Here is a 144,179-nt window from a genome sequence, read left to right as displayed (position 1 = left end):
CTTCTTTGATGGGGAGCTGTATTTTCTGATGGCGGTGATGAGAGATGAGACTGGAAAGGGTTAACAGATGGTTTGCAGTTCCTTCAGGAACCCCGCTGACTTTTGTACAGTAAAATAATAAAGTTCCAATTTGGGAGCGAGTTCGCTACTGAGACACCAGCGCAGCTCCAGGCTATTAGAGGACTCGATGAGCACAAAGCTTTATGAGCCGTCAGCTGTGGCTCTGGAGGGTGATTCAGCATGTCGGTTGCTGGGAGCATAGCTGTTAATTGGAATGGGAGAGAGAGAAGGAGCCCTGGTTTGGCAGATCGAGTTTAAATGGGTGGATTGTCTGATGGAGACTTTTTCTGTTCCCTTTTGGCTCTGGTTCAATGCTTATAGCCAGACTGTTTTGCTCCCAGCTGGACTTTGCTTGTCTTGAAATGCCTTTTTTTTTTTTTTTTTTTTTTTTTTTTTTTTTTGTCAGTTCGTAGCTCTCGATTTTTATAAGGGCTTGGGTAAGTGAGAGGCAATGGCAGTATAGCCAACTTTCATCATGACTCTGAATTCTCTGGAGCCCTACTTGACTTTCCAGCTCGCTGCCTTCTCTGTTGTCCTAGGCTCCTTCCCCGCTCACCATAGAGCGGGTATTGCTGGCAGGCTTATTTGCAGTGTAGTTCAGTTCAGTCAGTGTTTATTAGGTGCCAGGGAGATGGGAGGAGCAGAGGATGCGGGGGCTGAAGACCCGAGTTCGAGAACTGCTGTTATCGTTCAGATGCATAACTTGATTGCTCAAAGCCTTAACTTTCTCTTTTGTAAACAGGAGATGATGAAAGTAACGTTCACCCATCAGGTTGAGCATTTAAGAGACGCTATGAAAGCAAGTAGTGAAAGCTCAAAGGCACCAATATGCTCTCAATATTTGTGAATCTCAGCCACTTTTTATATTCCTTTTGTATTCCTCGGGCAGAAAGAGTCTCCTCTTCTCCTAAAATCCTTTACCAAGCGATCTGTCCTGTCTGCATGGTGCAGATAGATGGAGAACAGAGTAAAAGGCTTTGGGGAAAATAGACCAAGAAGTGTGCTCTTGCTGAAAGTTACTTTATCTCCCCGAGACTCAGTGTCTTTATCTCTAAACTCATGTCTGTCTCACAGGTTATCATGAGGAGTAGAGGCGTTAGTTTTGTACGGTGCCTTCTACAGAGCTTTGCACATAGAATGGGCCATAATACTGGGGTACCTGGGTGGCTCAGTCGGCTGAGCACCTGACTTCGACTCAGGTCATGATCTCACGGTTTGTGAGTTCGAGCCCCAAGGCGGGCTCTGTGCTGACAGCTCGGAACCCGGAGCCTGCTTCGGATCCTGTGTCTCCCTCTCTCTCTGCCCCTCCTCCACTTATGCTCTGTCTCTCTCTCAAAAATAAATACACATTAAAAAAAACAAAAGAATAAATGGCTTTCTGTCTCTTCCACTCCCTGATTTGTACTCTCACAGCATTCCTCTCGGCTATGTCCAGAAAGAGGGGTTGACAAAAATACTTCTTGAAAAGAGGATGAATTGATCAAGTTTCCTCCCCTTGAGTTTTTCAAAATAAGTTAATACAGTTTAAATGTCATATGGTATACAAAACCAGATAGCCCTAGATGTCCTTTGACAAAAAACAGCCCTCTCTCCCTCATTTCCAGTCTCTAGATCGATTATAGTAACTCTGTCTTCTGACGGTCACCTCTTGCATTCATTACAATTTTCTGATTTTTTCCATGTTGGACTAAGTCTATTGACTTCCGACTATAGCATATGTAAATGTATCCCTATCTTTTATTCTACACCACCCCCCACCCCCGTATCTGTTCCCTGTAACAAATTACCACAAACTTAGTGGCTTGAAGAACAGAAGAAATGTTTTCTTTCACAGTTCTGGAGGCAAAAAAAAAAAAAAACCCAAAAAACAAAAAACAAAAAACCCTAAAATCAGTATTGCTGGGCCAAAATCTAGGTGTTGCCAGCTGAAAAAGTGAAAAAGGGACACTGGAAGCCTCGCGAGGGCAACAAAGAGAAGGGGTTAGGGTAACTAGAACCCGGAAGCTCCAGGGAGGAGTTTCGTGGGTCTCCGGCACCAGACCCCGAAGGAGGAAGTGTTGCAGATCGATGCTAAGATCGCCGAAGCAGGCGGTTGGCTCTGGAGTTCTAGAAAAATAAAATACCCAGAGCCTGGAGACTGATGGGCTGCCACAGCCAGGGAAAAGGCTGTGACAGAGATGATGCGGACAGGCCTAGAAGGAGGCAGGAGCCAGGGTGTCCTCGTTCCTCATCCGGGCTTCCAGCCCCCTCTGTGCCACCTACTGATAGCCGGAAGCCTACGAGCCCAGGAGAAATATGGTTGGCAGAGGCCCCGCTGTCCCACTCTAGATGGACTGGCGCTGAGGGGCGATAGCTTAAGACCCGGCACGGAGGTCTTCCGACTACCGGCGTTGCTGGGAGTTTTGCAATCTTCTCTGTAAGCTTGGTATCCTAACATTTCCCATGAAGTACCAGGGGTGGGCCTTCCTTTCGGTGATGAAGGTAGGCATCATTGGGTCCTTTAGATCTGGAAACTATTCAGCTTTAGGAAAATGTCTTCATCTGAACTCCCCCGTTTTCTGGAACTTTCTAGGATTCCTACAGTCCGTCTCGTTTACCTCTGGGATTGACTGTCCAATTTTCTTCTAGTTTCGCCGTGTGTCGCTTATCTCCTTCTCTTCTTGTGACGCTTCCTCAAAGTTTTCTCAACTTTTTGTTCTAACCCTTTCAAATGTTTATGTTTCTGTCGGCATATTTTTAAATTTCCAAGACTTTTTTTGGGGGGGGGGGGAGAGTTCTTTCTTAAATGGCACTCTGTTCCGCAATCATCAGTACTCAGTTTGTTTCATAGGCCTTAATCTTGTTTCAGCCTTGCTTGCATCTCTTATGTTAAATTCGGTAGGTTTTAAAATGTTTTCTTCGACTACGTTCTTTGTCTTTCTTCCTCTGTCTTTTGTGTGCTAGGTTTTCCTCCAATCTCAGATACCTGTTAGCCACCTAATGTAGGCAAATTACGCAAAGGCGGAATGTGTATGGCTTCCTCACTTTGGTCGCTGGGTCTTACTATAGGGTAGTCAAGTGAGAATCTGGATAATTCGTTGGCCATGAAATGCCAATACCTGTAGGTATTTGGGGTCCTCCCCTCCTTGGGCCTGTCACGTTCCTCAGAGAGGAGCATTTTAGTTCCAGGCTGTAAGCCTGCCTGCCATTTTCTGAGAGTTAGCTAGGGCAAGATGGGGGTGTGGTGCCCCCCACTCGTTAACGCAGACTTTCGTCAAGTGACCCGGGGTTCCGTACAGTGGCCTGCTCTTGCCTGCGACTCTGCTGTTCCTGTTTCTAGAGCTGGCTTGCTTATTGTGTTCTCTCTCATCTTCTGCTTGATGGGGAGGAGACAGCCAAATGTTGGCTGGGGAGGCTGGGAGAGTGTCTCCGTTTCTCACAGATCCCCAACCAGCTCTTTTCTCTTCCTCCCCGACCTTCATTTTGGCCTTCAGAGGGTCCGGCTGCTACTGATACACTGGAGCATCCTTGTCACCCAAGCAGGGAAGTGTGACAGCTCACCTCTTTCTGGCTGTGTGTATTGCCCAGTCAGGGCTGAAAATCAGCAGGCATAGTGACATGACACAGGCCTTTTTTGATCAGAAAAGAGCACAGCGGGGGGGTGGGGGGGTGGGGGGTGGGGTGCTATGGGACCTGGGAAAGCCTGCTTCAGATTCTCTCTCTCCTTCTTTCTCTCTGCCCCTCCCCTGCTCTCTCTCTCTCTCTCTATCTCTCAAAAATAAATAAACATTAAAAAGAGAGAGAGAGCAAGGGCGCCTGGGTGGCTCAGTTGGTTAAGCGTCCAACTTTGGCTCTGGTCATGATCTTGCAATGCGTGCGTTTGAGCCCTGCATCTGGCTGTGTGCTGACAACTCAGAGCCTGGAGACTGCTTTGGATTCTGTGACTCCCTCTGTCTCCCCCCCTGCTTGCACTCTGTCTCTGTCTCTCTCTGTCAAAAATAAATAAACATTAAAAAAAAAAAAAACGTGGGAAGTTTGCTAAGTACCAACCCTGTTGCAGTGAGAAGGGTTTATGCTATAAGCACTTCAAGGGCCTGCTTTTGCCTCCGTTTTCTTCACTCACTCAGGACAATAGGCTGCGGGCAGATCCTTGAGCGAGTATGTGTTACTTACCATGTCCTCCCTGCCTTGCTTTAAAGTCTGGATCTCCCATCCTCTAGGAAGATCCCCTGACTACTGTGGTTCATGCTTCTATCTTGCTTTCTGGTTGTCACTGTCCAGGGTGAAGATCCCTGTGTTCTCGGGGGACATCTTTCCACCTTGCTGTCTAGTGTGATTTATTCATCTTTTTAGGTGCTCACTGATTTTGCCCCACGTAAATGGTGGGTGCTGACTGTGGGGGATAGGGCACTGATTTGCACTTATTTGTGTTGCCCGGTTCTATGCAGAGTGTGTTCTTATACACGCACACACTTGCTTGCACACTCACGCTCAGACACACAGCAAAATTTCTCCCATTACCTTTGGCCAGTAGCGCCTGAGTATGAGTGAATAATTACTGATGGGAAAATTAATATCACATATAGATCTTTTTTTAAATGTTTTTTAAATTTATTTTTGAAGGAGAAAGAGAGAGCATGCGCAGGGGAGGAGCAGAGAGAGAGGGAGACACAGAATTCGAAGCAGGCTCCAGGCTCTGAGCCATCAGCACAGAGCCCGATGCAGGGCTCGAACCCACAAACTGTGAGATCATGACCTGAGCCAAAGCCGGACGCTCAACCGACTGAGCCACCCAGGTGCCCCTCACATATAGATCTTTATAGAAACCCTTGCCATGCTTTATGCCACTTAATTTTTGCAACAGTTGTGGGGGGAGGATGTATTGCACCTTTTTGAGAGCTGAGGACACTGAGGCTGAGAGGTGAGACAGCACCCAAGACTTGCATTCAGATCTTCTTTCGAAAGCCAAACACTCTTTTTTTTTTTTTTTAAATTTTATGCACAGATATTCATAGCAGCTTTATTTGTAACAGACTCAAACTGGAGGCAACCAAAGTGTCCACCCCTGTCCAGGTGAGTGGACAAGCACACTGTGCAATCTACCCTTACGACGCAGCACTACCCGGCAGTGAAAAGAAGCAGGCTATTGATACATGCAGGGAATACATCTCGAAATTATTATACTGAATGCAAAAATTCCAGACCAAACAACAACAACAACAAAAAGAGTATAAGAGAGTACACAGGGTAGGACTCCGTTTACACACAATTCTAGGAGATGCGAACTCACTCTGCAGTGAGGACAGATCATTCGGTTGCCTGGGGACGGCAATGAAAGTCAAACGCTCTTTGGGACAGACTGTAGCTGACTCTGTCACCAGGAGGCTGGTGGGGCGCACACTGTGACCCACTCCTAAAGCAGCCTCGTCCCCGGCAGCGTGTCCCCCAGTAAGTGAGCGGGGCCATGACGGGCTGGCCTGGCAGAGCCCAGGCTACTGAGACCCCACTTCCTGTCAGACGAATGTGGGATTGTTTTGTCATAAAAATACAAGTGTAGTCATAAAACATGTCTTTGTGGGGGAAAAAAGTTCCCAGGCCTGAGAATGTGTGTGTGTACATGTGAGACAAGCTAAGACAGGTGTCCCTCCCCTCCCCCGTCCCCGGCCCCGAGGCCGGCACGGCCAGGTGTGATCTCGTGCTAACCTACAACATGGGGGGAGCCCTGAAAGGCCAGCGGCATCTGATACCCTCCATATCAGGCTTAGAAGAGTTTTCCAAAAAGCTTTGCATGCTCTGGGTCAAGAGCTCATTTTTTTCCCCCAAGAAACATGTGTATTTCAGCAGAAATTTAATCCCTGGGGTTCTAACTCCTTCACACTTACATCAGTTAAAATGGCATTTCTGAAGAGACATGTGATCCTGCAGAAGCCTCTGGAGACTAAGCCCAGCTTGGTATCCCTTCTCATTGCTTGACCTTAAACAAAAAACAAAAAACAAAAAAAAAAGAGGAAGTCACGTTTCGTTTTTAAAATGATCTTGACAAAGTCTTTCTCTTCAAATTGGCCTGGATGGAATCTTTTTCTCTCACGGGTTCTTTTGCCACATTGTCCTATCACTTTGCATGATGGAAGCAGCTGTCAGAGCTCAGGCTGCGGCCTGCGGGCCATGTCCCTGAGTTCAAGCTGCCCGGCCCCACGAGAGAGCTGACCGAAGCGAGGCTGGGCCTCTGCACGAGAATCAAACAAGTTTTTGTTCTAGAAGGGCCCTAGAAGTCCTCTCTTAATCCCTTTCTCCCCCTTCTAGCGATGAGGAAACTAATGTCCAGCAACAAGGTGCCTTTCTAGAACCGCACAGCTAGTTAATAGACATTCCCAATTTTTGAGGACCTAAATTGCCAGGCATCATGCTAAATGTGCTATGTCTATTATCCTATTTACCTGTTCGGCAATTCGTGAGTAAGTCATTGTTGTCCCCAATTTACGGAGGTGAGAAACGAGGCCAATTTGTCTCGGGTCTGCCAACTTCCACGGCAGGATGGGAGCTAGAACCATGTGCCCATGTTCGTCGCTGTTAATGAGTATGCTCTTCCGCTCCTGCAGGATGTGGAGGGGGTGGTTGGGGGCAAGGGCCTGGGGCTCCCAACACCTGTCCTCTAATGTCTTTTGTGATTTTGACCTGAAGGTTATTTTATAGAATCGCTAGACTTTAGTATGTGTGTCTAGCTCCTAAAAATGTGAATGTTCTCACCCAATTTTGGTGTTCTGAGAACTAATACTAGGTGACGTTGCCACCTTAGCTTTCAGTCCACTGTTTTCTTTCTAGGCCGTTCTAGCCCCTCCATAGTTTCTCCGTCTTTGTCTTCTGTCTCCTGCTGGCACCCACTTCTCCCTTCCTTTTAGAAGCGGGTCTTAAGAAAGGGTCTACGGGGGCGCCTGGGTGGCGCAGTCGGTTGAGCGTCCGACTTCAGTCAGGTCACGATCTCGCGGTCCGTGAGTTCGAGCCCCGTGTCAGGCTCTGGGCTGATGGCTCGGAGCCTAGAGCCTGTTTCCGATTCTGTGTCTCCCTCTCTCTCTGCCCCTCCCCCGTTCATGCTCTGTCTCTCTCTGTCCCAAAATAAATAAAAAACGTTGAAAAAAAATAAAAAAAAAATAAAAAAAAAAGAAAGGATCTACGATTGGTGATTGATAGCTCAGTGTGAAGTCAAGCCCGTGAGCCTTATCTCCGAAGAAGGAATGGAGAGATTTTTAATGAGGAAAGAAAAAGGCAGGAAACCGCATTCACCAGCATGCGTTTTGTGCCTGATGCTGTGCTGGATTCTGTTACATAACTTCACTTATAAAACGCTGCCCCCTTCTTCTCCTCCGTTTTACAGATAAAGACGCTGCAGTTTAGAAAGTTTAAATAACTTGCCCTCAGCCATCATGTAATGACTTTAATTGGTGGGATTCTTTCTACTGTACCATCAACTAGAAAGGGAGGATTTTGAGGGTGATAAGGTCGGGAGGGAGGGGCTTCTCCATGTCCTTGAATCGATTGTGAGAGACTGACCTCTACTGGAGCGTATAGCACTTGAACACCAAAAAGAAGGAGTCATTTTCTTAGCTTCAAATGATCTTTTTTCACATTTCGGAGAGGTATCTATTTAACATAGGTACGTCGAGGGCCGGCTACTTATCAAATACCGGACCGAATGCACAAGTAAAGTGAATATATATCCATTCTTCCGTGTATGTCACAGTAGGGACACAGTGCAAGTATTCGACACCCAGTGTGGTCAGCTTCACCTGGGCGGTATTTCCAAATAGCACGGGACAACGTTCCTTCCAGAAGGACTGGAAGGCTCTCGTCAAGGAGCAGCCCTCCTCCAGGTATTTTCTCCTCATATCATATTCCATGTTTTACAATATGCGTATCTGGGGCGCCTGGGTGGCCCCGTAGGTCCGACTTCGGCTCAGGTCACGATCTCATTGTTCACGGGTTCGAGCCCCGCATTGCGCTCCGTGAGGACAGCTCAGAGCCTGGAGCCTGCTTCATTCAGGTTCTCTGTCTGCCCCTCCCCCACTCATGTTCTGTCTCTCAAAAATGAATAGATGTTAAAAAATTTTACCATGTGCGTATCTGCATCCTGTGTCATTATCTTGTCCCAGGGTCCATTTTTTTTCCCACGTGACATTGATTCTTTGAACGTTCACTGAGAGTCACATAAAATGGGTCTGAGACATAGAGAACTGACTCTTATGAATGTTTTATTTACTTATCTATCATTCTTATCAGCAAGTAGCCTTCTTCCCTGTCTCTGGTTACCTTTTGCACTTAGCTGGCCAAATGACAATTAGATGAAGGATGGAAATAAATTGGCAGATTGCCTTTAGCTGCTAGACAAGGGCTCTTTCTTTCTTTCTTTCTATGGTGTAGTTTCACAAAGGGATTTGCAGGCATTGGAAGTTTTGGTACAAAGCAGCTTGGTGTAAAGGTTGCAGCCCAAGAGGGCGAATGAAGAGGTCAGTGTCCTTGTCTTCATGCCGCCCGATTTTGACACGATGAAGTCCCTTACACTGCGTGTTGCCCCTTTCCTGTACTTGGAAAAATTATTTTGAAATATAAGATTATTATTTTACATTTTATTTGGAAATAAAGCCCGACTGCCCAGAGAATATGCCTACCGGAATCATACAATACACAGCCTGGATGGCATCATTAAGCAGCTTGGAATCATTGTGCAAAATCACTCTGCATAGAACAGAAGCAATTTTCTATTAATTTATAATGTTTTTATTGTGCTTTTCTTATTACAAAAGTATTTCATGCAGAAAATTTGAAAAGTATAGATAAGCAAGAAAGAAATGCATAAAAACCACTCAAATCTTGTCACTCCAAGATATCCACTGATAACATTCTATATTATTCTTTAGCCTTTTAAAATGCATATTTTAACATAAGCAGTATTGCCCTACTCACAACATTTTTTAATTTTCTTTTTCTTTTAACTGTATGTTTGAATATCTTTGCATGGCAAAGCAATCTTTTAGAATATCATGGCAATTTATGGTTGCCTCGTATTTTGTTATATAGTTATATCATAATTGAACCATTTTCTTTTTAGGGAGATTTAATTTATATCCAAGTACTTGGTCATTTTTAGGCTCTTCTGTCCTAAACATCTTTGTTGATACATCTTTGTGCACATTCGTAATTTATTCGTTAGGATCAAAGTCTAAGGGTGCAAAAAATTTAAGGATGTTGATATTTGTTGCCCAAACGACTCTAAGAAAGTTATATTAGTGTATGCTTCTGTCCATTGACTCATAGTCAATAGGACAATAGTAGGGTGATGGATTATATTAAAACTTTGCCGGGGCGCCTGGGTGGCGCAGTCGGTTAAGCGTCCGACTTCAGCCAGGTCACGATCTCGCGGTCCGTGAGTTCGAGCCCCGCGTCAGGCTCTGGGCTGATGGCTTGGAGCCTGGAGCCTGTTTCCGATTCTGTGTCTCCCTCTCTCTCTGCCCCTCCCCTGTTCATGCTCTGTCTCTCCCTGTCCTAAAAATAAATAAACGTTGAAAAAAAATTAAAAAAAAAAAAACAACTTTGCCAATATGATAGTTTACAATACTGTCACAGATGCGTTTCAATTTATTACTAAAATTAAATAGGTTTTGGATTTTTACCACATACTTATTGATGTTTTAACCTTTTAAGATCTTTTGTTTTCATTTGTATATATTTCTGTACACAAATATGTAAAGCACATGCTCTGGAGACAAACTGCCTGGGGTCCAGCCCAAACTCTGCCACTTTAGGAAGGCCGACCCCAAGACTAAGAATATTACCTCTTTATTTTTTTCGGGTACCTTGGGTGCGATTTTCTGCGTTTCTACATTTAAAAAGTGACATTTTCGCCGGGAAAAAAAAAAAAGACCGAAAAAAAGGAAAAAGGAAAAGTGACGTTTGTGGCTGTGTTGATGCCTCTCTGTTTTCTGCATCCAGTCCCTCTCCTTTCCCAGCTGCTCTGGGCCACAAGAGGCTGTGGGAAGAGGCTACATCACCGGGCCGCCTTGCCTTCTGGGTTTTGGTTGGGTCAAGCCTATGGCGGCAGTGAAAGGGAAGAGGGGGAGACTGGAACAGGAGATTGTAGAGAGCAGCATGTGCGAGGCCAAAGTTTGGACTGAATTCCATACCTAGTGGGACACTGAGCGGGATTTTAAGCGGGGGAGGAAGATGGTCAAAGATCAAAGTGGCCAATTAAGACAGTTAATTTGATGGCCCTCGACAGGCTAGAGGAAGGCTGAAGGCAGGCAGCCCCATGGGGGCTGGGATCGCAGCAGTTCCACTGAACTTGTGTTTGTTGACCACGACGGGGTAAAAGGATAGCTGATTGAGAGACATTTCCAAAGCAAGTGGACCAATCCCGGGGGTGGATATGTTAAGGAATTGTGTAGCGACATTGCTACACGGACATTGCTATAACGGACAGGCAGCTGCCTTTCTAGAGTGACATCCACAGGGCTCTTTGCAGGGATGTGCTACCTGGTAGCTAAAGTCATCTTGTTACTAAAGCCAAACACGACCGCTGCGTTTTCTCTTTTGTTTGACTTCCAGGTCTTAGAATATTATGGTGTCTTTTTTTAAAATTTTTTTTAACGTTTTTATTTATTTTTGAGACAGAGAGAGACAGAGCATGAACGGGGGAGGGGCAGAGAGAGAGGGAGACCCTGAATCGGAAGCAGACTCCAGGCTCTGAGCTGTCAACCCAGAGCCCGACGCGGGGCTCGAACTCACAGACCGCGAGATCATGACCTGAGCCGAAGTCGGACGCTCAACCGACTGAGCCACCCAGGTGCCCCTATAGTGTCTTAAAAACATATATTTAGGGGCTCCTGGGTGGCTCAGTCAGTTAAGCGTCCGACTCGTGGTTTCGGCTCAGGTCATGATCTCATGGCTCATGAGATGGAACCCAGCATTGGACTCTAGTTGTGTGCAGACAACATAGAGCCTGCTTGGGATTCTCTCTCTCTCTCTTTCTCTGTCCCTCCTCTGCTCATGCACATGTTCTCTCTCTCTCTCTCTCTCTTAAAATAAATAAATTAAAAAAAACCCCTAAAACACATATACTTAAAATAACAATCACTGATTTCTTTCTTAGCAGTTACATATTACTTCATTTAATATTTTTATTACCACTTGGCCTAAATGTTATCACATGATCAGTGGAAAATCCCAGTGGGAAGCAGTCTGGAATAGTGGCAAACATGGGCCGGAGGGTAGGGGGGTGGGACAGGGAAGCTGGTTCCAAGCAAAGTAGGGCAGCTAGGTATGTTTTTCCTCTTATAGACTCTCCAGTGTGCTTGTGTGTTGTCCTTTGGGAACTTCTTTATCCCCTAAATGGTTTCCTTGGAAATACGATTTCAACTGGGTGAAGCACATAAGAAGAAGGAAAGGAGAGAGAATTAAGTTGCTTTGAGATACAGGGTAGATTCAGCCTTCTTTACCATTGGTGCTACTTTTTCTTAGGCAGTTACCAGGATAATAGCTTTGGGCTAATAATTTAGCAATGGTAACTGCTCACTTTGGAGGTGACTTTAGATATTGGGTAATCCAGTCTCTTTATTTTGCCACAAGGAAAACAAAACTCAGATCCCCCTTCTCTATCCCCTTGGTCTCCTCCGACCAGAAATCTTTTGGCTTCTGTGATTCAGCTCCCTTAAATATGAATTGGATAACTTGGAAGTATGTGGTAAAGCGTGACAACCCTCACCATGAGCTCTGGGGCTCTCCTCCAGCCGGTTGGTGATTTCTCCACGTTGACAGAGCCTATTCAGATTTTATATTTGCTACTATTTCTGAGGGTGTTGATTTTGGTGAGGACTAGAGCATGTTGGTGTTACACAGGAGGCAAGGGATCGTCACTCAGCAGGATTCAATAGGCGAAATGGAGGAGGAAGTTCAACGGTGCTGGGTGGGACAAAAAGGCAATTTTATCTGGGAAGGCCCCTTGGAGTGGCAGAAAGTCTGCAGGATTAACTCGTTTTCGAGAGAAAATACTTGCAGGACTGGAGTGCTGCTCACTTTGCCATGGTTTCAGATTTTCTTATTTGTGTGTTTCTTCATTCTCCAAATTTTCTGTCATGAATGTCTTACTTCGGTATTCAGGGAGATTTATTTTATCGGTGTGTATCAATATCTTTATCACAATTTCGAAAAGACAAAATGCCTGGGAGAAGTAGCTCTGAAGCCCTTGTGGGCAATTTTCAAGAAGGTTGGAAGGAAAGCCCTAAACAGCATTTCCTAAAGTGTTCTGTGGGAAGCAATCTTGGAAAAACCATTCCCGGGCCAAGTACATTTGGAGCGATGTGCTCCAGCCTCCTCTTGGAGACTTATACTGCCCGTTGAGAGCTCTGGAACTTTCTGCAGGAAAATAAAACACGACAAAACACAAAATTCTGTCTCAATTCTTTTAACTCGGTGTTTCTAAACATATTTGACTGGCAACTACCTTTTGGGTCTTAATATTCCAGCAAAACCACTATTTTGTGAAACGTATTTTGGGAGAGTGCCCTTAAGAGAGTGCCACAGAAACTCTGTTTGAAGCTCTGCATCTCAGGGTAAGCCTAAGGCAAACCAACCCGTGATGTCTCCTCTTCTGTTGGGGTCCTGGTGAACACCAACCAGTTCAAGGGGATATTAAGGCTTGCCTTGAAGGAGAAAAAAAAAAACAAACCACTGAAAGCATGCGGCATGGAGGAGGGCAGGTGTATTAATGAGGAAGGTCAGACTCATGGCCTCTTAGCAGGGGCTGCACTTAGCCTTAGCAGAGCTGGGAGGACCTCCTCTTTGACTTCCTTGGCCGACTTCTGAAGTCACCGCCCAGGAGCCTGGCTGCCGTCGCTTCCCCAGCCAGCAGGGGGCGCCCCCTGTCTCTGCTGGAGGCCCAGAGAGCTGGCTCTCCAGACTCAGCTGTGCTGAATCCATCCTGTCTGTTCAGCCCTCTTCTGGGTGCCGTGGGGCTGCCAAAGAGACAGCTTCACTCCTCCCTTACCAAACTGATGATCTAGTTGAGGAGATGAGGCACATACGTATGAGGTGTCTGAAAATATGAGCTGACCACTGTGTGCTTTGTCACGTAATACAGACTCTCAGGTATATCTTATGCACTTAGAGAGGAGGACATCAGTGAGCCTGAAGTAGGGTGGAAAGTAGGGCCAGAGGAATGACTAGAACTTGAAAAGGTAGAGATGAGAGGGGAAGGCAATCACGCAGGGGAAAGGCCTGCAAGAACCTTGATTTGTCCAGAGGCCGCATTATCAAGTCCACTAGGAAGCCTCGGGCCGCTCTGACAGGTGCTATGCTCAGCGGTGTTTTTCAGATAGGCTATCGGGGTGACTGTAGACCTGCGTCTACACTGAGTCTCCGTGAGTTCTTCAGTGATCACCCTAGTCTCTTCTCTGGTGTGGCAGTTATGGCCAAGTAGCCCATTCATTATTCACAGTTCTTAGGTACTGTGAGCATGTCTCGATTCCTAGGGGGCTCGTGAGCTCTCTGAAGGCATGAGCAAAAGGCTCACACAATACTTTCCCTTTCCCTCCTACCCGTTTGCCCTAAGCATGTCACATAATACTCGACATAAAGTATATCCTCAGTAAATGTCTGCTGATAGACCAGTTGGATTCTGAATGAAACTTGTTGCGGGGCACCTGGGTGGCTCAGTCGGTTGAGCGTCGGACTTTGGCTCAGGTCACGGTCTCGTGGTTTGTGAGTTCGAGCCCCGCGTCGGGCTCTGCGCTGACAGCTCGGAGCCTGGAGCCTGCTTCCGATCCTGGGTCTCCCTCTCTCTCTGCCCCTCCCCTGCTCACGCTCTGTCTCTCTATCTCTCTCAAAAATAAATACACGTTAAAAAGAATTTTTAAAACGAGTTGCTTAGATGTACATCTATGACCTCGTTGGGTTATCACTGAGTGTCAGTGTCCCCATTTCCCTGGGGGTGGGGAGGGAGGAAGGGGAATGAAGACACGCTCCAATGTTGCACAGCGTCAGGCGGCATATAGAGCCTCATTTAAAAGCCAATTCTCTTTTAAGGCCCTTGTCTGCTCGAGTCAGTGTGACCGAGTCCTGTCCTCAGTCTCGTTTGGGTGTGTCTGTTTGTGCGTGTGTGTAGAGGCAGGAATGGAAGGGGAAGGAGAAGGTGCAGAAACAATTAAGACGTAGTGCTCCCCTCAGGAGGCTTACACTCTGGTAAGAAGAACCAGGGTAAGCACCGTCATCTATGAAGGAGACGCCAGCCAGCCTTTTAGGGGTGTGAGGGTAGGAGGGGCCGCTTCAGCTACTTGTAGGTCGTTACATATTGTTCAAGAAAGATGAGCGGGGAGTCTGTTCTGTTGCCTTCTGTAGAACCTCTTTTCTCATTGATGCCGACGAGACTGCAGCCACCGGGGGCCTCATCCTTCCTTTCCCTCCGACCCCGGGGCAGTGACAGACACGTTCTGCAGCTGTGTGGCAATTCCAGAACGGACGCTGTACCTCCAGGCGCAGTCCACCAGATGGTGCAAAACAAATGAAACACCGGTCCTTGTGGTCTCTTCAGCTTATCGAACCCGAAATTGGACAGCTGTGGGGAGGACTTTCTGGGAATTTTCCACTTCTGAGTTCAGCCAGAATGGTATGAAAATGCACCCTTTGAGGCCTAAATAGAAAGTTTGGAGTAGTTTCAGGGATTCAACACTCCCGTGTGTGTGTGTGTGTGTGTGTGTGTGTGTGTCTTATATAGGCAAAACGGAGGCACTTGACTACACGTGGAGTCTAGGAAACTTCCTGCTCTCATCCCAAATAGTCTTGTACTTCCTGTTTCAGGCTAAACTGCCAGGCCACAAAATCGTTAAGGTGTTCAGGCGGTAATGTCCTAGGGACAAATAATACTGACTCATATTTGTTTAGAGCCTTGCATGTACTGTCATATTTCTGATTTCTTTCCCTCCCTCCCTTCTTTCTTTCCTTCCTTCCTTCTTTCCTTCCTTCCTTCCTTCCTTCCTTCCTTCCTTCCTTCCTTCCTTCTTCATTTTTAATTTTAATTCCAGTGTGGTTAACATACAGCATTATATTAATTTCAGGTGTACAATGTAATGATTCAGTAATTCTATATGTTATTCAGTGCTCATCATGAGAAGTGTATTTTTTAATCCCCTTCATCTATTTCACCCATCCCCCACCCACCTCCCCTCTGGTAAGCCTCTGTTTGTTCTCTATAGTTAAGAGTCTGTTTTTTTTTTTTTTTGGTTTATCTCTCTTTTTATTCCTTTCCTTTGTTCATTTGTTTTGTTTCTTAAATCCCACGTATGAGTGAAATCGTATGGTATTTGTCTTTCTCTGACTGACTTATTTCACTTAGCATTATATTTTCTAGCTCCATCCATGTTGCTGCAAATGGCCAGATTTCATTCATTTTTATGGCTGCGTAATATCACATCTTTATCCATTCATCTATCGATGGATACTGGGTTGCCCTCGTAGTCTGGCTATTGTAAATCATGCTGCAATAAACTCAGGGGTGCATATGTCTTTCAAATTAGTGTTTTCATATTCTTTGGGTAAAGACCCAGTAGTGGAATAACCGGATCACGTGGTGATTCTTTTTTTAACTTTTTGAGCAACTTCCATTCTATTTCCCATAGTGGGCTGCACCAGTTTGTATTCCTACCAAGAGTGCATAGCGTCCCTTTTTCTCCACATCCTCGCCAATGCTTGTTTTTTCTTGTGTTTTTGATTTTAGCCATTCTGCCAGGTGTGAGGTGATATCTCGTTGTGGTTTTGATTTGCACTTTCCCTGATGATCAGTGATATTGAGCACCTTTTCATGGGTCTGGGGCCATCTGTGTGTATTTTGGACACTAACCCTTTATCAGATATGTCATTTGCAAATATCTTCTCCCATTCCGTAGGTTGCCTTTTGGTTTTGTTGATAGTTGCCTTTGCTGTGCAGAAGCTTTTATTTTGATGTAGTCCCAACTTACCTCTGATTTCATTAGAACTTCATAACAACCCCGTGAAGCAAGTGATGTTGTTACAGTCATTTTATGGATGAGAAAACTGAGGGTCACAGCTAGAAGAGAGTCCCAAGGTTATATACTTGGTTAGTGATGGGGCTGCTGGCCAATATTGAGATCTTCAGGTGTTGAATCTCTGTTTCCCTGGACTGAATTCTCTCTTTAAGTGATTGGAATCCAATTTTCTTAAAAAGTAGATGGTGAGAGGGAGAAGGAAGAGAAGATCGGAGGGGACCAAGCTCTTGCTAGAGGAGAGAAGGGGCAGTGGAAAGGGAACGCTAGGGGCCCAGAAGACAAATGTGCTTCTTCAGGTTTTCTTGGAGTGATTGTGTGTGTGCATGTGTGTGTTAGTGATTGTGTGTGTGCATGTGTGCGCTATATGGAAATATATTAGAAAACCAAATTCCAAACAAAAAACAATGGAAAATAAACAAATAAAAGCCCCTTCCTTGTTAAATCAAAGTTGCATCAATTTCCCGGCACAGTACAGGAAACGTGATTCCTTGTGCCCTTTGCCCTTTCCTGTTCTCCCTGAGTTGTCTGTCCCTTTCCCCTTCCAGTGTCCACATAGGGAGTCTGTCGTAAGCCATTCATCATATATGCTCTGCACTAGTCACTCTTGCCCTCCCCTCACCAGTACCTGCAAGACTGTCCTGCCTCAGAGCTAGTCAAGTGACCAACAGATTCTTCAGAATCATCTGTGCTAAGTACGTTAGTGAATGGTAATGGTTTAACGCACCGCTCCTTTTGAGTAACACAGAAGTGAAGAGTTGATTTCATTCAAAGCTTCATGCACAATTTAAAACAAAGCACTATGGAGGTTTCAGGCACTGATATTGAACAGGTCTTTAGGGCTCCTGGAGGCTTCTCAGAATCGTTCACACCACCCCGGTTGTATGTGCAGCCTGTCCATGGAGTCAGCCTGTGGCCTGCCTGTAGAGATGTTTTCTGGTAGCGGTTGTATTTAACCAGGCAGATTCACCCTTGTGTTCTTCCTTCTTTCTCATTTTAGTGAAAACTAAAGTTAAGACTTTGGTTAAGACTCCCAGGACATTCAACCTGGATTTTTGCAATAATCTCTGTAGTTCCTATTTTGTCTTCTTGTACTTTTATTGGAGAGGTGGCTTCCAGAAAATTTAGCATAAAACAGATAGGATCATTTTACTTTCCTTCCTGAAAATTTTAAATGCCTCCTCATTTTCCTTTTTAAACAAAAGACTTATTGAGATATAATTCACAAAGCCATTAAAATCTACCCAATTTGAATTAGACAACTCAGTGGGTTTTAGTATATTCAAAAAGTCATTGAGGCACCAGGGTGGTTCAGTCGGTGAAGCATTTGACTTTGGCTCAGGTCACGATCCCACAGTTTGTGGGTTCAAGCCCCACGTCAGGCTCTGTGCTGACAGCTCAGAGCCGGAAGCCTGCTTCAGATTCTGTGTCTCCCTCTCTCTCTCTGCCCCTCGCCTGCTCACACTCTGTCTCTTTCTCTCAAAAATAAATAAAAATTAAAAAAAATTTTTTTAAAAGTCATGCAACCATTATTGCCATTAGGGACTGAATTGTGTACCCCTAAAACTCATATGTTGAAGTCTCAACCTCAGTGACTGTGGCTTTAGATAGCTAATTAAGATAAAATGAGTTCATATGGATGAGCCCTAATCCAATATGACTGGTGTCCTTATAGGAAGAGGAAATTAGAACACAGACAACCCACAGACTGAGGGGGCAATGAAGGAAGACACAGAGGCCAAAGAAAGTCCTCAGAATAAGCCAAACCTGCTGACACCTTGAATTTGGACTTCCAGCCTTCAGAACTGCAAGCAAATGAATATCTGTTGCCCCCCTGGCTGTGTATTTTGTTACAGCAGCCCCAACAGACTCATACATCCACATTTAAACTTAGAGCATTTTCATCACCCCCAAAAGGAAACATCTATCCATTGTAGTCATTTCTTGCTTTTCTCTATCTCTATTAGGCCTAGGTAACCCCAAATCTACTCTGTGTTCTATGTCGATTCTGGATGTTTCATAGAAAGAAAACCATACAATATGTGGTTTTTTAAAAAAAACTGGTTTCTTTCACTTACCATAACGTTTTCATGGTTCATCCATGCTGTAGCGTGTATCTTCACTTGATATTTGTTCCTGAATGACATTTCATTATGTGGACATACCACGGCTTATCTATTCCACTCATCAATTGATAGGTATCTGGATTGCTTCTACTTTTTGGCTATGAACAAATCTGTTATGAACATTCATGTACAAATTTTTTTGTTGTGGACATATGTTTTTAGTTTTCTTGTGAATATATCTTGGAGTGGAAATGTGGAGTCATATGGTAACTTTGTGTTAACATTTTAAGAAACCACCAAGCTGTTTCTTGAAGTGGCTGTACTATTTTGCATTCTTATCAGCCACAGATGAGGTTTCTAATTTCTCCATGTCCCTGACAATACTTGTTATGATTTGTCTTTTTTTTTTTTTTTGAGAGAGAGAGAGAGAGAGAGACAGAGAGAGAGGGAATCTTAAGCAGGCTCCATATGGAGCCTGACATGGGGCTCGATCCCAGGAACTGTGAGATCAATACCTGAGCTGAAATTGAGTTGGACTTTACTGAGCCACCCAGACGCCCTTGTCTTTTTGATAACAGTTATCCCAGTGAGTATGAAGTGCTCTCTCTTGGGATTTTGTTTTACATTTGCCTAATGGCTAACTTATGTTTTGCTTTGAACATCTTTTCATATGTTCATTGGCCATTCTTGTATCTTCTTTGGAGTCTATTCAGATCTTATATGCCTCTTTTAATTGGTTTGTCATTTTATTAATGAGTAGTAAAGGTTTGTTATATATTCTGGAAATAAGTCCCTTACCAGATATATTGATTTACAAATGTTTTTTTTCCCATCTCCAATCCCGAGTGGATTGTCTTTTCACTTTCTTGATGGTATCATTTGCAGCACAAAGGTTTTTAATTTTGATTAGGTTAAATTTGTTAATTTATTTTCTTTTTATTTCTTGTGTTTTTGGTGTTCTGTCTTCTAAGAAACCATTGCCTGATTCAAGGTCATGAAGATTTACTCCCAAGCTTTCTTCTAAAAGTTTTATAGTTTTAGTTCCTACATTCAGGTTTATGACTTATTTTGAGTTAATTTTTCTGTATGGTTTTAGGTAAAGCATTCTACTTCATTTTGTTGCTTTTGTATATCTAGTTATTCCAGCATCATTTGTTGAAGACTTTTCTTTCTCTATTGAATTATTTTGGCATACTTAATGAAAATAAATTGACCATTAATGTCAATATTTATTTTTGGATTCTCAATTCTATTCTGTTGATCTATATGTTTTTCTTTATGTCAGGAGCACACTGTCTTGATTACTGTTACTTTAGAAATCAGGAAGCATAAGTCTTTTGAACTTTTGAAATAAGGAAGCATAAGTCTTCCAACTTTATTCTTATCTTTAAATACAGTTTTGGCTATTCTAGGTTCTTGCATTTCCACATAAATTTTAGGATCTGCTTGTCACTTTCTACAATGGAGCAGCTGGAATTTTAATAGATTTATATTGAATCTGTGTATCAGTCTGGGCAGTATTGCCATCCTAACAATATTAAATCTTCTGATCCATGAACATGGGATACCTTTGCACTTATTTAGATCTTTAGGTTTTTTTTCCAGCAGTAATCTATAGTTTTTAGTGTACAGGACTTCCATTTCTTTTGTTATTTTTTTCCCTAAATGTTTTCCTTTTTATTCTATTGTATAGGGGATTTTTTTTTTAAAAAATATTTTTGGATTGTTTATTGTTAGCTCAGAGATACAACTGATTTTTTGTATATTAATTTTGTATCCTACAGTTTTGCTGCACTTCTTTATTCATATAGTGTTTCTAGTGGATTCCTTAGTGTACAAGATCATGCTATCTGTGAATAGAAATAGTTTTACTTCTTTTCTAATTGGGATACTTTGTATTCTTTCCTTCTTCCTTCTTTTCTTTCCTTTATTTCTCTAAATGCCCTGTCTAGACTTCTGGGCCTCTGGAAAAATGAATATGGGTAAGATAAAGCCCAAAGGAAAAGGAGAGGTAGCTATTTAAAATTGTCTTGGAAAATGGCCTTTAAGAGATGAGGCCTTTGAGTTTTCCTTCTAAATCACCTAGGAAGGCACTTTTTAAAGAGTAAAATCCCTACTCATCAGGAAAATTTTGAATTTGACTAGATTGTGTCTATGTGCTAGTCTGCCAACTTCTTTTATTTTCTAATATAAGTACCGCTTTCATTTGGGGGAATATCTCCTTCATTTCTCATGTTCAAGAGTAGCAGATAATTATAGTACTTACCCACCCATCTTCCTAGATGTGGGCCTGTTCAGCTCTTCCTTCATATGCTGTGAATTTTACTGTGTTTATATGATAAACATCTTTTTTCCTTCATTAGGTCAAAGTTTGTTCCTGTTGACTGCAATAAAAAAAATATGTAGATATGCGTAGTAGATGTCTCTTTACTTGAAAACATTATCATAGATGGTGGGCCCCCCCAACATGTGATAGCATAACTAGCCAAACAACATTGATAATAAAGCCAACTCTATTTTGTATTCAAAGATCGTAAAAAAGAGAAAGATTTTAAGTTGAATTTGTTTAAGAGAGCTTGATACTACTGATTCTTTCAATGCTAGTATAGAGGAAATATTAAAAGGCTACCTGGATGCTCGAATGGCTAAATTTAGAATTTGAATAGGGGACTGGAAGCAGAATGGAAAGAGGCTAAACTATTTTTTTAAATCACCCTAAATAGGAAAACAGAATGCTAACTGCAATGCAGAAAGCAGTATAAGAAAATCCTGCACACACCATCAAAGCAAGTTCTGTGCCTCATCGTTTCCTCCTTAAGTCCTACCCTGCTGGGATTACCCCCTCCCTGCCACCTTCCCAATCTGCGCTGAACTTTGTTTACATCAGGGCAGCGCGGGGTGAAGTGGGGGGGATGTCTGCGAGTCGGAGCCCCCCCTGGTGGCAGGTCTCCCTGTGCACCACCCTTCCCCCTAGCGCATCTCCTCCTCTGACTTTTCTCCTGACCCGTCATGGCTACCCAGCCTCTCTCTCAGCCATTGTCTGTCCTCTGTGCTCTGTTTTGGGCCCTCTGCTGATATGTTGGAGGCTCTTATGTTACTCTCCCCTTTCTGTTCTGCCCCAATCTAGTCTCCCAGAGACGGCAGGACTCCGTATTCTCCTCTGGCAGAAAAGGTAAGTCTTTCAGTACCTCACTCCACAACCCTCCCTCCAAGCAAAACCAATTTGACCTCTGTTTACAAACATGATTTCTGTTGGCTAGCTTTTTCATTCATTGCTTCTCAGGGCTCAGAAAGCAGAGGATCTCTGGATCAAAACAGGGTCTAATTTTATTATTTATTTATTTATTTATTTATTTATTTATTTATTTTCTTTTTAATCTGTATCCAAGTTACTTAACATACGATGCATTCTTGGCTTCAGGAGTAGAACCCAGTGATTCATCTCTTACATATGGCACCCTCCTTAATGCCCATCATCCATTTAACCCATCCCCCTACCCCCCCTCCAGCAACCCTCAGTTTGTTCTCTGTATTTAAGAGCCTCCCTCTCTGCTTTTATCTTACTTTTCCTTCCCTTCTACTATGCTCATCCGTTGAGTTTCTCAAATTCCACATGAGTGAAATCATATGATATCTGTCTTTCTCTGACTGACTTTCTTCGCTTAGCATAACCTTCACTTCCATCCATGTTGTTGCAAACGGTAAGATTTCATTCTTTTTCAACACTGAGTAATATTCCATTGTATATATATACACCACAACTTCTTTAACCATTTGGAATTTATCCACAGGATACAAAAACGCTGATTCAGAGGGGCACATGCACCCCAGTGCTTATAGTAGTGCTATCAACAGGAACCAAATTATGGAAACAGGGTCTAATTTTATAATGTCAGGATGACAAGGGACATACTGAGTAGTCTGACCCTCCATGCAAAGCACTGAATGAAGTCCCATACACTTTCTGATCCCCGGATTTCTCAATGGGTGTCTCCAGTTGACTTCATGCTAGTATAGTATAGCTCCATAATGTGCTACCACCACCAGAGAGAGGATGTGCCCTTTCACCCTCTCCCCCTACTGGGGAGAGAGGAATGTCTTTAGGAGAAACACCCTCCTTACTCCTTCAGTGAGCCCTGTGTCTCCTCTCTCACTGCCCCCAGACACGTGTAGTAACTTGAAGCTACATTGCGATGGTCTTTCTCCTGAGCAATTCTAGACCCTCAGGCTTCCATGTGGCAGTATATGTGTTGGGATTTCACACAACTGAGAAGACCTGTCGACCCTTTCGTGCAGAGCAAGTTTGACACATCCGCAACAAGCATATCTATTCATCTCAGCAGATTCCTCCAGCTCCAAAGGTAAGCGCACATGGCAACGCAGGAAGGATTCCCCTCACCCTTCCTCTGAACATCTAGTGAACATTGAGAGACTGTAGCCTTCACCTTCCCTTCTGTTTTTCAGAGACATTTGTTGACTTGCACATGAAAGTCTGCACACTTCACAGATTCCTCGGAGAAAAAGGGAGGGAGAGGAAGAGCACACGAGTGAGAGAATTTAGAGAGGCATTCCAGAGCTTGGAAAATGAGCCCTAGTACTTCATTTCGTTACTTTTATTTATTTATTTATTTTTTAATTTTTTTTTCAACATTTATTTATTTTTGGGACAGAGAGAGACAGAGCATGAACGGGGGAGGGGCAGAGAGAGAGGGAGACACAGAATCGGAAACAGGCTCCAGGCTCTGAGCCATCAGCCCAGAGCCCGACGCGGGGCTCGAACTCACGGACCGCGAGATCGTGACCTGGCTGAAGTCGGGCGCTTAACCGACTGCGCCACCCAGGCGCCCCTCGTTACTTTTAAACAAATACAGAATTCAAGAAAATGGGGGCGAGGTGATGATGGAAGGAGATGGACAAAATATGACCAATTTTAAGGAAGCATTTTGAGTATTATAAGGCTGTATAATGAGCCTTTTGATAATGAGGGAACATTGTGTGTATGTGTGTGCGTGTGTGTGCGTGTGTGTGTGTGTTTTGTGAAAAAGCAGCATCTTTAAAAACAAATCAGAATGATTTGACACCTGTATCTCACATAAGACAAACCAATTCAGTGTTGGAAAGGTTCAGAATACTTCAGATTGAGGTTCAGTTGGTATTTACTAAAGACTCTTATACAAAAAAGTTTATGTGTGAGGATTTCACATATATAATCTCCCTGAACACCCAAAATCATCTTATAATTGTCATTATCGTTATTATTCCCATTTGACCAATGAGCAATTTGAAACCTGGACCAATTAAGTTCTTTCTCCAAGGTCAAACTGGAGTCAGATGAGACCCTTTCTAATGTTCTCTGCCTCTCCCCACTCCTCCCCACCCCACCAGCTTTATTTAGGCAAAATTGACAAATAAAATTGGAAGATATTTAAAGTTTACAACATGATGATTTGATGTACATGTACATTGTGACAGAATTCCCTCAAGTTATTTAACACATCCATCACCCCACATATTATTATTATTATTATTATTATTATTATTTTGGTGAGAACATTAGGTTCTACTCTCTGAGTCAATTTCAATGACAAATAGTGTTTCAATTACAAATACAAAATACAATACAGTGTTCTTGGTTATAGTCACCATGTTACACATGAGATCCTCAGACCTGACGCATCTTATTACTGAAATCTGTATCCTTTTCCCAATCTTTCCCTGTTTCCCCCACCCCAGCACCTGGCAACCACCGTTCTACTTTACGTTTCTGAGTGGGACTTTTTCTTTCTTCTTCTTCTTCTTCTTCTTCTTCTTCTTCTTCTTCTTCTTTTTCTTTCTTTCTTAAAGATTCCACACGGTAGTGATACCATCTTCCTGACGTTCGGGGACTGTTGCAAAACCAGTACCATGACTAAGATCCAACAGAAGCCAAAGGAAGTCACTGACAGTGAAAAATGAGCAAAACCCCTTCTCCTGCAAGGAGGAGTACTTGCAGGCAGCAATTATACCGTTGCCTAGGGGAAAACAGAAACTCTCTCCAAGGATGGTGCGGAGCACTCATTTGCCAAGGCTGTGGGATGTCAGGGGGGCACCAGATCCAGGCTTGTGCTCATCAAGATCCATCAGGCAGCAGCAAGGGCGCTGGGAGAAGGGTGCACGCCCAGCGCCTCACGGAGAACAGTAACTATTGGAAATGTGGCAGAAGCAGGAAAAACACATGAACTCAACTCATAAATGGTCGTGTCTTTGGATGACTGCGCAGAAGGTATAGGTTTGTTTGTTTGTTAAATCATGGTGGCAAATGAAAACAAAGGAATCTGTGCGTGCTTGTATCACTTGTGCTACAAGCGTCTGCACACGCTTGTAGCCTGAGATGATGTGCTCCGGCCAGCACTGCAGAGCCCCCCGTGGCTGACATGCAGGGGCCTTCCTCCCCTTCGGTGGCCTTCCCCTGTCATCTCAGGGAGGGACCCGCCTCCCCACCGTACCCCACCCCTGACCGCATTAAGCTACCCTGAGTGCAACCCCACCCTGAGCCCAACCTTTTATTTACCCTCTGCTCGTGCCCCTCGCCTGTCTGTGGGGATGAATCTCTTTATTTCAAAGTTAAGGGAAGCTGCTTCAAAATATCTCATGATAGCTCAGATTAGAGTGAAAATAATGGATGCACAAGCTCTCCTGGAGGGCGGGTTTGGACAGAGTCAAGGAAGGATCAGGGCGTGGTTTAGCGTGAGAGGACTCTATGGCCGAGGAGTCAGGGGATCCAGATGTCAGGTCTGGCATTCAGGATCAATGGGTGATTTGAGTGAGAGGTTTCTATAAAGCGAATCCATCTGATAGTATTTAATGAGAGGACAGCGAAGATAAATGTGTGAAAGCATTAGGTGTGGTGCCAGGAATAAAATCCTGGAGACACTGATGAAACGAGGGTGGGTTGGAAGTGGCAGAAAGAGAGGAACTGGACGAAGGGGAAGCTACACGGTGGAAGACCCACTCACCTACTCGGTGGGTTTTTCTAAGGTAAACGCTAGGGGCTCAGAGAGGTGGAGGGTTCAGCCTGTGGACTCGTTTCCTTCCTGCTTTCCTTTTGTCGGTTGAGTGGGCTTGATGGCCATGGATGATGTTGGTTGTTCCAATGACACTAGTGCTCCAATTTTTTCCCAGTGAAACATAGGGTAAAGACTGACTCCTTGCCAAAGTCCACTCGATGATGACAGGAGGATGATGCTGTTTCCTTTCAGGCAGCGCAGGATTTCCCCCGAGGCCTCTGGAAGATCGCAGAGCGCACTAGCCTGACTGTCACAACCGCACACTTGGGTAAATACGGTCACCCTTGAGGTTGCTAAGGTGGCAAGAATTTTGGACATCTAGGAATATCAGGTCAATAGCTGTCTCTGGCTCAGTTGTTACTTTCCTTTCTTTTGGACCATCCAGAGGAAGAGAATCCAGTAGTAGCGAAGAAGAATTGCCCAAGTGCTAATTCCCTTGATATCAGGCTGGTGGACTGAGTTTTAGAGAAGAAAATCCTTCCTTTTCTTTGTCTCCTATAACATTACTCTGGAAAGTTTAGGTGGCTGAGACAATGCACAATTGGACTTTTGAGGTAGTGATTGGTTTTACCACTGCTGGTGAGCTCTTGGACTGTAAGTTTGGCCAAGCAAGAGGGCATCAGAGGAGATCACATTGACTCTAGAATTTCTACATTCGAGAGGCCATGGGTAGCAACCTGCTTAGAAGCACGTGTTGGGATAAAGCAGAGCCTGTGGGACTAGATAGCAGGTGAGTTAGGATTAGTAGATACACTGCTTTTAGAGAGTATATTTCACTTTGGTGGCTTGGGAATCGTATTGTTTCTGACTATGGGAGAGGGCACACAAGACCTGTCAGCACCTTCATGGTGTCAACTCTTACAAGGAGATGGATTGGACAAGCCAAGGCAGTTGCTTGTTGAAGTATAATGGACAATACATTGAGCAAGGAAGTTAGGAAACTTGGGCTTCAGTCCTAGCTCTGTGAACAGTCCCATTGTAGACAAATCAGACCCTCCTCTCTTTAGGTGTCAAGTTAGTTATGTTTAAAATGAGCGAAGTAATCTAGATCAGCATTATCATATAGAAATACAATATGAGAAACATGAAATTGAAAATTTTCTATCAGCCACATTTTAAAAATCAAAAGAAACAAGTAAATTTATATTCTATTTAACCCCACGTATCCAAATTATTACTGTTTCAACAGGTAAGCAACGTAAACATTATTAATGAGACATTTTGCATCTAATTTTGTGTTAACTCTTCAAAGTCTGGTGTGTAGTTTATACTTATGGCACGTCTCAATTGGGCTGGCATTGTTCAAGTGCTCAGTGGGCCCACATGGTCAAGGGCTGCCATATTGGACAGGATGAAAGCAGATGATGTCTGGATGCCCATCCGGCAATAACACTCTTTGGTTCCATGACATGCCATCCTTGGACTGCTTTATCTTTTTCTTAGTCATCCTTCTTTGGGTTCTCATCTCTGGAAGATTCCAGTGTCAACCGGAACACAGGAAGAACTCATTTGTGACTAGACCCTCCTGCCCCAGATATGCCATAGACCTCCCAGGAACAAAGCAATTAACTCTTCTACTTACCTTGGGAAATTGCATTGAGATCCCGTGTGAAAGGAGATGATACATACAAATGTAAAGTAATTAGTCCTTGAGCATTTCTTCTGACATAGTCACAGATGTCAGCGCAGTCTGTGATGCATGTTCCTGCCCGAAGCTGCAGGAAGTGTAATTAACTCTCTCCTGTAAAGTGCTACGAGATGCTCCAGATGAAAGGTGGCCAGCGAGAGCCAAACATCACCCTGAGCAACATTTGATCGTGCCCATCCCCAGTCAGCACCATTACAAGCCCAGACTGACGTCATTTCTGCAGTTAGCAGCTCTTACACCTGGGAAAGATGTAAAGGGGGTGTTGCTGCCCCACTAGGTGATCCATTAAAAAAAAGAAACACCCTCAGGCTTTTGCCCAAGAGGCCTTGCCTTGTCGTGGATTCCAAGAAGCAGACCCCACTTCCCTGAAAGTGTACACATAGTGCCTAAATGAGCTTGCCCCTCCTCAAGCTGAAGTCACTTCAGGTAGTAGATGAGTCAGAAATGGCTATACGATTTCATTTGCATTTGATACTGGAGACTGGGAGAGTTCTCAGGCCCTGAGATCTCAACCACCAGCCGGTGCCAGGTTCTTGACTTCCCCGTGAGAAAGAATTCAAGGGCAAGTCAGAGTACAGTAGAGCAGAAGAGGCTTTCTTACAAAGCAGAAATACATACTTGAGAGGAGGGGAGTCCAGGCACACTCAGATAGAGGATCTTAGTTGCCCCAGGTAGATGTAGGGCTCTGATCTTTATGGGCAGTTATAATAAAGGGGTGGAATATTTTTGCAGGGTTGTGAGAATGGGCGGGGACTTCCAACAACGATGTGCGTCATTATGCATGCTCTATCTAGTTACTATGCCAAGCACAAACTGACTTTTTTGTTTTTGTTTTTGTTTTTGCAAATACTCTCCATATACTTGAAATACACAATTGGCCCCTGAAAGGTGGGGTGAAGGGATCATTCTTGGCCATTTGCAGGCTAACTGGGTCTTTGTGCACATGCATACCATGGGTTTGAACAACATGATGCTTGTGTCCGTGAGAAAGCACAGAGCTGTTATCACAGGGCTTACTCAGGTATCTGCTTCACTCTCTTCCCTGTCTTTTGCCTCTTACAGTCACCCAACATTTCCTTATTTACCTGCCTCATCTTCCCCCTTCTGAGAATTCCAGCCCTTAATTCCTGAAGGGCTATAGAAGGGCTATGGAAGATCTGTCTTCTGTAGCTTCTTCCTGCTGACTTAGGGGCATTGGCCCTGCCTGGTATGGGAGTAGAATTCTCTGGCCATCTGACCTCAGGGTTTCATGGGTATCTCTGCAGACGGGTCCGTGGTGGAGATGGCTTGAAACCCTTGCATGACCATCATCTGAACGTGGAACTGTTGTAACCTGGAAGGGACCAACTTTGACAGTAGATGGAACATGTGTGGGCAAAACATCAGTAGGAGGAGTGTGAGAATCAAGGGTCCTAGAAGAGGGAGGATGTAAGCAAAGATGCTGGGTAAGACTCCCTGATGATATATATAGCAGATTGGGCTGGGTCTAGGATTTCCTGAGAAATCATGGGGCCTTTGCTGAAGTTGTGAAGCCAAGTAGCTTGTTCCAAGATTTGGGTTTCTCCCATTTCTACCTGTCCAGAGACATTACTGTAACAACAGCAAGAAGTATGAGACAAACTGCGTACTCCTCCTTGTCCAGCCATTAAATAATCTGAGGCAATTCTGTGGTGCATCATCATTGCTGCCAACGAATCTATCGATTGCCATAAGAGTTTGAAATCTTGTCCTGACTGTTGGGTAGTAATGGACAAAGATCTTGGGATGTTTTGGGCTGTCACACTATCGTAGACCATTTCTCCTGTCAAAGCAATGAGGCTTCCTATGGGTGCCACTACTCCCAGAACTGTTAGTGGTATCCCTCTCTTTTTCTTGCTTTAGATGTTTCTGAGGATTTAATGACCTATGGGCTATTGGTAAATGTTTGCGTGTGTTCATGTGGGGGAAAGACATATCGAATTGTCCAGTAGTTTCATGATGTGTCATTTATATCCTAACATTGAGCTGCATATCCCTAATTGTTGCACATACCCAGGAACATGAGCTCTTTTTCAAGGCATATGAGCCCTGGTGTTGGTGATTTAGGGGGCTCAAGCTTGGATGAGCCTAAGGAATCCACTTTTTATAGAGGATCAAGGGATTCTCTTATATGACTTTACCTCCATCCTTATAATCCCAATAGTCATTATTCTCCTCGTCATCTCGGTCATCTGGATGGCATCCTGGGTAGTCATGTTCCAGCCATAATTTGGTATTTAACTCTAGAATTTTCCTTCTGTCTGTATCTGAGTATCTACATAGGCCTGTCTTAGTTGTCTGGGATCACATCTTGGTAGACTGAAATCAGGGGAACTATATTTGACTGGGACAGGGCCTGGGGTACAGTCTCCTCTAGCGGTAAAGTTGCATCTAGGCAGACCACAGGGAGGACAAGAAGTATTTTGTGGCACATTCATTTGAGGGTCTAAATTGGCATACCAGACAAGTGAATTTTGGCTGTGACAAAAGACCCTTTGTCATTCTGTACAGGAAGACATTTGTGGATGGATGCATTAACTGGGCAGGCCAATGTTTTTAAGAGAGGATTTGGACCCCATTTAGGTCTTCTGTAAATTGGGTGATTTCAGATTGCTTCCCATGGGGCTGGTTGTCCATGAGTGGGATTTGTCCCACTTCACTGGAAGGTTGATGGTGACATACTCAACAATTGTTTAGGCCTGTGTTCTAAACGAGGTCTGGAGTAATCTGGACCTAAGTATTGTTTTCCCATTTGGAGCCCCAAAGAAGTTGACACCCTGAAAACATGACAAGGAGTAGAAGCATTTGGGCATGGCTATACCCAGCAAAGACAGAAGAGTTTTTTTCCCCAACACACACAATCTGTAAGGGCACAGTAGCATGGAAAGAAATAATAATAAGACTAGGATTCCCAGTGGAAATATTCATGTTACTTATCTTTTAGCTTTGTCTGCGGAATGGTAGCTTGAGAGATTCCAGGGTCTCACAGGTGTTCTCCTGATTCATGTTCTGTGTTGACTGATATAGAATGGATTTAATCTTAGCTAGGCAAACCTGGCTGGCTATTCCCTGGAGTTTGACTGTGATTAGGGTGCTTAGGAAGTCCTGGTATAGGCCCATCTGTTTGTGTTGTAGTTGGTCTATGGGGAGCCCTCTTTCCAGGTCTTGAGAAGGACCATGTCTCCTGGGAGAAATAAGGAGGTTAAATTTTGGGGGTTGGGACCTGGGAGGATTTTATTTCCATATTCTGTAAGGTTGTTTGTTTGTTTGTTTGTTTTGTTTGTTTGTTTTTTTACTTGACCCAGTTTATGATGTATCTGGTTATTTCTTGAACCTCAGTATCAACTAGAAAGTCAGAGGTAAGAAAAAGGTCTTTCATACAACATCTGATAGGGGCTAAGCTGAAGGTTGTATTTGGGGGCAGTTTTGACCTGAAGGAGGGCAATGGGCAACACTCTTATTCATGATTCAGAAGCTTCTTGGCATGGTTTGGCTATATTCTTTTTGAGGTAATGGTTGGCCTTTTTCACTTTTCCAGAGAATTGTGGCCTCCAGGAAGCATGGAAATGATAACTTATTCCAAGAACTTGAGCTAATTGTTGGGTGATTTTGGCTGTGACAGAAGGCCCATTGTCACTCTGTAGGGATTGGGGACGACCAAATCATGGGATAATTTCTTTTAAGTATTACGCTGGAAACCCTTTCAAGCTCTTTCTGTCCTACAAGGGAATGCTTCTGTCCATCCTATGAAGGTATCAGTTAGTACTAGGAGACAGTTACAAGTCTGTGCCTGTGGCATCTAGGTAAAGTCTATTTGCCAATTTTCACTTGGGTAAGTGCCTCAACATTGGTTTTAGAAGTGGAGATGGTTTCATTCTGCTTCCTGGTTTATTACAGAGGCACTGAGGATAACCTTAATAATATCTTTAACTGTTTGTTAGATCCCCCTTTCAAGGAAGAGATGGGTAACCAATGACCTTAGAACATCTCTCCCCATTTGGGTGGAGTTGAGTATCTGTTTCATGACTTTCCATAGGTGCCATCTGGGGATGGCACCATGGTGCCATTTGTCTTCTCTTATTCACCATCCACTAGGGTCTCTATTAAACCCTCTTTGTTTAGCCCACTCTGGCTCTATTGGAGTAAATTTTGGGTTAGAGGCAGAGAGGCCTGGGGGTCTCAAGGCCAAAGTAGTGGTTTTAATGGTCTCTGTAGCAGCTGTCCTTTTTGCTGTTTTGTCTGCTAACGTGTTTCCTGTAGTTGTTTCTGAGTCACCTTTTTGGTGGTCTCTGGAGTATATTACAGCCACTTCTAGAGGTTTTTAAATTGCCTGCAGGATCTGTCCTATCTTAGGGCCAAGTTTTGTAGGAGACTTTTTTTTTGTTTTTCATGTAAAAGACCCCTTTCTCTCCAGATGGCTCCATGAGCATGTAGAACCAGAATGACATATTTAGAGTCAGTATAAATGTTAATCCTTTTGTCTTTTCCCAGTTGAAGCACTTGAGCGAGAGCTGCAGGTTAAGCTTCTCTGCAGAGGTGCTAGGTGATAAGGGTTTGGCCTCTATAAGTTGATGGAGGTTAACAATGGCCTATCCAACTCTCCTTAATTCCATTGTCTACAAAGCTGCTCCCATCTGTAAACCAACCCTCATCTGGAATTTCTAGAGGCTTGTCCTTTAGATCCGGACTATTAGAATAGGTTTGTTCAATAGTTCTTGTGCAAGAGTACCCCAACAAGTAACAGCATTGCTGGGTTTAGGGTTTGGTGGGCTTTAAGGGTTATATCTGGGAAGTCCAACAGGAAGACTCGGTATTTAGTTAAGCATCCTCTTGTCAACCACTGGTGTCTGCTTATTTCCAGAACTCCTTGTACATGATGGGGTATAAGAACTTCCAGAGGTTGTTCCAGAGTTAGTTTAGTAGCTTCCTCAACTAGGAGGGCCATGGCTGCTACCACCTGTAGGCAGCCTGACTACCCACTGGCTATAGAGTCTAGTTGTTTAGAGAAGTAGGCCATAGGTCTGGGGATTTCTCCTAGTTTTGGGGTGAAGACTCCCAGGGCTACTCCAGTTTTCATCTACATATAGAGAGAAGGGCTTTTCCAGGTCGGGAATCCCAAGGGTAGGGATGGTTGTTAAGTGGCCTTTGATGACTTGAAAAGCCTTTTTTTGTTCCCCTGTCCACTTGAGCAGCCCATAAAGGGGCTTTGCAATGAGCCCAAAGCATGGGATTCAGATATGGCGAAATTCTGCCATCCCAAAGAAAGTCCTGAGTTGTGTTTTTTTGTTTTTGTTTTTGTTTTTGTTTTTGTTTTTTTTTGACTAGGGAGGACCTGTCATGAGTATGGCCTCTTTTCTTTTTGCAGACAAGGTCCTCCTCCCAGGGATTAAAATATCGTACGTATTTATTTAACTGCTTGTAGAGAGATTTAGACCTTTGATGGGGAAATCCGAAACCCTTTATCCCTGAGGAACTTTAAGGTTAGGGTGGTGTTTTTATTGGAGCCTTCTTTGGTGGGACTTCATAAGATCAGGCCAAACACATACTGGAAGAATACCCCGGTCTCTAGTTTCAGTTCTCTGAGTTTCTTTACCGGTTGTCGTAAAACAGATGAGGACTGTTTCTGAGACCATAAGGTAATACAGTCCAGGTGTATTTTTGGTCAACAGTGGAGAGAGGATCTGTCCCTTCAGAGGCATACAGAAACTGTGAGTCCAGATGCAGGGGTATGCAGAAGAAATCATCTTCAGGTCCAGAACAGAAAACCAGCAAGTATCACTAAGGATCTGGGTGAGGACGGTGTCAAGATTTGCCACCGTAGGGTAGACAGGAACAACTGCCTCGTTTATGGCTGTGAGACGCCGTACCATGTGGTATTCCCCGCTGGGTTTTTTAAGTGGGAGAATGGGGTTGTTGCATGGTGATTGGCAAGGCACTCGGAGTCTATGTTTGAGAAACTTAAATATGAGGGAGTAGAGTCCTTGCTTGGCCTGTAGCTTAAGTGGACATTGTTTCTTAGGAGGAAAAATTTGGTTTTGCCTTTAAGAAAGATTGTTATTGGCTTAACATCACTGGCCTTTCCAGAAAGTCCCTGATCATGCATGGATTGACTTGAGTCCAAATTTCAGCAGGGACTTTTGTTGGTGGGTTTTGATGTTCGCTCATGACCAGGGCCAGAAATATTTGTGTCCCTGACTTCCGAGACATAAAATAGTTCCAGGGAGCTCAAAAAGTCATGGTCTAACAAAGGGGTGGGGCATTCATGCATGACCAAAACTGATGTGAAGTCATTTGGTCACCAATCCTACAATTGATGGTGGGGTGAAAATTTTAACTTTGAGTTACTGTCAACTTGGGTAATCTTAAGCTTTTGGAGGATGAGGGCCCAAATGGTCAGTCAAGACAGAGTAAGTGGCTTTTTGTGTCAATTAAGCAATTAACATTTCTACCTGCCACATCTAGGATTGGTCCATAGGCTCCTGTGGTCCATAGACCATTACCTGTGATGGTCAAGGTCAAGGGAGCTACCAGGGTCTTTGAGTCCCATAAGTTGTCAATGGGGGCAGCCATGATGGATTTGGGAACCCTCTCTTCCCTTAAGAATCTGAGGGCAATCATTTTTTTAGTGGCCTTTTTTTCCATCTTGGTGGCAGTGTCCTTTAGGTATGACCCCACGAACCTTCACCTGGTGGGGACATTCTGATTTCTAGTGTCCTTGCTCACTACAGTTATAACAAGCCCCAGCATTTGGTGTAGGTCCAGAACACCTCAAAGGGTAACCCTGAGGTTACAGGGCCTTGGTAATTGCCACAGCTGTTAGCGATACCTGTTTCTTACTCTTTTATCTGCCACATTGAGTCCTTGTCTCCTCCTCAGCTTGGTCCTGATTGTTATGAACTCCAAATTCCAGTCATTAGTTGGGTCATGGGGTTTGAGACCCCAAAACTAACTCTTGCAGGTTGCGCCTGATGGCAGGCACAGATGTGACTGATAAAATGAGTTCCCAGGATGACTTGTTCTTCAGGGGTCCCAGGGTCTATATTAGTATATCATTTAAGGGTCTCTACTAGGCACCCTTGAAGTAGGGTGGGATCTTCTTTCTTTCCTTGTGTAATTTTCCAGATTTTGTCATAATTCATGGACTTGATAATGCACTTTTTTAATTCCTTCAATTAGGCAGGTCGCCATATGGTTTTTTACTATGCATTCCCTCCCTTCCCCTCTGATAGTTTTTAACTGGGATCCTGAACTGGCACAGCATTTGTTCCTGTAGGGTATTGTTCAAGATCCCTGGCAACCTGTGTGTCAACAGAGGCTTGAACCTCTATCCAGGTACACTGTTTTAAATCTAGGGTGCCATTGGTAGGGAAAATAATATGTGGATCTCCCCAGCTTGAAACAAAGGAGAGATCAGAAGCCTGGAAATCTTCTGTAAACTTGTCTGGATTTTTAGAAAATCTGCCCACTTGCTGTTTTTGTTGGGCCAGATATGTCATGGAGAAGGGAATGTGGACCTGAATAGTGCCCGCCTTGCCATTGGCTGCTTCCCCTGATGGGCACAGTTTAGAAGAGTCTGCATGGTAAGAAGTTCCCTTATGTGTTAGCCCAGCAGGACTGCCCTTCCTGGGGAGGAGCGGATACAGGGGTTGACAAGGAGACGAAGCAGCTGGTGTCAGAGGAGCTGAAGGGATAATACCTTTCAGGAGAAGGTATTATCTCCGGAAAAGGAGGTGCAGGTGGTGGAGGTGTGGGTGCCCTAGTGGGATGGGGGCTTCCCAATAGAGTATTGTCTACAATGTCAGGTTCTTGGCTAGGAGGACCAGAAGGGGTATGTGCATAATAGAGATGGCATGTCTTCCAAAGGTCAGGGTTTTGGTGTAATGCCATAAATGCTTGTGCATCAGGGATTTCTGTCCATTTTTGTTGCTATTTGTAATGTATGTCTAATTGTAGTATAGTATTGCAATTTAGGGTCCTATTCTAAGCCAAAATTATCTTCCCTCCAATTTATATTGAGGCCAGGCAGTATTGCCGAAAAAGATCAGTTTCCTTTTCTTTCAGCTGTCTAGTTTGAAGGCTTCCCAATTTTTAGAAATGCAGCCCAGGGGAGAGTTACAGGGCACTAAAGAAGGCCTGGAAGAGAAAGGAGAAGGAAAAAGACCAAGTATCTTGGTGTTCATTCTACACGGAGAGGACCTGTCTAGCCTGTTGACACAGACTGGCATCCCTGGCTTCCAGCTAATTCCTGGCATCCAGGCATCCCTGGGATCCTCTGGTCCCCCATGGTGTCCATTCTAGTGAGAGAACTCATAGCCCATGCCCAGGCATCCACCCTGTCCACTCCAGGGAGTGGATCTTCAGCTCCCCATGTGCCCAGGTATCTGCAGCCCTTGGGACTTTGGAAAGAAGGAGGAGGCTTCCAGAACCGAGGAGTCTACATTGTAGGTTGAATTCTATGAGAGCAGGCAAAATGTTGACTCTTGTACTGGTCTGGTTCAGATGGATATTAGACGAAGTGCCACACAGTATGGTCTGTAGAATTTGGCCTTAAAGGAAATTGGTAAAGAGAGACTTCCTTACATAACCCCTAAAAAGCCTACAAAGAAGCTCTTCCTTGAAGGAGGAGTGAGCCTGCTTCACCAGGACAAATGCCAGGAGAGGCCTAGGTTTGCAAAGTGATCCAGATTAGGGACAAAAGAGGGATTACAAGTAAGGGCATGTTTTAGGAAGCAAAAAGAAAGGCAGTGTGGGTCCCATGGGTCCATGAGGTGGTCAATCCACAGACTGTGACTAACCCAGGAAGCAACACAGAGGCAGGGAGTTCAGGTGTGGCTGGGTAGTGAAGGCCAGTGAGTAGAGGAGTAGTTTTGGAGTGTTTGGTCCCAAGATAGATGAGAGAACTTTTGTCCAGCAGCCAGTGGAACTGACTTCCGTAGACTGCATACAGAGGGGTAGAGGTTATTAAGAGAGAGATTCTCCAGAGACAGCATTAAAGGCAGAGTGAAATGGTGGTCCCCCCAAATCTTGTGTGGTTGGAGACAAGGACTCAATTGGTTGTTCAAAAGTCTGATGAAACTTGAAACTGCTAAGACAATCAATAGTCCCCTTAACCGCAATGGCAATAGGGAGATTTTTCCAGAAGCTATGTTCAAGTCAGAGTGAAATGGCAGTCCTTGAAATAAAAATAAAAGTGCTTCTTCAGGGTTGCTGTGCATTGGATATGTGTGATTTCATAGTGTGCATTGATGCATGGACATTTGCTTGAGGTTGGTGGGTGACCTAAAGGCCATGTAGCCCATTCCATGACAAACTTGTCCTCACACAGGAGACTTCTAGAGGGTGGTGATCACCCTTTTAACTGCTTGATTGTGCCTACTGTTTGGTGTAGCAATTCCTGAACACTTTCAAGGTTAGAGGAATCAAAGTCCAGATAAATAAGGGGTGTAATTTTTAAGGTTTGGGGATGACAAGACCTTGGAAGAGAAGTCCAAAGCATTTCTAAAAGGAGCAGAGGAAATGTCCAGGCCTACAGAGAGGATGGAAATAAAAGGCAGGACTTCTAGAAGAGCAATTAGGAGGGCCATCACTAGAATAGGTCCAATGACTCCCATAAGGACAATTTGTTGAGTAGACTTACCTGTCTGTGGAGGCCAGGTGGAATTTGGAGGCACTTACTATTTCTGGAGTCTCTTGAAAGAGACAGCAGAAAAGGAAGGGAGATCAGTGAGTATCAGAGTGGTGGGAGTGGAAGCAGTCAACTATCTCCTTGCTGGCTTGCCAAAAATATGATACCAGAGACTGGGGGAGTTCTCAGACCCTGAGACCTTAACCACCAGCTGGTGCCCGGTTCTTGACTTGCCCATGAGAAAGAATTCAGTGGAGAACCCGAGTACCATCTAGCAGAAGAGAATTCACTGCAAAGCAAAAGTGCACACTTGAGACAAGGGAATCCAGACACACTCAGATAGAGGATCTTAGTTGCACTGGGGAGATATGGGGCAGTTATAACAAAGAAATGGTATATTTTTGCAGGGTTCTGGGAGCGGGCTGTGACTTCCAAGAATTATGAATGTCATTACGCAAGCTCTACGCTGGTTGCTATGTCAAGTGCCATCTGTCTTTTTTTTGCACATACTCTAAATGTACTCTAAATGCACAATAGGTCCTCCAGCTCTCTGAATGGAGGGGTGGAGGGACCATTCTTGGTCATTTGCAGGCTAACCCCGTCTTTGTGCACATGCACGCCATGGGTTTGAGCAACAACGGGATGCTTATGGCCATGAGGAACCACAGAGCTGTCACGGGTTTCCCTCAATTATCACAAACACCCTGTCAGGACTCAGGTTCACCCTGTTTCCTGTCCTGTTTCCTCGTACAGTCACCCAACATTTTCCTACTCGACCTACCGCACTTTGCAGGGTTTTTGGTTGTTTCTTTGTTTTTGTTGTCAAGTAGAGTTGGTCTTCAGGACGAATGTGAGCACACCAGAATTCATCTTTAGCACACACGCCTGATTTCTCTTTCTAAGGCCTGTTTCTCTTCCTAAGCTCTTGGCCATCGAGTTGGATCCCCAAACCCATTTTTCTGACCCTCCTTCTCTCCTGCCTGTTATGCCCAGAATTTGTGATCCCCAAAGACCACCAGGGAGTCGAGTCTGATGCAAAAGCAAAGAGGCTTTATTTGAGCTAGCTCGAGCTCAATCCCCTACCTGCACCCACCCAGCGGTGAGATACCGGAGAGAGAGAGAGCAGGTTTCAAGAGCACAAAGGTTTTATAGGGATCATGGCCTCAGCCGATTGGCTGGGGAAGGGTCGTGGCCTCAGCCAATTGGCTGGGGCAGGGTCGTGGCCTCAGCCAATTGGCTTGCTAGCCAATTGGCTGGGGAAGGGTCGGAGTCCCTTCACGCAGGTTGCCAGGCGTGGTTTGAAAGGTTTAAAGTAGAGTGATTACAAAGAGGAAAGCCCATCCACCTCCTGTCCTTGAGCTCCTGCTCTCAGAGTGTCAGTGGTCTTGGGCCTGCTCCCCCAAATCAGAAGAGTCTGGCCCTCAGGTCACCCAGCCTCTTTCTCAGGGGTGCAGAGAGAGTAAGTGCTGGGTTGTAGGGTTCTCTTGCCATCTTTCCACCTTCATCTGAGCTCTCCTTTCCCCAGTGACTCATCCCAGCCCACCCCCAGGTGAAACAAGGAAACTCAAGGCTTTCCTCCACCTGTTCTGCACCCTCAGGATGGCTCCCTGACCACAGATCTATGCCTAGGCCCCAACTCATGTTGAACGGGTGAGCGGGAAGTTACTCAAGGGGAGGAGGCGTGGTCTGAGGTTTGAGCGGGAACTTCTTTCTGCGGCCATGTCGGGGACATAGTCACTCAAGATGGAGGATACAAAAAAAAAAAAAAAAAAAAGATGGAGGATACAGAACAAGATGGAGTCGGCCGGCCTAGGTCTGCTCTTTCACTGCCCTTCCATCACCAAACCAGGCCCTGGACTCATTTTTACCCCCTTTCCTCTTAAAAAAAAAATTTTTTTTTAATGTTTTATTTGTTTTTGAGAGAGTGACAGAGAGACAAAGTCTGAGCAGGGAGGGACAGAGAGAGAGGGAGACACAGATTCTGGAGCAGGCTCCAGGCTCTGAGCTGTCAGCACAGAGCCCGACGTGGGGCCTGAGCTCACAAACCATGAGATCACAACCTGAGCCGAAGTTGGACGCTTAACCAACTGAGCCACCCAGGCGCCCCTACTCCCTTTCATCTTTAAAACTGGTTTCTCAAAGTTGGTGTCTTGAAAACATTTACCATATTCTTCTCTCAGATGTGAAAGTCATAGTGGTTTGCCTCATGTGGCCTGTATCTATCTGTTCATTAGCTCAGCATCTCCTATGTATCTGTCAGTGTGCTTGGTAGGCAATGGACCAGGTTCTTAGCTAAGATGTGCCTCTTTTGAGGATTCTCTCTTGCCTGTCCTTTACATGCTGATGATCCCCTGGTATCCTTCCTCCTCATTTTCTCACAGAATGTTCTCCGCATTCCTCATGCTTTTCTGAGGGCTGCTGCACTTGGCTGTGAACGTTTGAACTGCACAACTCCAGCATGGGGCTGAGCTCCCCAGCAGCCGGTTCTGCTTTCGCTGCAAAGGCTCATCTAATTCTAGGCCAGTGACCCTAGGATCTGTGTGTCCAGGCCCCTCTTCTCTCTTGAACTCCAGGCCTAGATTTATTTTTCTTCTCTTTCTCTTCTTATCACTGAGTTAACATATACCTATAGTAAAGTGTGCCAAGGGTGCTGTCTTAGTTTGGGCTGCTGTAACAAAAATACCATTGACTGGGTAGCTTCAACAACAGAAATTTACTTCTCACAGTTCTGGAAGCTTGGAAGCCTGAGATCAAAGTGCTGGCCAGTTTGGTTGGTGGTAAGAACCCTTTTCCTAGTATGCACTTGGTGTGCTGCCCTCTATCCTTGCAAGGAAGAGGGAAAAGGAGAGGGAGAGGGTGAGAGCGAGAGAGGAGAGAGATCATACATGTCTCTTTTTACAAGGCGACTAATCCTATCATGAGGGCTCTCCCCTCATGACCCAATCACCTCCCCAAACCCCACTTGCAAATACAATCACATTGAGGATTGAATTTCAGCATATGATTTTCGAGGGACAAGGGGAAAGTGGGTGAGGGGCATTGAGGAGGGCACCTGTTGGGATGAGCACTGGGTGTTGTATGGAAACCAATTTGACAATAAATTATATTTAATATAAATAAAATAAAATAAAATTCACTTTATATATCAAAGAAAAAAAATTTCGAGGGACACACACATTCAGTCTATAGCAGGCACTAATCTTAAGTGTATAGTTAATGGATTTCCATACATATATGATCTCTATCCAGTTCAAGATACAGAACATGTCCAGAACCCTAGAAGATCCCATCATGTTCCTCCTTAGTCACTACCATTCTTCTTTTTTTTTTTAATGTTTTATTTATTTTTGAGAGAGAGAGAGAGAGAGAGAGAGAGAGAAAACACGAGCGGGGGAGGGGCAGAGAGAGGGGGGACAGAGGATCTGAAGCAGGCTCCATGCTAATAAACAGCAGCAAGCCCCATGAGGGACTTGAACTCATCAACTGTAAGATCATGACCTGAAGTTGGGTGCTCAGCTGAGTGAACCACCCAGATGTCCCAGTCACTACCATTCTTTAAAGGGAAATATTTTTTAAGCTTTTTGACCATAGATCAATTTTACTTGTCCTTGAACCATATATATACATATATATATGTATATATGATGTATATATGATGTGTATATATATGCATATATATTTATACATATACATCATATATATATAAACCATATATATGTGGTATATATAAACCATATATATATATATAAACCATATATATATATATATATGTGTGTGTGTGTGTGTGTGTGTATAAAACAGAGTTTGTACCCTTGTTTTGGTCTGGCTCTTTCATTCAACAGAATATCTGAGCGATTTATTCTTGCTCTTGCCTAATCAACGTTCAGGCCCAGTTTCTAGCAGGATCTTCCTACCTGTATATCCTGCTGGGAAATCTAATGGTATGCATCCACAACTAAACCCATTGTTTCTGTTTTTTAAAATATGATTGAGGGTCACCTGATCATCAGAAGAGTAAATACTGACCTTATAGAATTGCTGGGAAATTTCAATGAGATAATGTATAGAGACCATGTAGTGTAGTTCTCAAGTAGTTAAAGTCAAAAAGGTTATTTAGAATTAGGAGAGGCCTGACATCCTTATTGGTCTACTTTAATTTCACCTGCTTGCTCTTTGTGGGAGGGGGGCCCTGAGCCATCCGGCGGTCATATTGTCTTAAATAAAATTTTAGTCTCTAATAGGACCGTCTAAAATGATTTTTTGCTCTGGGGATTTAGCAATACGTTGAGGTCTACTTATTTGTTCTTTTGAATGTGAGTTCATTTGTTAGGAACTACCTGTCAGGCTTTGGAAGTGACTTAAATGACACTCCAGTGTGAGAAAAGCAGTCTAGATGTTTTGTCACCTTTAATCCTAGAGTGATGCTTTTAATCACAGAGAGACTCTTAATATCAAGAACAATATCAATAACATAATAACACCCTTATCACAGCCAGGCTTCATCCCAAGTAAATGTCGGACCTACTGTATTGCTGGAGTAGTAAATTATTCATTTTGCATAACCTTAAGCTTTAAACATAATGTGAATCTATGGTAGTCAGTGAAGTTCTATCAAAAATTATAAATATCTAGACAAAGGAAAGAAGGAAACGAAATTCTGGGAATTTGGAGTTGGAGAGTCAGGGAGTCTCCCACCCTGGGAACAAATTTGAGGATCTGGGAAAGCGGATGAACGGCTGATGTCCGGAGTCAGGAAAGAGTTGGGAGTTGCTAGGAATTGCACAAAAGAAGGTTAACAGCTGAGCAGGAATCCCATTTCCACAATTCTGTGATGTGGTACTTTTAGTCATTGTGGCTCTACCTGCTGAAATACACACTTGCCAAACCATATAACTGGCAAAATTTGAACCCCGTCCACCCCGAACTGTCCACACCAAATTGCCAAGTTTGCCTATAGGCAACTTTTGTGGTCATAGCACATTTTAAAACTGGAGAGAATAGAGAAGTAAGATTTACTTTACCCAGATATGCTTCCCAGCCCACTCTGATCACAAGGTGAGTCTAATATAAAATTTGCCTACAGTGAAAGGAAAGCAATTGATCTTGTTTTCCCCAAAGGGCTTTATTTCTCAGGCTCTTCTTTTTATGTTAAAGAGAACACAGGAGTGACACCATGATGGAAACGGAGAGCCTTCATGTGGCCAAGTGCACCTGCTGGCTGCTGAGAATTTGGGGCAGCCTCAGACTGGCTGAGTCTGGAGCCACAATCAGGGGAGGCAGAGCTTCTGAGCAGAAGCTGTGAGGACCCTCAGGGTAAAGAGGCAGAACTACCTCTCAGCAAGGCAAGGACCAAATGTGGGGTAAGCAATTGCCCCCTACCCTCTCTGTACCTATGTTCTCATCTCCAAGTTGATGATCTAAGCGGTATCTACGTCACTAGCTGTATTCATTCATTGTTCACTCGGTGGTTATCATACTTACTCTGTAAGAGCGACAGTGCTTGGACCAGAGCAACACAGACACGAGAAAAACATGGCCACTTCCACATTATTGCGGCTCCTTCTTTATGACGAAGGTGACCTATTTCGCGAGACCAGTTGTGGGCTTGGAGATGGAAGAAGCAAACAGGAGAGCTTTGGGTCATGGCTTTGCAGGCAAAGGCAAAGGAGAAAGAATGTGTGATGGAAAAAACACAGCATGGTGCAACCCCAGAAGTGTGATTGGTAGATCAGGGCTTAAATCTCGCTTCGACACCTTGCTGGTGTGAGACCTTGGACAAGTTACTTGTACTTGTGGAGCTTCCTTGGGAGAATGGAGACGATAATACCTGCTTCTTGGACGGAGGTGCAGATTAATGAGGTAATATATGAGGCAAGGTGAAGGGGAGGAAGGAAAGCGATAATAATAATTCTCCATCCATTTATTAAGCACCCACTCTTTCACTGATTCCCTTTTTGTCACTTACTGGGTTCTAGGGCCCATGATTTAGCAGAGCGTGAGGCAGTCCTCCGCAGCTTGGAGAAGGTCGAGTCTGCTTTTGCACACATGGGGCTCTCCTGGGGCTTGGTTCTAGCCACTTTCCACCTTGATGCCCTGCGGTCAGATCTGTGTTGGATTAAAAACTATGGGCCTTAACAAGAATGATCTTCATTCGGTTCATGTAAATTGGCTTATGTATACCATCAGACATCTTTCTTCACCATCAAGAACACTCTTGGGATGAGTGGTGTCAATCAAACAGGGAGGAAGGGAGTAACTAATGTGTTAGCTTGTAGATATCTATCTAGTTAGCCATGATATTCTTACAAGATGCCATTAGCTTTCAGGGAGGTCTCTCTCTCTGAATTAAATGTCCAGTGTGCAGAGAGGCCTCATTTTGCACAGCACCTGGTTTCTTAAAAAGTAACATGTAAATTGAGAAAAAAAGAAAAAAAAGAACCTCATCAAACCCACTAGGACGAGTTGTGGGTTATATATGTTTAGGCAGTTCCAAATGTATGTAGGTAATCAGTCCTGAACTTCTATTAATCTGGTAAAGTTAGATGATTGAGTCTTGAGGGTTCTCAAAGTGAGAGATATCCTTGTATTTAGTAACAAAAGTTAGCAGCCACCATGTGGCCTTGCTGGGGGGCAGTTAAGAGCAGGTTATTCAGCTCCTGCTTTAGATAAACATGGGATAAGAATGTCAAGTCCCTACCCACCCCTCCCCCCCTTTCCGGGCTCCCCCCACACCACCCCAGCTCTCCCAGATGTTTCAGATTCCAAGAATGTTTGCATTGATTAAACATTCTATTTTTTGCTTATTTCCCCATCCCAGACCTTGGAAATGTTATCTTTACTTTTATTGCTTGAGATCAGGGCTATTTCTGGAAGGTGTGGGGTTCAGGAAAAAATCACATTTTGTGCTCTTCTCTCCCCTGGTTCTTTTTCTCCCTACAGGTGGAAGCTGACATGAGTTCAAGGGCAGCTGCTGTAGGTTGAGAGACTATGCAAAGTCTATCCTTGAAGGATTCTGCTGGAATGTTCCCTGAGTGCTGGATAAAGGAGTTTATCGGCTTGTTGCATATGCACGGTTCAGCCATTTCTTTTAGAACCCTGCAACTTTTGCGTAGCAACTTGGAGTATGTGTCCGGGGGGCGGGGGTGGTGGGATGTATGGGCGGGGGAGGAGGATGTCATACACATGTCCCGGGGAGGGACGTGAAAGGCAGCAGTGCTGGGGGCCCAACTCTGGAAAATAAGCCACCATCTCTGGGGATTAGCCTATCAGTCATCTAGCCGTCTCATTTCAACTGTAATTCACTTCAGTGATTTGGTCCCTAGGTCACTGCCTTCAAGCTATGCTTGGGCCAGAGATTAGAGGCAGCTCTGGGGTACACGACCACACATCGGAGACTTCAAGTCAGGAGGCCTGGGAGACACGGGATGCTGCTGTTTCCCAGTGCTGTAGCCATGGGCAAGTCAGCGAGCCCTTCTGAGCCTCAGTTTCTCCAGCTACCAACATGGGAACCGCAACATCAAGGGTTTGGCATTTCAGTGTTTTGTGAGGATCAAATGGAATAATAATGTCTGAGGAAATTCCAATTGGGCGTTTTTGAACTTTCAGGAGTTTTGAAGCTAACAGAGTGCCTTTCCCGCGGAAGGGCTGCCTTCGTGGGGGCTTCTGTGCCTCCGAAATCCTTTAGGATGTCCCTCACCCGTCTAAAAGTGAAACTGGTGTGGAGACTTCTGGGTCAGGGCTCTGTCAAAGTGGCAACGTTGTCATGTTTTATCGTGGTTGTGTTGGGTAGGTTCCCTCACTCTCCACTTTGTGCAACAGGTGGGGTTTGCTAAGCTGGGGGAGTACCCTGCGATTAGGAATGATGGGAGGCTTTATTTCCCCCAGCCGGGAGCTCTAGTGGGGGTGCATAGGATTACCTAAGGAAGGTGCACGCGCTCAGTCCCACCACAGTCCCTGCCACATAATGGGGTGTGGCACCTGGCACTCTGCATTAGAAGTCAAGTAACTTTGAGGAGTCTTGTGCACACCGAGAGCCACTGCTTTAAAGGGACTATGTTTTTTAATGGTCACTGACCGTGGAATCTGCGCACAGATTTGACTGGTGTGGAAGAAAGTCTGAGAAGGAGAATTGGCCCAGGGTAGGGGTGAGAGGTGGAAAGGCGCCGAAGGCCAGTTTTGCTCACTTGGTTGACTTGAGGCTAGTTCCTTGCCTCCCTAGGCAAGATCACCTTCTGGGGGCTGAGAGCAGGGCTGATTCCCAAGAACTCGAACCTGGAGTGAATCAGTAAATTAACTCGCATTTGTTTGCCTCGAATTTTTGGATTTGCCCACGGCTCTGACAGGGTCAGGGTTGCACTTATGGACCTATGATAGGGGGAGTAGGGAACGCACTCCGATCATGGACCGTGCTGGTGGGAACTTTTTTTTCCCCTCTCTGGTAACCTTTTTGAATCTAAATCTCATGTTCGTTGGCAGCGTAAGAAACAGGCATGAATCAAGTTATTGTATTTCCTGAATTTAACTCTGCCTTTGTAACACTCAGCCCACATGAATAAGGGATATGCTTCCCTCCCAGTGACACGTCTGCGGCTTCTCCTTCTACCTCCCACCCAAACATCCTTCAAGAAAAGGAAGAGAGCTTTCGTACCAAGCACAGCGAGGTTTCAGACAATTTAGCAGCCTGTGCTGGGGTTCCTGGAATGGAGTGGAAGACCCAAAATAGATATCCGGGAAGAAAAGAGGATATGGCAACAAAGAACTTACTTTAAAATTGCAGGACCCTGCAAGACCTTTGATTGCCACAATTGAGTCACGTGAATTTTTGGTCTCTGCCATCAGGAGGGGTGTTCCCACGAATTGACTCATGTTCCTTGTTTCCTTCCTGAAGAAAAGAAAAGAAAGGCATGCCGATGGTCTGAACAATTCCAGCCATTAAAGTAGTAAGAACCCGGGGATCTTGGGTTCACACAGAAGTTTCAGTGAAAGGATGCAGGGCTTAGAGATTCTGTTCCCGTGAACATTCATTCAGTCAGCAAATGTTCATCGAGTGCCTTCCAATATGCCAGGCACTGTGTTAAACCCTGGGATACAGAAGCTAATAAGAAATTGGCCTACCCGTTGAGGAGCTCTGTGTCTATGGGAGAAGACACAAAGTAAATAAGGGATTGCTATGAAATATACACCAGGGGCACCTGGGGGGCTCAGTCAGTTAAGTGTCTGACTTCGGCTCAGGTCATGATCTTGCAGTTCATGAATTTGAGCCCTGCAGCGGGCTCTCTGCTGTCAGCCTGGAGCCCGCTTTGGATCCTCTGCCCCCTCTCTCCCTGCCCCTCCCCCGCTTACACACACACATTGTCTGTCTCTCTCTCAAAAATAAAGAAACATTAAAAAAGAAGGAACTATAACCCCAAAGGACTGCTGTGATTTGCTCTGTGGCTGCCGCCCAGTGGAATTTAACAAGAAGAAGAACTTCATGGTTTATTTGCTGTAATGGATTGTCTAGTATCCTCCCCAAATCCCTGTTCACCCAGAATCTTAGAATGTGCCATTATTTGGAAGTAGAGTCTTTGCAGATATAATTTAAGTAAGGTGAGGTCACACCAGATTAGGGTAGACCTGAAGTCCAGTGACTGGCATCCTCATGAGAAGAAGAAAGGGTAGACAGAGGCACACAGGGAAGAAAGCCGTATGAAGGTGGAAGCAGAGATTGGAATGATGTGTCCACAAGCCAAGGGACACCACAGATTTCCGGGAGCTATCAGAAGCTACGAGAAAAGCATGGAACAAATTCTCCCCCTGAGCCGCCAGAAGGAATCAACCCTGATTTCAGGTATCTGGACTCCAGAACTATGAAACAATAAATCCCTGTTCTTTCAAGGCACCCGGTTTGTGGGGGGATTCTCATGGTAGCCATAGGAAAGCAATACAATTGCTTTCTAGAAACTATATGCTTTGGTTCATTCCCTTGTTTGGTCCTTGAATCTACTCAAAACCACATGGAGTGTTCCTCTTGGTATTTGAAAACGGATGGCTACTGATAAGAGGGAGAAACGGTCATGATCAGCAATGCCAAAGCTCCCATGGTTCCTTCTTCTTTGCCTCTTACACTTTGGTATTTTCTAATCAGCTTATTCTGGTTGGTTCTTACTACCTCAACACTAGTAATTCCCTTGACCATGGGTGTCTTCCTCTCCCTTCTCACCCGCTGCCCTCCTCCACGTGAGCTGGCTCCAACATCTTTTCTACAAAAGTCTTTGTTCTTTGTAACACTACCTAGTACATAATCACACGGTCCAGTTGTGACTCCTCAGCCTTAGCCCATCAACAGAAATTCGTAAGAAGATAATGGCTGTGTGAATGAATGAGAATTGCAGCCAAATAGGCTGCCGGGGGTACTTATACATGTAAGAATGTTCTTGTTGGGAGAGATAAATGTCATCACATTTTTTATTGTACCGGTACAGACGTCGAGGTGTGTTGGTGGTTTGTCCAATATCTCGTAACTGGTCAGTGCCAGGGTAGAGATGGAACCAGACCATCCTTCCATTCGCTTCCCTGCTGTGTCAGGCAGGGAAGGACTGGCCGTTATTCCACAGATTCCCGTGGCATAGATGCCAACGGTAAGGATTTGTCTGTCAGGTTGGTTTATCTGGGAAAATTTTAAAAATTCTGCTTTTCTTTCCTTTCCCCAGCCTCGTTATTAAGTAGATGCCAGATGGTGAGTTGCAGATTGTATTTCAATTTGTCCATTCGCTCTGAAATTTTATGACCTTGGCTTCACATCCACAGGGAAAAATGTTTCCAAAGGAGCTTGAAAATCATTGAAGGGATTGAATGTCCCTCCAGTAGCCCCCTGGGATACATCTAGAGGTAAACATATCTTTTTAATGTATTCATTTTTCTCATCTATGGGAACTACTGGATAGAACATTTGGAAAGAAAAAGTAGGTTAATTTAGTTAAAAAAAAAAAAAAAGAAGAAAGAAAAGAAAGGCCTGAATGATCCCTAATGTCTCCCAAACATGACGGATTATGAAATTTGTTCTAGAAAGAGAACTCAGGATTGTTCACAAGCCAGACACCTATCATGCTTATGTTTTACAACCCCAGCATCCGTATCATTCTGCCAACCAGGCCTAACGTCAACACAGCATCCGGAAGCACCCGTTCCCACCACATGCCCGAGTGAGAGCACAGGCTTCTGAGCGGCATGACTTCATGTTGCAGGTGTCACTTCAGGACACCTCTCTGGCCTCAGTTTCCTTGTTTGTAAAATGGAGCTCACGCCATCCACTTCTCAGGATTATTATGAGGACCGGAGATAAGATACGTAAAGCAGTGCTTGGCAGAGAATAAGTGCTTCATGACTGGGAGTTATCTTTATTATGTTTTAAATTACTGTGGTCATTTGTGTACCTTTGTGCACAGCCTGGATCACCACAAAATGTTATATGGAAGAAACTTACCGTAGGCTTGTCAATTTATTTAACAGATAAAACCTTTGCTTTCTAAAAATTTTTTTAATGTTTATTTTTGAAAGAGGGAGAGAGGGAGAGTGTGAGCAGGAGAGGAGCAGGGAGAGAGGGAGACAGAACTCGGAGCAGGCTCCGGGTTCTGAGCTGAGCCGTTGGCACAGAGCCCGACCGACTTGGGGCTCGAACTCGCAAACCGGGAGATCATGACTTGAGCCGAAGTCCAACGCTTCACTGACGGAGCCACCCAGGCGCCCCAATAACGCACCTTCGAATCACCTTCAGCCACATTTTGGCTGTGGTTCATTTGCTTATTAAAGTGTCTGGGCTTTCTCGAGGCTTTTAGAAACTGGCCAGCCTCCAGTGTCCCAGTGCAAGGACGGCAGAGCGGAGGCAGCAAGAGGCAGCGAGTGATGTCCTCTGAAAGGCTTGTTGCACACCTGGTTGAACGGCTCCATCCCCAAAGGGCCCATGTCTCAGAGGGGACATCTCAGAGATGACTGAGAAGAGGAGTTCATATTAAAATAACGGGGCCGGGGCGCCTGGGTGGCGCAGTCGGTTAAGCGTCCGACTTCAGCCAGGTCACGATCTCGCGGTCCGTGAGTTCGAGCCCCGCGTCAGGCTCTGGGCTGACGGCTCGGAGCCCGGAGCCTGTTTCCGATTCTGTGTCTCCCTCTCTCTCTGCCCCTCCCCCGTTCATGCTCTGTCTCTCTCTGTCCCAAAAAAATAAATAAACGTTGAAAAAAAAAATAAAATAACGGGGCCATCTGGGGCGCCTGAGTGGCCCATTCGGTTAAGCCTCCCACTTGGGCTCGGGTCGTGATCTTGTGGTTCGTGAGTTCGAGCCCCGCGTCGGGCTCTGTGCTGACGGCTCAGAGCCTGCAGCCTGCTTCAGGTTCTGTGTCTCCCTCTCTCTCTGCCCCTCTCTTACTCGTGCTCTGTCTGTCTCTCTCAAAAATAAATAAACATTAAGGGAAATTTTTAAAAAAGAAAATAATGGGGGCATCTGATTGTGCAGTGTGACCCCTCTGGGAGAGACAGATTCTCTGCCCTGCGGCGATCACATCGACTTTTCTTCTGTAGCCATTTTGGATGTGGTTGTCTCCTTCCCTTCATTTTTGCATATTTCTGACGAGACAAGGCAGTATTTCCTTTCTCGTCTAAGAGAGATTACAAAGTGTGGCTCTCTGTGACTTACAGGAAGGGATATGGCTGGCGGGCTATTAGGCTCGCTGGATCTGAACATCTTGAGGATTAAAGGAGCACCTATTTTAGTATTTTCCTTAAGACACCAATTTGGACAAAACACAAGGCATCTGACGATCAGAAGTTGGGAGCAGTGCAGACGACGGCGGGTTATAGATAAACGCACGAAGAACTGCAAGTGAAATGGTCATGTCTTCTGCGGGCACATGAGGGTCCGTGTCAGTCTCTGGGCAAGTGTATTCTACTAGACAGTGTGTTGACATGGGGCAAAACTTGAGCCTCAGGTCCTCGCCCCAAATGGGCACGATAACACGTGCTCTCCCCGACATGGTGTGATAATCAAGTGAGTTGAATGTCCGTGAAGATGGCCCGTAAGTGACAAAAGGCCACAGACGTATCGCTATCTGGTTATGGCTCAATAAGGGCGGGCTTTGCACCTGTTTATATATACTCAGCGCATAGCTGATCTTGATCCCCAAGGAAATTGGGATCAGCAAGTGACTTCATATGGAAAAGGAAAGGAAAGTGTCTGCAAAACTCAGATTGCCATGTATGGCAGGTTTTTGTCCTTTCCCAATGGATCCAGGAAGAATTTAGCAGCTGAAGCAGTTTCGCTGCTTCATTTGCTTTCAAAACCTCAAGTCATCTGGAAAATTACAGGGTTGGAGTGGCTGAGAACGTGAAGCCACCGAGGAGGGCGTTTGTGGAAGGGCTCAGTGGCCTGGTGCCCCCGAGTTCTGCTGTGTGTACCATGGAGAAGTCAGCTGTTTCCAGTGAGAGAGAGAGAGGCAGGGAGAGAGAGAGAGCGATGGAGAGAGAAAGAGACAATGAGACAGACAGACAGACAGACAGGGAAAGAGGCTGAAAGAAAGAGGGAGAGGGAGACAGGGAGAGAGAGAGAGAGGGAAGGAAAGAGAAAGAGAGGGAGAGAGAGACAGACAGACAGGTAAACAGAATGAAAGAGAGAGAGAGGGAAAAGGGAAAAGAGAGAGAGAAGGAGAAGGGGGGAGAGAGAGAGAAGGAGGGAGGGAGAGAGAGAAAGAGACAGGATGAGAGAGAGAGAGAGAGAGAGAGAGAGAGAGAAAATGAACTGGAAGAGATTTTCTGTGTTCAGCACCAAAAAACCTGAGGAGGAAGTCAATTTGCTCAAGCTTGCTCAGGACCTTTCTGATGCAGTGGGGAAAAGGAAAAAAAAAAAATCCTTCATGAATAGGAGGAGTTGGAAAGTCAGAATTTTCGAGACTCTGCCTGAACTGCAGGAACAAGAAAGATCCAGCAGGAGACATGGAAAATCAAATGTGTCCCTCCCCTGACTCTGTTCCTTGATCTCCTTCCTGGCAGGATATGTAGAATTTGTGTTGCTAATAGAGCTCTCGAAAGGTTGCAGCCAACACGTGGGCTCGTGTAGGAAACACATTTTGGGTGGTTTTCCTTCATTACATGATGGCGGTGGGTTTATGTTAGAACAAGGAGGTATGTCTTTCTTAGTGTGCCCAGTTGAAGGAGGAATGCTAACATGAGTTTTTAAGCTCATAATGGTTCCCATGCCTGCGCTTTGGTGTTGGCGAGCCAGAAATGTTCTCAGTCCTCCAAGTTCTTTAGGATTAGGCCTGCTTCTTGGGATGGGGGAGGGAGATGACTGGCTCGTGGTGAACAGACAACATGCCCCACACGCCTAAAATAATGATAGCTTGATTTATTCACCTCATTTATTCATTAGATTCTATGCTTTATTCACTATGCTTTGCGTGTGGAGGGGGGAGGGGCAGAGAGAGAAGAGAGAGAATCCCAAGCAGGCTCCGTGCTGTCAGTGCAGAGCCCCACACAGGGCTCTATCCCACGAACTGTGAGATCATGACCCAAGCTGAAATCAAGAGTTGGACACTCAACCGACCGAACCACCCAGGCGCCCCTGCGTGTATTTCTTTTCTCGGTGAATCATCACAAGAAATGGATGAGGGAGATATTATTGCCCCATCTTTCAGAGGAGAAAACTAGTGCTGACAGAGGTTACATAATTAGCCCAAAGTCACACAGTACTAGATGTCAGAACCAGGATTTGAACCCACATCTGTGGATGTGGACAGCACCGTCTCAAGTAAACAAAGATTTATTGACAATTCCTCAATTTGCAGGGCACTGTTGAAGACGCTGTGCTGTCTTACTCTCTGCCTCCCATGGATTTTTCATCCCGTGGGATAAGCAAAGAACACAGTAGCCGTAACATCACGCAGGATAAAAGAGCCATAACAAGAGACTAACAAGGTAGGTATCTGAAGGGTGGGTCACAGTCCCCAGATTGTGATAAAGGTGACTGACAAATCACAACAGGTTCTGACATGAAACAGTCATGAGAGCTGATAAGGGGTCCTCGCATTATTGAATAAATGGTTTGAAGGCCATATTCACTACCAACGGCCAAAGAGTGATAAGGGGAATGAATCATGGTTACGAGGCCACATCTACAATGTAAGTTAGATCTTGTGTAACTCCAGTTACAATTCGACAGACATCTATTGCACTGGTGTGGGAAATTAGCTGCCCAATCTACCGCTAGTGTCCCCCAGATATTTCTGAGGACTCGTGGCAGTCTTCATCTCTGGACTCCTCGTCTGCTGGGCACAGCTGTGTTTTGGTGACTGCCCCATTTCCTCCCACCATGGGCTCCATAGATATGGGGCTGCTGCTCTCTCCTCACCTTCAATAGATAACCCCCATCTTAGGTGTAGATCTTATCACAAATCATTTGGATGTTTAGATTCTGTTGTATTCAATGTTCAGGGATCTTTATCCTTTCTTTACTCTTTGGGCGGATGCCAGAAACATGGCTTAACTCCAGCACTGTCCTCATTGACCGATTTTATAGTTGGACTAAAGGGGGATGTATCTTTATCTTCCAGTCCCCAAATCCTAGTACATATTGAGCTCTTACCATTTACCCTAAGAGACATGCAGAGACAAAAAAAAGAAGGAATTTTTAACTTTCAAAGAGATTTTTACCACCCCCACCCCAACCCTGGAGAAACCAGACTGATGAACATATGTACTCTGACGGGGACAGAGCATTAAAGATGGAACTTGGAGATCAGCTTAGCTCTTTGACTCTGGCGTGATCTTGCTCAAGCGACTCAACCTCATGTTGAGCCTTTCTGTCCCCACCTCAAAACAAAAGAATCAGCTTAGATGATATCTCGTTGCCATTCCTGCCTGACTTTTTTTTCTGATGCCATTAAAACATACGATGACAATGCTCAAAGATTTGTGACACACTGTGTGATTAAGACATGAACTGTGTATGTTGCAAGAAAGAAAGAATCATAGTGAGCCGGGCGTGTCCCAGCTGGACGGATGAGAGGGGGCTCATCTGGTATTAAGAGTGATTTGATTTAAAAATTTTTTTTTCAACGTTTATTTATTTTTGGGACAGAGAGAGACAGAGCATGAACGGGGGAGGGGCGGAGAGAGAGGGAGACACAGAATCGGAAACAAGCTCCAGGCTCCGAGCCATCAGCCCAGAGCCTGACGCGGGGCTCGAACTCACGGACAGCGAGATCGTGACCTGGCTGAAGCCGGACGCTTAACCGACTGCGCCACCCAGGCGCCCCGAGAGTGATTTGATTTAGATTAGCAATGGACAGGAAGACTTTGGTCCATTTCTACCCAGGCTATAAATGGACTGAAAAGTTACTATCTAAAGTGAAATTTTAGTTAGTAGAGATAGTATGTGGGTAGGTCGATCAGGTATGCGCTCTGGATGAACCTGCTGTATTTCTGTCCCCAGTTTGTTTTCCTAAAATCCAATTCCATTTCTTGTGCTTCTTTCCTGCCCTCTTCTCTAAAAAAGGAGCGGCAGCACATTTTTTAAATGTGTTTCACCACTTCTTCCTCCTGAGTTCTAAGGAAAATAAAAGCTTATGTAGGTATTAATAGCTGTCCATTGTCTTGCTTTTTGGAACTTTCCTCCCAATATCTCCAAATTATCCTAAGGGTTCCCCCAGGCATAAAGAGTACAGTGGTACTTAGCTTCAAAGATAACCCCACCCCGCTCAAAGAATAACACCTAAACTTAATCACACTCTTGTAAAGGCTTCTCTTCTTGAATCTGGACTATCCCTGAAACTCATTCCATAAACAAGTGATGCTACAGGACTCCCAAGAAGAAGTGATGAGAAGTTTGAGTCACTTGGAATGTTTAGTCTTAGAAAACTCCCTTTTGGAAACTAGTCACCATAAAAAAAGGATAACCATTAGGTTATCTTGAGACCACCAGGAAAATGCCCAAGTCATGGGGAGGAGCTCTGAGAGGAGAGATACCTTGTGGCAAGCAGGGCCAAGGGGCACCAAGGTGGCAGATGTGTAGGTGAAGAAGCCACCTCGGAAGTAAGATTCCTCCAGCCTAGCCGATGCTGAGTGGATCAGAGACAAACCGATCAAATTTTGTGGAAATTTCCGACCCCTAGAATCACGATCGAACCAAAGTGGTTGTTTAAATCGCTAAATACTACTAAGATGTAGTATTTAAGCTGCAATGGATAACTGGAACAAGTATCAACAAACCATAACACTATTCCAGAAGTGTTTGTTGCATGAGCTTGGAATATATGAAAAATGGCAGTGGAGAGTAAGATTGGAAAGAGAATTCAGGTCAGGTTGTATTCGAAGACAGTTGGCTTTTTTCCATTCATAATGGAAAACTATTAAAGTTTTTGATCATGAAAATGACCTATTTTAATAAAAATTTCCTTAGAAGTCTGGCTGATGTGTTATGGAAAAATCAACGCTAAAAGAATGAGTTAGGACGCCCAGGAGAAGAGTAAGGAGGGCGTGGAGTGGGAAAGTGGCAAAAGGAAAAAAGGGTGGGAACTGAGTAGTGGATATTGCCGTATTAGTCCGGAGTCTGGACTGTCAACTAGATAGGGAGAGCAGGGAAGCATGGAGGAGATCCAAAAAGGACCCTGACTTTGTAGCCTTTGTAACTTGAAAGGATTGAGCCGTTAATAGAACCAGGGGACATCAGAGGAGGATTAAGTTTGGAAAGTGAGGGAGAAGGGGAGGAGGAAGGATAATGATTATTTCCGTTTTGAGGTGTTTTATCAGTTATCTCTTGCTGTGTAATAAAGAATCCCAAAGCGTAGTCTTAAAACAACCAACGCATCGCATGGCTTCTCAGGGTCAGGAATCAGGGAGTGGCTTAACTGGAAGGTTCTGGCGCAGGTGTCTCATGGTTTCGGTCCAGCTGCAAGTGCAGGATGCTGCTACCTAGAGGTCTGACTGGGTCTGGAGGATCCTCTTCCACTCCCTCGCAGGGCTGTTGGCAGGTGCTGAAGTTGCTTGCCACGTGGACTTCTCCACAGAACTGCCACAACATGGCTTCCTCCAAAGCAAGTGAGGCCAGAGAGAAGCAGAAGGGTGGGTGGGGCAAGAGGAGGAAGGAGAGGGAGAGGGAAAGACGGAGGAAGGCAGAGCCTGAGCCCAAGAGGAAGCCACAGTCTTTGTTAGGGCCTGAATGTGTCCTCTCAAAATTCACACACTGAAACCTAACCTCCAAGAGATTAGGAGGTAGGATTGGGTCATGAGGTGAAGCTCTCGTGAATGGGGTGAATGCCTTTATAAAAGAGGCTCCAAAGAGCTCCCTAACCCCTACTCCGTGACAATGCGACAAGTCTGGCCCTCACCAGACCAGGCTGGCACCTTGGTCTTAGATTTCCAGCCTCCGACACCGTGAGCGATCACTTTCCGTTGTTTGTAAATCACCCGGTCTGTGGGAAGTTGTCGCTTCCCGAATGGACTAACACGGTCTTTCTATAACCTAATCTTGGCAGGGGCATATCACACTCCTGCTGCATTCTGTTGTTAGAAGCAGCCATTAAATCCTGCCTCTACTCAACAGAAGGAAAAGTGAGCTCCACCTCTTTCGAAGGGAGAATTTATGGATATATTTTTAAAACCGCCACAGATGTGGCAAATTTCAGCCTCCGAGGGTCTATCCGGGTGAAGGCAGAATCTAGGATGTGTGTGGATCTCGGCATTGAGGTTAGAGGGCAAAGCAGGGGTTGACAGATTAATTTTTGGTTCCTTTTAAGTGTTTTTCAAGCCTCTCCAGGGTGCCAGGCACTCCGCTGAGTCAGGGGGATATGGTGGTGAAGAAGACAGGCGAGGTGCCTGCCTCTATCATGCTTACAGCCTAGAGGAAACTCCAGATGAGTAAATGGGAAGCTAAACACAGGAAGTTATACGGGACACCTGGGTGGCTCGTCTGACTCCTGATTTTGGCTCAGGTCACCATCTCGCGGTTCATGGGGTATGAAGCTCTGTGCTGACAGCGCGGAGCCTGCTTGGGATCGTTTCTCTCCCTCTCTCTGCCCCTTCTCTGCCTGTGCTCTCTCTCTCTCTCTCTCTCTGTCTCTCAAAATAAATAAATACACTAAAAGAATTATGTAAAAAGTAGGAAATCGTAATACCCTCGCAATATGAAGTGAGGAGTCAGGGGGGATGTGTAAGAACCTCCCAGATGAAAACAGGATCGGAAGACAGACCTAGAGGACGGTGCAGAGATAACGTAGAGCTCAAGAGAAAATGATGCTGCCTAGGAAACAGGGAGCTGAGGCATTGTTTCCAACCTGTCTGCTCAAGAGCAGAATCTGGCCCGTAGACTTATTTTATTTGGCCTGCATTCTGCTTTTTTTTTTTTTTTTTTTTTTTTTAAAGCTAGAACAGTTGCCAACATTGAAGAATCCTGCATTTCTATTTTCTCTAGAAATTTGCATTCTCCTGGGGCATATCCTGCTTGTGTCGAGATGGGGTGCTTTCAAGTCTCTAGCCTGCTCCCTCCCTGCCCCTCTCAGTTAATGCCATTGCCGATGCTGCTACATGCTGTCTCACTACACTGCTAGGTTGGCTTGTTTTGTTCACCCCTATTCCCTGCTTTGCTCTGGGTGACATCGAAGTTTGCCATCCTAGATCTGATGTTTGTAGGTACCAGCATTCATACAGATGCATAAGTGACCCAAGATGATGGCAGATTGTAGGAAAGGTAGAAAAATTATCCCATAGAAGAGGGGTTCCACAGGGCAGGACGGAAAGGTCTGGAAGGGGAGGGAGGCTTGGCAGAGAGGTCAGAGGAGCTGAAGCACTTAACCCTGTGAGGCTGAAATGCTGGAGGGGACGGTAATGGAGCATGACAGCCAACAGAGCTGAGTGTGGCAGGCCAGTGTCTCGGAAAGAGCTACGTCTCGATGTTCCCCTGAAAGACGATGAAAGTAAGAATGGCCAATTGTTACTGAGCGCTTATATGTCAGGCCCTGTTCCCGGGCTTCCATGCCTTGTCTCAGTTCGCCCTCACAATAGCTCTGTGAGGAGGTAGTGATACTATAGCATCTTTTTGTAGATGGGGAGAAACTGAGGCAGAAAGGAATTGAGTTACAATTAGCCGCAGAACCAGGATTTTATCCCAGGGCATGTATGTGACTCCAGAGCCCGAGCTCTCAACTGCCACACCGGGGCAGAGGACATTTGAAAGTGTCAGAATAAGGCAGCGAATGCCTGGGTTAGCTGCGTTCTGGAGATATTTCTCTTCTTTGGTGGATGACAGGACACCAGTCTCTGGGGAAGGAGGTAACTTCATTCTGGATTAATCATGCGTTCTTGGTTTTATTTTATGTTTTTTACTTTGGGGCAGGCTCCAGGGAGAGGCGGTCTGTCTGAGGCTGCTGGTGAGCAGATTCCTGGGACACGGCGAGGGGCCTGGCAGTCTGGGACGGCACCTCAGTGGTCAGGTGCTGGGTTTCTCAAGGCTGACCTAAGAGCTCAATCCAGTCCAGAACTGTTCACAAATCCACATCCATTATTAGCCACAAGCCTTTCTCAGTGTTGGGCCCAGCCTTGAACGTAGTCTGTTGTGGTCTTGGGTAGGCAGCCAAATGTGGCTCGGGTATGTGGCCGGTAGTGGGGTGCTTGGTGGGGGGTGACTGCCTCAGAGGGTGCCCTCAGGTGAGTCTTGCCAACACTGTTGGAGAGACGCAATCCTTTCGGCCTACAGGTATCTGCTTGTAACTCCAGCTTAGTAATAGCCTCCCTCTAGAATGGAAGTTCTAATATTCTGACGGCTGCAGCTTCCTCTTTTCCTAGACCAGGTTTCTCCTAGAAGGGATCATTGAATTTCCAGAAGCAAATAACTAACTGTAAACAGAGTTGATCAATCTGGATCCTCACAATACGGTTTTGTTTCTCTCTTGGCCTGTCTTCAGTCCTGGGGACCCTCTGAAGAACAAACATGAACGCTTCTGGCTCCCGATTTTGGTAATTACTCTTAGCACTGGCTGCCAAGATTTCTTTCTAGCCCTACGGTGCCAGTTTTCTTTCTCATTTTTCATTCTTTTGCTGAATCACAATAAGGCTCAGCACAGAAACGGTCTCTATTGCAACATTTGCCCAACATATGCATCTCAGACTAACTGACAGCAATATTGCTGTGAAATTTGGACTTCCTGGAAATAGCTTGTTCATAGTGGGAGACGTGTTTAAATAATAAAAGTAGACTGTCATCCCTGGGTTATGGGTGAAGGAGCTATTTATAGATGAGCAAAAAAGCCCCAATGTGATAACTTACATTATTGTACAAGGACAATGGAAAATTCTCCAGGAGACAGATAGCATAAAAGGGATTTAAAATTAACCTCATCATGTTTTATTCATCAAGACCTTAAGTTGACTTATTTTTTTTTATGAAGGCCATGCAATTTTGATTCCTTTTACTTCTTCTTCTCTTTCTTTCTTTTTTTTTTTTTAAATAAAGCCACAAGCCATTTAAACAATTATGCCAGGTCACCAACTGTGGTCTTATGGGCTTATCTTGCTTGGAGATCTCTTTGTTTTGCTCGGTCGATATTTTATAAAATTTCCATCGAAGTCCTGAGGCTGGGTCCAGGCTCTCTAGTTCACTACAGTCTGCCTGCTCCCTACTGTAGAGCCCTGGACTGCTTCGGCTGTCCCTAGGGGTATCCAAGGGCGTGACCCCTGCGCTGGGTCTGCGTGTGCCTGTCTGTGCAGACCAGATACTTCAGTCGCAACTAGCTTGTCTTCCTTAACCCTTGCTTTTAATCCAAATCTTACAGCTTCTCATACGCTGCTTCCAAGAAGCCTTTCCAGGCTATTCTGGTCCATGGCGATCTCTCTCTTTCCTATCTTCCCAACACATGTAATTAACAAATGGGGGGGTGGGGAACTGAGGAAGTGGGATCATTAGGAGGTGTTCTAATAATGTTATTAATAGGATTTGAAAGGAAGGAAGGAAGGAGGAAGGAAGGAAGGAAGGAAGGAAGGAAGGAAGGAAGAAGGAAGGAAGAAAGAAGGAAGGAAGGAAGGAAGGAAGGAAGGAAGGAAGGGAGGAAGGAAGAAGGAAGGAAGAAGGAAGAAGGAAGGAAGGAAGGAAGGAAGGAAGAAGGAAGGAAGAAAGAAGGAAGAAGGAAGGAAGAAGGAAGGAAGAAGGAAGGGAGGAAGGAAAAATGAAAGAAGAAAGAAAGAGAAAATAATAGAAAGAAAAAAAAAAGGAGGGAGAAGAAGAAAGGAATTTGGAGTAATATAATTCTTAATCACCAACATTAATATTTGACCTTAAAGAACATCTAATGAGCCTTCCTCATTTTAGCACAGAGTTGAGGTGACTAATTCAAGGTCACACTGCTAGTTAATGGAAGGGTGGCACTCGCAATGCAGTCTGCTAATTCCTGTCACAATGTCATTTTTCTCTCTCTCCCTCCCTTCTCCCAGCCCTCTCCCTAAGCCTGTGTGTGAGCGCGTGCACGTAAACACGTGCACAACGGTATACACAGAGAATGCTTTGGAAGCTTCTCTGTGACAAACGCCCACTGAGACATCATAAATCTTTTCATGTTGATGGATAGTGGATGAATTCAAAGTGTAACATCGGGGCTTTCTGGTTAATTTGAATTGGGAAAGTCAGAGAAGCCAACGATACACGTTAGATAAGTTTTCATCTGTAATGTTAAACAAAAGTGGGTGCTTAAAAATGTGTCAAGAACCCTTCGGCTAAGTAGAAAGCTTCACTGTCCGGACCGTCTCCTTCCCCAAAGCTTACCGATAGTTAAACTTTTATTGCACTTCTGTTAGTTAGCAAATGTGACGCCTCAGCCTTTCTGAATCCTTGGAGCCAAGGAAGGAGGCTCCAGGTAGAAGGGGCGCCCTTGTAGACGGCTTCTCTGGCCTTCCTGCTCTGTGTATGTCAGGGATTGATATGCAGCTGTTCTCCAGATGCCGGCTCTTCCCCAGAAGCAGCTGCGTCTCAGCAGGGGCCCCTTCTATCAATGTGACAACCTGCTGAGGGCTTTGGAACCCTTCCAGATGTAAGGCAAGTTGAGGCTATAAAACATAATCATTAGCATTATCTCCATTTTCGTTTTCGGGTCTCAGCTGTTAAAAGTTTCTTGTACCGATTGAGGGCTTAATTGTTCTCATTTTTCTTCATAGGTAGCTTCTTTTAGACAGCATGGGATCTTCCCTTGGAGCTGGATTTCCTAAAAAGAAAGAACAGCTCTGAGTAATGTTCCTTGCTGCTGGCAGGCTGAGAAGCCTGAGATTAGGGAGCTGTCTTTTCCCAGTGGCAGTGATCCGCGTGTCTGTGAGCTGAACGAAATCGTCCATGGCTTTCTTTTGCTGAATCACAGGCTTTCTTCTGCTGAATATCCTTGGAATCAGTTTCTTCTTTCTTTCTTTTTTTTCTCCCCTCCCCTCCCTTTGTTAACACAGCCCCCGGGCTCACATAGTGCCTGGAGAGGATCTCTTGTTACCTTATTCTTCTTGGGATCTCTGCTCTATTCAAGAGGGGAAATATATCTATAGTTTGGGGGAGTGTTACTTGAAGACTCAAAAGCTAATGTTTCTTTGCAAAAACTAAAAAGAGGTTTCATACTGAAGGTGCAGTAAGTTGGAAACATGGGGCTTGAAGGCCTGTGAAAATATTAACCAAAGCAATAGGTAAAATAATGACCTTGCGTAAATTTGCCCATAGAAATTTATCTTGTCGGTTTATACTGCAGTCGTTTTGTCTTGCAAATCCAATTCCTCGGTGCCCAATCTCAGAATCACACTGAGTTTCGATGACAGCATTAGAAATGCTCGTTTAGCCCCACACTGATCTTCACGCAGGCAGACGATTATGGCATCGGCAGCAAACATCTCATGCGAGGAACTGCTGAGAAGCATTTGCTCACATGGGGAGCTCAGTAATTGGCCAGGAGACAGACACTTATGCATATTGCTACCTAAATTTCCGGCAATGTTTTACAAGTCTTGAATTCGACATTCAGAAGGTTCCTGTCAGTTTTCCAGACGGTTTACAAAATGCTGAACAGGCTCATGAGGGGTTCTTGGTGGCAGACGTCTCCCGAGGCTGGGTCCTGGGCGAGGTGGCCTTGAGATCTGCCGTTAAGCCTGTCTTCTCCGATGAGCTCCAGTCTCTATGATGAGAGATGTGAAGCGTGTGCAGTGGGGGCTGAACTTCAAGTCAGAAACTCCTTATGTCACCTAGCAACATAAAACCGTATGCATAGTAAGATCCCGTTAAAAAAAAAATACAGGGGCGCCTGGGTGGCTCAGTCGGTTAAGCGTCCATCTTTGGCTCAGGTCACGATCTCGCGATTGACGAGTTCGAACCCCGCGTCGGGCTCTGTGCTGACAGCTTGGAGCCTGGAGCCTGCTTTGGATTCTGTGTCTCCACCTCTCTCTGCCCCTCCCTTACTTGTGCTCTCTCTCTCTCTCTTAAAACTAAATAAAAACATTTTTTAAAAATTAAAAAAAAGCACACACATACTAAGATCTATCAAACGTATATTTAAAAGAAGATTGCAAGACACAGAGTTAATAGTGATTTTGTCTGCATAATAGGATTGTGGATGATCTTTTTCTTTTTATTACAAAGACATAATATTTTACATTTGTAAAATTGCCTTTTGTATTTTCTTTTTAAGAGTTTTTGGTATTTTCCGATTTTTTGTTTTTGCAATAAACACGAGTTACTTTGTAATCAGAAAATATCTAAGGATGTGTACACATTTACGAAATATTTGACATCCAAATTAGCATCAGACTTGGCCTGATGAGTTTCCGTGTTGAGATTCTTTTCTTTACAAATTGTACTTGAATCTCATTTACTCAGGACATCTACTGTGTGGCATAAAAGCTAGCTCAGGGAGGAGCTGTACGAAACCCAGATTTACCATTTTGTCCTTGGTGCTGCTGATGAATTTGTCTAATACCCACACTTTTATACCTTGTTTCGGCTGGTGAGGTGGTATATACAGATGTGAAAACTGATCTACATGTCTTATTGTATGTTAATTAAAAACCGAGCACTCTGAAGATCTACGTGTCTTATTGTATGTTAATTACGTATTAATAAAAAAGAAATAAAAATAAAAGATCCAGGTAAGGTAGAGGGTGATTTTTTTTTTTTCAGCACTTTGAAATGTCGTTGAGATTATGGCACAAACTGAATGACCTGGTCAGAGAAATGCCTGATGGGAACAGAGTATTCCACTGTTCTGTATGTTCTGCCCGAACCAAAGTGTGAGCTGTGGTTAATTTCTCTAGGTTGGAAAATGTGATAATAACAGTATTCGGAAAAGCCACCAGGAGATCTCTTCCCCATGAAACCAAAGTCTAAGAAATGCTGCCTCTCCTTGCAGAAGATGTCAATGTCTCAGGGAAAGAGGGCACTGAGCAGGGTCCTTTAACTTTTGTAGTTGGGAGAGTGACAAATGAGAGCAGATGAAGAGGCCAAGTGACACAAAAATGTTCAAAGAATATAAAGCATCGTCTGGAATTAAGACACTGAACAGGATAAGAGACAAGATCACTTACCCGGGATATCTTTGATTTTATAAGTAGTAAGGTAACCTACAAATTCTGATGTTCTCCTGTCTGTTTTTGATGAGGCACCCATGCTGGGGGGGGGCATTTTTCAGCAATGAGGAACTGGCCTTAAATATGCGCTAAGGCCAAGAGCTTATTTCTTAGGACTTCTTTTCTTTTTTTTTTTTTTTTAATTTTTTTTTTTTTTCAACGTTTATCCATTTTTGGGACAGAGAGAGACAGAGCTTGAACAGGGGAGGGGCAGAGAGAGAGGGAGACACAGAATCGGAAACAGGTTCCAGGCTCCGAGCCATCAGCCCAGAGCCTGACGCGGGGCTCGAACTCCCGGACCGCGAGATCGTGACCTGGCTGAAGTCGGACGCTTAACCGACTGCGCCACCCAGGCGCCCCATTAGGACTTCTTTTCAATTTAACTTAATTTAATAAAGTTAGGCCAGGTGGCTTGGAAAATCAACCAACTGTGCTTTGTTATAAATATTTAGCTAAAGAGGTTAATTCAGAAAAAAAAAATTAAATTATTCCAACTGTTGTCCCTATCCTCAATCTTAGGTTATGTGTATAGATACATTATTATGTGAATAACAATATTTTAAGTTTACAGTGCATTACAGTTTTGAGTCTGGTGCCTTAGACCGCTCAGCCAATCATCAGTATCCTGATACAGTGCATTATAGTACAATTATATGTGTATATATATGTATATATGTATGTATATATATACATATGTACATATGTATATACATATGTACATATGTATATATATGTATATATATATACATTTTTTAAGGAAAATTAAATTCAATGAGGTTTATGGCTTTCCCAATTCCACTACTAGAAATTGGATCTGACCCCCATGTTGGCTTCTGATAGCTCTGATTCAAAAGGACACCTGTTACTTATTTCTATTTTTGAAAAATCTGACCACTGTATTGATGGTCTGGGACACTCCAGATAAGTGAACACCCTGGGCCTTCCACCTATGGAATCTGCACTGGCTTCTGTTTCCCCATGCCTCGCTTGTCTGTGGATTCAGCAAGGCCGCTGAAAAATGTAATAATTTAAATTCCTCCAGATCAGGCTAACTCCCTGAAAAAGGTAGGAAGCTAAAACCCCATACAGTTCCCCACTATCCTCAATGCCCCACCAAGATATTCCTTGCTGGACGCATTTTGTGAGTGCCTGTGAACAACCTTCTCATTTTTTTCCCACCCGTGTGCTTGACGTCACATGGGAGCAGTCACAGACCACTGCCACTTCTCTCAGTGCCCTCCTGGGGTGTCATATCTGACAAGGGTGCCCTTGCTCTGTCCTTCATTTACCAACCTGGGAGTTACCAGAGTGGCAGAGAGGAGGAGAAGTTTGTACAAATGACTATACTTGGAGATTAAGAAGGAGCCAGCCCAACTATGTAATCTGCCAATGTCAACTGCTAATAAGCACGGTAGCCCACGTGTCCTTGAAGGAGGTCTGAAAGGTTCTTTAATGGGATCCAAATTTGCTTTTGGTAGCCCTGACCCTCCCTGAGCTTCCCTGCCAGGCCTGAGACCGTAAGGAGCAGGTAGTGTGCTTGGCTCACCTGTTCTCTGCTTCTCTTGGGCACGTAGACATCAAAGCAGAACAGCTTAGCTCCCTTCCCTCAAGTCTTGTCCAAGAAAATAATGCCTCAGCAGATTTCCTCTCTGTTGGGCTCAGACCTGAATCCACAGGCTGAGCAGGGAACTAATATTTGAAGTCAGACACCAAGCGTTCCCCAGTTCCCAATCTTCCCCTTACACACTCTGGAATGCACACACCCACGTGCTCAAAATCTTCTTCTGCTTCTTTTTTTTTTTTTAATATTTTTTCATTTATTTTGATAGAGAGAGATAGAACATGAGTGGGGGAGGGACAGGGAGAGAGGGAGACAAAGAATCCCGAGCAAACTCCACACTGCCTGTGCAGAGCCGGACATGGGGCTCGAACCCACAAACCGTGAGATCGTGACCTGAGCCAAAATCAAGTCGGAGGCTTAACTGACCGAGCCCCCCAGGTGTCCCACTCAAATTTTTCTTAGGCAAAAGCTTAATATACAAATAACTTATGATGGCCACACCTATTAATCATCATATGGGCCAGGCCTCAGTCACAGCCAAATCCCACTTTTGGCTCAAGCCAAGACCTCTGCCTCATCTTCTAGCTGGAACAACAAAATTAACACACATGAGAAGGTTAGCGTGCAATCCAAGATAGAGTGAAATCAAATGCTGGATAAACTATATGTACTGTAAATGCTGTGGGGTTTCAGGGCCGGAAGATGCCTCCTACAGGCTAGTGTTGTTAAGAAAAATGGAATGTGAGGACAGACGTGTACTGAACCCTGAAGCAACGGCAAGATTTTCACAGGAGAGACCCCGTGTCGCATGAATTCTCCTTGAGGGATGTGTGACACGCACGTCCTTATAGAGGTCATTTCATGAGTTTTCTCATTTCAGACTTTTAATGGAAACCAACTTGCTGGCTTTTTTTCTCCCTCCTGTCTTCTGGCACTAGAAAGATAAGCGTTTGAGTTCCAATTCCGTGCTTTGATGTGTTGAAGTGATCCAGGCAAAAAGAGATGTGGTTCTTTAGACCAAAAGTAGAAGCTGCCAAGACAGTTAAGCAGTTCCTGGAGGTTAGTATTTGCTGATGAATTAGACGTGAAGGTGAGGAAAAGAAAGGAGGTAACGATGATCGCAAAATTTTTTGCCTGATCGTTCGGAAGGATGAAAGACAGTCCCATCAGTGGGGATAAGGAAGGGGGCAGGTTTTGAGGGCAGAAGGTTAGGAGTTCAGTTTCGGGCACTTTCCGTTCGGTATCCACATGGCGATAAACCTAGTATCCAGTTAGACAGGAGTCTGGAGTGCACTACGGAGGTTTGGATCGTGACACAAGATTGAAGTCATCGGCTTAGAGATGGCCTTTAAACACACCTAGGAAATGGGAGGAGTTCGACAAGGGGCGAGATCCCAGGCTACAGAGTCCTGACGGAGGAGGCAATCCAACATTCTCAATAATCAATGTGTATCCCAGAATCTTGGGCTTCCCTTCCCTCACAACCCCTCCAGCCTGGGCTCTGGGGTCCAGCGAGCGGTCATATGGTGTCCTCTGGGCACTGAACAATTTTCTTGTGGCGTGTAGGATATTCACGGACTCTGCTACCTGGGCCAGGCACCGCTGCCATCTGCTGGGCACTCATGGGGCTTCTCCCAAGTACTGCTGCACCCTCTGAATGTCACAGTGTCCTACAGAGCTTGAGGTCCCGAGGTGGGTGGAATGACGGTGGTATTGTATGCGGGGGGTTAGAGGTTTACCAGAGCCGTGCAGTTTATGGGCCCCAAATTTAAGAGCTGAAAACGCCAAATTCTCCCTCTTACGGCCACCTATCCCCACCACATCCACAGGACTCAAATTCTAGTGACAAACACCATGCCGACCTTAGACTTGTCCCTTCCCTGACCCCACAGGCCATGCTTATCTGTTTGACCTTCTCTTCCCTTGGAATGAATTCTCCCCTGGGAGGTTTCTTCATCCCTCATTCAAACAGACAGCTGGCAAATCCAGTGCAGTGGTTTGCCAGACACGTCTAGATATGCATCAGTCCTAGCAGTGGGGCTTTTAGGCATTTACGGGGCCGAAAGCTGCTTTTTAAATTTCAGAGGAGAACGCATCTGACGTTATTAGTTACTCTGAATTCCCCTGGCTTAGAGAGCCGTAGATCCGATTTAGGGTAACAGCGAGCGGTATCTTCTGGTGTGTGAGTATCTCTTCTGCAAACTCTTTGATCATTAGCCCGAAGGAAGCAAACTTCAGTTGGCATTGACAATGACAGGGCACTTAGGGAGAGAGCCGTTTGCTACTTTTCTGGTTTAGAGGTGAAAGCGCGCCACAGCCTTCTAAACGTTTAAGCGTGGGGGCAAATGGGACTGTTAAAATCGTGTGGTAATTCACAATTTAGTAGTGTTTTATCACCATCATGCTGTCTTTAGATTTTAAGTTGAGGCGAAAAAAAAAATCATCTTACCAGTGGGCATCTACGTGTGCCTGGATGAATATCTTCTTTTTGAACAGGGCGGGCCCCACAGAAGGCATTGTGTCTTTGTCTGTGTTTTGTACTCCCCACACTCTACGGGGAGCCACTAAGGCAGCCTGGCATTCTGCTGGTAAGCCCCTGTACCACTAGACAGAGTTTATTTTGGGGGCTAAGTGTCCTCTCTGATCAGTCCGTGCCAAGGATTTGATTTACTGACTGATTTAAGAGCTTACTGACATCAGTCAGTAAATAGTTTGAGTCTCGCCTCTGGTTTTATATAGCTATTAACCCATTGACTATTTGAATCTTATAGAATGATTTGCCATATTACATATTACATTGAAAAATTGTAATAACCTCATGAGGTATAAAGAGGAGATGTGATGTTCATTAGTTTCATTGGAAACATAAGAAAACTCAAAGTCACAGTGCCCAGGCCTCAGATGATACCGGGAGAAGGTATTAACATCATCTTTTGAACTCAGGCCCTCTGACCCCCAGGAAGGTGCTGTCTCTAGCAGGAAGTCTTCCCTTCTTAAGGCTCTTCCGCTCTTTGGGTCATTATCCCTGTGGACTTTGATTTCTCCTCACAGTTACTCCAAAGGAAGAAAAGCCGAAACTGTGGTTGGTGCATTTCCCCCCAGTATTTTAAAAAAGGTGCCATCTTCTCCTCCTTCTGGGTTTGCGTGTTTGTGGTGGGGGGGGGACGTCTTAACCAAACGGAAAAACGAGGATGTGAATTTATAGACTGATGTGCAGGTCAGAGGAGGGGAGTGTTTTGTGGGTGATGACGGGTGTGTGAGGGATGTGAGGCTGTGAGCAGGTGTGTGAGAGAGTGTGATAGAGTCCAGTGATGTGAGACTGAGTAACATTTCCTCTCCGCAGGGTAATTTGCTACGGGACACTTGACACAGCAGGAAATGGGGGGAGCAGAAAGCGTAAGAACAGCTGGAACACCTGGAGAAATGCTATACTTGCACCGGACTGTGGATTCAACATCTTCATTTCGTTTGCTACCTGGTATTTGTTATCTCTCTTCTGATGTGTTAAGGTTGTTTTCGTTTTCGTTTTTGTTTTTGTTTTCCCTAATTTCATGCCAAGCTTCTGGAGGGAAGGAATGGTATTTTGCCTCATTTTATCCCTGCAATGTCTGGCCGGCCAGTGCTAGGAACCGTGTGTGTGTTTAGAACCCATTATTAATTGATTGATTCCTGCCGTTCCCTGTGGTCATATATCTTATGGCTCTGCAAGCTGTAGTTAAAAAAAAAAAATTCAGGAGCCCCAGTAAGGCAAGTCAGTTAACAATCACTGCTTCTCTTAAGCTCTTAAAGAGTCCACACACACTAATGCTGTCATTTGGATGTCCAAATAGATTTTATTAAGGCAAAAATGTAACAAAAATCTGAATAGACGTTTTGGAAGGTCTGACCAGAAGAGTCTCTCTCAAGAAGGCTTTGTTTACCTGACTTTAATAATTGTAGAGACTTAATCATTTCTTTTCTGGGATTTGCCCTATGATCCATCTCACCCCAGATTTTCATAATTATCATTTGCTGGCAGCAGAAACTCTTGGGATCGCGGGAGTAGCAAGGGGGCAAAGTCCCAGTGAAAAAGCACTTTTCAAGTCTCTGCTTGAGTCACGTCGGTTAGTGCCCTGTTGGCAACATCAAGCCCAGCCCCGGTTTATTGATTATGTGAACAAGTGTAGGCTGGCTGACCACATGGGGTCCATGTCGTCCCAGCTGATAGCCAGCCAAAGCCCAGAAGCAGAGGCACCTTAGCTGAGTGACAGCTGGCCCTACGCACACAAATGAGCCCCAGTGAGACTAGCAGAAGAACCACACAGCTGAGCCCTGCCCAGATCGCCACTCTGCTCAACTGCGAGATAAATGCGTGTTGGTGTTTTAAGGTACAAAGTTTTTGGATGGCTGCACAGGAAAAGACAACTAAAACGGTGCTCACTAAAAATTTCTTGAATAGGGGGCGCCTGGGTGGCTCAGTCAGTTAAGCGGCCGACTTCGGCTCAGGTCATGATCTCGTGGTCTGTGAGTTCGAGCCCCGCGTCAGGCTCCGTGCTGACGGTTCAGAGCCTGGAGCCTGCTTTGGATTCTGTGTCTCCCTCTCTCTCTGACCTTCCCCTGTTCATGCTCTGTCTCTCTCTGTCTCAAAAATAAATAGATGTTAAAAAAATTTTTTTTTAATTTCTTGAATAGATAAATAAAATGAATAACAGAATTAATGATGGACAAATGAAATGAGCAAGGTGGTTATTTTATTCAGTCTTCTCATTCCACAAATAGACAAATTGAAGTCAAAGTAGCTAAATAACTTAGCTAATATTAGGCAACAAGTTAGCAGAAGGCCAGTACAGAATATCTATTATTCTTTTCTTTTAAAATCATATTGTCTCCCTAACAATACTGTAAGCTCCTTGAGATCAGGAATCTCTAGGGTTTTGATCAGCAGTGTCTCACAAAGTATTTTATGTGTTTCCTATTTATTTATTTATTTTAAAATTTCTTTCTTTTTTTTTTAAAGATTATTTATTTTGAGAGAGGGAGCACAAATGGGGGAGGGACAGAGAGAGAGGCAGAGAGAGAGAAACCCAAACAGGCTCCACACTGTCAGCACAGAGTCAGATGCGGGCCTTGAACTCACGAACTGTGTGACCTGAGCTGAAGTCAGATGCGTAAACGACTGACTGAGCCACTCAGGCACCCCTGTATTTCCTATTTAAAAATTACTTCTGAATATAGAATAAATGCACACAGTCTACAGGAGAAAAGGTACAAAGGCTCCAGCGAAAAGTCAATCTCTCTTCCACCCTTTTACCAAATTACCCAATGTTCCTCCCCAGAGGCATCTAGTGTCAAGTTTTTTTGTTTGCTTGTTGGTTTTGATTTGTTTTGTACACTTACGTATGAGGTCTGCCATGCATTTGGTGTTGATGGTGGTGAGTAAACTTCAGGGCTTGCTTTTTCCTCCCAGTCAGAGAACAGGGGGTGGGGGCAATAAAGAAAACCAGTCTTGAACCTCCTCCCAGACATCTGCTATACTATCTACAAAGCCGCACCATTTTAGGAGACAAAAGTTGATACAGAAGAGACTCAGGGCCGATTGGAATACTCAGGAGTCAGCATATATTCTGGGTTATCATAAACCATAACTATCCTAGTACAACTAAGGGAAACAACAGCAACCTGAAAACATAAAGGTTTCCCTGGACACTGGCCAAGATGCATGCCCTTAAATTGTGGGAGAGAAGTCAGTCTTGGATAAGGGGGACAAATTCAGTTTATTAATAATATGTACAACATTATTTTGTTCAAGTCCTTTGATGTGCTTTATCTCTCATATTATGAAAACATGTACATGCCACACAGATTCCCAGTTATATTTCTCTGGCCAGCAAGCCAAACATTTTTACAAGAACATTTAACTTCTTATAAAAATAAAAAAAAATAAAATTGACTTTCTTCCTTCCTTCCTCCCTCTCCCTCCTCTCTCTCCTCCCTCTCCCTTCCTTCCTTCCTTCCTTCCTTCCTTCCTTCCTTCCTTCCTTCCTTCCTTCCTTCCTCCTTCCTTCTTCCTTCCTTCCTTCCTTCCTTCCTTCCTTCCTTCCTTCCTTCCTTTTCTTTCTTTCTTTCTTTCTTTCTTTCTTTCTTTCTTTCTTTCTTTCTTTCTTTCTTTCTCATTTTCCCTTAATACATTCTCCTCTTATAGTCACTGCTTCACACACACCTATTTGGGCATTTTCCTGCCAGAGATCTTGAAATGTCATCCCCCTGACCCTGTCTGTCATTTTATTTCTTTCAACTTTTTTTTTGTGGTTTGTGACCCTGTCCATAAAGTTGTCCCGTCCTAAAATGTTGGCCCGTTTCACCGAGATTTCACAGTCAAAATTTTAGAGTACACCTTCTTTTTCTGCAAGTATACTTTTCCTCCTTCTGCAGGGAACTGTAAGCTTTCATCAGCCATCTGACACATATGACTTTCCCCACCCTGTCTAGCCTTTCATTGTGATAGTCATCGCACAGGATTAAACTTTTTTTTAGGTCCTGGTGGTCCAATGTTTTCTGAAGATGAGAGAGCTGACTTTCTTTCTGTAGGTGCCCACAAAAATGGCTCCTCGCGTTTGCTCATTCTTGTCTACCCTGTTGCCTTGCGTTGGTATGTCTTCTCCTCGGAGGCTAACCAAAGGCATGACATAAGACATTTCTCCACAACAGAATTGTACTGTAGCACAAAATCAGAAGGTCCCTTAGATGCTACATTCTGGAAATTCCACGAGCCTTGGAAGTTGGGGAAATGGGTGGTTTGTTTTCAGTTCTCCCAATATCTTTTTTTAAGATTCTGTTGGGTCTCCTTCCCCTCGTCTCTCCAAAGTGCTCTTGCTGGTAAAAACTGGGACAAACACCTTCTCGTGCAGTCGCGAGAAGGTGTTAGTAACTTAAGGAGAAGGGAGAGTATCCGATTCTCCAATGATGATTTCTTAGACACTATAGAAGCCAGAAGGGGAGATTTGTTTGGGCAAGGGTAGGGGCTCGCAGGTGCTCTCCAGCCCATCTAGTACATTCTCGCCTTCTCTACTTGCTCACAACGTGGCCCGATGGTAATGTTTGTACTTACGCCCAGTCTTGAGGCTGCCTTTTAGCCAGTGACTCTGCGTAATGACCTCTTCTCTTACCCTCACTACAACCTTCAAGCTCCACCCTGCTCTGTCACAGTGGCCTCCTCCTTCATATGAAGGTTGCATCTTGTCTGTGTGATTTTTCTCTGGCGGCCTTGGTGTTCAACTTCCCAGAACCGGAAGAAGAGGAGACAGAAGAAGAACAATCCCCTCCTCGTTGAGAACTCATGCCAACAGAATTACCGAGCACGGAGTGGTGCCTTCCAGGTTCCCTCCCACGCGCGCCTCAGGCTTCCAGCCCCGTTTCTGCACAGCCTGGGCCCTGCGTCAGCCTTGATAAGAGCCGGGCTGTAATCAGTGCGGCTGCAGCTCTCTGGCTCTGATTTCCCCTTGTGGCTTCTTCATTCCTGTTGATAATTAAAGGAAGCTTTTCCTGCCATGCTGAAGGCTATATAAAATAAGTTAATAAGTAATAAAGCAGCTGGCATGGGGCCAGGAACTTGATGCTTCTGGTATTCTTCCCATCCTTGTGGTATAGTTACTGAGGGGGAAGCTTGGCTCTCAGACTCAGCCTTTGGATTTGGACAGCTGGGAGAGTAAACTTTGCCTGGCACTCTGTTACAAATGTAAGCTGCATGGAGAACATTCTGTGATAGTGCTTCTAGGGCCTTGGGCTTTGAATGAGAAAGGCCATTGGTCATTCTTCTTATCTTCCTGTCTAGTCTTTCCTTTCCCATCCTAGGTTTCTTAATTCCCTTTGTCATCCTTATGCTTGTATCCCTGCACAGCTCACTCCTGTTTCATTAAGTTTAAAATAAATACACTGGGGACTTGCTGGCCACATAATATGTGTACTCAGCCGTCAACTTCTTCTCTGCCTTTTCGAGGCCGTACCCGTCCGCAGCACTACAGAGAAGTGTCTCGAAACACTGCTGTTACTTTGGGGGCTACTGCGTGTTCACTTAGGTTCTCTTGCAATGGCCATGGGTCATTTTCCTGGTGCTGGAGGCCTTGGATAAACTCTCTGTAACGAGGGTTAGGCTCCATCACAGCCAAGGAAACTTCCAGTTAAGTGTTTGGGCCTGGAGGAGTGGGGGTGACCGGTGAGCCTGTTTTGATTAGTCACAGATGCTTTTCTTGCATTCAGTGTGCCTTTGGCACAGAGGGAGACAATAGTCGAGGCCATTATTCAGGTTCTTTGCGTTAAAAAGAATACTCAACTTCCCTTTCAAAGACGAAGGTGATTTTGGTTGTAAATAAGCCAAGATGTCGGTTTCAATGAATGAGTATAATCGATCCTTTCATCAGCTGCCCACATTGTTCTCTGGCAAAGAAAAGACACAAAAGGGCTGGAAGGGTAGTTCCAGGAGCGCCCATAGCAATGCCCCCAAAGCAACCCCTCTGAACCTTCATGGCCCCCAAATACACTGGCTTCTAAGCACAGCACTAGCAACTTACCTCTTGCACTCCTAACTCCGACCTCTGACTCTACGGTCTATTCTGAAATTATCTACAGCTCCTTTCTAGTTTCTGTCTTGAATGTGAAACTTCTGGTTTCCTACATTCCTCTTCATCCATCCCATGCCACTGACTTCATAATTCAAAGCCTTACCTATAACTTTTTGTCCCTGGATACTGATGTATTTCATACTTACTCTACATACACTGTCCCACAGGTATTCTTGTTAGATTCAGAATTCCCCCATAATTTCCTACTCTAAGTTGACTCCTGACTCTAGCTCTTAAGGTTACTCACTCTGAAACTTACTACAGGGCAAGTGATGAAGCCGTTACCACCTCACATCTATTTGCTGACTCATCCTGGAATCCCAGAGATATAATTATGGTAACTTCCATTGGAATTAATCAACCACACAATGCGCCAAAGCTGTGCTGTGTGAGAACTTGGATGAAAGACTCGCCCATGTAAATAACCCTCTCTTCAACTCCAACATACAAAATTGGATTTTAGAAGAGTCTGAAAACTGGCACGTTTGGTGATTGCAATAATTTTAAGGTCAGACTTGCTATAATTATCCTACTTATTATTATCTCCTGTGTCTACACTCTAGATAGAGACGAAGAGCCACATTTAAGCTGATCATGTCCTATATTATAACAACGGAAAGTGTGTTATATTTGCCTATATTACTTTCTCCCACATTACCCCAACATACGTAGGCATCTCTATTCCTAGTTTTCTCACTTGTTCTCAACCTGGAACATACTTTACTATTCAGAGTCCTTGCTCTCTTTTGTTCTCCTCCTAATACATTTTGAATCCTGACCCCTCTCCTCTTGTTGTCCCAAACACAGTTCTAGGAAGATTTCTCTTATTGGATTTCTTTGCTGATAGGTTTTGGCAATTTTGCAGAGTAGTTATAGTTTCTTGGGTAACTTCTGGAATTCTCTGTTGGCAGTCTGGGAGAGATGGTTTATTTCATTATCAGGAGGACCAGGGGTCGAAATAAGCTATCGACCTTTGTAGATATATATGACTTGGGTAAGTATATTGTATCATTTTATTTATTTACTGTTACCCTAAGAGGATTAGACTGTATAGCTCCAGTGAGATCACTGATCATTGAACATATTACATAAGGTGAGTTAATACTTTTTGAGTGCCTAGTATGTTCAAAGTTCTGTGCTAGAACTATAGTAGCAAATAAGAGAGGTGTAGATCTGGGGCACTTGGGTGGCTTGGTTGGTTTAACCGTTGACTCTTAATCTTGGCTCAGGTCATGATCTCACAGTTCCTAGGATCAAGCCCCATGGGATTCTCTCTTTCCCTCGCTCTCTGCCCTTCCCCCACTTGCACGGGTGCTCTCCCTCCCTCTCTCCAAATAAATAAATAAACATTAAAAAAAATAGAGAGATGTGTAGCTGATGTTATATCAAGGAGGACAAATATTACCATTAATTACAAAATATCTCATTATAGTACATTTAAAGTACCTTGAAAGAGAAGTATAATAAGCTATAAGAACTGATAAAAGGGGAACTGGCTAATCTTGGGGGGCAAAGGAAGACTTCTTTGAACTGGAGTAGAGATTTGAATATAGAGTAAGGATTAATTAGACAAGGCGAGGAAATGATGGTGATGAAGGGGTTGGGCAATAGAGGTGAGCTGGCATTAAATGTTCCAGGTAGAGCCAAAAGCATGTGAAGGTCTTGAGGCAGAAAGAAAAAAAAAAAAAACAAAAACAAACCCACATTCAAGGAACTAAAAGGATAGAGTGGCAGGAATATAGAGAGCTTGGGGAAGCATGGCATAGGGGTCAGCAGAGGTCAGATCATGTGTGACGGACGTTATCACAAGTCAAGATCCCCAAGGAGCAGACACAGATTCACGTGCACAAAGTTTATTGGTGAGCACTCTAGGGATCGATACCTATGAGAGAGTGGAGAAAGTAGGACTGGGCAGAGACATAAGCTGGACTGTAATACAGGCTCAAGAAACTTGTCGGTTCATCCTATAGGGAACTGGGAGGGCCCTTCAGAGTTATCATAAGTTTAGGAGAGAGACCTGGGTCTCGATACTTTCCCAGGGGCCAGTTGACTACTGGTTGAATGGGGACTTCCCTGAAGAAGAGTGTGTGATCTAGATTGAGGAGGCTCTTCTTATCTGAGGCCAAGTCCTGGAGAGAGATTCAGCTGAGACCTGTCAGCTGCTTCATGGCCAGAAGCTGGGGGAATGAAAGCCTTGGTTTTGAAGGGGAAGACCTGATTACACATCATGGCATCCACTACAGATATTATTTTAAGCCTAGTGAGAAACCAGTGGAAGGTTTTCAGTCTGGAAGTAATACCACATTTGTGTGAAAAGATTATGCTGGTTGTTTCAGGGAGGATGGATTGGAAGGGTGACAAGATTGGCTCCAGAGAGACTAGTTACGAGGCTCTGGCTTAACTCAGGCAACAGATGACAACGGGATGGACGGGATGACGGCAGAGGAGATGGAGGGGTACATGTGTTTAAGTGACGGTAGGTCAGATATGGGAAAGGGAATCTGACAACAGATTAGTTGGAGAGATTAATGATCGAGAGAGTCAAGTATAATCAGAGTTCCTGGCGCATAGGACAGGGCAGGTGGTGAGGCCATTCACTGAATTTCTTCTATTTTGAGAAAGTAAGTAGATCAGTTTAACTTAGGGTAAGTTGAATTGAGGTGCTTACAAGATGTTCAAACAAAGGAGATCATTAAATATATAATTGTAGAGCCCAGAAAAGATGTTTGGGCTCTGGGTGAAAACTTTAGAACTGTCGTGGTATTTGAGACCATGGGCTTAGATAAAAGATAGCTTAGAAAAAAGCCTAGGAACTGACCCTAGAGGAGCTCCCATGTTTCAAGGTCAAGTGGACAAAAAGCTCCTAGCTAAAATAGAAGAAGAATAACCAGACGGTAGGAGGAAACCTGGCCGAGTGTCATGTCATGCAAGACAAGAAGGATGTCAAGAGGAAAAGTTTCAAATTCCACTTCTGCAGTAGGTAGAATTACAGCCACGTTTTAGACACTCTTTAAGTCTTTATCAAATGCTGTCATGTAAATGTCATGAACATGTCCGCAAAAATATGGTATGGCATTTTTACTTCCTTTTTAGGCAAGGGTTAGCTCAAGTTTTGAAGACGTGGATGTACATCATGCTCCTAACTAAAGAAACACTTGGCCCTGCTGAAAGGAAAGAAACATTCCTTTTCTGTTGTATCACATCCTAACATAATTGGAGAGTATCTACTGAAGGCCTACTATGTTCCCCTACTCAGCTAAGTGCCGTCGGATACATGGAATCCAAGGTAAGGTTTTTGCTCTCAAGAAACTTAAAACCTAACTGAAGCAAAGACCTGCTACTTCATTAGGCATGAACCAAGGTAATGGTGCTATGGGGTGGCAGATGAGAGCCATAGGATAGGGAGGTCAGGAAAGGCTTAGGTGAAGATACTGAACTTTTCACTTGGTTCTGGAGGTCGGGTCAGGTCTGGATCGGAGGGAAGATACTTCTGGTGAAGGGTAGGATTTTTTGAAAAAGCGGAGAGGGTGATTGATATACACAAGACACCTTTAAGAGACTTTAACAACTGAAAAGTGCATAAATGTGGTGGTTCCTGAATGTTGTTTGAAATAATTGTTAAAGTCTAAATCCGTACCTAGTTTATAGGCCTTTAAATGTCTGATATTCACTTTATAATAGCTTTTGAGGTTCTGAAATTTTCTGATGAAATATTTTTTATTGGCTTTTCTTTTGAATTTAATTGGTGTGTGCTTTGCTTTGCGGTTTTAAATTTCAGATTGGCTAACTCAGACATCAAGTCCAGAGAGGTTTCCTCTGAAATACAATCCAGTGAGCTCTCACATGGTACTTTATTCTTTTATCCCTACCCCACCCCAAAGAGATCATAGCCTATGCTTTTACTAATGAATTATAGATAACAGGTTGGGTAATGCTCCAGAATCCAGAATGAGTAATTCTTTGAAGAATCTAAAAACTGTGCTTGTGACTCTTTCCACATTTATTTAGAATTGGAAGTCTGTAAAGGAGGGAAAATATGATCAGCACATGTATGTTGAGGTAGCCAGCCGGCACAGTGCCACAGCATTATTTTTATGATAATTGGACTTATTTATTAAGTGGCAGATTGCTGTTTGCCTTTTTCCCAAACACAGGATACTGAATATTATCTCACGGGTCTATAACCTTCAGACCTGACCCTACTTTAGGAGCTGATCTCTCCATGCCTGCTAGGCGTGTGTCCCGATGCAAAACTGAACAGCTCCAGGGAATACTGATATCATGCTTCATGTAAATCCCCCGCCCCCTTTTACGTCCTTTGCTTGTACATTGCAGTTAGTGCCATATATAATAAGGCTGCTTGCAAATGGCTAGCAGGTAGGTGTGGCCTTAGGACAGAGACCATTAGCTTCCCCATAGGAGGAGATGAGAGTCCTAATAACTAACCCTAGATAGCATGGGCACAAACCAATATTTACTTACTCCGACACTTGATTGATAGTTCGGTTGAACAGAGATTTCTAGGTTGAAAGTTATTTTCCCTAAGAATTTTAAAGACTTGTGTTCTCTGTTCTTCCAGCATGCAGTATCACTACTTAAGAGGCTGATCTATGTCGATTCCCGATTTTTTGGAAATGGCAAGTTTTAACTTTTTTTTTTTAAGTTTATTTTTGGGGAGAGAGTGTGAGTAGGGGAGGTGCAGAGAGAGAGGAAAAGAGAGAGAGTCCCAAGCAGGCTCCACACTGTCAGCACAGAGCCCAACGTGGGGCTCTAACTCACAAACCGTGAGATCATGACCTGAGCCCAAACCAAGAGTCGGATGCGTAACCGACTGAGTCACCCAGGCGCCCCATGTAAATTTTAACTCTTTAGATGGCTTTAGAATCTTCTCTTTGCTCCCGATGCTCCCAAATTTTCTGGATTCTGAGTTATCATCTCTTTCATTTTTGTTTTGTTTTGGCAGAAAGTAGTGCTCCGTAGCTTGGGAGGTAAATTATCTGACGCATAATGTGTCCAAAAATATCTTTATTTTAGTTTCCAGTTTGAAATTCTGGCTAGGTGTAGGCTTCTAAGTAAAAAATATTTTCTCTCCGAAGTTTGAAGGAATTAATTAATTGTCTCACTAACTTCCAGAATTGCCACTGGGAAAGCCATTGTCATTCTAATTTCTATCCCTTCACGTGATTTGTATTTTCTCTTGGAAAGTGTTTTGGTTTTTCTTCTTCTTCTTTTTTTTTTTAAAAGGTATTGTGTTGGAGCCTTGGTAGGCCCTTTCAATATAGAAACTCATGATCTATAGTTCTGTGAAGTCTTTTGTTACTACCATATTAATTAATTCTTCTTTCTGGGTATCAAAATCCTATGACTTTGAAAATACTAGTCTGATTCTCCAAATTTCGTACGACTTGAGTTTCTTCTTTTTCAAATACCTTGTTTTACCCTTTAAAATATTTTATCTCCTTTCCCAGCTTCCTTGTATTGAGTGTTTTATTTGTGCTCTCATATATTTAACTTCCAAGAATTTTCTTGTTCTTGGAATGTTCCTTTTTAAAAATAGCATTATGTTCTTTTTCATGGATTCAGTATCTTTTCTTATCTCTATGAGGACATTAATGATGATTAAAACGTTTTTTTTTTTTCTTCTGTCTCCCCCAGGGCCTTTTTGTTTGTTTGTTTTGGTCTCTGTCCATCATTTTCAGGCTTTCCTCAGATATCTTATGATCTATGGCAGCATTTAATATTTGAAAGTGAAATTTGGAAAAGGTAACCTCTGTGCAAGGCCTGCCGGCTGAAGGGTTCACCGTAGGGTGACTGGGCCAGGCTGGATAAACAGGGCTGGTCAGTTCATCCAGAATATGGTCTTTTAATGTTCTGCCGGGGGCTTATGAGTGTGGCTGTTTCTATTCTATGAGTCAAATACAGGATAGATCTGTGTCTCTCGCTGTTCAGTTTGTAAACTCTCCTGTAATTCCCACGCGGGACTCCGACCCTCTGTTGTGCTGACGTTCCTTTCAGCCGTCCTGACTAGGCTGTCTAGGAATTATCCAGTCTTTTCCTGGTGGGCGGGGGGGGGGGGGGGGGGGGGGGAGAATTCAGTATTCCTATTTGCTTTTTCCGTATAGATTTACACTTTTAAAAAACTCTCCTTACTTTATTTTTTTCCCAGTTTTATTGAGAAATAATTGATACACATCACTACATACGTTTAAGGCATGCAGCATGGCGGTTTCATTTACACCATGTGATATGACCACCAGAAAAAGGTTCAGCTAACATCTGTATTCAGACTTAGATACAAGAAGAAGAAAAGAAAAGAGGAAACAATGCCTGTGATAGGAACTCTTAGGATTTGCTCTCTTGACACTGGGATGTGAGAGGCATTCCAAGTCGATCTCTGTCTTTAATCTCCTGTGTTTAACCTGTGGCCAGGGGCGTCCTTCTCAGAGCCCAGTGTCCCCAGCCCCCTGTAGCACTCCCCAGGGCCATGCAAACCTCAGATCCCTGTATCTTTGAGCCACAGAGAATTCCACCAGCAGGCAATGGTCCCTGAAGCTGCCTCCACTCTCTGTGCAGAGTCTGCCCTCAGACATGGTGGTTCCTCCCCCAATGCTATCTCCTCATCAGGGTCACCAACATGGCGCCTCACCAGGGTTCTGTCTAGATTCTAGAACAAACAACACTTGTGGTCTATTGGGCAGGTCACACTCTGCAAGTTCACCATGGCTCTGGTCCCCTGGAAGACTGCCTGCCACCAGTGAAACCTTGTGTCCAGTCAGTCCCGGTGCTCTTCAAAATCTGTCACCACGTAGCCTACAGTGCAGCCTCCCCAGTCCCGTCTACCTGCTTCCTACTCTTGTCACCTCAAGCTCACTGTTCCACCACTCTCCCCACTGCCATAGACAGCACCACACCAGCAACAAGTTCCTCTCCATTTTTAGTCTCTTCACAGAATCTTTTCCGACACTTTTCAACTTCACTTAACTTGACCACATTTTTAAACTTATGACCCCTCTTTGCAATATTATGTAATTCTTTCGAGCCTTTTTTGGGGTTCAGTATTTATTTCATTATTTTTGAGTGGTATGTGATAAAGAAGGGCTTTCAAGTGAAATGTTTTGCTTGTGTCAGTACACTATTGAAGTTCATATTATAACTTTCGTTGAAGTATAACTTAAACATGTAATGTCTATTTTTGAGAGAGAGAGAGAGAGCAAGCACATGTGCATGAGTGGGGGAGGGGCAGAGAGGGAGACAGAGAATCCGAAGCAGGCTCCACGCTGACAGCAGAGAGCCTGATGTGGGGCTCGAACTCACGAACCAGGAGATCTTGACCCGAGCCGAAGTTGGATGCCTACCTCACTGAACCACCCAGGCGCCCCTGAAGAACAACTTTTATACTGGGTTCTCAAACCAAACAAGGGAAAAATTAAAATTGGCATCTGTGATGACGATTATTTATAATTACATATACATATGGAAATGTTTTATCATACGTACATTTTAAGTTTTCCCACTGAAAGAATGAAGCACACCCTTTATTTTACTCTAAGTCAAAACACACATATTTTAGAAACGAAACTGAGATTTAGTCATACACGACTTCATCGAGAAAGCACCCTATGGCTTGCTGTTTGGGATTACTTCATTTTGCGTTTTAACGGAAACCTGGAACTTTTCCGAAGGAGGCCATCTTCTCACAGCTCTCTTGACTAGAGAGAGCAGCTCTTCTCGCCTCACAGGGCATGACTATGCCACCAAGAGTTTCTCCCCTCCCCTTCGCCAATTTGGCCATGGTTATCGTCTGACTTTCAGGGCATTCTGCTTTGTTACTCGAGAGTATTGTAATCCGATTCAGTCCTGTGTCACCTGACTGTGGAGGAGACCGTTGTGTCCCACAGGTCTGAAGATACTAGCCTAGGCCAACACTCTGCATCACCTCCAAAAGCGCAAACTTCAATAACCAACAACTCTCTATGCCTTTAGCCCTTCCTCTTGTCCCCAGTACTCAGCTCGGACCTCACTATGATCTCCATTCTGTCATTTCCTTCCTTTTCTTCCGTCCACAAGACTCCTTCAGGGCTTGATTTCATCCCCATACTAGCCGAGACCTCCAATCCATCATTAACTCTTACTTTCCCCAACCACTCGCAACACTTGATTAGTAATAACAAAAGGTAACATTTACTTGGCATGTTCCAGGCATGTGGTATGTTATTAGCCACTTGACCTATATATAACACATTTAATTCTAAAAAAGGTTCTATGGTACCCTCTTGCACTGTTGGTGGGAATGCAAATTGGTGCAGCCGCTCTGGAAAGCAGTGTGGAGGTTCCTCAGAAAATTAAAAATAGACCTACCCTATGACCCAGCAAGAGCACTGCTAGGAATTTATCCAAGGGATACAGGAGTACTGATGCATAGGGCCACTTGTACCCCAATGTTCATAGCAGCACTCTCAACAATAGCCAAAATATGGAAAGAGACTAAATGTCCATCAACTGATGAATGGATAAAGAAATTGTGGTTTATATACACAATGGAATACTATGTGGCAATGAGAAAAAATGAAATATGGCCTTTTGTAGCAACGTGGATGGAACTGGAGAGTGTGATGCTAAGTGAAATAAGCCATACAGAGAAAGACAGATACCATATGGTTTCACTCTTACGTGGATCCTGAGAAACTTAACAGGAACCCATGGGGGAGGGGAAGGAAAAAAAAAAAAAGAGGTTAGAGTGCGAGAGAGCCAAAGCATAAGAGACTGTTAAAAACTGAGAACAAACTGAGGGTTGATGGGGGGTGGGAGGGAGGAGAGGGTGGGTGATGGGTATTGAGGAGGGCACCTTTTGGGATGAGCACTGGGTGTTGTATGGAAACCAATTTGTCAATAAATTTCATATATAAAAAAAAATTTTTAAAAAAAGGTTCTATGGTTAGATACTCTATTATGTCTAATTCACAGATGAAGATGAAGGAAACTATGACCAAGAAAGTTTAGATACCTTGCCTCAGGCGATGTGGCTGGAAAGGGTTGCACTGAGTTTCTGTCCAGCTCCAGAACCCATACTGTTTTAAATCATTGTACTGGTACCTCAGTAGTCTCTTCTTTCTTGTCTTGAATTTGCCCATGGGATCATTTTTGTTTATCTGCTTTTCTATTCTTTTGTCAGGACTTCTGAGAGCTGCTGAAGAAAAATCACCACCCCTAGGTGGACTGATGCCATGACAAATCATGGTTTCCAGAATCACCTGGACTTCCTTTGAACCCAGTTTCCCTGCATCAGAGAAAACTCTTTCCCTTCCTGCAGTGGCTATTCTAAAGTTTCGACGGAATCCTCACATCCTTTATCTTCCTCACATCTCATCTGCTTTTAGCAAATGTCCTCACTATGAAAATCATGACTATCAGGTATAAACCACCTTTATTTCCAGCCCACACACTGACAAGGTCTTTATACATGCAACTGCTTCAGTCTCTTTTCCTGCAGTCCAAGAAGATGATGCCTCCATTGAAGACTTTTTTAAAAAGTTTTTTTAATGTTTATTTATTTTGGAGACAGAGAGAGAGAGAGAATGTGTGTGTGTGTGTGTGTGTGTGTGTGTGTGTGAGTGGGGGATGGGAAGGGGCGGGGAGAAAGAGAGGGAGACACAGAATCTGAAGCCAGCTCTAGGCTCTGAGCTGTCAGCCCAGAGCCAGACGCGGGGCTCCAACTCATGAACTGTGAGATCATGACCTGAGACGAAGTCTGATACTTAACCCGCTGAGCCACCCCGGCGCTCATGATTAATCCTTTATGTCTGGACTCTGTGTCTCGCACTCTGCCACCTAGTCCAAGATAAAGATCATATTGCACGTTTCTTGCTCTTTCTTCTGTACTTTCTATCTCTTTATCTTCTCTGCCTCCTTCACCTCACTCGGGTCCATATCCTCCATTAGCAGGATTGAGATATGGATTAGCTCTGGTCCTAGCATGAAGCAGGCAGGACCCTTGAAGAGAGTTTCATAAAGAGAGTATTTGCAAAGCTATGAGTAGGCTGCGGGGAAACTACAAGCCCAGTAGACATGCAGGGCTGACAGGCAAAGAAATTGAACAATTACTGGAGCCCAGGAAAAGAGTTATGTGGATGAGACCAACTTAAAGAGGAGTTGGCTAATCACAGAGTTGGTTTTCATTGACCATAGGAAGATTTCTGAGAAATAACTACCCCAACCTTATTCTCCTTTCTCCAGTTTCCTGCCAGACCCTCCCATTGGCTAAACACAACCAAGACCCAGAGGACAAAAGGTTCCTTGTTATAATTATAGCCATAGAGACCAACCTCCTAAGGCATAGAACAGGGTGGAGAAGGATAGAAAGTGGATCTAGATGGGGCAAATAGAAGATAGAAATGTGTGTGGAACATCTTTTTCTGGAGCATGGTTAGTCTAATTTTCATTCGAATGCTAATTTTTTTTTTAATTTTTTTTTCAACGTTTTTTATTTATTTTTGGGACAGAGAGAGACAGAGCATGAACGGGGGAGGGGCAGAGAGAGAGGGAGACACAGAATCGGAAACAGGCTCCAGGCTCTGAGCCATTAGCCCAGAGCCCGACGCGGGGCTCGAACTCACGGACCGTGAGATCGTGACCTGGCTGAAGTCGGACGCTTAACCGACTGCGCCACCCAGGCGCCCCTCAAATGCTAATTTTTTTTTTCAACGTTTATTTATTTTTGGGACAGAGAGAGAGAGACAGAGCATGAACGGGCGAGGGGCAGAGAGAGAGGGAGACACAGAATCAGAAACAGGCTCCAGGCTCTGAGCCATCAGCCCATAGCCCGACGCGGGGCTCGAACTCATGGACCGTGATATCGTGACCTGGCTGAAGTCGGATGCTTAACCGACTGCGCCACCCAGGCGCTCCTCGAATGCTAATTTTAAAGAAGAAATGTCCTTTTCAAATTTCAAATCATCACTAGTTTGTTTCTAGACAACAGAATACATTTCAGAAAACATTATTGGGAAAAGGTCCCAATTTCTACAGTTCTTTCTTCCATTATCCCAAGTGTCCATTTACTATGTGTCTTGAATGTAGTAGGTACAAAATACATGATTGATCGAATTTGTTTTGGGGTTACTACGTGCCATTCTCTATTTGCTTGTGCTTCTGTTGCCTAGTAATTTTCAAAGGCTTCATTCCATAAAAAACAAAGGTGAGAGAAAAAGCAAAAACAAAAATTCTCCAATATTTTGCCCAAGTAGCATCATGTAAGAAACCAAACCAAAACAAAACATGGCGTGATGTTACACACATCGTAGAGAAAGACTAATTTTAAGGGAAGAGGTAGGTTTCCCCTCTATGCCTGGCTTTGGCTAGGCCATGGTGCAGCATGGCCAAACTATAGAGGGCCAGGGCAGGCCAAAAGGCCAAAGGTCCTTTCAGAATTGGCTGCCCCCGCACCTGCACAAACACCCTTTAAGAAAGGGTGTGGTTACATTTGGTGGTCAGCCCCCAAGCTCTTTCATGAGGGTTTTCTCTTGCTTTTCCCCATTTATCCAGCACATATCTTGGCTAGCACATTCCTGAAATTGATATATCTGTGGCTTTCCTGGGAGGGTGATGCTGAAGAGAGTGGGGGGTTGGCTTCCTGGGGTTGATCAAAGAGTGTCCTGATTTTCTCGGAAGCACTGAAGCCCCAAGTCTCCCTTGGGTCCGTCTGAAGGTTTGCACAGCTGTCTTATGTTCGGGGTAGGGTGTATCATCACCAATTATTTTGTCATCATTATGTCCTGAAATGGTAAAATTTTGCCACATGGGCGTAGAAAGGAAATATGGAAACACACGGATGGTCGTGGACTGGGGAGAGGATGACACGAAAACCCCAGCTCTCTCTTGAAATCAGGCAGATCCTTAAGAAAACTCCCTTGTCTTCTGAGGAAGTGTGAATCATTTTTGTTTACTTTTCAACCTCTATTTTCCCATCCAACTTTTGGCTTCCCTTTCTAATTCTTTATAAAAATTATAAAATTCTTTATAAAAACGCTTCCTGCCATCTGGCATAAAATAGGACAGGTACGTGTCTGGTCACCATCCTTTGATGCCTGGACGTCTGTTTGAGTCTATCGGCTAAGTTTTCCAACGACCAGGCAATCCTCCAGAAGTGTCTCACTATTATAAGAAGTTATACCTGCACTTTGGTCCTATACCACCAGGTGAGCAATGGAAAAGAAACCAGGTTAAATGCACACTGATTAGCAAATGGAAAAAGGCAGGAGTATTTTCCTTGATAGTATCACTCATTTCCGTAACATTAAAACCTCGATATTGTATATACATTTGGATTAAAAGAAGACCATTGTCAAATGGGGCTTTTATTCCTTATTACTTTGCAGTCGTCTTCCCTAAGTTTAATCTCTCCACGAATATTTACTGAGGGCCTTTTAAGTGCCAGGTATTGTTTTAGATTCTGAGAGTACCACAGGGAACAGCGTGAATTCACTGAGCTTGTGTGTGAGTGAGGCAAAGGTGCGTGTGGTAGAGGGACCTGGTAGAGATTGAAGTCTCTGAAGAAGAGGGAAGCAGTGTGAAGGGAGCCCTGCAGTTAGCGCAGTCCAAGATGGCCTCTCCGAAGAGGAAGCTTCTAGTGGAGATCTGAGTGTTGTGAGGGAGTGAACCAAGAGGTCACATCAGGAAAGAACACTGCACAAAGTAAACTCCACGATCTGTGAGTGAATGCATATGTCTAACCCAGGGAGTGCGAGTGACAAAGAAGGCGCATATCCAGACAACATACGTTGTATTTATCTGTGATGGTTCATTGCATGTGTCAACCTGACTGGTCAGCGGGTGCCCAGTTTCCATAGTATTTCCTGGTGTGTCTGAGGGTATTTCTAGATGAGATTAGCATTTGAATGGGTGGATTCAGCAAACTAGATCGCCCTTCCCAAAGTGGGTACACGCCATCCAATCCACTGGGGGCCTAAATAGAACAAAATGCACAAGAAGGAGGAATTGTTCCCTTTACTTCCTACCTCACTGTTGAGTTTGGATATCTTACCTTCCCCAGTCTCTGGACTGAGGGTTACACCATTGACTGCCCTGGTTCTCAGACCTTTGGACTCAGACTGAAGTATACTCCCAGCTGTCTTGGGTCTCTAGCTTGCAGAAGGCAGATCCTGGGACTTATTAGTTTCCATAATTGCATGAACTAATAAATCTCCTATACATTGATATATGGATAATAAATCTCATATGCATTTATTTATGTGCACTTAATACTTATGTATTAATAAGTACATATTAAATGCACATATATAAATGCATATATAAATGTTCTCTTTCTCTGGAAAACCCTACCCTGACTAATAGTTTGTGTATCTCTCAATTTCTCAACATATCTATCTATCTATCTATCTATCATCTGTCTATCATCTATCAGATATATCTATGTATTTATCACCTATATATCTCTATATTCTATTTATTATTTATCTCTCTACTTATCTACCATTTATCAATCTATCAGAAGTATACTATTATATGATTATTGTTCAAGTTGCTGTGTATTTGAGTTTCTGGTGACCTATGTGGCCATTCAACCATATGATGGTGCATGTATATTTCTAGGGTTTATTAGATCATTCTCAGGAATGATTGCTAGATCATTCTCAGACTCAGGAATGATCTGAGTGAAGCAGGACAAAGGGGCTGAGAAGCTTCAGCAATCAAGGAATAGGATAGCATGAATCTCTGAGCCTAAGCTGGAGTGGTTTGAACGGCTACAGTGGTCAAGTTCAATGAGTTGGTTGTGCTCACAGCTTTCTTGGAAGCAGACTATGCTTTACACAGTGGCATTGGCCTTGCTAGTCAGGACTGCAAGTTCTTCAATGGGCCCTATACTTGTGTGATCTGTGTTGGCTCTGAGAGATGCACTCAACATAAACGTGGGGAGGTGAGGGCATATCTGTAGGCGTAGTAAACCAGTTTGACAGGAACAGAGGTTTTGAAGAGAAGAAAGGTGAGAGCAAGCATTTGGAATGTAGGTTAAATTGTGGAGGACCAGAAACACAGTGCTGTGAGCAAGTCTTTACAGATGAGTAAGCTTTAGTTACCTCATCTCTAAAATGGGGATAATAATACACATCTCATGGGGTGAGAACGGGATGATATAACGCATATAAAATGTCTAGCATTACATTGTACACATATTAAGTGCTTAATATAGAGTAACTGCTACTCTGATAATGAAAGTGGTGTTTAAGGATGATTAATGTGGCCACAGTGTGTGGGATTAGGTGGAAGAGGGAAATAGTGGAATAGGGATCCCAGTTACAAGGTTGCTTTAACAGTCTAGGCATAAATACAGTACTAATGAGGCTGGGAAAGCAGGGGCCCAGGAGAAATCACCTACAGGGAGAGTTAAGAGGCCTTGGAGACTGCCTGGGAACATGCCACCAAGGAGATGGGGAGGTTGGAGACAACTGGGTTTTGGCCTGGGTGGCTCCGGTGCCATGGAACTTGTTTTGGCTAAGGCTGTTAAGCGACCATTCTGCTAGAAGGGGCGGGTTGTGCGGGAGCCCATAGATAGAACCAGGGGAAGGGGGAGGAGGACAGGGAGGGCCAAGTAAAAGTTGAAGGATAGAAACAGACTAGTTCAGAGGAGAACTGTCCAATAACAAGTCCTGCTGGTCAGTGGGGGGAATCATGCCCAGGACCAGCTGCCCAGTGGCCTGTGGTGACTAGAGCAGAGAGTCTAGGATTAAACCAGACTCCTTCCTCCCTCTCTTCCTTTCTTCTTTCCCACCTTCCTTTCCTTTTTCCTTCTCTTCTCTCCTTCTGTCCTTCTTTCCTTCCTCAGTTAAAGAGTGGGCTAGGTTCTGTGCCTAGTACTGGGCATATAAAGTTAAATAAATTAGATCCTTGCTCTTGGGAAGTTCACTCTCCAACGTGAGTTAGAAAAAACGCTAGTACGAATTTGAGGAGCAGGTCCAGTAAATGGGTCTGGTTATGTGGAATAGGGAGAGAAGGAATTACCCAATGAAGTAGAAGTCTTTTCTTCCAGAAGATATGGGAAGGATTAGATAAGAAGATTTAGGTGCATTTATTTATTTATTATCTATAGGTGATGCAAGGTCTTTTCATCTATGGGGAATATGAAAGGATTTTCATCCATGGGTGACATGAGTGGCTTTTCTTCCAGACTTGTTCCTGAAGGTGAGAAGCATGTGGCCTGTGAGGATAGGAGGTGAATTTTGATTTTCATTTGAAGGATGTCAAAATGATCCATCTCAAGATCATAATGCGTCGCAGAATTTTGTACTTTACTTTTCTTCCTGAAATAATAGCTCTAACTCATTCGTTCTCCTATGATGAACCGTTAGGTCCGTCATTCTCCACATATAATCTGTGGACTTGCGCAGCAGCAGCATTTGGGAATAGGTTAGGAATGCTTATTCTCAGGTCCCACCCCAGACCCACTGAAATAGAAGTGGGAGAGATGGAGACTAGCCATCTGTGTTTTCCAAGTCATCCAAGTGATTCTGAGACCAGCTAAAGCTTGAGATCTGCTGCTTTAGGTTCCCAGCACGGACCCTTGCATTTAGTGGGTAGCCAATAGCATCCACTTGAATCACATGCGTAATGTCTGATGCTTTTCCCCACATCTACGCCAGAGGTGGTAACGGACTCCCAGGGTGAAATGAGGTATAAGGTTCTCTTAGAAGGTGGGAGAAGCACAGATTTCTTCTCCCTTTCTTGCCTGGCCTGATCTTCTTTTCGTAGATGTTCTATTAAACTTGCGATTCTGTGTGAGCTTCAGGTTCGAGTTTGGGGCTAGCTGCACCCTCTGCGTTTTTAAGCTACAGAATAACACAAGAGTAAGAAAGGAAGAATCGTGGGGCGGCTGTCCCTTCTCCAGTCTCCAGGTTTTGTATGGAATCAGAGAGAGGGGCCTTCTTGCTTGGGTTAGCCTCACCTCCTGGCCGCATCACAGTATTTGAGCTTGTTGATCGATGCAGCCTTTAAAAAAAAAAAAACGTTTTATTTATTTTTGAGAGACAGAGAGAGAGAGAAACAGAGTGCAAGCAGGGGAGGGGCAGAGAGAGAGAGGGAGACACAGAGTCCCAAGCAGGCTCCAGCCTCTGAGCTGTCAGCACAGAGCTGGATGCAGATCTTGAACCCACAAACTGCAAGATCGTGACCTGAGCTGAAGTCAGACGCTCACCCGACTGAGCCACCCAAGGGCCCCGATGCCACCTCTTTATAACTTCCTCTCTTAGCTTCTGGCCGGACCTCTGCTCGCTATCGTTTACAACCTTCTTTTCCTGTCCCGGACTCTCCCTCTGTCCTCCCTGTTTTGGTTATTTCAAACACTTCCCTGGCTCAGACTATTATTTCTAAAGGAATTTCTCCCAAATGCCTCTCTTGAGCCCAGGCCTTCAGCAGAGCACCAAGCCTCTCTCTCTAACTGCAATCTCCACTCCTGCGGGTGCCTTAAACTTCACCTGCCTGAACTGAACTCCTCAGTTTCTTCCATCAGTGGACACTTCAGCCCAACTTCTCCATGTCTGTTCAGGGTGCCATCATCCTCCAACACGTGCTGGAAATGCTAGCCTCATCTGTAGTGCACAGGATCCAGGCAAAAACCGGATTAAATATCCTTGCTGGGATTTTCCGGGGAGGGGCTAGGGTGGGGAGGGGGTCTCGCTCTCTCAGTTTTGCCCCTGTGTTTGCTCACTTCATTTATTCAGCCTTTCCCCACCCCTCCCGGAGGCTACTGCAATTGTCTTTCCTTCTGCGCGAGAGACAGGAGACTGCAAGAAATTGCCCCAAGCTTTTTCTTTCTCATTTTCAAACCCCCAACTCATTATTAAATATGCGGGGAAAATCATCTTGTTCTGCCGTTGTATAATAAAGTTCCGTGTGGCAGCTTGTTCGGCGTGGGCTTGGGAGCATAAACAAATGGAGGTCATTTTGCCTTCTGGGGGGTTATTTTTAACATCCAAGATTTTTCCGTTCCTGCTCATTTCCCCTGCTTCTTGCTTCAGAAGCTCCTCACAGCTAAATCCATTGATAGCTTCCACCAAAACATAAATCGCAGAAAAGAATGCATAATTTATTCATAGGACCTTCCATCAAAACATAGGTGAGAATGTATTAGACACATTCTAATACACGTTATCACCTGGCTTTGCACACCGCATGGAAACAGCAAATTAGATTTCTGGAAGGAGAGAGACTGCTGATAATGCCAGGATTTGCTGACATTAAGAGTGACCTTTCAGAAGGAGCAAGGGAAAGAAAGGGCAAGAATCAATATTTTAGAAAGTATTTTACATTCATTGTTCTGTTAATCTTGACAACAACTCTTATTTAACAGACGAGGAAACTGAGACTCAGTGATGTTTAATAGCTCACCCAAGGTCATATGTCTGCAAGAACGAGGGATTCTGCCTTGAGTATTTTGGACCCCCAAAGCCAATTTCCTCTTTATTATGCCAGCATCTTCCAAAAGGATTCCATGGGACACGAGTTCAGTAGAATAAGTATTCTCTGTAAAAGGTCAATCAAATTACAGAGCAGTCTCAACACGGCTCTTTGTAGTGGACTCTTCTCTCTCCCCTGACCCCTGGGGACCATCGACCTCTTCTCTGGTCCTATGGGTGTGCCTTTTCCCTATGTCATAGAAATGGGATCATGCGGTATGCAGCATTAGCAAAATGCATTTGAAATTCACCATGTTGTGTGCAACAGTTTTTCTTTTTACTGCTAAATGGGATTCCATTGTACGGTTGTACATGGAACACATTTAGGGTGTTTCTCACTTTTAGCAATCGTGAATAAAGCTGCTATGAACAATTGTGTACAGGTTTTAGGGGGTAAATATAACTTTTCACTTATTTTGGGTGGGATTGCTAGAGAGTGGAGAAAAGCCTGGAAGTAATTGCTAATGTCTTTACATCGTTAGCTCCCGGAGATTCTGTGTTTTTTTGTTAGCCTACTCTTGACCTTAATATTGACAACTTTGAATTCATCTTAAATATGTCAGGCTGGATCTGCAACAGGGACATAGGATACAGTTCTCTCTCTTCTTGCCAATTCCATTCAGGTGCCTGTCTTTCTTTAGATTTCTGGTTAGCTGGTTACCCTAAAACCTCAGCTCTCTGATGCACTCTTGAAAAGTTGTGAATTTGCAGGGTTATGTACATATGGAAAATTTCTTCAAATGCAGTTTTCTCTTCTGTAAACATGGAAGGCTAATCTTCATGGACTCCAAGTTCTTATGTATTTTTAAGATCATCTGCATGTATGTCCTATAAAGAGAGGTTTTCCATCCTCTAGCACTGTGGCTGATTTCATCCTACAGTAAGGTTCCTTACATCGAACAAATATTAGTTTTAAATTAGTCTCCTCTGTGTGCGTGTGTGTGTGTGTATGCTTGTGTGTGTGTGTGTGTGAGAGAGAGAGACACACAGAGAGAGAGAGAGAGAGAGAGAGAGAGAGAACGATGGTATATGGAAGGTAACATTTTCTTGTCTTCTCACAAAAAAGAAAATACTTTTGGATGCCCATTCATTAAACCATACCTTCTTCACTCTCTTATCTCTGCTGTCATCATAAATCAACTTCCTGATCACTATTGTGTGTTCACTGGGGCCTTGGAATCGTCCAGTATCCTAGTCTCTGAGAATCACTGGAGATAAGTCACCAAAATGGTGCCTCGAGAAGTACATCATTTCATACTTGACCTCAAGTCTCAGGTCTCTCCTCAGAATCCTTTTTTGTGCCCCTATCCTGCTCATTCTTGGATTAAGCTCAGAGAATGTTCCAAAAATATTATCCCCCCTCTTTAAAATGAGTCCAAAAGTTCATTCAGCTGACGATCTCATTGCCTGTTGAGTAGAGAGACCCCATCTAGTGGGATTTGTGACTATTTCTTCCCATTCTCCTTGGTGTATTTTCAGATATTTGTCCTAATGTTCTCTTTTTGTTCTGGTTGGAAGCATGTTTCTCTTCCAATCTAAGGTTGATGTCTCAAAATCCAGAGATTTCCACCTAAAATTTTGAATCAGCTGTCAATTTTGACCAAAAAACCCCCCGAAACCTGATGAGATTTTGATTGGGAATTATGGAATCTATAAAGTCACATTAATTATTGCATTAATAATTATTGACGTATCTGTTTGAAGACTATTTTTTCTGGTATTATAATAGTCATTTCAACTTTCTTTTGATTATTTATTGGCATCCTTTTTCTCTCCTTTTACTTTTAATCTAGTTGCATTTTTACATTTAACGTGAGATTCTTTCAGATGACAAAAAGTTGGATTATCCTTTTTTATTTGGTCTGAAAAATTACTGTGTTAAAATTGGAGGGTTTAGGAGTTTATATTAATGCAATTATTGATAGGATTTGCTTTATATTTACCATCTTACTTTTGTTCTATTTGTTTCATCTGTTCTTAGTCCCATTTTCCTAACTTCCTACCTTCTTTTGAACTAATTTGGCATTTTATTTCATCTTGGGTATTGCCTTCTTAGTGTTACTCCTTGTTTTATTTTATTTTGTTAAATTTTTTTTTAGTTTATTTATGTATTTTGAGAGAGAGAGAGAGAGAGAGAAAGAGAGAGAGTGAGCAGGGGAGGGGCAGGGAGAGAGAGAATCCCAAGCAGGCCTCACACTGCCAGTGCAGAGCCTGATGCAGGGTTCGAACCCATGAGCCGTGAGATCCTAATCTGAGCTGAAATCAAGATTTGGATGCTTAACTGACTGAGCTACCCAGGTGCCCCACTTCTTGTTTTATTTTCTGAGTGATTTTTTAGGGGTTGCAATATTAATCCTTAATTTACCCAAATCTATGATTTCATGTGTAATTTAAGACCCTTTCTACATTTATTTCTATTTCTTTCATTCTGTCCTTGGGCTTGTACAAGGTTTAAATCAAGATTTATTCCTGGGCTCAGGGCCATTGCCACTACACCAGCTGGGAAGATATACTATGATGAATGTCAGGGATACTAAGACATAGGCTCCATCACCCAAGTGCTTACTTGAAACTATGGAACATATTTAAATGGAAAGTAATTATAATAGGGCAAAGAAGTACATGTGGTAAAAGTCTAATGACCAGAATAGATACCAAGTACAAAATAAACTGAGGGGGAGATCAGCATGGATTGAAGTGTCCAAGAAAAATCCCAGAAAGAGGAAAGGAACCCAAAAGAAGGATTTGCCAAAAGAAAAGAAGAATTTTATTAGTTGAACAAGAATGAGCAAGATGGCGACTCTGGGATTTTGTAGAAGTAGTTGGGTGAAAAAATAGCTTCACTAGAGGGAGGAATTCAAGCTGCCAACTATAGAATATGAATTTGGAGAGCTTGGCATTTTGTAAAGCTAAGCGCAGTATTTCTTGCAGAACGTTATCTCATTATTTGACAAATTGCATGTCTGTAGCTTTGTCCCTTCGTGCTATTCCATCCCACCCTTTCAGGGAACAGTACTTTGCTAGACAGCTTTCCAAAAGCAGCTTTACTTTCATAAACCTTGTGTCTCATAACTTTGTTAATGAGTTACTGAAGTGAGGAAAGTAAGAGGCATAGAATGTAAGTGATGGAGAAAGTAATAACAAGTCTAGCAGAGAATATCACTTTTAGTCGTGAGAAAAATCTGCTTGACAAGGAAGGACATATATTTCTTCGTGTCGTTCTCTCTTCCCTCAGTCCCTCCGCTTTACTACATGTTAGATTTGCCTCTCTTTTCAACGTATCTCTAAGTCATCTCTCATGTCACAACTTGCACTGCTTCTCAAGCCTTGATGAATGCTTCAGTGACCTACCCAGTGACATCATCTCAGAGTTGTTGCCTGAAACCAGATGTGGAGGCGGTCTATCACCTCTTTGCTGGGATCATCTCGGTGGCCGTGCCGGCATTCCCCTCTTTCCTCACTGTTTCACGGAACTGACCATCCAAGAATCCTGCATTATTGTCCTTATGCCACATGAGTATGCTGATTATCCCAAAGATTAGGTCCAAAGTCAGTGGTGAGTAAAGCCAGGAATTCAACCTAGGTTTGTCTGATTCTAAAGCTCGAGTTGTTTCAGCCATCACAAACAGCCTATCAAGCATCCTCTGTTTAACAATTCATTTTGCAGGGGTGCCTGGGTGGCTCAGTCGGTTAAGCTTCCAACTCCTGATTTGGGCTCAGATCATGATCTCATGGGGGAGAAAGCACAAAGCCTGCTTGGGATTGTCTCTCTCTCTCTCTCTCTCTCTCTCTGCCTCCCTTAAAAATAAACTTTAAAAAATAATTCATTTTGCAGAGTCTACACTGGACGCCCGCAGTGCCTATGTCTAAAAAGCCTATTATTGATATGTTCACAAATGTCTTTCTGAATGTCTTAATTTCTTTTGTACTGCTTTCATTTTCTTTTTATTTCTTTCCTTGCATTCCAAGTTCAATGTCCAATCTGTGATTCGGAGCCTCTGTGTCAGTTGGTGATCACTCTAGCAAACATTAATTATATTTTAAAAGTGCCTTTTAAGTGTTTGTATCACCACGTTCCATGGGAGGTCATGAGATAATAATAAGGATTTGGCACTTAAGTAGCTTAACGTTCTTAGAAGTGTTGACATTTGGCAAATCTAATTTGAGCCTTTTTTTGAGGGGAGGGAGATGTGAGGTGCATGACGGTACAGGTTGCTAATTTATTTTAAGCATAGGTACACAGAAACATCACCCCACCAATAAATTCCCAATAGTATTTGCTCTCAGGTTACGCCATATATGTGTTCTTTTCCAAGCAAGCTACGGCTGCTTGCTTTAATTATAGTCCACATTTTGTCACCCTAGGTCTTATTCCATTCTTAAAACTTGTAACTTCTTGGAGATCCATGGTTTCTAACTTCTTGGGGATCCATTTTGTCTTGCTATGTTTCGAATTTTTATCTTGCCTCCATCAAATGAACAGATACTGTTGGCTTTTGTAGGCAGGGTTGCAAGCTTGACTTTATCCCATCAGGGAGGAATGTTGATCAGTTTTAATCAATCATAGGTAATTTTGTTGTCCTTGACAGTAAATGATTTAAGCATTAGCATTAAATATAATTTTAGCTAATGAGACACGAGGGGAGGTCTTTGAAGGATTTTTGGCAAGCTTTTCCTCATTGGTAAATATTCATACTGAAGCAACTTTCTTTTTCTTCTATCCTCAATATTTTGGTGACTTCTGTGATGCCTGGAACTGCAGCAGCCATGTTGTGATGATGAGGGACAAGCATAAGATGGAAAGGAAACAGATCGAAGACGTAATGCCGAAAGCTGGGAAGAACTGGTGTCTTTAAGAACATTTTTGAGCCACTGCGTAACAAATTCCAAGGCTGAACTTTAATACTTATATGAGATAATAATAATAGCAGGGGTGAAATCTGCTGGTGTTTAAAAGCTACCACACTTTGAGAAGTGGCCAGTTTTTTTCTTTTTTCTTTTTCCTTTTCCACAGCAGCACTTGTCAGAGATTGAAAAACAATAGATCAGTGAGGAGGGTCATTAAGTAGGAAGAGGTGGGGAATTATTTCCTAACAATCAGGATTGAATATCAGCAATCTTGTTGTTGCTGTTCTCACTACACTGAGCGCCTGATGTATGCATTACTATTGAATGTGAACTAATTATTCTGGCCTTTATGTCCACGAGTATAGAAATTTCCAGAAGGAAAACATGGTGATAAAGTGTTCTGCTAACCTCAAAGTCTTCCACAACATGTATTAGACTCCTAGCCCGATCAACTCTGCTATATCTGCTTCTTCAAAGGAGCTTCTTGCAAGTGAAAGGGCGGGCCTACGCCAGCCGACTCCATCTTGTTCTGTGTCCTTCACCTTGACCACACCTCCTCCCCTCGAGTAAACCCTCCCTCACCTGCCGGACCCTTCCCCAGGACCCCTCCCCAGCCAATCGGCTGAGGCCATAGCCATTACCTCACCAACTGCCCCCAAGCCCCAATAAAACCTTTGTCCTTTTGAAACTCACTCTCTTTCCCTGGTATCTCACCGCTGCGTCGGTGCAGGTAGGGGATTGAGCTCGAGCTAGCTCGAATAAAGGCTCTTTGCTTTTGCATCGGACTCGGCTCCCTAGTGGTCTTTGGGGATCACGAATTCTGGGCATAACACAAGAGGCACAATTAAAAAGTTAGTTATTTAAACCTTTGTGACAGAATTCCACATTTACGTCGAAGTTGTTTTGGAGAGAAGAAACAAGAATGGCGTATAAAAGGCTCACTGACATACAGAATTTTTAAGAAACAAATGAACTGATCAGCCAAATGCCATAAGCATGTAAGTGACTAGTATTAAGTAATAATAATAGCTAAACAAATAACTAGAACCATGAATAGATGTGCTTTATTTCTTTCACAGGGGCCATACTAGCCAATATTCTTGTTCTCTAGTATTGTCTTCAGGATCTAACTTTTCTAAGAACCGTAGGTCTGTATCTTCTTCCTTTTCTTGTGAAATAATCTGATAAAAATATAAAATCATCTCAATGGAAGTCAGAGGACCTGGGTTCCGGACTCAGGGCCATCACCGACTGATTGCATAATTATAGACATGTTAGGTAAGTTCGCTTTATTCATTTTCCAAGTGACATCATCCCAGCGAAATGGAGCTGATTTGGGGATAAGCACAGTATCCTCTGGTAGTAATGAATCACCGAGAATTGACTATAAACTCAAACTTGTCTGGCCAACCATATTGGGCAAATCTAGCACTATTTTCTCACCATAGGTTGTTAAAGGCCCTTAACCTTCAGTGCTAATAAGACACAGGCATAGCGGATCAAGATATGGTCTGGATCCCCGGACCCTGGATCTCTTTATCCCATATGGACAGGTGACACTGTACTTGTTATTCCTACACCTCCACCAGCTGTGTTTATTGGCTTCGTTGTATATCTGCTTATTATGGGTATTCATGCCAGAAACTGTTGAGATGGCTGCAAGATACTGAGCAAATGCAAAAATGCCATTAACGGATCTGCTCTCGATGTCGAGTTATAGAGCTGAGTACACGCGGCATGTCATTTCTAGGTTAAATGCTGACTTTGAACATGGCAGCAGATCCAAGCTGCCTGTCCTGCTTGTCCATGGTTGATTTATAACCTATTGTCAAGTGATAACTTGATGAGATTAAATTATGCTTTCTAGAGACATAAGCCTGCATTGCCACACCTGAGAAATTTTTATGTCATACTTGTATTCTGGACACCTCACATAAAAATCAAACCTGCTTGTACTGGGCTTTTATTATTTATTGGCAAGGCCTCCATTGGTTCTCTTCACATAGCTCACAAACAAGGGTTTTCATGTCAAGTTCAGACCAGCACAATAGGATGTGTGTTTTAAAGGGTAATGCAAAACCTGCTTTACTTATGACGAAAGGGAGGACTTAGAAAGCCGAGGAGGAGAGCACAGAATGAAGGGCGGAGGAAAGGCAGAACAGATAAAACTATGAGGAAAATTTGTTCTACAGAAAGTGATAGGGAGGAATTGTCTTTTTAAGAATTAGCAGATAATGATGCCCTATACGTTTTCCCCTTACTTATTCTGGTCCTGCTGTTAGGTTTATGAGGCCAGATAAGTCTATGTGCTGAATTCAAGTATCTCAAGGTCAAGGAAACACGAAGATGTGGAGATTCTTAAGCTTCAGAAGGCAGGGTTTTTGTCTTTGTTGTTGTTACATTTGCACCTGTGGTGGCACCTGTGTTTGAGGCTCTATTCCTGGATATGCAGTTGTCACCCAGAAAAACCATAAGGATAAAGTGAGGTGATGGGGTGGAGAGAGAGATTGTTCTTACTAATGTTGTTCAGGCCAATTAGCATGACAGTTTGAATGAACAGAGCTTTGTAGAGAGGATATTATTGGAGGTGTCTTCATTGAGCCACAGAATGACAGAGCAGGAGTGTGGGCTGTCTTTCTCCTTTTATAGACAGAAAAATTGGGGGCTTTTGGTCTGTCTTCATCTTTTTAGAGACAGAAAAACTGGAGTTAAAAAAGAGGAGATGATGTGCTTAAGATCACACAAAAAAATCGGTGTCAGAGTCACTAGGATATTGGAGAGATCAAATACCAACACGTGTGGATATGTCGGTTTTGGAGTTGAACTCTTGGAGCTAAAACCATGGTTCTGTCACCCACAAGCTATATGTCCGTGAATAAATTGCCTAATCTCCTGGGAATCATCCTCCTGATATATAACATGGAGTAGAGTACCTACTCTATGAGTTTGCTTTATCTACTAGGTAAGGTGATTATATATTATGACGTATGTACAGTTATCCATACATGTGAAGTAAATAAATGTATGCTTAGGCAATACCTAGTAGGTGCTCAGTAGATGCTAGCTACTATTCGTTATTATTATAGCAATTAGCACTTTATATTTATTCAAATGGGGATAACAGTAAAGATGATTCAATGTTATAAAGACCACGTGACATTATTTCTGACTGTAAGAAGTTTATGGTCTAATTCAGAAGTCAAGGAATGATGCCTGAATATCTAAACAGCAAGGAAACGTAGTGATATAAGCTGGCTTGCAAGTTGAGGCAAATAGGGGCCTTTGGGATGATGGAGCTATATAAGTGAAGGTGGCCTTTCAGGGAGCTTTCTTTCAAATACTAGGAATAGCTAGTAATTGAGTATAAGCATTGGAGTGAAGGTATCACAGAACACCCCAAACAAATATGAAGTTTCACAGGGAAAAAGGCTCCAATTTCTGCTGGCCAGAAGGTAGCTTATGTTGGTGCAAGTCAAATGACACTGTTTTTGTTCGCTATACTTATTTTCTCATTTTTTCCTCTAACCTCAGAAGAAGGGGTCAGAATTGGCAGCTGGTGTGTGAGGGATAAAAATGAGGAAGAAAGAAGGGTTACCCGCAATCTTTTTCCCAAAGGCAGATGCCTTGTCTTCAATAAGGCTTAGCTTAGGAAGAATGTGGGGATAAGTCTTACTTTTGGTCAATGTAGGTAATGAGGCTGGATAATTTTAATTACCAAACTGAGAGAGTGTTTGTGACTCAGACTGATGATAAGCCTTTTTCCTACCATAAAGCATCTGGGGGAACTAACTGAATCTCCTTCCAATGGCAGAAAAACCCCTAGCACTTAAAAAATTTTTTTAAACATTTATTTATTATTGAGAGACAGAGAGACAGAGCGTGAACAGGGGAGGGGCAGAGAGAGAGGGAGACCCAGGATCGGAAGCAGGCTCCAGGCTCCGAGCTGTCAGCACAGAGCCCAACGCGGGGCTCGAACCCACAAACTGCAAGATCATGACCCGAGCCAAAGTCAGTCACTCAGCCGAGCCACCCAGGCGCCCCTGAAAAACCCCTAGCATTACCGGACACCATTAAAAGGACAGTGGCATACAAAAATAAAGTTACTTTATGATTATCTTCATAAGTCTTCTGTGTTTGAAAAGTCATTTAACATTGGCCCAGGTTTGCTATCAACTGCCAAATTATCCCATCCAATTTTGTCTGTGGAAGCCCTCATGGTAAAATGGCATTTATTCTTTGAAACCATTTTTAGAACAAAGAGAGGGCAACATTACCCACGTACTTATCTACCTGTATTCATTCATAGGTATATATTTGTATACGCACAGCACAATCATCTAGATTTTCCTGTAGTCACTTCTGCAGTGGCCATTTACAGTATACGGTATGTGTCAGGTCGGCACTTTGGGTGGAAGAAACAGTACAGAAAGAATATCTGCTTTAACTGGGCAAGCAGTGTAATAAGACAGAAAATTTGACAGTTGAAAGAAAAGCGAACTAGATATTGAACTTCTGGAGTGGCAGAGTAAAGAAAGACATTGGTGAACTTCCTCTTCCTCGAAAACAATACGATTATTGGAAAAATAACTAAGATCAATGAACTAAAATCAAGTGCAAAAATCTGGTAATATTCCAAGGCATAGAACAAACTGAAGATCATCTCTGCAAGAGAAACTCTTGAAACTCAGTAAGAAAGTGGGGTCTGTGACATTTTAACCTGGAGCTATTTTCTTTCCTTCTCCCTCCCTAGTTCAGTGGTATGGTAGTCAAAAGCTGACAGCACTGCAGATAATGGAAAGATCTGACTGCTTTTTGAGATTTGTTAAAAGTATTATTCCCAGACTACAGTCACGATTTTGTCCAAACATGAAATCCTGTGGGACATCTCTATTCTCACTTTAGTGACTTTCATTTCACGAGGACAGTGTGTGTGTGTGTGTGTGTGTGTGTGTGTGGAGAGACTTACCCCAGGTGGTTACCAACACTGCTGGTAAAATGTCAGTTGTCTAAGGGTGTGGATTTCAGCTGGCCAAGCAAGATACTGGGGGAGGAGTTTAAAGGGAAATTCTGGAAGATGGAACAATCATAGCAAACTCAGATATGTTGTTGGGGATCTAAATGGCTGCCCATGTGCAAATGCCCAGGAGGGAACTGGGAAAAGGAGAAGGCACAGTTGTTTACCTCTGGCTAAACTTGAGGTCTTGAACAATTAGAGAGTAAAAGCTAAGACTGTTTCATAAGTGGCCTGAAGTTTTAAGGCTTTTCTTTTCTCACAGGTCCCCTTTGCAAAGGGTGGAAGTTTTAAAGGCAAACTAATGAAATTTTTTGACTAACTATATGCTGATGACTCAATTATACTGAAACAGATATGGCTTTTAGGAAGTCAGACATAAAAATAAAAACAATTCAATAAAAGCCAGCAAAGAATTCAGAGGCCACACACTTCAGGGAATACAGGAAGTTGCGAAATTATCAGCAACAAGAAAAACAAGAGTAACAAGAAAACTTGGGGGTGGGTGGGTGGAGGAAACTGATTTCACAGATGTTACAATATATTATTTAGAAAGTTGAATTTAAAACAATAAATTAAGTCTTTTTCTAGTAACTCCCTCAGGAAACCAGATGTTGGACCTACTAGACAAAGATTATGGATCAGCTTTTTTTTTTTTTTTAACATTTTTTTAAAGTGTATTTATTTTTGAGACAGAGAGAGATAGAGCATGAATGGGGGAGGGGCAGAGAGAGGGAGACACAGAATCGGAAACAGGCTCCAGGCTCTGAGCTGTCAGCACAGAGCCCGACGCGGGGCTCAAACTCATGGACCATGAGATCATGACCTGAGCCGAAGTCGGCCGCTCAACCGACTGAGCCACCCAGGCGCCCCTGAATCAGCTTTTTAAAATAAACTGAAAGGACTATAAGAAACTATGTCTAAAGAATTAAAGGAAATGGTTACAATAGTGTCTCATTAAATAGCAAACACTATTAGAGAGTTAGTATTAAAAAAAGCCAGAGAGAAATCCTGGAGTTGAAAACTACAATAACAGAAGACTCAAAAATCCTATTCAAAGACATAAATTGGTTGCAAGTAAAAGGATGGAAAACAATATGCCACGTAAATCGCACTCAAAAAAGAGTGGAGTGCTTATACTAATACTATTCAAAATAGACTTTAAGACAAACAGTGTTATTGGAGACAAATAACATTTTAGGATGAGTGTGAATCCTTCAGGAAGATGTAATGATTATAGACACGCACCCCTTGGCTCCCCCCATAAGCATCCAACTTCAGCTCAGGTCACGATCTCGTGGTCCTCAAGTTCGAGCCCCGCGTCGGGCTCTGAGCTGACAGCTCAGAGCCTGGAGCCTGCTTCCGATTCTGTGTCTCCCTCTCTCTGCCCCTCCCCCATTCATGCTCTGTCTCTCTCTGTCTCAAAAATAAATAAACGTTAAAAAAAAAAAGAAAATGTTTCCCTGTCATGGCAGAATTCACATTCTTTTCAAGTGTACACAGAACATTTTCCAGGATAGATCCTCTTCTAGACCATAGAACATGCCTCAAACAACTGGAAATCATACAAAATATATTTTCCAACCAAACAGAATTAAAGTAGAAATAACAGGAAAACATTTGGGAAGTTTAAAACTATGTGGAAATTCAACGACAGTCTTCTAAGTAACTAATGGATCAAAGAAGAAATCACAGTGGAAATATCAAAAAACACTTTGAGAAATATGAAAACAAAATACTGAAGCAAACACAATACTGAAGCAACATACTGAAGCAAATACTGAAGCAAAATACTGAAGAGCTAAAGCCGGGTTTAGAAAAATGTGTAGTTGCTAACAAATATATTTAAAAAGATCTCAAAACAAAAACTAAACCATTCATCTTAAGAAATTAGGACAATGAAACAAAACAACTAACTCAAAGGAAGCAGAGAGAAACAATAAAATGCAGAGCAGAAATGAATGAGATAGAACATAGAAAAATAATAAAGAAAATCAATGAAACCAAAAGTTGGTTCTGTGTAAAGGTCAATAAAATGGACAAACTTCTAAGTAGACTGAATGAGAAAAAAGAAGAGATTGAAGTTATTAAATCAGAAATAAAAGAGAAGACATTACTACTGACCTTTCAAAAAAAAGGCTATAATGGCTGTGTGCCAACAAATTGAAATAATTTACATAAAATAGATAAATTTCTAAAATGACACAAACTACTGAAAGTGACTCAAGAATAAATAAAAATCTGAATGGATCTATAGCACGCAAAATTCATGTAGTAATTAAAAACACTTCCAACAAAGAAAAGACCAGGCTTCAAATGGCATAAATTGTGACTTTTACCAACCATTTAAAGAAAAATTAGTACCAGTCCTTTATAAACAAACATCCTCCCACCCCCCGACTCAAAAAAAAAAAAAAGATAAAAAGAGGAGGCATTACATTTTTTTTTTTAATGTTTATTTACTTTTGAGAAAGAGAGAGAGCACATGTGGGAGAGGAGGAGAGAGAGAGACACACACACAGAATCTAAAGCGGGCTCCAGGCTCAGAGCTGTCAGTACAGAGACCAACGTGGGGCCCAAACCCATGAACTGTGAGATCCTGACCTGAGCCTAAGTAGGACGCTTAACCGACTGAGTCACCCAGGCCCTCTGAGGAGGTAATACTTCTCAACTCATTCTAAAAAACCAGTATTACTTTTTACTAAAACCAAAGAAATCACAATGAAACTATATACCAATATCCATAATGAATGTCAATGCAAAAATCCTAAACAAAACCCTAGCAAGCCAAATGATTATACACCATGACCAAGTAGTATTTATTGTAGAAGTGCAGGAAAGTTTCAACATTTGAAAACCAATCTGTGTAGTAAACTGAATTCATAGAAAAAAGGACAAAAAAAAAATACATGGTCAACTTTGTAAATGAAGAAAGAGCATTTGATAAAATCCAAAACTCTTTCATTAAAAACAACAACAACGACAACAACCAACCAAACAAACGAAAAAACAACCAACACTCAAAAAAACAGGAATAGAAGAAGTTCTTCAACCTGACAGATATCTACAAAAGACCCACAGTTAACATACTTAATGGTGAAAAAATGGACTACCTTTCTTCTAAGATCAAGAGCAAAACACAGGAGAAGCCTAGAGGGAGAAGGTTCAAGATGGTGGTATAGGAAGATCCTGAGCCCACCTCCTCCTCCAGATACAACGAATCTCCAACTACATATAGAATTCCCTCTGAAGGGGCCCTAGACATAAATGCAAAAATTCTCATATATAGCCAAGATATAGAAGCAACCTAAATGTCCATTGATAGATGAACAGATAAAGGAGATGTATTTTGTGTATACAGTGGAATATTAGTAAGCTATGAAAATGAATGAAATGTTGCCAATTGCAACAACATGGATGGGCTTACAGAGTATTACGCTAAATGAAATAAGTTAGAGAGAGACAGAGAAACGGCATGTGACTCCACTTATTGCGGAATCTAAAAGACAAACACAAAGCAAAACAAGCCAGAAACAGACTCGTAGATAGGGAGAAAAAGATGATGGTGCCAGAGGGGAGGGGGATGGAGGGATGGATGAAATAGGTAACAGCCAAGATAGAATGAGGAGATACAGACTTCCAGTTCCAAATAAATAAGATATGGGGATGTAATATACTGGATGGAGAATACAGCTAATAATAATTGTTACAATTTTGGGGCGCCTGGGTGGCTCAGTCGGTTGAGCATCTGACTTCGGCTCAGGTCATGATCTCATAGTCTGTGAGTTCGAGCCCCACATCAGGCTCCATGCTGACTGCTCAGAGCCTGAAGCCTGTTTCAGATTCTGTGTCTCCCTATCTCTCTCTGACCCTCCCCCATTCATGTTCTGTCTCTCTCTGTCTCAAAAATAAATAAACGTTAATAAAAAAAATAAAAAAATAATTGTTACAATTTTAACAATAGATGATAACTAGACTTACTGTGTTGACCATTTTGTAATGTATATAAATATCGAATCACTGTTTTGTACACCTGAAGCGAATCAATATAGTATGTCACTTACTCTTCAATAATAATAATAATAACTAAAAAAAAAGAGACAGACAAAGTCAAAGATGCTACTCTTGCCTCTATTACACCATGTACTGGATGTTTTGAACAGGGCAATTAGATAAGAAACCAAATAAAAAGCATTCAATTTGGAAGGGAAGGACTATGATTTTCATTGGCAAATGATTCTGTATGTAAGTTCATAATAGAAATTCGTAAGAAATCCACTAAAATGTTTGAACAAACTAGTTCAGCAATGTGGTAGGATACGTGATTAATATACAATTAACTGGGTTTCTACACACAGTAGAAGGAGGAACAATTAAAAAATGAAATTAGAGGCACTTGGGTGGCTCAGTTGGTAGAGTGAATGACTCTGATTTCAGCTCAGGTCATGATATCGAACCCCGTGTTGGGCTCCTTGCTGGGCATTGATCCTGCTTGAGATTCTCTCTTCTCCCTCTGCCCTCTTTTCCTGCTTGCTTTCTCCCTCTCTCTCTCTATATCTGAAATTTTAAAAAAAGAAATAAAAAATAATCCCATTTACAGTAGCATCAAAAAGAGGAGAATATTTAGGATTTTTTGAATTTATTTATTTTTGAGAGAGAGAGAGAGAGAGAAGGCACAAGTGAGCAAGGGAGATAGAGAGAGAGAGAGAGTGAGAGAGAGAGAGAGGGAAAGAATTCCATGAGGAGCAGAGAGAGGGAGAAAGAATCCTATGCAGGCTCTGCACTGACAATGAAGAGCCTGAAGAGGGGATTAAGCTCACCCAAGTGAGGCTCCACCTCACAAACGATGAGATGGTGACCTGAGCTGAAGTCACATGTTTAACCCAGTGAGCCACCCAGGTGCCCCATGAGGAATAAATTTAATCAAAGCAGTGCAAGACTTGTACCCTGAAAACTTCAAACATTGTTTGCAATAATTAAGGAAGGCCTAAATTAATGTAGACATCTGTGTTCACGTACTTAAAGATTTAATATTGTCAAGACACCAATACTCCCCAGACTGATCTACAGATTCAACAAAACCCTAGCAAAATCCCAGGGTTTTTTTGTTTTGTTTTGTTTTTATTTTTGTTATTTTTTTGCAGAAATTGACAAGCTGATCCTAAAATTCATATGGAAATGCAAGGGACTCAGAATAGTCAAAGCAACATTGAAAAAGAACAAACTTGGAGAACTCATGCTTTGCGACTTCAAAACCTACTACAAAAACTTATAAAAATCAAGACAGAGTGGTACTAGCATAAGGATTGACATATGTAGCAGTGGAATAGTATTGAGAGTCCAGAAATAAGCCCTTACATTTATGGAAAATTTATCTTTGTCAAGGGTGCCAAGAAACTGAGAGGCAGAATACTCTCTTCAACAAATGGGGCTCATACAACTTGATATCCACATGCAAAGTAGTGTGGTTCCCTGTGTGACATCATATTCACGAATATTACTCAATATGGATTATAAATGTAAATGTAAGAGTTAAGACTATAAAACTACTAGAAGAAAACCCGGGCATAAATCTTTACGACTTTCAGTTAGACCATGGTTTCATGGGCATATGTGAAAAACCAAAGGCATACATTAAAAAAATGTGGTAAATTTGACTTCATTAAAATCAAAACTTTTGGGATTCAGACACTGTTAAGAAAGTGAAAAGATAATACACAAATGGGATAAATATTTATTAATCATACATGTGATAAGGAATTTGTATCTAAATATATAAAGAACTCATAACTAAACAATAAGAACACATCACCAAATTTAAAAAATGGGCAAAGGATTTGAATAAACACTTCTCTGAAGAAGGTATGTAAATTGTTCGGGTGCCTGGGTGGCTCAGTTGGTTGAGCATCTGACTTCAGCTCAGGTCATGATCTCGCGGTTCGTGAATTTGAGCCCTGCGTCGGACTCTGTGCTGACAGCTCAGAGCCTGGAGCCTGTTTCAGATGCTGTGTCTCCCTCTCTCTCTGCTCTTCCCCTGCTCATGCTCTTTCTCTCCTTCAAAAATAAATAAACATTTTTAAAAAATTAAAAAAAAAGAAGGTATGTAAATTGTCAAGAGATACTCACATGCTTAATCTTTAGGGAAATGCAAACCAAATCACAGTGAGATATCATTTCACACTTAGCATGATTGCCAAAATAAACAAAAAATGGAAAATAACGTGTTGGTAAGAATGTGGAGAGAAGAGAACTATCACACACTGCTGGTGGGAATGTAAAAGAGTGAAGCTGCTTTGGAAAACAGTTTTATGGTTCTCCAAAATGCTAAACATAGGATTTTTATGTGATCCAGCAAGTCCACTCCTACATGTATGTTCAAAAGGAATGAAAGTGTATGTCCATAAAGACTTGTATGTGAATTTTCACAGCAGATTTATTCTAGATAAGCAAAAGGTAGAAACACCTAAACATCCAGCCACAGATGAATGGATAAACAAAATACGCATATTTATACAATGGAGGTTTTCCAGCAGTAAACAAATAAGATATTGACACATGCTACAACATGATGAACCAACCCCAAAGCATCTTGCTAAGTGAAAGAAGACAATCCCAAAAGATTACCTGTTGTAGGATTCCATTAATGTAAACTGTCTAGAATATGCAAATATATAGAGATCGAGACTAGATTCATGGTTGCCTAGGGTTGGAGCTGGGTTGGAAGCAAGAATAGGGTGTGACTACTAATATGTATGAGGTTTCTTTTTGGACTGTTGAAAGAGTACCAAAATAAGAACGTGGTTACCGTTGCATAATTCTGTTAATATAGTAAAAACTACTCAACTGTTTACTTTAGGTGGGTAAAGTTTATAGTATGTGAAGTATATCTCAATAAATTATTTCAAAAATGAGTTGGAATCTCAATTCCTACAGACATCTCTCTTTATGCGTATAGTGAACCTTTGTGAAATTAAATGACTTGTACAATGTTACCTATGTAGGATGTGGCATATTCAGGACAGACACTAAATCTGCTAACCTTAGAATTTATGTTCCCAACTGTACCTAGATTTTTCCTAGGTGAAAAGATCTTACCTAATGGGGATAAGTAACCATTTCATCCAGAGTTGCAAAACACTGAGTGGTTTAGAAAGAGCCTTTGGTATCGACCACACATGCAAATGATGAAAGGAAATTGATATAAACCAAGTCTGCTTAAAAAAAGAACATAAATTCTAATTTTCTCTACTCATATGATTTAGATTCTCTGTCCCACATTCTTTTCCACATTGATAATGAGAGTTTGATCCAAAAGTTTAAAAACAAAAAACAGTTAAAAAGGCCGCATAATAGAGGCGCCTGGGTGGCTCAATGAGTTGAGCGTCCCACTTCGGCTCGGGTCATGATCTCGCAGTTCGTGAGTTTGAGCCCCGCGTCGGACTCTGTGCTGACAGCTCAGAGCCTGGAGCCGGCTTCACATTCTCTGTGTGTGTGTGTGTGTCTCTCTCTCTCTGCTCCTTCCTTGCTCTTGCTGTCTCTCTGTTAAAAATAAATAAAGATTGAAAAAAAAGACTGTATAATAAAGATTCCAACTAGACAGATGTTGGCAAGCACGTCTGCATGCATGGGGTGTGAAATGTAGGTTTGTATCTGTTTTTATGTCATTTTTTTTCTTATTGTGTAAAAAGATAATCGTCTTAGAACTTATTGAATATGGCAGTTTCTTTCCTTTTTTGATTTAAATTTTAGTTAGTTAACTTACAGCGCAATATTGGTTTCAGGAGAATTCAGGGATTCATCACTTACACACAACAGCCAGTGCTCCTCAGGAGTGCCCTCCTTAGTACCCATCACCCATCTAGCATGCCTCCCACCTACCTTCCTCCATTAACCCATAGTTTGTTCTCTAACATTTAGAGTCTCTTGTGGTTGGTTTTCTCTTGTGGGTGAAATCATATTGCATTTGTCTTTCTCTGATTGACTTATTTTGCTTAGCATAATTCTAGCTCCATCCAGGTCATTGCAAATGACAAGATTTCATTCTTTTTGATGGCTAATATTCCATTGTGTATACATGCCACATTTTCTTCACCCATTCATCGGTCAGTGGACATTTGGGCTCTCTCCATAGTTTGGCTATTGTTGATAGTACTGCTATAAACATCGGGGTGCATGTACCCCTTCAAATTTGTGTTTTTGTATCACTTGGGTAAATAAGCCAAGAGTGCAATTACTGGATTGGAGGGTAGTTCGATTTTTAGTTTCTTGAGGAACCTCCATACTGTATTCCAGAGTGGCTGCATCAGTTTGCATTCCCGCAGACAGTGCAAGAGGGCTCCTTCTTCTCCACATCCTGGCCAACACCTGTTATTTCCTGTGTTGTTAATTTTCGCCATTCTGACAAGTGTGAGGTGGTATCTCATTGTGATTTTCACTTGTATTTCCCTCATGATGAGTGATGTTGAACAACTTTTCATGTGTCTGTTAGCCATCTGGATGTCTGTTTTGGAGAAGGGTCTATTCATGTTATTCATGTCTTCTGCCCATTTCTTAACTGGGTTGTTTCTTGGGTGCTGAGTTTGATAAGTTCTTGATAGATTTTGGATACTAACCCTTTATCAGATATGTCATTTACAAATATCCTCTCATTGTGTAGGTTGCCTTTTAGTTTTGTTGATTGTTTCCTTCGCTGTGCAGAAGCTTTTTATCTTTTTTTTTTTAATTTTTTTTTCAACGTTTATTTATTTTTGGGACAGAGAGAGACAGAGCATGAACGGGGGAGGGGCAAAGAGAGAGGGAGACACAGAATCGGAAACAGGCTCCAGGCTCTGAGCCATCAGCCCAGAGCCCGACACGGGGCTCGAACTCACGGACCGCGAGATCGTGACCTGGCTGAAGTCGGACGCTTAACCGACTGCGCCACCCAGGCGCCCCAGAAGCTTTTTATCTTGATGAGGTCCCAACAGTTCATATTTGTTTTTGTTTGTTTTTAAACCCCTATAACATTCAGTAGAGTAATGTATACATGAAGAACCATCAGCAGCCCCTCCTGCTTATACAATCAAGACAATACATCATTGGTCCAGTATTTCAGGCTTTTAAAAAAATTTTTTTTACATTTATTTATTTTTGAGAGACAGAATGAGAAAAAGTGAGAGTGGGGAAGGGGCAGAGTGGGAGGGAAACACAGAATCCGAAGCAGGCTCCAGGCTCTGAGCCATCAGCACAGAGCCCGATGCAGGGCTCGAACCCACAGACCATGAGATCATGACCTGAGCCAAAATCGGATGCTCAACCGACTGAGCCACTCAGATGCCCCAGTATTTCAGGCTTTCTATTAGTTCATCAACTATTTCATCCTCATTTCCTACAAATGTCCTATAAATGTCCACCTATAAATGTCCACCTCCTATAAATGTCCACCTCCTATAAAATAGCACATGTTATGTGGGTGGTTCTTTGGTCACACCTTGAGTTTTAAAGGTCTTGATCAAGGGCACAACCTCGGGAAATGTTTCTATAGGAATGGGGAAAGTGAAGGAGAAGAGAAGTAGTCTAAGAGGGGTAGCCTCATAGGCAGACTGCAGGTACTTACTGAGTGCCTACAATGTGCTTACCTTGGTAATGTAACAGAAAAAGAAAAATATAGGCAAATGGAAGACAGACAATTTAATGTGGAAAGACACTTTAATTTGGGGATGAATGGATGACTTAGTGGGGCGCCATTTCAGTAAAGATGAGAAAAACAGACTGTGGTGGATTGTGAATCTTGCAAACATTCAATGCATGAATTTATAAAAGGAAAAAAAAAACCCCTCGCAACTAAAAGAGGAACAAAATATTCTGGGAAGCACTTTTTAGACTGTAAAACAAAGTGTGTTTAAGCAAAATAGAAGGAGGAAATTTAAAAAAATGAAGATTGCAGATTCTGGTTGCAGTCTGTTTGGAGGACATTGTTAACAAGGCCATGGTCAAGGGTTCGGTTGTCATCCAGGCCAGTTAGTCTTATATAATGAATGCTTGTTTTTTTGGACACAGCTGTACCTCTGCCCTTGAGCAACCATTTAACAATCTAATAATTTTTGGCACAAGGAAAGTTGGGCTGGCAAGAGCTGCGAATGTGTTGATGTAGACCCATCTCAACACCTGAAAAGGAAACTTGGACCAATCCTCTACAGAACTAGCAACAGTAAAGTGCATTAACAATCCCACTAGACTTGGATTACAAAACTTGGATCGCATCCCCCCCCCCCGCCGTCACTTGTTTCCTTCACACTACCGGAACATTCCAGAATATTTCAGTGTTCTCATTGCCCTATACAGCTGGAAGTAGCATAAAAGTCCTCATTAAGCCAATCTACCCTGTCGTTTAATAAAAAAAAAAATAGTTACTGCACAATTGGGGCACAACAGAGAAGGTGTAGCAATCCTGGTTCGCCCATTGTCTTATTCATTTAACAACTATTTATTGAGTGTCTCTTTTCTGCCAGACTCAGGACTAATAGGTAAGGAGCACAACAGTTGAGAAGATAGGCAAACTCCCAGAAAAACAAATCGAAAATACGTAAACAATAAATAAACATGATTTTTAAGGACTGTGGTAAATTTTATGACGGAAAAAGAGTAGGTAATAAATTTGAGTAACTGAGGTGGCCACGAAGGGCCTCTCTCTCAGTTTGGTTACTCCAGAAACATACTCTGAGGTAAGAATTTGAGCTCAGTAACTTATTTGGAAGGTAATCCCAGGAATCACGGGAAGAGTAGTGGGTGAGACAAGGAAGGTAAAAAGCCAACCAAGGGTGTTTTATCAACCACATTGTCTCTTGGGCAATGGCAGCCGAATCTCCCTGGGGAGGTCTTGGGAATGACCTTGAACAGGGCCTCTGAGTTTTCTCATCCAAAGGAAGCAGGAGCTCTGCTATTTATAAAACACCATCAGTGGGGCGCCTGGGTGGCGCAGTCGGTTAAGCGTCCGACTTCAGCTAGGTCACGATCTCGTGGTCCGTGAGTTCGAGCCCCAAGTCGGGCTCTGGGCTGATGGCTCAGAGCCTGGAGCCTGTTTCCGATTCTGTGTCTCCCTCTCTCTCTGCCCCTCCCCCGTTCATGCTCTGTCTCTCTCTGTCCTAAAACACCATCAGTTATTGGTTGAGAGTTGTTGGGGGTGGAGGGCATTAAAGAGGGCATTCCTTGGCATTTCCTGCCTGCTGTTCATGTGGCTAGAAAAAAAAACTCAGGTAGAGAAATGCAGGTGTAAATATTTGGAAACCAGGCCAGCAGGGTAAGGGGGAGGAGCTACGGGTGGGGATGATGGAGTCTTCATAACTTCTAGAATATGAGGGATGAGAATGATGCCATCTCATGAAGAGCTAGAAGAGGCACATTACTGGCAGAGGAAATGGCAAATGGAAAGATCAAGAGGTAGGAAAGGAGTGATATGTTTGACATGAAAGGTAGGACATTGTGACTATGTATTGATGTGCCCTCATCATTCTTGCTCAGTGGCTTTACACGTGCACACCCTCTGTTCAGTCACTCTCCCCCTTCTTGCTGCTGGGCTCTTTCTAGGTATGCTCCAGGCCTCAGCTTAAATGTCCCTTCCTTAGAGAGAGGTTTGTGATTCTCCAGGCAGGTGTAAGCCCCTCCCAGAACAGGTTCCCATAACACTGGTGTTTTCTCCGCAATCAGTATTTAGCGTCTGGTTTTCCCTCATGCAGTTCATTAGGTATAATCTGAAGACTTCCTGGATCATTTATTTTTTTAAAAAAATCAGGTTTTCAGGGTGCTCTGCGTGGCTCAGTTGGTTAAGAGTCCGACTCTTGGTTTGGGCTCAGATTATGATCTCACTGTTCGTAGGTTCAGGCCCCCTCATCGGGTTCCTCGCTGATAGCAAGGAGACTGCTTGGGATTCTATCTCTCCCCTTCTCTCTGCCCCTCCTCTGCTTGTGCTCTATCTCTCTCACACACACAATAAATGAATAAATTTAAGGAAATCAGATTTTCAAACCCAATCTCTAGGAGTACTCTATCAGGATCTCGGGGAATGGAGAAGGTGAAACACCATTTTTATCTAGCTCTCCAGGTGCGGTTTATGCCTTGCAAGTTGAAGAACCTCTGCCCTAGTCAGCAACATCTGGAGTGCTAGGGTCTGTGTAGTTCGTGGTCCCTGTGCATCACCAGAGCCCTTTATGGTGCCTGGAGATGCCAATAAATATTGAAGAAATAAGTTCCTTGGTCATACTCCCTAAATGATAGAGATGAGACAAAGCCTAGGGCTAAATAATAAGGTGAAGGAATGAGATCAGGATACAGGAGAAGAGAGTCAGAGATATTAGTGGTACTTGATAAAGAAATCAGTGAGGGCTCTTCAGTTCTAAGTGACAGAAACCCAAGAGGCTTAACCCAGAGAAGCATTTCTTGGGTCACATAGCTACGAGTTTCTGTATACATTTGGCTTTGAGCATAAATGGATTCACAGGCTCAAGGGCTGTCACGATTTCGACCCAGACTTCTCACGCCAGATTAAAGCTCAATTTCCTATTTAGTGCGGATTCTACCCCCTTGGTGTTGAAATGGTTACCGGAAGCTCCAGGCTTACATCATTCAACTCAGCAATCTTAGGAGAAGAGGAATGTCTCTTAGGTGTGATCTCAGAAAAAGTCCCGAGTCTGAGTCCATTTGACCAAAGTGTATTTATTTGACTATTCCTCCATTAGTCATGGAATCGATGGAGGGAATTTATTGGCCAGACCAGAAACACGTACTCACTCCTTCAACAGTGGAGCCAAATCTACCTGGTCTGTATGGGTTGAAGGGAAGGGTGGGTTTTCAAAGGAAAACTGAGGATGTATTGAATCTCTATTATTTGAAATTCATCCATCCAATTTGTTAACCCCCGTGCTGTGTGCCAGATTGTTTTATGCATACAGCAGGGAATAAGGCTAATCAAATTCCCTAAATTGGTGTTCTTATGGAGCTTATAGTCTGTCCAGTAAGACAGACAACTCCATTATAACTGCAGTAAAATTGGATGAGTGTTGTAATAGAGGATTAACATGGGGTATTTTTAAAATTTTTAAAAAATATAATCTATTGCCAAATTGGCTAATACACAGTGTGTAAAATGTGCTCTTGGTTTTTGTGGTAGATTCCTGTGGTTCATCGCTTACAGACAACACTCCGTGCTCATCCCAACAAGTGCCCTCCTCAATGCCCATCACCCATTTTCCCCTCTCCCCCACCCCTAAATGTGAGACAGGAAACCATCGAAACCCTAGAGGAGAAGGCAGGCAACAACCTCTTTGACCTCAGCTGCAGCAATTTCTTGCTCGACACATCCCCCAAAGGCAAGGGAATTAAAAGCAAAAATGAACTATTGGGACATCATCAAACTAAAAACTTCTGCACTGCAAAGGGAACAATCAGCAAAACTGAAAGGCAACCGATGGAATGGGAGAAGATATTTGCAAATGACATATCAGATAAAGGGTTAGTATCCAATATCTATAAAGAACTTAACGTGGAGTATTTATAGAGAGAACTTATTTAGGCTAAAGAAACAAGAAAGACGTCTTGGAAAGAGGGAAGTTTGAGCAGACTCCTGGATACTGATCAGGTGTTATCCAGAATTAGTCAGGGAGTAGAAGAGTTCTTAGGCAGAGAAACTATTCCAAAGAAGAGAGGTCATAACACATCTGAGGACTTGGAATAAGCGCAGTATGAAGGAAAGAAGGTCTCTATTGCTGTGGTCTGAGCTCTTGTGGGACCAGCTTTCCCAGACAGCCTGGCTCACGGGTTCTGGCAATACTACCTGTCCCCTGGATCTTTCCTGCTTTCGAGGTGGCATTAATTCCGGCTGGGGTTAAATGTCCAGATTGTTTCACCATCCCTCCTCTGGCTTTTCAGCCTTTCTCATCACTGTGGAACCAATTTCCTTTATTAAATATCTAGAGTGCCTTCTATTTTCCCTATTCGACTGTGGTAGAATTAAAAGCCATGAATAGTTAGCTTGGTTCAGTCTCAGTTCAGGAGCTAAAGGCTTTTTAGAGTGGATTTAAGACAAGAAGAACTCTGTCTACAGTTTTGCTTAGATCTGGTTTTTTTAAAGTTTCCTCACTGATGTGCTGGAGTCTGTTATGTATTGATATCCTGATACTAATCTTTTGCCCGTTATATATGTTGCAAATATGTTTTTCAAGGTATTGCTGACTTTTCATTCCTTGTTCGCATTTCTTGATCTTCTCAATTTTTTTAAGTTTTAAAAATGTAAATAAACCATGTTATTTTATGTAATCGGATCTAAGAAAACACTGGGAGTATGTACTCATTGAAAAGGTTTTCATTTCTTTCCTTTTTTCTTCCTCTCTTTCTCACTCTCTTGCTTTCTTTTAAAGTTCGATCTTTTACACACATAGAATATTTTATGTTATACGGGGTGAGATAGAGAGATAACTACCCACCCCCAAAGAGTGAGCTAAAATTATTTATCATCACTCTATTCTTGTTCTACTACTGCACATTTGGATCACATTTCTTCATCCAAGTTCCCTAAGGTTGACATTTACTAAAGGTCAATAGAAGAATATTTTATGGAATGGTTTCTATAACTTTAGAAAAACTAGTTGGAGATATTTTATATAAATCACATTAGCAGATACCAAGACATTCAGGGAATAAGTATTTTCTTGAATTTAACTAAAAATGTTTATTGTATTTTCTGGAGATTAACTGGAATGAATTCTTTTCTCAAGATATGAAAAACCATATAACACAGTATATAATTTGACCCAAAAGTAAACATATTTAGCTCTATATTATCTGACATCTAAATATTTAAGGCTTTCTCTTTAGAGGCCTTAGAAAAATATTCTTTCTGTTTCTTTAAGAAAGATTTGGTTCAGGTTACTCTTAGGAGTCATGACTGATCTGCAAACGTCCCTTAAATGAAATAAATTCAAAGGCAACAAATATTAGCAGTAACCAAGTCCCTTAAGGTACCAGTTTCACCATAAGTCATACGCTGAAAGCTTAGAGAGAGAGAATTTTTGCAAATTTCTTAAGTGAGTAGAAATTTGTTTAGCTTGTCTTTTATATAAAGATTTCAATGCTAAAAAGCTCATAGGGGAATAATCTATTATTAACAATTTTCTATTATTAACAATTAACAATTAACAATAATCTATTATTAACAATTTTAAATATCTAGAATGCATTAATTCACTCAGTCAACAAATCAACCAATGATTTTTATGCTTTTCAAGTGATGTTAGGTGCTAAGAATTCAAGAGTGAACAATATATACATGGTCCTTACCTTCAAAGTAATTTCCCATCTGGTGGGGCAAATGACACATTTTCAATGTCATATGAGTAATTAATGGTTGTTACTTACATGGGAAGCATATTTTATCTAGTTTTGGTAGGTCAGGGAATAGGTCTCAGAAGAAACTTGGAAGTCTGAAGGACACAGTAATGCTGGGTGGGATATATATATATTCTAAAACAAAGACACGGCATAAATAAAGGCCCCATAAGAAAGCCCCTGGGATATATTTGTTTAATTTTTTTAATGTTTTATTTATTTTTGAGACAGGGAGAGACAGAGCATGAACAGGGGAGGGTCAGAGAGAGGGAGACACAGAATCCGAAACAGGTTCCAGGCTCTGAGCTGTCAGCACAGAGCCTGACGCGGGGCTCGAACTCACGGACCGCAAGATCATGACCTGAGCCGAAGTCGGCCGCTTAACCGACTGAGCCACCCAGGCGCCCCAAAGCCCCTGGGATATTAAGAGAAAACTTCGAGTAGTGAGTACAACTTGGCCAGAGAAGATGATGAAATCGGAAGTAGTGAGTATGGTTTGATGTGGGAGATGACGAGCATGAAACCTGGTAAGTCAAAAAGAACATTTGTCCTGAGGGCAGTAGGGAGTCACTGAAGGGTTATAACCACAGGGGAAGACACAATCAGATTTGCTTTTTATAAAGCTCATCTAGATTCAGCTGAAGAATGGATTGGAGAGGGAAGGCAAGAAAAAGGAGGCACTTGATTAGGATTTCAGCATGGCCGAATGAAGCGAAGTGGGCAGATTCAAGAGAGCTTGAAGAAGGAGAATCCACAGGGCATGGGGACACATTGGAGATGGAAAGAATTTCGGATTATTTTAGTTTTCAGCATTGGGACAATGAGTGAATAGTGGTGCAGTTACCGATGGGGTGACACCAGAAGAAAACGTGTTCCCGTAAGAAGGTGCGGAGTTGTCTCGGGCAGGTGAAATCTCACGTGGCAGGGGGACGCCCAAGGACAGCTGCCTTCTGGATCTCGAACTTAAGGATCGAGGTGGAGATTCAGGAATCGGCAGTGAATGAATGGAGAATGGCATCATGGGAATGTCCACCATGGTGGGCAGGAACCATCACGGAGCAGATGGCACTAAGCCTTGCCACTGTTTGGTTCTGAAGCACAGGTAGGTTGGTAGCATTCCCACCTGAACAGTTTTCCCTGTGAATGAACAGACGAGGGCAAAGCTACAATCTTTTAAATCCTTGGCACGTTTGCAAAATTAGAAAATTAAATCGATTATTAAGAAAAGAAAAAAAAATCAAAACACATTCTGTTTTGCCCAGGGATGTTCCCCCAAACTAGAAGAGTATCCGGCATATAGTGGGCCCTTCCTGAATATTCGATGAACAAATGAATGTTTACAATTGTTATCCAAAGAAATACAGTTATTTACTCTATCAGTGCAGAATGCTCTCCAGGCTTTTAATGTTAATTAAAATTCAGTCAACGCCTCATGGAGTGTTCCTTTTATTATAATTTTTAAGTATGATTTTTTAAATTATCATCAGTTTTAAGGGTCTAAATAATTTATATCTAAAAAGTGAATTTTAAGAAAACGTTTCAGAGCCTGAGGCACAGAGCCCTAAGTGGCAAAGCTGATCCTTGTATCAAGTCTTGTTTGCACCGGCCCCCACCATCCCTTCCGAGATGCCAAGATCCAGTGAAAGGGGAAAACAGATCCTATCGTTTTCCCACGAAGGCATCCAGAGTTTTCCTCTCTGGTTTCCGGGCCTCGCCAGCCCTCCAGATGCCACCTTTGCGATCTCCGCCTCCTCCCCTCCTTCAGGGTCCGCGAAAACAGCTCTTCACCGCATAAACGTTAGCTCAGGACTTTCATACCAGTTAGGCACGTTAGTATGTTTCGCAGACCTGTTACAACCTCCTGCCCTTTGTTTGAACAGAGCGAAAGAGCACGGGCTTTACTTTTTGACCTTTGAGCATTCAGGAGGGAGACAGAGCGGCGAGGCGGCAACGAGGCCTGGGAGAGCCACGCCGGTCAAGTGCTGTCAGAGTCTGAGCCTCTAAAAGGGCACGCCTGTTGCTAAGGAAACCGCTGCTCCGGGAGGGCGAAACACACAGCGAAATCGCCGGGAAAGGAAGGTACAAACAAGTCAGTTGCTTGGGGGAGGGGTGGCCTGGAGCCGCCTGAGAACTTCCATGCCGGGAGCGCGTCCAGGTCTGCGTGAGGCTGGGAGCCCTCAAGCATCTATATCCCTTTCTAGAAAACTGCTAGCTGGAGTCTAAAGGGGTCGTACTCACCTGTGAATTTAATTCTGCCCAGCGCGCAAGCAGGAGGACAACGTGGCTGTCAATTTTCCATCAATCTTCAGGAGGGTTATAGCGATTTTCAAGTTTAGTCACCATCATTTGCAGGATGCAGCATCACCGGAGCAGATTTAAAGTGCTCAAAAGCCTTTCGATGTGTTTTGCAGCCGGTGTTCACGCTGAAAGGGATAAAATAACTATAGATGTAGCCATTTTGGAAATTAGGAGCTACGCTTTTTTAAAGATTGCATAATTCTCCACCTTTCGTAGATGAATAGTCCTGTTTTTAGTTAGAGAATGATGTTTGACATTTACTTTCTGTTACTCATTTTTAACACCATGGGTCTTGAATTGCTTAAGTGAATAAATTAGCTAAATTATGAAATATTGGAAAGATTATTTTTAACTTTCTACTAAAAAAGTAGGGAATATAACTTCAAAGCCATTTCCTATTATTATAAAATAAGTCTCCTTTTTAACCAATGAAAAGTTGGATTTTTTATATACAATGAGTTGGCACAACATCTAACATGGACAATCGTTGGTCTTTCCATTGCCCTTGCTTGTAAAAAGATTTGCTTGCATCAATAAACATTTCCTTCCTTCCATCCCAGAATAAAATAAGTCATCAGTTCAGAGATATGCTATCTAGATTGCTACATTATTGAAGCTAGATTGTTGCTTAGAGATCTTGTAATCCAAGCTTTTCTTTCAACATGTGACTATATCTAAATGCAACTTTTGTTTCTTGTTTCTGGGGCCATTTCCAAACACATTTATGAATAGGCGCCGACAAAATTCCAACTTTAAATTCATATGGATACACCTAAAATTTTGGCTTAGAAAATATCCACATCCGTGTTACTATCAGTGAGAACCACACAGATTTTCATCTCAAGGCATGTTTTACCAAAACAAGTGTGTGCCACGGGGCCATAGGAATTTTAAAATAAGGAGAATGTTTTGTAAGTAACAAAAAATTAAGCCAAACTGTACAGGATTAAATGAGAATGTGGCAAGAAGGTCAAGTAGCATTCATCTACCTTGTGCTTATCATCATCTGTATAGATGATGCTTGGGTGGAGTGTGTGTGTGTGTGTGTGTGTGTGTGTGTGTGAATGAAAGAGAAATCAGAGCTATAAACTTAGTTTTGTTGGAACCCAGAATCCAACAAGGTTACTTGGAAGGAAGCCACCTCATCGTGTTTTAATTCAGTAGATGTTTACTTCAAGAGATATGCGAGTAAACTTCAAGCGTGCACTTTGATGAACTCAACATACCAGGTGCTAAAAACCCTCATCCTGGGGCGCCTGGGTGGCTCAGTCGGTTAAGCGTCCGACTTCGGCTCAGGTCACGATCTCGCGGTCCGTGGGTTCGAGCCCCGCGTCGGGCTCTGTGCTGACAGCTCAGAGCCTGGAGCCTGCTTCTGATTCTGTGTCTCCCTCTCTCTCTGACCCTCCCCCGTTCATGCTCTGTCTCTCTCTGTCTCAAAAATGAATAAACGTTAAAAAAAATTAAAAAAAAAAAAACAAAAAAAAACCCCTCATCCTGATTTGCCTTGACCAGATTTCATTGTCTGTAAGATCAGTATTTGACTTCATTACACAGACGAAGTATATTTTATGGCAAGAGGAGAAGTCTGTTTCCTTTTAAATTGCTACTAAATTTCTAACTAAATATTTTCTTGGAGATATTTTGAAAGAAGCTTTTGAATTCTTAGTGATATTACTAAGCAGTCTTAAGAAAATCAAAACAGACAAGAATCCTAAATAGTGTTAGCCGATTTAAGTTAATTGTGAAAATGGTAAGGGCAGAAATGACTTAAAAGAAAAAGGAAGGGTAAAGAGTGATTTTTTTTTAAAAAGGTGGATTTAGAGAGATACCTGAAAACTTGTAGATTAACTGAGTCAAAGGCAGACTGAAGTTTCACTCATGTTGTTCTTTCTTTTATTCACCATCAAACAATTACTAAGACCTAACCGAATTCCAGGCACTGGTTAGGTACTTTGTGGGAATATGATGTTAGTAAAATCTAGTTCCTGTCTTCACATAGTCCACAATTTAATATGTGAAATAAAGACAGAGTTTATGCTGGTAATAACGTCTAACTTTCTATGGGATTTATTTTCTACTTCATAACATTGAAATACAGAGAAGTATTAGAAATCATGTTATAGTTCATTTAAGGAAAGATGAAGATGATATTTGTTGATTAAGAGACACCCGCGTGGCTCAGCCAGTGAAGCATCTGACTCTTGATTTCAGCTCAGGTTGTGATCTCATGGTTCATGAGATCACGCTGACAGCACAGAGCCTGCTTGGAATTCTCTCTCCCCCTTTCTCTCTGCCCCTCCCCTCTGCCTTTCTCTTTCTCAAAATAAATAACACTTTAAAAAAAGATCGTATTTGTTGATTAAATGAAAACCTGTTTTCCAGTGTTCCTTGCTTGGTCAGTTACAGACTTCTGAAAAACACAAGCGACAACAAAAATATATGTTAATCAGGTTTTAGAATATACAAAATACTGCCACACCCATTTTCCTGCTTGATTTGCACAGTGTCACGGTAGGATTTATTATTTCATCGTACAGGCATGGAAACGGAGGCAGTGAAAGTGCCTGGTGTTCTCAGTCGTTTGGCCAGTGAGAACTGCTGAAGAGTCTCTCTCTTTGGGCCACAAATGCTCTTATTTCTGTAATATACACTGCCTCCTGGAGCTCTGTGGGCAGTTTATTTTTCTAAAGACTATTCCGATTCTAAAAAATATCACATTGTATACATTTTAGAGTAAAAGTAAGCAGTATTTTATTATTGACTTTTTAATTAGAATCAAAAATAGACACAACAGGGTATGTAAAGTACCCAAACCGTCAGTGTGTACAATCAGTGAAATTTTAAGTATATCTTGTAATCATCATCCAAGTTAATATACAGGACTCTTCCGCAGTCCAGAAGTTTCCATCATATGCCTCTGGAGGTGACAACCCCTTTTTTCTTCCCATACCAAACTTCATAAAGGTAACCACCATTCTGCACGTTATCCCAATCAGTTAGTTTTGCAAGTCCTTGAACTTTGCACAAATTGAACCCTACTGTATATTGACAATTCCACCTGGATTTCCTTGCTCAGCATTATATCTGTGAGATTCCATCCATGTGGTTGCTAGAATTCATCAACTTTCTTTTTTGTTGCTACATAGTATTTCGTATTATATGAACTATGTTATAGTGTGACCATAGTATAATCTTTAAAAAATGTTTTATTTATTTTTGAGAAAGCGTGAGTGGGGGAGGGGCGGAGAGAGAGGGAGACAGAGGATCGGAAGCAGGCTCTGTGCTGACAGCACCGAGCCTGATGTGGAGCTTGAACTCACAAATCGTGAGACCATGACCTGAGCCAAAGTCCGACGCTCAGCTGACTGAGCCACCCAGGCGCCCCTACAATTTTTAATTTCTTGCTCCTATTGGTAGACATTTCAGTTATTTCAAGTTTTTGGCTCTCATGAGCAAAACTTCTCTGAACATGTTTTCTGGTGGATACACACTTACTTCTCTTGGGTATGTGCCGATGGGCAGAATTGCCAGGCCATAGGGCAGGTAGACATGAGGTTTCGCAGATGTTGTCAGTTTTCCAAAGCGTTCAAACCAGTTTATATTCCTGCCAACAGGGTGCGAGAGGTCTAATGACTCTGTTTTCTTACCATCTTATGCTGTAATTAGTCTTTTTTACATTTTAGGCATTCTGTTTATAGGGGTATCTAATCGTGCTTTAAATTGACACTTCCCTGATGAATACCAATTTTGAGGCCCTTTTCATACGCTCGCTGGCCAGTTAGAAAATTCCCTTTTGTGCCTCTCTTTGCACGTTTTAAGTTGAGCTTTTTGTCTTTTCCTTAGTTATTTGTGGAAGCTTCTTTCAATGTACTGGATATAAGTAATGTGTTTCAATACGTATTGCAAATATTTTCTCCTTGTCTACGGCTTGCCTATTTTTCTCACTTAATTATGTCTTTTGACGAGTAAGTGTTCTTAATTTTGAAGAATCTCCATTCATTAATTGTTCTGGTAGGGTGGTACCTTCTCTGTCTATATTTGCCTAGCCCAAGTTCATGACGACATTCTACAGTGTTTTCTTTCAGAAATTGTCTTTTTTTTTATGTTTAAACTTCGTGTCTACAGTACCTGTCAAGTTTATTTTGTATATGTTGCAAAGGAAAACTAATCAGATGGGAAAAAATGTCTCATGTTTTAAGCTTGCTTTTTCCCCCGGCTTACCAATAGTGTTGGCAATCTTATCAAATACTTCCATGTATTTTGTATTTTTTCAACCATTATTAGTTACTCGTACTGTGCTAACACCAGCCATAAGTCAGTGAACAAAACAGACAGTTATCTTTGGCTACTTGTATTTCTACTGTGTTTGCTTCTTCATATTCTTTTTCTATTTTTTATTTAGCTCTTTGAGTTTTCAGTTGATTTGATGAGTGCTGATTTTTAATTTTTTGGTTCTTAAACTTGTGCTGTTTGAGTGGAGTACTTTCCCTTAGATTTTCACTTGTCTTTTCATGTGCGATGCGTTATGATTTGCAGAAATTTTAACTTCTTTTGTGGGGCAACCCACCACACTCTGAGTTAACTTTCTGGATCTTACCAGGCTTAATGTATCACTTAGAAAGGTTTTCATGGATAAGGAAAAAAAAAAAAACCTGACGAACACTGACTTAAGCAAACAGATCCTTGCTTCACTGTATCACAGGACATTTGGGGATAGGCAGTGTGGAGCCAGTGGGGGGACTTAATTTCCTCAGGAGCTCTAGGCCCTTCTCACTTTTTCTGTTCCATCCCGTTTAGCATGTGGGATACTGTTTTGTTGTTGTTGTCGTTTGTTTTAATGTTTGTTTAATTTTTGGGGGGCGGGGAGAGAGAGAGAGACCACGCGTGCATGTGCACGAGCGGGGGAGGGGTAGAGAGAAAGGGAGACAGAGTATCTGAAGCGGGCGCCGCACCGTCAGCACAGAGCCCATATGCGGGGCCAGAACTCAGGACCCATGAGATCATAACGGGAGCCAAGGTTGGACACTTAACCTACCGAGTCACCCAGGTGCCCCTGGGCTACTGTTTTTATGCCTCTATATGGTTGCCAGATGGCAGGTGTAGTTTCCTATCGGGTTCATACTCCAGGCGGGGGTGGGGATGAGGGGGGTGGGGGTGGGGTGGGGAAGCGGAAGTCGTGGCAGCAGTAGATTTCTGTGTACATCTCCTTGGTCAGCATTGTGTCTCATGTACATAGAAAGGTTGGCAATGGAATTGAACTTTCATAGTTTCTATGATAGACGGAGGCGTGGAGGAAATGGGCTAGAAAGGAAAAAAGGATAGCTCAATACACACGGCTGCTAAATGTAGGAAAGACCGTCTATGATGGATTATTTGCAAAAGAATCTTTTAAACCCAACTTGATTTTCACATATGAGTACTTTTAATTTAGAATTGGGCTCTATTTGCTACTATTTGATTTGCATGTAAGTGATATGTTGCTTATTTTTAACACCAGCAACCATTTTAATGTCTTTCGTGTGGAGACAGTTGTAAGTAAATAAAGGAAGCGATGGCAGGGACTCCTAAATTAACTACAGGGGGGAGCTGTTAATTCGTGTCAGTTTGTCTCAGATTCTCAGATAATACAACTTTTCATGAGAGGTTAGATACCCAGAGTTTTATGTACAGTTTTTCTAATTTTTTTTTAGGTTAATCACATATTCAAGTGAAAACAAATAAATATGGATATCAATATACCTATGAATATTCTGAAGACAAAACACTATCACTGGCTGGAATCAGTTTGTGATCCACTGTCACTGGCCTCTAACTTTAGTCTCCCTTCCTTACTTCTTTCCTCCCTCCCTCCTTCCTTCCTTCTTTCCTTCCTCCCTGTCTCCCTCCGTTCCTCCCTCCTTTCCATCCATCCTACATCTCTCTCTCTCTCTCTCTCTCTCTCTCTCTCTCTCTCTCTCTTTTCCTTTCAGTTTGGGATTCAGGGTTGCTATTAAATTCAGAACTATTTGAAGCCATTTTATCTCTTTCCGCATCTTGAAAGTACTTATAAGCCTGAGCTGTCATTGAAATTTTGGCAATACTTATCTGTGGAATTCAAGGGACTAGTGCCTTTCATGCTTGTTGATTGGTTGGCTTTTTTTCCCCCTTTTCTTTATTTTTTAAAATTAATTTATTTAAATGCAAGTTAGTTAAGATACAGTGTAGTATTGGTTTCAGGAGTAGAACTAAGTGATTGGTCACTTAAATACAACACCCAGTGCTCATCCTAACATGTGCCCTCTTAATGCCCATCACCTATTTAGCCCATCCCCCCAACCAACACCTTTCCAGCAACCCTCAGTTTGTTCTCTGTATTTAAGAGTCTCTTACGATTTGCCTCCACCTCTGTTTTTATTTTATTTTTCCTTCCCTTCCCCTATGTTCATCTGTTGTGTTTCTTAGATTCACACATGAGTGAAATCATACATTTGTCTTTCTCTGACTGACTTATTTTGCTTAGCATAATATACTCTAATTGCATCCACGTTGTTGCAAATGGCAAAATTTCATTCTTTTTCTTAGGTGAATAGTATTCCTGTGTGTGTGTGTGTGTGTGCGCGCGCGCGCGTGTGTGTTCGTGTGTACACAGACATATCACATCTTCCTTATCCAGTTATCAGTTGGTGGACATTTGGGCTCTTCCATAATGTGGCTATTGTTGATAGCACTGCTATAAACATTGGGGTGCATGAACCCTTTCAAATCAGTATTTTTGTATCCTTTGGATAAATACCTAGTAGTATAATTGCTGAGTCATAGAGTAGTCCAATTTTTAATTTTTTTGAGAAACCTCCGTATTGTTTTCCAGAGTGGCTGCACCAGTTTGCATTCCCAACAACGGTGCAAAAGGGTTGCCCTTTCTCGGCATCTTCACCAACATCCGTTGTTTCCTGAGTTGTCAGTTTTATCAATTGCTACCAGTGTGAGGTCGTATCTGCTTGTAGTTTTCATTTGTATTTCTCTGATGATGAATGATGTTGAGTATCTTTGCATGTGTCTATTAGCCATCTGGATGTCTTCTTTGGAATAGTGTCTATTCATGTCTTCGGCCCATTTCTTAACTGGGTTATTTGTTTTTTTTGGGTGTTGAGGTTGAGAAGATATTTTGGGTGTTGAGTTTGATAGATTTTGGAGAGGAATCCTTTTTTAAAAAATATCATCAAATACTTTAATTATTATAATTTATTGCTGGAGAGAGAAAGAAAGCAAAATTAAGCCAACATTTTAAAAAGCAGTAGTCTACATTCTAGGAGTGTATGTCTTTGTCAAAAATGGTCAAGTAGGTGGTCCAGAGCTAGTAGACCAGGGGAAGGCATACTCAGTCCTGTTTTTTCATTTTTTATTTGTTTGTTTTCATTTTTTACACATGAGAGCTTTCAAATTATACAAGGTAAACAGAATAGTATACCTAAACATCCATTGATTGGTCACCAATTTTAGTCAATTGTCAACATTCTGCCTTTCCTGTTTAGTTATATAGTCACCCATAATCCACACCCCACATTCACTTTTTATTATAGTTTCATAAGTGTGTATATATACAGAAAATTTCCATCACTTCACAACTTTCTTTACATTTGCTAGTATGCCATCCAGATATCTTTGAGGAAGTGTCTGAATCTTTTACCCATTTATTTTTATCAAATTGTTTGCTTTCTTTGTATTATATTTTGAAGAATTCCTTGTATATTCCTGGATGGGGTGGGGGGGGGGGGAGAGGAAGCCCTTTACCAGATATTTTATTTTCAAAATTTCTCCCAGTCTCTACATTGTCTTTTTATACTTTTCTGTGTAGAAGTCTTTAAATTTAATGCAGTTCAGTTTATCCATATGTTCTTTTATGGATCTTTTTTTTTTTTTTGGTATAGCATCTAAGAAATTTTTGCCTAACCAAAAGTCCTAGAGATTTTCTTCCTATAGGAGAAGAAATTTCTATAGAAATTTTAGACTTTTAGGCTTTATTTTAACTGAATTATATTGAGATAATGTTGGATGCTAACCCTTTATCTGATATGTCATTTGCAAATATCTTCTCCCATTCTGTTGGTTGCCTTTTAGTTATGTTGATTGTTTCCTTCACTGCACAGACGCTTTTTATCTTGAGGAGGTCCCTATAGTTCGTTTTTGCTTTTATTTTCCTTGCTTCTAGAGACATGTCTAGTAAGACGCTGCTGCGACTAAGGTCAAAGAGGTTGCTGCCTGTTTTCTCCTCTAGAATTTTGATGGTTTCATGTCTCACCTGTAGGTCTTTCCTCCATTTGAAGTTATTTTTGTGTATGGTGTAAGAAAGTGGTCCAGTTTCATTCTTCATGTCACTGTCCTGTTTTCCCACCACCATTTGCTGAAGAGACTGTCTTTAGCCACTGGACTCTCTTTCCTGCTTAATTGAAGATCAGTTGGCCATACATTTGTGGGTCCATTTCTGGGTTCTCTATTCTTTTCCATTGATCTATGTGTCTGTTTTTGTGCCAGTACCATACTGTCTTGATGATTACAGCTTTGTAATACAGCTTGAAGTCCTGAATTGTGATGCTTCCAGCTTTGGTTTTCTTTTTCAACATTACTTTGGCTATTTGGAGTCTTTTCTGGTTCCATACAAATTTTAGGATTGTTTGTTCTAGCTCTGTGAAGAATGCTGATGTTATTTTGATAGGGATCGCATTGAATGTATAGATTGCTTTGGGTAGTATAGACATTTTAACATGAGCATGGAATGTTTTTCCATTTCTTTGTGTCTTCTTCAACTTATTTCATAAGCTTTCTATGGTTTTCAGTGTACAGATCTTTTACCTCTTTGGTTAGGTTTATTCCTAGGTATTTTATGTTTTTTGTTTTTGGAATGGGATCGATTCCTTGATTTCTCTTTCTGCTGCTTCATTTTTGGTATATAGAAATGCAACTGATTTCTGTATGTTGATTTTCTATCCTGTGACTTTGCTGAATTCATGTATCAGTTTTAGCAGTTTTTTCGGTGGACTCTTTCTGGTTTTCCATGTAGACTATCATGTCATCTGCAAAAAGTGAAAGTTTGACTTCTTTGACGATTTGTATGACTTTTATTTCTTTTTGTTGTCTGATTGCTGAGGCTAGGACTTCCAGTATTATGTTGATCAACAGAGATGAGAGCAGACATCCTTGGTGTGTTTGTTGGTATATAATTTATACACTAAAGATGAACATACTTAATAAAGTTTGATACATGTAACCACCACCACCATCAAAATACACAACATTTCCTACATGCCAAGAGGAGTCCTTTTGCCTCTTCCCAGAAAATTCTTTGACATCTCTGGCTCCAGACAACTGATGATTCACTTTCTACCAATATTGATCTGACTTGTTGTTCTAAGAGATTAATACAAGTGGAATAACACAGTATTATTCTTTTGTGTCGGGTTTGGTTACATTTCATTGCTTAGTAGAATTCCGTGGTATAGATATAGCGATAGTTGTACATTCATCTATCCATGGATATTTGTGTTGTTCCAGTTTTTATTTTAAATAAAGCTATGATGGATATCCATGTAGAAGTCTTTGTGTGGGTGTGTATTTTCATTGTTCTTGGGTAATTAATTACCTAGGAGTAGACATGTTAGCTCATCTGGAAAGTATATGGTGAACATTATAAGAAACTACCAACCACTGTTTCTCACAGTGGTTATATTATTTTACTGTACTATCAGCAATGAATGAGAATTTTAGTTCCTTCATATTCTCACCAATGCTTAATTTTGTCATTTGCAAAAAAAAAAAAGTTTGTTTTTTTTTTTTTTTTTTTTTTTTTTGCTATCTAATAGATGGATGTCTTATATCACATTATGGTGTCAAACGTCCCTGATGTCTAATGGTTTTCATTTAATTATTGGCATTTTATGTACCATCTTCGTAAACTATCCAAATCTTTGCCTATTAAAACAATTGAGGCGTTATCTTCTTTTTATTGAGCTATAAGAGCTCTTTACATTTCTAGGTTAAGGTTTCTATTTCTAGATAAAGGTTTTGTTTTATTTTGTTTCAAAGATATGCATTGCCAACTTTTTATACAATCTCTGACTTGTTTTTATTTTCTTAACAATACCTCTGAAAATGCAGATATTTTAAATTTTGATGAGCTCATTTAATCATTTTTTTCTTTTGAAATGTGGCCTTTTTGTACGTTATCAAAAAATCTTTGTTTAGTTCTAGTGTTGTGGAGATTTTCATCTATATTTTCTTTCTCCTAGACATTTTGTAATTTTAGCATTTACATATAACCTTTTGATCCATTTCCAGGTACTTTGTAGGTATGGAAGTAAAGGAACGGTCAAAGTCTTTCATGCATTTTGTTTCTATCTGCATATTCATTTATTCCAGTTCCAGTTGTTAAAAATACTTTTCTTTCCACGTTGAATTGGCTTTTTTTTTTTTTTGGCCACAAGCAAAGTGGTCATATATACATAGATCTATATCCGCATGCATTATCTAACCTATTTCCTTGATTTAAACATCTAGGCTTTGCCATTATCACACTATTTTCATCACCTAACTTTATAACAACTTAAAATCAGGTAGCATGAGTCTTCTATCTTTGTTCTTTTTCAAAAGTGGTTCATATATTCTAAGTTCTTTGCATTTCCAAGTAAAACGTAGAGTCTGTTCATCACAAGAAAATTGCAGGGATTTTGATTAAGATTATTAATTTTGATTAAGATTAATTATTAATTTCTTAATTATTAAGATTATTTGATTAAGATTATTATTAGTTATAATTAATAATTAATTATTATTAATATAGATCTTAATTATTAATTAAAATTATTAAGATTATTAATTGGGTAGATCTGTATCTTAGAGACATTGTGTTTTGTGAACCATGGACATAGCCCATCTCTCCTTTTATTTAGGTTCTTGATTTCTCTCATAAATATTTTATAATTTTTAGTATATAGGTTTTTTGCTTATTTTGTTTAATCTGTCACTGTTTAATACTTTTCATGCTATTGTAAATTATATTAACTTTCAATTCCCAGTTGTTCACTGTGAGCTTATAGAACTACAACTGAATTTTCATTGAGCTGGTATCCCAGCATCTTGCTAAATTCATTTATTAGTTCTAGTAGATTAGATTTTTTTTTATAGATTCTTTAGGGTTTCCTGTGCATACAATTATGTCTTCCACAAATAAAGACACTTTTGCTTCCTTCTTTGGCATCTGTATGCTCTTACATAGTTGTTTTTTTTTTTTTTTTTTTTTTTTGCCTTATTTCAAGGTTTAGGCGCTTAATTTCTAAATAATAATAGCAAGAGTGGCTCTTCCTCCTTTTTTTTTTTTTTTTGGCTTTTAAGGGGGAGATCAGTATTTTACCATTAAACTAGCTGTTATATTTGCATATGTCTTCTATCAAGGTGAGCAAGTTCACTTCACTTGCTATATTGCTGAGAGCTTTAGCCATGAATGGGTGTTGAATTTTATTACCTACTTTTTCTGTTTTAAAAATAGTTAGAATATATATGATTATATATCTTATGCATATATGATTATATAAGTGTATTATAATTCAATGTGATGAATGATATTAAGTGTTGAATGTTAAACCAACTTTGATTCCTTGACAAGTCTCATTTGATCATGTTGTACTATCTATTTCTAGCTTCAATTTGCTAATGTTTGGATACAGATTATTATGTTTATGTTCACAAGAGATATTATTGGTCTCTTATTTACTTTTTCTTACATTGTCTATTGTCTTATCTGGCTTATTTGTTTGATTTTTTTTTTTTTAATTAGGGCAATGCTCACTTCCTTCTCCACTATTTTCCTAAAGCATTTGTGGAGGAAGGACTTGGTATTAATTTTTTTCCCTTCAAATCTTAGAAACAATTCAACAGTGAAGATATTTAGGCTAGGATTTTCATTATATGAAAGTTTTAAATTATAAATTCAAATTACTTAATAAATATAAAACTATACCTATTTTCTATTTCTTGTCTCAATGAGGTTTCCTAGTTTATCTTACTCAATTCAATAGCACAATGTTATTCATAATATTACTTTATTATCTTGTAAAGGATATAAGTTCAGTAGTGATTCTCCTTCTTTTATTTCTGGTATTTCTGAGATATGACATATCTTTTTGTTTTTGTTTTTGTTTTTTTATTTTCAATCAACATAGAAGTTTATCAATTTTAATGATCTTTTCAGAGAACTAGCCTTTGATTTCATTGATCTTCTCTGTTGTTTTCTGTTTTCAATTTAATTGGTTTCTGCTTTCATTTTTATTATATGTATTATTCTGCTTGTTTTAGCCTGAATTGCTCTTCTCTCTCTTATTGACTATGGTGGAAGCTTATTTCATTTATTTTAGATTTTTCTTCATTTCTAATATATGCATTTAATGGTATAAATTTCTTTCAAAGCACTGCTTCACTGCATTATATGTTTTGATATGTTGTATTTTAATTTTGCTCTAAAATTTTAAATTTTCTCTTGAGATTTATTTCACATATCTGTTATTTAGAAGTATCTGGTTTGATTTCCAAATATCTGGGAATTTTCCAGCTATTATTTTGTTATTTATTTCCAGTTTTATTCCATTGTAGTCTGAAAACATAGTTTGTATGATTTCGCTTTCTTTAATTTACTCTTGTTTTAAATTTTGTGAAGGTATGTTTCCTGGTCCAGAATGAGGTCTGCCTTGCACAGGTGAAGCTTAATAAAAATGTGTATTCTTTTTTTGTTGGATGGAATATTCTATAAATGTCAAATTAGATCAAGATGATTGATAGGTCTTTCAGTTCTATCAGTTTTTGCCTAACGTATTTTGATGCTAAATTGGTAGGTGCTTATATATTTAGAGTTGTTATAATTTCTTTGAAAACTGACCTATATAGCATTATTTAATTCCTGTCTATCTCTGACAATCTTACGTGTGGTGAAGTATGCTTTGTCTAATATAGCTACCTCAGATTTCTTTTCATTACTGTTACTTGATATATCTCTCTCAATCTCTTTACCTTTAACTTATCTGAGTTTTAATATCTAAAAAGGGTTTCTTGTAGACAATAAATGGTTGAGCCTAATTTTTTTAATCCACCCTGACAATCTCTGTATTTTAATTGGTGCATTTTGGACTATTAACATTCATGTGGTTTGCTTAATGCCTACCAGGTTTGTAACTTTTCTATTTATTGCATTTGTTATTTTTGTTGTTGTTGTTCCTCTTTCTTTCTGCCTTCTCTGCTATTAATTATTTCACATGACTTCATTTTATCTTTTTTCTTCTTAAGAGAGAATCATTTATATTGCTTAAATTTTTTTTTTTACTGAAACCCTAGGGATATTTTTTCCCTTAGAGTTTACAACCTATATTTTAAACTAATCTAACTTCACCTTCAGAAAATATTTTAGTGCTTCATGTGTAGTGTAGGTACCTTATAAAAAAGTAGTCACAATTTCTTCTATCCTTTGTGATATTACTGTCATTTATTTCATATATTTGTCATCTCTCTGTCATCTACTTATTATCTAATCATCTATCACCAATACATTATTATAATTATTTTTGAGATATAATTTACATATAACATTGTGTAAGTTTAAGGTGTGCAAGATGTTGATTTGATACATGTATATATTGCAATATGACTAACACTGTAGCTTTAGATAACACCTCTGTCACATCACATAATAATCATCTTTACTGTGGTGAAAATAGTTAAGAAATAGCTTATTAGCAATAATAATTATCAGTTTATCTAATCAGTTTATCAGTTTATCTAATGTTGAACATTAGATGTCTAAAACTTACTCATCTTCTAGTTGTAAATTTATACCCTTTAACAAAATCTCCCCAATTCCCCTCATCTCTCAGCCCCCAGGAACCATCATTCTACACTCTGCTTCTATGCGTTTGGCTTTTTAGAGTCCACATATAAGTGATACAATATGTGCCTTTTTCTACCTGCCTTATCTCACTGACCATAATGACCTCAAGTTCTATCCATGTTGTTGAAAATGGCAAGATTTCCTTTTTTTTTAAGTTTATTTATTTATTTTGAGAGAGAGAAAGCAGGGGAGGGGCAGAAAGAGAGGTAGAGAGAGAATCCCAAGCAGGCTCCTCATGGTCAGCATGGAGCCCAATGTGGGGCTCGAACTCACAGATTGTGAGATCGTGACCTGAGCCAAAACCAAGAGTTGGATGCTTAACTGACAGAGCCACCCAAGAATCTTTGGCAAGATTTCCTTTTTTTCTCATGGCAGAATAATATTCCACTGTGTATGTATGTATGTATGTATGTATGTATCATTTATCATCTATCTATCATCTATCATTTATCTATCTAATTATCATCCATCCATCATCTATCTTCTTTGTCCATTTATCTGTTCATGGCACTCAGGTTGGTGCCATGTATCTTAGAAATTGTGAAAAATGCTGTAATACACATGGGAGGTTCTGTTTTTATTTTCTTTGGATATATACACAGAAGTGGGATTGCTGAATCATATGGTAGTTGTTTTTAATTTTTTGAGGAACTTCCATATTGTTTTCCATAGTGGATGAACCAAGTTACAATCCCCAAAACTGCACAGGGGTTCCCTTTTCTCCACAACCTTACCAACACTTGTCATCTCTTGTATCTTGATGATAGCCATTTTAGCAGGTGTTACATAATATCTCGTGGGGATTTTGATTTACATTTCCCTTATGGTTAGTGATGTTGAGCATCTCTTCATGTATCTGTTGGCCACTTATATTTTCTTTGAAAGATGTCCATTCAATTCCTCTCCCGAATTTTTAATCAAACTGCTTGTTTTTTAGTTATTGATTTATATGAGTTCTTTAAATATTTTGGATAACAACCACATCTGATATACGGTTTGTAAATATTTCTTATATTCAGTGGGTTTTCTTTTCATTTTGTTGATTGTTTCTTTTGCTATGTAAAAGCTTTTCACTATGATCTAGTCCAATTTGTTGATTTTTGCTTTTGTTGCTTATGTTTTTGGTGTCATATCCGGAAATATCATTGCCAGGAACAATGTCAAGTATCTTTTCTATGTTTCTGTGTTTTCTTTTAGGAGTTTTGTGGTATCAGGTCTATGTTAAACTTCTTAATCCATTTTGAGTTAAGTTTTGTGAGTGGCGTGAGATAGGTGTCCAATTTCATTGTTCTGCATGTAGTTAACCAGTTTTTTCAGTAACGTTTATTGAAGAGACTGTCCTTTGCCCATTGACTGTTCTTGGCTCCCTTGTCAAATATTAGTTTACCATATATATTAGACCATATATAGTGACCATATATTTTTGAGTTCTCTATTATATTCTATTGGTTTATGTGTCTTTTTTTTTTATGCCAGTACTATACTGTTTTAATTACTATAGACTTGTAGTATAGTTTGAAATCAAGACATGTGATGCCTTCCACTTTATTCTTTTTTTTCAGGATAGCTTTGGCTCCTCAGGGTCTTGTGTGGTTCCATGTAGATTTTAGGAATTTTTTTTTATTTCTGTGAAAAATGCCATAGGAATTTTAATGGAGTTTGCATCGAATCTACATATGTTTTTGTGTGGTATGGACATTTTAACAATATTAGTTCTTCTGGACCATGTACATGATATATTTGTCTATGTATGTCATCAGTTTCTTTCATCAAAATATTATTTTTTAAATGTTAATGTTTATTTATTTATTTTGAGAGAGAGCAAACAAGCAGGAGAGGGGCAGAGAGAGAGAGAGGTAGAGAGAGAGTCCCAAGCAGGATCTGTTCTATCAGTGCAGAGCCCTACACAGGGCTCGAACTCAGGAACTATGAGATCATGACCTCAGCCGAAATCAAGAATCGGATGCTTAACTGAATAAGTCTTCCAGACGCCCTTCTTTCATCAAAGTCATATCTTTCATTGTACAGATCATTCACTTTCTTTGTTAAGTTTATTTCATATTATTTTACAGTTTTTGTAAGCTGTTTCTTTTACAGATATTTCACTGTTAGTGTATAAAAATGAAACTAATTTCTGTATGTTGATTTTATATCTTGCAACTTACTGAACTAGTTGTTTAGTTCCGATAGAGTTTTGGTGGAGTCTTTGAATTTTCTCTATATAAGATCATATCATCTGCAAATAATGACAATTTTACTTCTTACTTTCTGATTTGGATACCTTTTTTTTTTCCTTTTCCTTGCCTACTTCCTCTAACTAGGGCTTTCAGTACTATGCTGAACAGGACTAGTGAGAATGGGCACCCATATCTTGTTCCTGAACTTAGAGGAAAAACTTTTAATCTTTTCACTCTTAAGTGTGATGTTGTGAGTTTTTTATCAATGGTCTTTATTACATTGAGGCATGTTCCTTCCACACATGACTTGTTGAGGAACTTTATCAGGAAAGGATGTTGTATTTGTCAAGATTTTTCTGCAGCTATTGAGATGATCATGTGATTTTGGTCTTTCATTCTATTAATGTGATGTTAATGTATTTATTGATTTGCATATGTGATGCCGTCCTTGCATCCCAGGAATAAATACCATTTGTCCTTGGTGTATGATCATCTTAATGTGTTGTTGAATTCAGTTTGCAAATATTTTAGCAAATATTGTTATTTCTTTTAGCAATACTGTCGAGAATTCTTGCATCTATATTCATCATGGTTGTTGCTCTACAGTTTTCCTTTCTTGTAGTGTCCTCACTTTGGTCTCAGGATAATGCTGGTCATTCCATTTGTATGCAATATATTTTTCTAGGCCTTTACTTTGAGCTCCTGTGTCTCCTTGAAGCTGAAGTGAGTCTTTTGTAGGCAGCATATAATTGAGTGTTATTTTTTTAAATCCATTCAGTCATGGTGGCTTTTGATTACAGAACTTAAACCATTCACAATTAAAGTAATTACTGATAGGTAAGACTTAATGCCAGCTTATTCATTCATTTCTAGCTGTGTTGTAGTTTCTTTATTCCTTTCTTCCTCTCTTGCTGTCTGTCTTTTTTTTTTTTTAATTTTTTTTTAATGTTTATTTATTTTTGAGACAGAGAGAGACAGAGCATGAACAGGGGAGGGGCAGAGAGAGAGGGAGACACAGAATCTGAAATGGGCTCCAGGCTCTGAGCTGTCAGCACAGAGCCCGACGCGGGGCTCGAACTCACAGACCGTGAGATCATGACCTGAGCCGAAGTCGGACGCTTAACTGACTGAGCCAGCCAGGCGCCCCTCTTGCTGTCTGTCTTAATGAATTGATGATTTCCCCAAGTGGTATGCTTTGATTTATTTCTCTTTGTCTTTTGTGGATCTACTGTTGGTTTTTGCCTTGTGGTTACCACGTGGCTTACATAAAACATCTTATAGATCAAACAGTCCATTTTAAGTGATAACAATTTAACTTTGATTGCATACAAGATCCCCACCCTTTTATTTTCTCCTCTTACTATCTGTGATGTCACAATTTATCTCTTCATATATTGTGTATTTGTTATGTTATAGATGGTATAGTTATTTTTAATATTGTTTTCCTTAACCTTTATACTACAGTTAAGTGGTTAACGTACAATCCTATTACAGATTCAGAGTTGTCTAAATATGACTGTATGTTTAACTTTACCAGTATGTTGTATACTTTTGTGTGTTTTCACATCACTAATTATCATCTTTTTATTTCAGCTTGAAGAACTCCTTTCAGCATTCCTTGAAGAACAGGTCTAGTGGTAATGAACTCCCTCAGCTTTTGTTTGTCTGGGAAAATATTTATTTCTCTTTCATATCTTAAGAATAGCTTCACCAGATAGGGTATTCTTGTCTGGAATTTTTTTTTTCTTTCAACACTTTGAATATGTTATTCTCTCCTGGTCTGTAAGGTTTTTGCTAAGGATTTTCTAAATCTAATGGGAGTTCCTTTTTAAGTTGCAATCTTCCCCCCCCACCCCCGGCCGATTTTAGGTTTCCTTTATCTCTGATTTTATACAGGTTCACTATAATGTACCTCTGGAAGGTCTTTTTACATTGAGATGGTAGGGTGATCTATTAGCTTCATGAAAACTTGGATGTTCAAGTCTTTCCCAGTTTGGGGAAACTGTCAGTTATTACTTCCTTAAATTAACTTTCTGTTCCCAGCCTCCCTCTCATCTCCTTTTGGAAGCGTAATTATTCTAGTATTTGTACGATTGATGAAGTTTCATAGATTATGTAGGCTGTCTTTGCTCCTTTTTATTTTTTCCTTTGTTGTCCCCAGATCAGGTTATACAAAATTTCCTATCTTCCAGCTCACCTATTCAGTCTTCCATTTGGTCTACTTTGCTGTATATTCTCATTTGCATTCTTCATTACGTTCATTGAATCCTTTGGTTCCAGGTTTTCTATCTGGTTCTTTTTTTACTTCTACGTTTTGTTAAATTTCTCGTTTTGCTTATGTGTTAATTTCCTGATTCTGTTGAATTGGTTTTTTGTTTGTTTGTTCTTCTAGCTCATCGAACTTGTTCAAAGCAGCTATTTTGAATTGCTTTTCAGTTAGATCACCAAATTCCATGCTTCGATTTTAGTTATTGGAGGATTGTCGTTACATGTGGTGATGACATAGCTCCTTGATTTTTCATATTCCTGGTAGTTTTGCATTGTTACTTTTGCCTTTGAAATAGTAGACATCTTCTTAAATCTTGACTAGGTAGTATGCTGTCTGTTGGTACTGCTCTATCTGGGTCTTTCTCTGAGTTTGTGTTGATAAACCTGCTCCACACCTGCTACTCCCTCTTGTGGCAGAATGTTTAAGTTTTTAAATTTTCTCTGGTTCTTACAACTCACCAGGCCCGAAAGGGACACTAGAGCTGCTTGTGGTTTCTCCTTGCCCGCAGAACCGGTCTGTTTCCCAGAAAGCACTCTGTTTTCTGGTGTTTGCTCTCACTGCTGCACTAAAGAGTGTGCCCAAAGAGTTGGGGGAGGTGTGGGTTTAGTGCTACGGGTGCTGGGACTTCCTGCAGGCCAGTGGGGAGATCTTCAGGTAAGGCTCTCCCAGAGGCTTGAGGGTGGACTTCTGCTGATGTCCTGAGTGCCGTTGACAGGACCTGCAACCCCTTCATGACTTTTGATGTTCCTATCTGCCTCTCTTCCAATCTCTTCCCTCTCCCCAGTCATGGAGCTCCCACCTCAGTACTCTGGGCGTTGTTGTTCTTCAGCCTCCTCCTGCAGAGCTGGGGTAGCCAGGAACTCGCTCACCACTTTTCTTTCCCCCACGGGAGAGTTTGCTGCTGGTTAGTTCGGCCGCGCTCTGTGTCGCCTTAGGGGAGGGGCGGTGATGGCAAAATTCCTCTTACCCTCTCCAACGTGTATGTGTGTGCGTGTGTGTGTACACATATAAATATTTATATTTAAATATAAATATTTGCATATATGTTTTTTTCCGTCTCCCACAACATGGCGAACTCTCCCTTCTGGAAGGCTGGGCTTATACAAGGTCTCTCTTATCGTGGGTGTCTTCCTAAGTCGGTGCTTTCCAGGTTTTCTCTAACTATGGCTGAGAGGGGTTGGGGCAGGTTCGTCTGTCCCTGCTGGGTCCGCAGCCCATAGGTAGACAGCCCAAGGTCTGTCTGCCTATTATCGGACACACAGATGGGCGAGACTCCTCCCAGGTCCCTTGGTATATGATGCTGGATCCTACAACTCCCACGGAAGCACTTCTGTTCGTGAACAGGTGCCTAACTAGTTGTTAAAAATGGGAACAAAAAGGAGGGATATGTTACTCCATCATGACGCTGACGTTGCTGATGGTACTTTAACGATATTTTAGATCAATTAACAATGAGACAAAAATTTTATTTCGCTCTCATTTATTCTTTCTACAATGCACTTCTTTTCTTCATGGAGCCCCAATATTTGACCTTTATCATTTTCCATCTGGCCCTAAATAAAATTTTTCCTTCGCTTTTGGTGGGCAATTTTGGTGGATAGTTGGTGGATTTTTTTTTTTTTTAATGTTGAATCTTTTTTAAAAAATTCACTCTTATTGCTTGGGCTATAGCTCTTGTCCTCCTTTCTCTATAGGTAAGTTGTGTCTCCCAGCTCTGGCTTCTTTAAAGGATTTTGTCCTTGACTTTTTTTTTTTTCCCTGCAGTTTGAATACCATATAGCTAGGTGTAGATATTTTTGGTATTTATTCTACTTAATGTCCTCTGACATTCCTGCTCTGGCTTCTTTAAAGGATTTTGTCCTTGCCTTTTTTTTTTTTTCCTGCAGTTTGAATACCATATACCTAGGTGTAGATATTTTTGGTATTTATTCTACTTAATGTCCTCTGAACTTTCTGGATCTGTGATTTGGTGTGTCATTAATTTTGGGAAGCTCTCAGCCATTATTCTCCCTTTCTCTAAATGCAACATTCCCAATCTATTTCCTTGAAGCCCTGATGCATGTTAATTCTGTTTTTTTCCCACTTATGTGAGACAGGAGGGCTAGAGGGGCTAGAGCAGGAGGAATGTCTGGTCCTCCATCTGGGAAAAGCTCTGGAAAAGTCTTCTCACCAGGAGAGTAAAACTATGTTATGGAGAAAGGTCTTCCCTTCACCCTTGTCAGAACCACAAGAAGATCCTCCTGGCTGGTGTTCCTGGTAGTACAACCCATGAAATTGTGAGAGGTCCCCTCATACTGCATTCCCCAGTAGTATCCTCACTGTCACTAGCCCACGTTCAGACTTGAGCAATTCATCAAAATTGCCTTGAAGGGTTCCTGCCAGTTTATGGCTCTAGCATTTTCTGCGGCAGGTAAACTGGATCTCAGATGCGGCTCTCTGGAGGTACTTTTCTTACAAAATTTCAAGGTGATGGTTTTCCCTGCGACTTCAAATCTCGGATGGGTTCAAGGAAAGTCGTCAGTTTTCATTGTGTCCAACATGCTCTTATGGTACAAACAGGAGTGATGACTTTCAACGTCTTTCTCTAATGAAGCCGAACCACTGATTACTGTGAGCAAATGCTTCTGATGCTTAGCACGGTTGAGGAACGGGATGAGGTTTCCTCTTTCTTGAGTGACTCATATAATTTTCATCTTTATCCGTTTCCTATTATTTTAAGATAATCACAAGTGTTCCTTTAGTTCGTAAATACAATTCTTGGAATAGTTTTCAGTTGTCCCAGTTATACTTTCAAAATTGTTAATTTTTTTTAATTTCCAAAAAACCGTATTTCGTGATCTCATAATTTGTCATTGTAATCATTGTTTCCATCTACTGAGGATTTTAATACTTTCCTGAATGTCATAAAAAATAAAAATTAAGGGTATGGTACAAGTTCCCTTTTTTTAACGTAACTATTTAGTAAAAGAAGTAGCAATTCTGGTTTTTTCGAGCGGTCCCGGTCCCTTCGTTGAAAATGGCAACATTTTTTCTTCTGTTTGACTCCCCCTGACAAAGGGGTCTCAGCTGGTCTAATTGCATACTGAGAGATTACGTGGTTTATTATTGGCATCTGTCAGATAAACTGTCTTTGCTGAAATATCGGTTCAGCTATGGTTATGGAGTAAAGAGGGAGCTATAATTAGCAAGATCTAAGTCGACAGCTTTGTCTTTGGGGAAAAGTATTTCTTTAATATGTCTGTGATGACAACCTTCTTTAAGTGACAGGCTTGCTCTTGAGATGAGACAACCACGCCAACCGCCTCTCATATGCAGCAAGCAGCTCGTCCACATCTAGGATAAACTAGAAGCAATCCCCAGAATAGAAAATTTGCTTTATCAAAACTCTTGTTTCTCTGAGACTTCTTTAAGACCTTAGAAATATATTTTCCCCAAGCAACTACCGTGTGAATTTACCACTCTAAATTAGGATAGCAAAGATGTTATGCTGGTAGATTATTCCATTTATTTTTCTGGTGGATGTTCAACCCTCACCAATCTGAGACTGACTAACTCTCCAACTCTGCTTTTACTTGGCCTACATTTCTCATTTTCTGTAAGTATATAGATTTCCATTATTATTTATTATTTTGTTTCCCTTTGTTTACCGTAGAAAAAAATCAGAAGTGGACAGAGAAGGTGATGGTTTTTAATCCTGTGGGCCCAGATTCCCATCTTGATCTTTGAATATTTTCTTGCCCACCCCCCCACCTCCCTCCCCCCACCCCCCCAGTCTCTAGGCCAAATCCCAGGTTCAGGGCTTTTCAAGTTACTTGATGAAGTAACTTGATGAAGTTGAACTTGATCAAGTTACTTGATGAAGATTATACTTACAGCGAATTTAAAAATTTTATGGGGCGCCTGGGTGGCTCAGTCGGTTGAGCGTCCGACTTCACTCAGGTCACGATCTCACGGTCCGTGAGTTCGAGCCCCGCATCAGGCTCTGTGCTGACAGCTCAGAGCCTGGAGCCTGCTTCAGATTCTGTGTCTCCCTCTCTCTCTGGCCCTCCCCCCGTTCATGCTCTGTCTCTCTCTGTCTCAAAAATAAATAAATGTTAAAAAAAAAATTTAAAAATTTTAGAGATTAACAAAGCAGCCCCCTCAATGTTAGTTAGAACAAAGCAATGAATTTCAGTTTGCCTACATCTGCCTGCCTTCTCACTTGCAAATAGACATGTAACTTACGAAAAGTTCTGTGTTTCACGACCCTTATATACATTGAGATGGTCTGCCAGGAGGAACCCGAATATTTGATCATCGTGAGTAGAAATGCAGGTATTGTGAAGTGTTCACCATGTGTTAGACTTCATAGTAGTTCTTTGCACGTGTCTTACCTTAAAATGAAATCTTTCATGACATGTATCTCTGAAATTTCAAAGTTTGCTATTGCAAAAGCTCCTAAAGTTAGAGAATTTATATATAAACTTCTAAATTTTACATTTTTCCCAGCCTAGCCTTTGTCAGCCTGGAAAACTTGTCAGAAAAAAAAATTAGAAATAGCTTCACAGACCAAATTAAGAACAGAATTTGGCAATATATCTTGGTTGCCTGCCTAATAATATTGCTTGAGAGAATGTGTGCTTTTAATAAAAAATAGATTTGTGAAGCGAAGGAAAATTTGAATTTTCCCCTTGGTCAAAATTAAGGATACGGGTGAAGGATAAAGCTATAGTTTGAATCTGTATACATATGCAATATTGAAGATCTTCTCTGAAGTCAACACATTTTATGCCTTTAAAAAGTGTACCCCTTATTTTATTCCTGTCCAACCAAACTGAGACTGGACTGGCCTTGAGAAAAACTGAGAAGGTTATTTCCAACTACTCTGCAGTAACTAAGAACACATAATGCTTCTAGAGCTGGGGAGAACACTAAGTACATCTTTCTGAGCTTTAGATTCTCATCTCTAAAATGAAGAGAATATTACCTGGGTCCTAGAACTTTTGAAAGGATTAAATGAGATTATATATGGAAAATACCCAATATTGTGCCACTTACTGAGTGGTGGCTCAATAAATGCCAATTTTTACTGTGTTTATCATATTTATTAATAAATGCAAGTTCCTTTGCCCCATTTCTTTTCATTTAAGTGCCCAAAAATGTATCTAGAAGAAGGAAGTGAAAAGAAAAGAAAAAGTTTAGGAATAACAGGAGACTGGCTGTTTTAGCTTTCGACTGATGAGAAAGCAGAGAATCCCCAATTGTCTGTTTCTACACGACACGAAGCAAAACAGCCAGAAACAAACCAGCAAACGAAAACACACATAAAAAAACTTTGTGGCATGGCAAAATAGTCAACGATAATAGCCAGTAAGTTTGCATGATAGTCAACCGGATGCAGTTCTAAATGGAAGGACATCTCAAGTTTAATTCTAATAATTTGAGAAACTTCGATGGCCAGATTTTTCCTTATTGTGGTGGATCTTTATCTATGTGGGTGCCTGGTGCATGCGTCAATTACAGGATGGTCCTTTTAATAGAAATGAACCTTTCCCTGAGCACGTACCAGCATGAGGTGCGGGCTAAAGAAAGAGATCAGCTTTTATAACACTAGCAATTAAATTTAGTTCATTGCATTCCACCCGTGTTCTCCGTTTTTTGGATCAGGGCTGTAGTTTGGCTTGAGTTCAGAGGGAAAGGTTTTTCAGAAGTTGTGTTGTTTATATGATTTCAGGAATTTGTGTAAACCCATGGGTTGTTTGCTACAGCCTCCTTTTATTCACACTCCTTTTAGAACAAAGTGAATCCTTTTAATGTGGCCCATCAGGCCGCTTCTCTCTTTCCAGCTGCATCTCTGTCTTCCCTTAGAGCCATGTGACTTGGCACTTTTCAAACTTCTTTCAATTATCTGAACCTGTCACATCCTCTCTTGTGCTCTTTCTTCTACGTCTTCTTTGCTTTGCCTTGCCCACTCAGCTTTCTGGTCTCAGCTTACAAGTCACTTCCTCCAGGAAGCTTTGTCTGACCACCAAGTCAGGATGAGCCCCCCTTCTCTGTGTGTGCACATTTACATTACAAAACACAACAGATTGGGCTGCTATTGGCCGTCTGTAACGTCCCGTTTCCTGTATCCCTATGTGCGTGGAAATCATATTCATTTTTGTGTCTTTGTTGCCAGAAGTAGTGCCTTACACATAGGAGACACCCAATAAACATTTTGTTAAATGAATGCCCTTGATCCATATCTTCAATAATAAACAGGAAGTTTGTGAAGTACTGTTAGCCCAATTATAGGTTTTATTTGCCTCTTAGCTATGCCTCGTCCTTTCTTCCCACACCTCTATTCTATCTGTTTCTGGAATGTGGGTTTTAAGTAAAATATTAAGGACCTTCACAGACAGATCTGTTTAAGGGTATCGCTAGCTGAAATTTACAATGTATATAATGAGAAGGCAAAATAGCTTCAATGTGCCAGGTTTAGAGGTAGTAGGTGAATCGTGTTTAAATCTACCTTTACAGGTGGTGATTCTCAACAATTTACCTTATCTATGCAAGACTGTCATACTCTACAAAGTCAGAATGATAAGGCATAACCCATAGGATTTCATGACAGTTTCATGAAATACCTTATGTGTAATTGATTTATCGAACCTCATGGGCCCAGTAGGGCACGAACAGAGAGCCACTTGCTTAATTTTTTTTTCATCATTCCTTTAAAAACTTGTCCTGTTGACGCCTTCATTTCCCCTGGATGAAATCTCAAGCCGATGACCACAGGTTTCCTGATCATTCTTAAGCATTAATATATAGTCTCGTTCCTGAGACATTAAAAAGTCCAGTCCATTTGAATATCAAAACTTCCGTTTCTCAGCTAATTTTGAATTGTTTCCCGTACCCAGCTTGAAGTGGCCGCAGGTGAGAAAAACCGTGATTGGGAGGAGGTTCTGGTGAACTTGCCCAGTATTGTGCCATGTTTCTCTTTTCTCCTCTCCCCCTCACTGACCCCACTGCCTCTGCTCTTGCAAGGTTCTCCCTGAGGAAGGAAAGACAGCAAAAGAAGGGTTCTTTCTCACTAGCACGGTTTTCCCTGGTGTTGGTGCCTTGCTGATGTAACAGAAGAAAATCCTGGCCATTTCTTCTTTGGACTCTTTTTTTTTTGTTTCTCAGAGGATCTTGGTTTGGGGAATCTTCCATTTGCTCATCCCTGAGTCTTCATGGCTGGCTGTTTAGAAGCTCTCTCAGCCCATTTCTGTCTACTTGAAACACTTTTTTTTTCAGTCACCTTAACCCTCCAAACCTACGTTTTGGACAGGGCTCCATTCAAGCTGACCCATGTCTGGCTCCTCTCCTTAGTGCCTGCATTTTTTTTTTCTTGTCCTTGAAACTCTAGAAATTCTCAGAATGCCAGATGTTCTTAACATGATCTCCTCATTTCTCTGTCATGCCATGCTGTTCTGAACAGTTTCTTGCCTTTGGATTTTTTGAGGACTGGTTAGATATGAAACCAAATGCCTCCCCCACCCCCCGCAACTTTAGAGGACCCATGTCAAGATTTCTGAAACCTAGTTTATTTGAATGGGGTTGGGGGAGGGAAAATATAGCATCTTGAGATGTTCCTGCTAAAGAAACATAGACTTCTCAGAACCTTCTCTTCAGTGGTCAAGGATCCCTGGTTGTTTATGGCTGTTTATGGTGGCTCAAGGTTTGGTAAGCTTATTTGCTGGACCACCTGTTAGATGGTCTGATATCTCTCTTTAGAGTTTTAGATACTCATCACCATTTGGTTTCAAGTTTGGGGGTATCAGTCCAAATTAACATGATGGGAAAACATCCCATTGCTGTCCTGTTGCACATGTAAAGTTTACATGTAATATAGTTAATTAATAAGTGGTTATAGTAATTATCTTGTTATTAAAGCAAATCAGATGTGTCAGCATCTGTCATACTGAGTCATTCTTCCTTTTAAGGGTAGTGGGAAGATTTAAGAGCTGGATGTTAAGTAAAATGAAAGATGAAAGGGAACTATGTCTACTGTTCCATAAATGCCAGCCTAGTATCTTCCTACTCCTGTTAGAGAAGGAGGTAACAGGAACAGATTTCCACGTCCTCCAGTATGTTGGGATTTGATTCCACATACTATTTATTCGGCCTGGAATCCCTTCCACATACTATTTTGAAGCTTTTCCCATTCTATCTGCAGGGATAGTCTTGCTCCATACTCTTTTTTTTAATCTTTTAAAAATGTATTTTGAGAGTGAGAGAGAGAGTACAAGCTGGGGAGGGGCAGAGAGAGAAGGAGAGAGAATCGCAAGCAGGCCTTACACTGTCAGTGCAGAGCCTGATGTAGGGTTCGAACCCATGAACTGTGAGATCATGATCTGAGCTGAAACCCAGAGTCTGATGCTTAACTGACTGAGCCACCCAGGCCCCCCTTGCTTCATACTCTTATAATGCTCCATGCAGACCTTCGTTCGACAGTTGGCAGAATGTACAATATATTTTTGTATTTGTGAGATTCTTAAGAGTAAGAACCACACCTTATCATTGTTTCTCAGGCATTTGGCATAGTCCAGAGGACCCAAGTTGGCTTTCAATTAATATGTGTAGAGTAAGATAAATCGGTCACAGGTAATTT

The 144,179-nt window shown here is 42.1% G+C and overlaps 1 long non-coding RNA gene across 2 annotated transcripts; it reads left to right on the top strand.

Annotated features, from left to right (window-relative positions):
- The first annotated feature begins 45,766 nt into the window (after positions 1–45,766).
- Positions 45,767–95,155, top strand: LOC109498805. 2 transcript variants are annotated; one of them, XR_002741474.2, is made up of 7 exons: positions 45,767–46,314; positions 47,274–47,354; positions 51,297–51,426; positions 66,984–67,118; positions 75,331–75,523; positions 81,410–81,648; positions 94,465–95,155. It is a non-coding gene; the product is annotated as an uncharacterized LOC109498805 (long non-coding RNA). The 2 variants fall into 2 exon arrangements; XR_006596462.1 differs by lacking the exon at positions 75,331–75,523.
- Positions 95,156–144,179: the final 49,024 nt, after the last annotated feature.

This window comes from Felis catus, chromosome B1 (genome assembly GCF_018350175.1).
Source record: "Felis catus isolate Fca126 chromosome B1, F.catus_Fca126_mat1.0, whole genome shotgun sequence".
Taxonomy (NCBI): Eukaryota; Metazoa; Chordata; class Mammalia; order Carnivora; family Felidae; genus Felis; species Felis catus.
Note: the sequence above shows the minus strand (reverse complement) of the source record. Positions and strands in the feature narration are given on the sequence as shown.